We start from the raw sequence: 144,179 nt of genomic DNA, 5'->3' as shown, positions 1-144,179 counted from the left end.
TCACCAGTTGGAGAGAACCGTTGTCATTTGCATACATTACTGTTAGTTTACATTGAGTATGACTTGACTGGATCTCTTTTACCATGAATTACAATGTCTAATCAGTCCTTGATCTTTAAAGGTGCTCTGCATTTATGTTTTGCGGTCTCAGAAAGGGCTAGCGAGATACCATCTTGTTATATCATATCATAATTGTTTTGAGAAAGTGCTATCAACCGAGATTTATTATTATTGCAAGCTAGTTGATTATGCCATTGATATGAGTAAACATGAGACCTAAATGTTATTGTGAATATGGTTAGTTCATAATCTTTGCTGAAAACTTGAATGTTGGCTTTACATATTTACAACAACAAGAGCAAACAGAGTTTGTAAAAGTTTTTCTTTATCACTTTCAGTTTATCAACTGAATTGCTTGAGGACAAGCAAAAGTTTAAGCTTGGGGGAGTTGATACGTCTCCGTCGTATCTACTTTTCCAAACACTTTTACCCTTGTTTTGGACTCTAACCTGCATGATTTGAATGGAACTAACCCGGACTGACGCTGTTTTCAGCAGAATTGCCATGGTGTTATTTTTGTGCAGAAATAAAAAGTTCTCGGAATGACCTGAAAATCAACGGAGAATTATTTTGGAATATATAAAAATACTGGAAGGAAGATCCACGTTAGGGGGCCTCCACCTGTCCACGAGGGTGGGGGCGCGCCCTACCCCCCTGCGTGCGCCCCCTGCCTCGTGGGCCCCCTGACGCTCCACCGACCTCAACCCTGACTCCATATATTCACTTTTGAGGAGAAAAAACCAGAGAGAAGGATTCATCGCGTTTTACGATACGAAGCCGTCGCCAAGCCCTAAACTCTCTCGGGAGGGCTGATCTGGAGTCTGTTCGGGGCTCCGGAGAGGGGAATCTGTCGCCATCGTCATCATCAACCTTCCTCCATCACCAATTTCATGATGCTCACCACCGTGCGTGAGTAATTCCATCATAGGCTTGCTGGACGGTGGTGGGTTGGATGAGATTTATCATGTAATCGAGTTAGTTTTGTTAGGGTTTGATCCCTAGTGTCCACTATGTTCTGAGATTGATGTTGCTATGACTTTGCTATGCTTAATGCTTGTCACTAGGGCCCGAGTGCCATGATTTCAGATCTGAACCTATTATGTTTTCATCAATATATGAGAGTTCTTGATCCTATCTTGCAAGTCTATAGTCACCTACTATGTGTTATGATCCGACAACCCCGAAGTGACAATAGTCGGGACCACTCCCGGTGATGACCGTAGTTTGAGGAGTTCATGTATTCACTATGTGTTAATGCTTTGGTCCGGTACTCTATTAAAAGGAGGCCTTAATATCTGTTAGTTTCAAATAGGACCCCACTGCCACGGGTGGGTAGGACAAAAGATGTCATGCAAGTCCTTTTCCATAAGCACGTATGACTATATTCGGAATACATGCCTACATTACATTGATGAACTGGAGCTAGTTCTGTGTCACCCTGGGTTATGACTGTTACATTATCGATCGCGTCTGGCATAATTCTCTTTCACCATCCATTGCCTACGAGCTTTCCATATATTGTTCTTCAATTATTTACTTTTCTGCTGCTACTATTACAATCACTATAAAACCCAAAAAATATTACTTTTGCTACCGTTACCTTTTACCACCGTTACCACTACTATCATATTACTTTGCTACTAAATACCTTGCTGCAGATATTAAGTTTCCAGTTGTGGTTGAATTTACAACTCAGCTGCTAATACTTGAGAATATTCTTTGGCTCCCCTTGTGTCGAATCAATAAATTTGGGTTGAATACTCTACCCTCGAAAACTATTGCGACCCCCTATACTTGTGGGTTATCAGTAAGTAAACCGACTCCAAAACAGTTCTAATAGCAATTTTTCTCCGTTTTGGAATATTTAAGAAAATAGGAAAATAATAAGTAGTCCGAATGGGACACGAGGCATCCACGAGGGTGGAGGGCGCGCCCTACCCCCTGGGCGCGCCCCCTTCCTCGTGGGCACCTCGTGTGCCCTCCGGACTCCGTTTTCTTGCACGACACTTCTTTTGGTCTGTAAAAATTCATTAGATAATCTCCCAAAGGTTTTGACCACCGTACCACGCAAATATCCTCTATTTTTTGTTTTGAGTTGTTTCTACCGTAGATTAGAGCAAGATGTCTTCTCAAGAGTCAGTCGGGGAGAGTCGGGTGTCTCACCCGACACCGGGACCAGGAGCAAACAGTGATGCTGTCAAATTTGGGCCGTCAACGGAGGAAGAGATGGAGGCCGAATTGAAAAGGATAAATGCCATGGAAGAGGATCAAGAAGTTACTTCTCGTTTCCGAGCCGGATTCACGATGGGGGAACTACAGAGCTCAGCTATTCCAAACTCGGTCATCCCTTCCAATGTTAGATTTCCTTCTTATGAAAATATGAAAAAGAGTGTTACTTGTTCTCTCGCAGCTATGCAACATCCATGGGTGAAAGGAGCTTTAGCCGTCATGGGCAAGCTACGTAAGGAAATAATGGACCTCAAGTAGCAAGTCAATAAGCTCAAGGAAGAGAATCATATCCTGAGAGGCATCATCGCCAAGAATATCACATCACCACCTCCGAAGAAAGAGACATAGGCACATGGGTATGGGCACTCCCCTTGGCAACTGCCAAGCTTGGGGGAGGTTCCCCGGTATCGTATCACCATCACACTCCTATCTTTACCCTTTTTCTTAGTTCGATCCTTTTGGTAATATCTTGATCTAGTAGAATAAAGTTTTAGTATGATCTGGTTTTGAGTTATGCTTTACGATCCTTCTATGTAATCGAGTTCGTGAGCTATATATAATAAAGATTAATTTTGAGTCAAGGACTTGATTATCTTGCTAGGATCTTGAGGGAATAAAAGAAAGAACAAAAAGAATTAAAGAAATCATATTGATCTTATGGAGAGTAATGACTTCACATATAAAAGAGTATGATGAATAAAAGTTGTTGAGAGTTGACAAACATAGTTTTGGTCATCGTTGCAATTAATAGGAAGTAATAAAGAAAGAGAGGTTTTCACATATAAATATACTATCTTGGACATCTTTTATGATTGTGAGCACTCATCAAATATGATGTGCTAAAAAGTTGATGTTGGACAAGGAAGACAACATAATGAGTTATGTTTTCTTATATCCGAAATAAAGTATGTTGTCATGGATAATCCAACATGTTGAGCTTTCCTTTCCCCCTCATGCTAGCCAAATTCCTTGCACCAAGTAGAGATACTAATTGTGCTTCTGAATATCCTTAAACCCAGTTTTGCCATGAGTGTCCATCATACCTACCTATGGATTGAGTAAGATCCTTCAAGTAAGTTGTCTTTGTTGCATGCAATAAAAATTGCTCTCTAAATATGTATGATCTATTAGTGTGGAGAAAATAATCTTTATATGATCTTGTGATATGGAAGAAATAAAAGCGACGGACTGCATAATAAAGGTCCCTATCACAAGTGGCAATATAAAGTGACATTCTTTCGCATTAAGATTTTGTGCATCCAACCATAAAAGCACATGACAACCTCTGCTTCCCTCTATGAAGGGCCTGTCTTTTATTTTTGTCTCATGTCTTATACAAGAGTCATGGTGATCTTCACCGGCAAGCACATTGTGTTGGAAAGATCCTGATATATATGGCTAACTGGATGTGAGTTTTCATGAACTATTATTGTTGACATTACCCTAGAGGTAAAACGTTGAGAGGCAAAACTATAAGCCCCTATCTTTCTCTGTGTCCAATTAAAATTCCATACCCATAAGTATTGCGTGAGTATCAGCAATTGTGAAAGACTATATGATAGTTGAGTATGTGGACTTGCTGAAAAGCTCTTATATTGACTCTTTCCTATGTTATGATAAATTGCAATTGCTCCAATGACTGAGATTATAGTTTGTTAGTTTTCGATGAAGTTTCTGATTCATACTTCACATTGTTGACATTACCCTTGAGGTAAAAGGTTGGGAGGCAACAATATAATCCCTTATCTTTCTCTGTGCCCGATTAAAACTCCATACCCATAAGTATTGCGTGAGTGTTAGCAATTGTGAAAGACTAAATTATTGTTGAGTATGTGGACTTGCGGAAAAGCTCTTATATTGACTCTTTATGATGTTATGATAAATTGCAATTGCTTCAATGACTGAGATTATAGTTTGTTAGTTTTCAATGAAGTTTCTGATTCATACTTCACATTGTGAATAGATTGTTACTTTAGCATAAGAAATCATATGACAATATATATATATATATATATATATATATATATGTTGCTGTTCTAAGAATGATCATGATGCCCTCATGTCTGTATTTTATTTTATCGACACCTCTATCTCTAAACATGTGGACATATTTTTCTATATCGGCTTCCGCTTGAGGACAAGCGAGGTCTAAGCTTGGGGGAGTTGATACGTCCATTTTGCATCATGCTTTTATATTGATATTTATTGCATTATGGGCTGTTATTACACATTATGTCACAATACTTATGCCTTTTCTCTCTTATTTTACAAGGTTTACATGAAGAGGGAGAATGCCGGCAGCTAGAATTCTGGGCTGCAAAAGGAGCAAATATTAGAGACCTATTCTGCACAACTCCAAAAGTCCTGAAACTCCACGGAAGTCAGATTTGGGACATATAAAAAAATATTGGGTGAAGAAAGCACCATAGGGGGGCCACCCACCATCCACGAGGGTGGGGGCACGCCCTACCCCCTGGGCGCCCCCTGTCTCGTGGGCCCCCTGGTAGGCCTCCGGTGCCCATCTTTTGCTATGTGAAGTATTTCGCCCTGGAAAAAATAATAAGGAGGCTTTCGGGACGAAGCGACGCCGTCTCGAGGCGGAACCTTGGCGGAACCAATCTAGGGTTCTGGCGGAGCTGTTCTGCCGGGGAAACATCCCTCCGGGAGGGGGAAATCATCACCATCGATCCTCTCATCGGGAGGGGGTTAATATCCATCAACATCTTCACCAGCATCATCTCCTCTCAAACCCTAGTTCATCTCTTGTATCCGATCTTTGTCTCAAAACCTCAAAGTGGTACCTGTGGGTTGCTAGTAGCGTTGATTACTCCTTGTAGTGGATGCTAGTTGGTTTATTCAGTGAAAGATCATATGTTCAGATCCTTTGTGCATATTAATACCCATCTGATTATGAACATGAATATGATTTGTGAGTAGTTACGTTTGTTCCTAAGGACATGTGAGAAGTCTTGCTATAAGTAGTCATGTGAATTTGGTATTCGTTCGATATTTTGATGAGATGTATGTTGTCTTTCCTCTAGTAGTGTTATGTGAACGTGGACTATATGACACTTCACCATTGTTTGGGCCTAGGGGAAGGCATTGGGAAGTTATAAGTAGATGATGGGTTGCTAGAGTGACAGAAGCTTAAACCCTAGTTTATGCGTTGCTTCGTAAGGGGCTGATTTGGATCCACATGTTTCATGCTATGGTTAGGTTTATCTTAATACTTTTTTGTAGTTGTGGATGCTTGCAAGAGGGGTTAATCATAAGTGGGATGCTTGTCCAAGGAAGGGAAGTACCCAAGCACCGGTCCAACCACATATCAAATTATCAAAGTAACGAACGCGAATCATATGAGCATGATGAAAACTAGCTTGACGATATTTCCCATGTGTCCTCGGGAGCGCTTTCCTTTATATAAGAGTTTGTCCAGGCTTGTCCTTTGCTACAAAAAGGATTGGGCCACCTTGCTGCACCTTGTCTACTTTTGTTACTTGTTACCCGTTACGAATTACCTTATCACAAAACTATCTGTTACTGATAATTTCAGTGCTTGCAGAGAATACCTTACTGAAAACTGCTTTTCATTTCCTTCTGCTCCTCGTTGGGTTCCACACTCTTACTTATCGAAAGGACTACGATAGATCCCCTATACTTGTGGATCATCACCGACTGTTCCAAAGCCACCTAGACTTTTACTATTATTAGAGGTAAAGCTAGTTCATACAGTCGAATCTAAGAGTTGGTTCAAATAGGGAAGAAAGTGGGAAAGATGTAGCATGAATCTAGGACTTGGTTCTAAGAGGAAACGGGGAAAAGTAGTAGATACTGGCTACCCAACCAGTCTCTTGGCTGAAAAGGCAAAGAAAGTGTGGTGGATGGCGAAGGGTGGGGGAGGTGGACCTGTCTCTTGGTCGAAAAAGGAAAGAAAGTTAGGGGTGTTGGGGGACAACGTAAATGAGAACGAGCAGGTCTAGATTTCTTGTGCTCACATAGGAAAATGTCATCGAGGAGATAAAAAATGGGACAAATGCAGGCATGCTGCCTGAGTGTTTCCCGCTCTCGGCAACCACATCTGCCTCACCACTTTATGCCCCTACTGTCCCTACGCCCATAGTAAAATCACATGAAGCATTAAGCAATGCCACCTAATGTCACTATTAAGTAATGGTTTAGTGCCATCGATAAATTGAAGCAATGCCACCTAATGCCACCATTAAGTAACGGTCTAGTGCCGTTGATAAATTGAAGCAATGCCACCACCATTTTATGAAGTGCTTCTGTCTTGCTTTATTCCCCATGAATTGTGTTTTTACAGTTACACTTAAATCTCACACCGCTAACATTGCTTCATCGCAGTGGAACTACACAAATTTGATTGCATATTTATAGGCCATGTGTTACTCTCATGACAGTAATACTAATGCTATTGTTCTGCATGTTAATCTAGTGGAAGTGTTGATGTGATGTGATGCTACTTACTTAAGGGAAATTTCATACTGTCAATGTAGTGCCAATTATAACACAATAGATGCTGCTATTAATCATATGCCACTGCAAATAAGTATCACTGTTTAAATAACCGTATTTCATATTTGCGCAAACAGAGATGTATGTCTCCATATCATTTCTATCTGCGCAATCAAAAGTACACACATCAGTTTTAGTAGAACTGCACAAAATGAGATGGCTATTCCTAGCTATTGCCGTCTAACCACCCATCTTCCAGGTATTCCTACATTTGTAGTAACTAGGTAGAGTGACCAATGCAATCTAAAAGAAGACGATTCATACTTTTTACTTCCTAATTGCAGTGCAGGGACGAGCGAAAACAAATGCATCCTAGTAGGGAATGCACTTTCTCCCAGTTCATCCATGGACCGAGGACTAGTTGGCACGGCTGCACAGAGGTTTTTGGGATAGGTGCACGAACAAGAGGCATTGTGGTCTGCTTATTTCTATAAATAGCGGTGCTTAAATTTAGTGGAATTACACAAGAAGTTCAGATGGTCAGTACACTACATGGTTCAGTTCACATTCCAACTGAGAACACAATTATAATTGGTTATTCTGGAATGAGAGAACCTAACCCTGGATGTTGGCAACAAGAAAAACCAGAGTGAACTCAAGGAAATTAAAGCCTGCCTAGAGAGGCTCTTTGCTCAGAGAAGCCTTGCTTGATTTTTCCTGATTTGTAAACCTTCTCACAACTTTGTCTTTTGATGTGAACTAGTATATGTTTATTATGTTCTATGAATCATTGAGATGTATAAAATTTCTTAACTTATTCTTTTCAAGTATTTTGTGAAGCCAAGTTTAATGTGAATGTTCCACATGAACGCTGGACTAGTGCGTGAATGTTTGGAATTTACATTGTGGCCTTAGTTAACTGCATGAACCACTGTAACAAGATACCTAGTTGCTTATATGTCAGACAGTAGATTATTGATTATTAGTTGGTCGATAGCCGACTTTTCTTGTGTTGAAGTGAGCTGATCCAATGTGACGTGTTTTGCACAACTGCTTACAAGTGGGGTAGCACCAATAGTGTTTACAAGTACTTAACCAGCCTTACGTACCCTATGCATACGTCAGCGCATAGTTCTCGAACGAGTACTCTATTTTATCAAACACACACTGCTCGTATGATAAACTGTGCAACTTATGTCTTACCATGCCATATTCATGAAAAAACTAGTGAGGACACATCTGTTTCGGCAACAATTAGGATGGTTCTCACATGATTCACGGGAACACAAAAGTAGCAGCAGTTCCCATAGATGGATTCAAACAGAGTACTAGCCCTAGAGGGCTCAATAATTGGCAAGGTTCGGATAATTAGACACAATCCAAACTACTATTAAACACTAGGTGGGCCAACTATTTCATGCCTCGATCTAATTTGGGATGGACACAAGACGGACCTTGCCATGAACATCATCAAGGACGTCCAGCAGTAGCTCAATCCTGTGAACCTTCCTGAAGATAACCTTGTGGCCTTGCCACTGATAAACATGTTTATGGAGGCATGCCATGTTATCTTCCTGCGTAAGCTTGACAAGAACAGTATACCTCACAAACAAAGGAGTAGCTTTGAACTTCTTGTGCTTCAGTACACCCTGGACTACACGCCTCACAACAGTGAGGCTGGAATACATCTCGACATCGGTATAAGTGCAAATGGCTTCCAGGATCCAACGGCCTAAGAACTCTGTTTTCCCAGTGCGTATATTCAGGTCATCCGCCTCATAGCGAGTGACATGTACAACCACACAATCCTTGTCTACATCAGGGCTCTAATTGAAACAGAAACAAATTCTGAATTACTTTCCAATATAAGAAACACAAGTTATTTAAACCACTATGTAGAGTCAAAAGTATGCATGATAGGGAAGGTAGCATGGCACCGAAGCTAATGAAATTTTGCATTATTTATCACCACATACTTAGATGAAAAACCACAACGAGATCGGCAAAGAAGAAAATCACCTTGGGCAGCTCAGCGGAGGGGGGGGGGACACATCCTCTAAGGGGGAAAACTGCTCCTGCAGGGCCATGGGGGCTGTAACCTCAAACGGGGCATTGACCATCTCAGTAGTGGTCGTGAGCGTATCTGGGGTCGGCTCGGTGGCTGCCTCCATCTTCTTGGAGCTCTTTGTCTCGTGGGGATCAACCTCCCGTGTCTGCTCCAACATCGACAGATCTTTGCCTTGTTCTCCTTGGTCCATCATGAAAATGACAAATACTAGGAGACCACTGAAAGGAAAACACAATCGCAATGACAATGAAACAAAAAAGAGAGTGAGGATCGGTTACTGCTTTGCGAAAGTTCTTTTTTTCTGAACGAAAATATACCAACATCACGGATCTGCTTACCTTCCCTTCGTTGGGAAAGAAGAACAGTGTTATTTGCAAGTGTTGGCTTTCTTGAAGATGGTGAGGGAGAAGGGGATTCAACGAAGAGTGAAATGATGGTTGCTTCATCCGTCAAACTTAAACTGTGGGGAGGTGGGGTTTTGTGATATGACGGATCGTTACTGCCGCGCTATGATCGGGGTGACTCTCTGCCTGCATACTGCCTTCTAGTTTGGTGGATGGCATTTGGGCCCACGCACTGCATGGCCCGCATGTCGGTGAACAAAAGTAAAATGGCATTCAGTAGAGGGAGACGTTTTGATGACCTTGGAGGAGCCATAAGCGGTAGTGTATCCACTGTACTAGTAGTAATTGTTTTTATGGGTAGTTGTAGAGTGTCTCCACTGTACTAGTAGTAATTGTTTCTATGGGACCAAGACAAAACAGCACATCCACTCTAGTAAATAATAAAATAAATTCAAAAGCCCATATATTTACTTAATGAGAGGCGCTACCCAGCACACCGCCCCCAAAAAAACTTGAGTGCTCTTCTTCCTTCTCACTCCCACCCACCTCACGTCAGCTCGCTCCACTTGTACCCCAAAATTCCTCACCTCACTCCTACAGAAAACCCCAGCTCCCCTTCTTCCTCATTACTACAGAAAACCCCCGTCTCCCCTTCTTCTTCACTCGCACTACAACTAGGCTCGTCATTCGTCACTCTGCTCAAATCTATGAGCTCGACGCGACGTCCTCGAGGAAAATGGAGTCGGCTGACCCCAGCGCCAAGAAGATGAGGCTCCCGCCAGCGGTGACGCTTGTTGTAGATCCCGCACACGGCAGTGCAGGTAGAAGCAGCGAGCCCGCCCCCACCGGATCCCAGGAACCCGTAGAATCTCAGGTGGACCGCATCAGCGATCTGCCGGACGCCATCCTTGGGGAGATCATCTCGCTTCTCCCCACCAAGGATTGCTGCCGCACCCAAGTCCTCTCAATTCGGTGGCGCCCTCTATGGCGTGCCATGCCCCTTAATCTCGATTGTCATTAGCTATCTCTCTTTAATGATTTTGAACTCCCCAGAGCCATCATCTCCTCCCACCAGGGCTCCGTTCAAAGCCTCTGCATCCCGTCATGCTACCCGAGCAAGCATACCATGCCCTGCACGGTGGACGCCTGGCTGAAATCCCCTGAATTCACAGGACTACAACTGCTTGAGTTCTACTATTCCCCAGAAAATTTAAGGAAATATGCCCTAGAGGCAATAATAAAGTTGTTATTTTATATTTCCTTATATCATGATAAATGTTTATTATTCATGCTAGAATTGTATTAACCGGACACTTGATACATGTGTGGATACATAGACAAAACACTGTGTCCCTAGTAAGCCTCTTCTAGACTAGCTCGTTAATCAAAGATGGTTAAGTTTCCTACCCATAGACATGTGTTGTCATTGATGAACGGGATCACATCATTAGGAGAATGATGTGATGGACAAGACCCATCTCTTAGCTTAGCATGTTGATCGTTCAGTTTTATTGCTATTACTTTCTTCATGTGAAATACATATTCCTTTGACTATGAGATTATGCAACTCCCAGACACCGAAGGAATACCTTATGTGCTATCAAACGTCACAACGTAATCAGGTGATTATAAAGATGCTCTATGGGTATCTCTGAAGGTGTTTCTTGGGTTGGCATAGATCAAGATTAGGATTTGTCACTCCGGGTATTAGAGAGGTATCTCTGGGCCCTCTCGGTAATACACATCATAATAAGCCTTGCAAGCAATGTGACTAATGAGTTAGTTGCGGGATGATGTATTACAGAGCGAGTAAAGAGACCTGCCGGTAACGAGATTGAACTAGGTATGTAGATACCGACGATCGAATCTCGGGCAAGTAACATGCCGATTAAAAATGGAATAACATATGTTGTCATTACGGTATGACCGATAAAGATCTTCGTAGAATATGTAGGAACCAATATGAGCAACGAGGTTCCGCTGTTGGTTATTGACCGGAGAGGCGTCCCGGTCATGTCTACATAGTTCTCGAACCCATAGGGTCCGCACGCTTAATGTTCCATGAAGATTTTGTATCATATGAGTTATGTGATTTGGTGACCGAATGTTGTTCGGAGTCCAGATGAGATCATGGACATGATGAGGAGTCTCGAAATGTTTGAGAGGTAAAGATTGATATATAGGACGATGGTGCGCCCCATGTAGGCTGAAATAGCAGGGGAAGGAAAGAGGAGAAGAGAGAAAAGAAGGGGAGGGATTCGGCCTCGTCCTTCCTTCTCTCCTTCGCCCTCCTTCGTTCCCCCTCCGAAAGTTATGGTAAGGGGGGCGGGGGCGAATTGCACTAGGGTCCCAAGTAGGATTCCTCCTACTTGGGTGCCCCCTTGGCTGCTCCCTCTCCCCCCACCTATATATATGAGGGGGAGGTGCCTAGAACACACAACAACATATGTTAGCTGTGTGTGGCGCCCCCCTCCACAGTTTACGCCTTTGGTCATATTCACATAGTGCTTAGGCGAAGCCTTGCGCGACTCACTTCACCATCACCATCACCATGCCGTCATGCTAACGGAACTCTCCCTCAACACTTTGCTGGATCAAGGGTTCGAGGGACGTCATCAAGCTGAACATGTGCAGAACTCGGAGGTGCCGTACGTTCGGTGCTTGATCGGTCGAAATGAGAAGAAGTTCGACTACATCAACCGCGTTGTCAAACGCTTCCGCTTTCGGTCTATGAGGGTATGTGGACACACTCTCCCCCTCTCGTTATTATGCATCTCCTAGATAGTGTTGGGGAACATAGCATGCAATTTCAAAAATTTCCTATGTGACAGCCTGGTTTTTGCCCTCTTTTATTTGCCTGATTTTCATTTGAATTGATTTTGAAATTTGGAGTTTTTGAATCTTTTTATGTGGACTTAAACACTTGGGTACCCTTGGCTTTCACCCAAGTGCCTCATCTCCATCTCTAATCATCATTTCCTCTCTGGTTCACCTCATAATAATATTTGGAATATTTTTCTTTAATGAAAATATTCATTTCCTTCTCTTAAACCCTAGCTAGATCAATGTGCTCCAAAGCAACCCCAATTTTTCTTGCCCACAAAAATATGAGAACATTCACAAATATTCTTTGAACCCTAAGGCACCTTCCTGAGCAAAAATATTGCACCACTTTTTGGAATATTTTTGCTACAGAAAATATTTTCTGTTCTGGACAGAAATGGTGGTTTCTACAGCAACTACCATTTTACTTGCTCCAATGAGGCTGATTTTTCTTGTGCATCATCACCTTAGTAGATGATTGCTAGCCTCCAAAACCCAACCCCAAAATCCAAAGTTACTGATCAGAAACTTACCTGGCTTGTAAAATCTTTTCTACTGCGTCTGGGTCCAAACCAAATCGTGGTAATCTTCAAAACTACCATGAACAACAAGCCAGACATGAACTTTGGACATAGGTCGGCCTGAGGGCAATGTTCACGCGGTGAACATGCGTGTACATGATGCCAGCCTGCGTGTCGACGCGCTCTCAGTGCCGCCGAGCGCTCTATTTCACACGTGCTCGCTTCCCCGACTACCAAAGCGTGCCAAACCTCGCCACCATCTTCGTCCAAACCCCCTTAACTCTCCCCTGGCACTCGCCAACGCCGGAGCTCGCCGCAGCGAGCCCAGGCACGGTCCGGCCAACATAACAGTGCGGTGTGCACTGTGCTCGTCGCCTTCTCCTCGATCATGTGCTCGTCCCCATTCGCCCACAGTCCCCGTGTGAGCTGCGTCGCCTTCTCCCTCTCTCACTGACACCGCTCGTCGCCGGGCGCCATGTCCAGGTGTCAACGGCGGAGCCCGATCACCCCGCTGCTCGCCTATAAATGGAGCCACCCCCAGCCTCCTCGAGCACCATCCTCCACTCCCACACACCCCACAACATTGTAGAGAACCGTAGCCTGGCCGGGCAGGCCGCGGGCTGCCGTCCCCGAGCTCGAGCTCGCAGGCGATCCTCTCATGTCGTCAAAGTAGCTCCAGCCCCTCCCAGGCCTGGCCAACCCTTCCAGGGCCTCCGCCACTCTCCGGTGGTGCTATTTCCCCTGGTTGGAGCCCCTGGAGTCGCCGATGTTCGCCATCGTCTTCGTCTCCGGCGACCTCCGCTCTCTGCCTCCGCTTGCGAGGTCGATTCCGAAGCCGTCCGACCACCCCTAGCTACGCTACGGGCAGGTGCGTCTCCATTTCCTCTCTCGATCCCTCCCTCTCGTTTTGGCCAAGGAGCCCTCGTCACAGGCGTGAGCTCCGGCAAAGCCGTGACCTCCTCTATTTCCTTCTCCCTCCCCCCTCACTTGACTAGCGGAGCCCGCTAGTCAGCCACTCAGTACGCGCGCGAAGCGGTATGAGTGGTGGCGCCCTGAGGCTTTACGCCTTCAACGTCACCCCCAGTCTGTTTTTATTTAAATTCAAATTTCATTTATATCAAGAGAGATTCAAACATCTATAACTCTTCAACCATAAGTACAAATGAATTGATTCTTTTTGCATTGTGTTCTTTGCAAAGAAATCTAGCAGCCCACCAAAAATGGGATTTTTCCTTGCTATATAGATTTTTTTGGTGATTTTCAGAAGGGTTCTTGATGTTTTCTTTTTGTGCTTAAAATTATTTTCAGAGAGTGAAGCTTGTCTTGAGGAACACCAGAGGGCTTGTGAGCCTCATCTGCACTAAGGCAAGCCACAACAACATTTTCATGATGCCACTTCAATATTTGTGATTTTCTTACATGAATGAATGAATTAATCCATGCATTTAAATCATTATTATTATGTTATTTATATTTTGTTAAGTGTTTATTTAAGTTTATATGCTTATATTATCAAAAAGTGTGTAGGTAACTAAGTTGTTATAGAAACTAGAATTAATCTTTGCTATGACAGAAATAATATGGTTATGGATATAAGTAATTAATTGGGATTATTTTCTTGCATGAGAAAAATGATAAAATTGGTTAGAAAAGATTATGTTTAATGTGAGGTTACTCCTAACCAGAGAAGTATGAGGAGTTGTTGATGTTATGCTTAGTGTGGATTTAGTTGACTCAGTCATTTCCGTTAATATGTGGTGCATATCTTAGTGTTGCATTTCATGGCATAATATGACACCGGTTATTTTTTATTTAACTTGAACCTGATAATAATACAACTTGAATATATCGTTGACCGGGTCATGGTGCCACTGAATCGAGTTTTTCCCAGTGCAACCACATTTTCCTGTATGGGAAGGCCTTTATTTGGTTTGTTGTCATGCCTCTGGTCGGTGCCTCCAACTAGGGAAGGTTATGGGCGTGCGGTACCCTGGCCCAGTAAGCAGACATAACCTTGTGAGACCGTTGTTGAGATTTTTGGTACCGGTCCCCGTGAGGGACGTTTGGCCATGACGGTGGTCGTTCTGTCTTTGGTAGACACGGGGCCACCCAGGACTAGCCCAGTTGGGAGTGGGTCGGAGTGGTCGAGAGAGTGTCATGGCAATGGAGGGGTTTTGTCGGAATGCCATTGGTCCACCTGAATGGGAGTACGAGGCCATGGGTTCCGTGGTGTGGGTACAGTGCGCTACCTCTGCAGAGTGTATTAATCTATCGATAGCGGAGTCCATGGTTATGGACACCTCGAAAGTAGGTCACACCATGGGTCAACGTTTAATTAATCTTGCACACTAAGTCATGAAGTTTGCACTGTTGAGGATGGCGGGAAGGTCATCCTGTCAGTTGAGACCAAGTGTTGGTCATGGTTGTGATCGCCGGAAGGATCACTGTTTGAGACCAAATATTGGTTGTGGCTATGGTCGCCGGAATGATCACGAGGTATCCATAGCTAAGATCATGTGGTTGGTACATTGGTGATCCAGAAGCGATCACCATTGATAAGCTAGTCCGAGGGACTGTTCTCATAAGAGCGTGATCACAACATGTTGGTTATATTGTTGCATTACTAATAATTGGTTAATTATCATGATATTTTTTGTCATTATGCTTATGCTTGTTGTGAGCTTGCAAGTACATTCAATATACTGACATGGCGTGTCATGCCAGATTTCAGGAAAGTCCCATGGAAACAAGTGATGTTTGAGTCTAGATCGTGTCCACATTGGTGTCCCTGTGCTATGGAGCTTCCGCTACAACGTTGTCCCGCTGCCGCGTAGTTGTTATGATCGAGGCCCCTTTATGTTCACTAAATAATGTACATATTGTTCAGTCGCACCGGGTGTGCCGCTTGGCCTTGCTACCTGTTGTAATGTAAACTTGGAGCCGCTAGCATCAATAAAGCGGTTGTTTTCTGTACCAAGATGTTGTGTGTTGCCAGAAGACATGATCTCTGGGCACAATGCAAGGTATACCGGTCGCTCTGAGCCGAGATGCCACATCCTATGATCACGCAAGATCTATCTAGGAGATGCATAGCAACGAGAGGGGGAGAGTCTGTCCATGTACCCTCGTAGACCGAAAGTGGAAGTGTTAACTTAACATGGTTGTTGTAGTTGAACGTCTTCGCGATCCAACCGATCAAGCACCAAATGTACGGCACCACCGAGTTTAGCACACGTTCAGCTCGATGACGTCCCTCAAACTATTGATCCAACAAAGTGCCGAGGGAGAGTTTCATCGGCATGACGGCGTGGTGACGGTGACGGTGATGTGATCCGCGTAGGGCTTCGCTTAAGCACTACGACAATATGAGTGGAGGAGTAAACTGTGGAGGGGGGCACCGCACATGGCTAAGAGAACAATTGATGTGTTTTGGGGTGCCCCCTGCCCCCGTATATAAAGGAGGAGGGGAGGAGGCCGGCCTAAGGGAGCACTCCATGGGAGGGGGGGGGGGACCGACTAGGACTCTTAGTCCAAGTCGCCCCCTTCCTTCTTTCAGAGGGGGAAGTGGGGAAGGAGAGCGAGAGGTGGAAGGAAAGGGGGCCCGCGCCCTTCCCCTTGTGCAATTTGGACAGCCCATGGGGGGAGGCGCGCGCCACCCCTTGCGGGCTCCCCTCTCTCTCCCCTATGGCCAATGTAGGCCCATTACTTCCCTGGGGGTGCTACCTCTTGAGCACTGCGTTGGTTTTCCCTTGAAGAGGAAAGGGTGATGCAGTAAAGCAGCGTAAGTATTTCCCTCAGTTTTTGAGAACCAAGGTATCAATCTAGTAAGAGACCACGCGCGAGTCACCTCGTACCTACACACACAAATAAGAACCTCGCAACAAACGCGATAAAGGGGTTGTCAATCCCTTCACGGCCACTTGCAAGAGTGAGATCTGATAGAGATGATAATAATAAGATAAATATTTTTAGTATTTTTATGATATAGATTGAAAGTAAAGATTGCAAAATAAAGTAGATGGAAACTTATATGATGGAGAATAGACCCGGGGGGCGATAGGTTTCACTAGTGGCTTCTCTCAAGATAGCATAAGTATTACGGTGGGTGAACAAATTACTATCGAGCAATTGATAGAATAGTGAATAATTATGAGGATATATAGGTATGATCATGTATATAGGCATCACGTCCGTGACAAGTAGACCGACTCCTTCCTGCATCTACTACTATTACTCTACACATTGATCACTATCTAGCATGCATCTAGAGTATTAAGTTCATAAGAAGTGTAACATCCCAAAATTCTAAATTTTGGAATGTTAAAATAAATAGATAGATAGATTGTTTGTTTGATTGTTGTGTGATTGATTGAGTGAAATTCAAAACTTTTTGAAAGTTAAATGAGAGGGAAAAAAGGACTTTCCCAAACTTTCATTTTGCATTTTGATCTCCATGAATTCAAATTCTTTCAACTACAAAACCCTAGAGAGAAGATGATATGACTTCTTCAATTTAATTAAATGAAAAGGGTTTTTGAAAATATTTGAATTTCATTTGAAAAATATTTTCCAATTCAGAAACTTCAAGCAACTCAATGATTTTCATGAGCGAAGATAAAATGACTTCTTCAAAACATATGAAATATGAGTTGGGAGTTTCAAAGAATTAAATTCAAAGTCCCATTGAATTTATTTTCAATTTGGGGTTATTTGGGTTTTACTCAAATTATTTTTCTCCAAAAATAAAATATATGGAAATTAGGGTAAAATGATTCCCTACATCAGTAAATTGGAGATAAATAAATTTGAAATCATTTTGGTATTTTAAAATGATTTTTATTGGATTTTAGTAGGGCAGTAGCACTCTTTGAATTATTTGAATTTTTCTGGATTTTATTTGACACTAGAAAAATGTTCACGTTATAGGAAATCTTTTTCTGAAAATTTTGATATATTATATGCCTATATAATATTTTTATTTATTTCATTATTTTTATTTTTCTAGAAAAATGGTTAAAAAAATCTTCTCCCCGAACTGGGCCGGCCCAGCCGAAGCGAGGCCAAGGCCCAGCTCCGCGCCGCCTCGCCCGTCGTCCCCGACCGGGACTCCTCCCGAGTCCGCCGTCGCGCCGCCATGCTCGCCGTGCCCGCCCCGGCCTCCTCTGCCCCCCTCCCACACGCCAATGCGCCGCCCCTCCCTCCATAAAAGCCCGAGGCCCCACCTCGCCTCCTCTCGCTTCACTGTCGCCGCCCTCGCAGATCGCCGCCGCCGCCCTCGCAGATCGCCGCTGCTGCAAGCGAGCTGCTCGCCGCCGCACCGCACCCCGCCGCCTCTCGCCTCGCGCCGCCGCCGCTGCTAGCTCCGCTGCCCCGCGCCGCCTTCCCGCACCGTGTAGTCACCGCCCCACCCTGCCGTCGCCGTAGATCTCGCCGGAGATCGCCGGAAACTGCCACCGCCGGGTTTTCGCCGTTAACCGCCCCGAACCGACCGAGCCGGTATAACTGCTATAAAACCCTCCCCGGATTTTCTTTGTTTATTTATTTATATAGATCAGCTTTTCTTTTAGATCGGTTTTTATATTTAGGTTAGTTATTTTGCGAGCATTCATTAGCTAGGGTTAGGCAGCGAACGGATTCGTTCGTTAGCGTTCTATAATGAACGTTCAGCATTTAGTTTTTTTTCTTTTTCTTTTTTTAAATTTCTGGCCAGGGACCTATCTGTGATGATTTTTCTTTATAGATTAGTCCCTGTTCTTCAATCGATCACTACTTTTTGCTCGTTAGTCAGAATTAGATGAAACCAACGCCCACTTCTTCATTATGATCCCCTCTATACATATAATCAACTTAAACATGTTTTTGAAAGTTTTGAAAATTGAATTAGATCAGATTTGTAATTGAACTTGTGTTGTTCATAACTCGAGTTTTATAACTCCGTTTGAGTTGATTCTTTTTGCAAATCGAAGCTCTTGACCTAAACTTTCTGATAAGGCCAAAACATAATTTTGGTAATGTTAGAAATTGTTTTATGTTGCAAGATTTATTTGCTTGGTTTTGATGTTTTTCGAACTGTCTTCTTCATTCTTCCCGATCTTTTGAGTGATTGCTTATGTGTGGTTACTATGGCTTCCTTACGATAGATTGACTGGAGTGTGACGAGTAGAACTATCAAGAGTTTTGAGTGCGAATCATCTTCATCAACATTGCAGGCAAGTTCACACTTTAATCATATCCCTTTCATACCCAGTTTTTATGCATTAGTTTCACCCTCAAATATTGCATGGTTAGGATTTGATAACATGTGGGTATTGGAAGTAGTTGATGAGGTAGGAACGTATTGCCCTGCATTCAAACCTTGGGAGTTACTTTTATGTTATGCTATTATTTCCATGTTATGCTCGTAGACGTGGATTGGGATTGAGTGTATTCCATGATAGATGTGAGATTGTTAATTAATGGTTAACTTAAGGTGGCAACTTTAATACACATCTGGGTGGATTGAGGCACCTGGGGTATCCAGTGATTGTCTGTATTTTTGGAAATCCCAGGGTACCGTGTGATTCTCCTATGGACTGCCACCCAGGCTCAAAGGGATCATAAGATTATTCATGCTGGAAACTTCCGTGTGCAGCCACATGCCATTATGGGTTCTGGCATAGTTGAGTAAGTTGTGGGAAACCTTTCCATGATGGGCTAGCAGATGTAGGGGATTGTAGGTTTACCGGCCTATTTATCGGTTAAGGGGACCTCTTCGAAAAGACTCTGTCTCGGTCATCCGTTTCTCAAACATCATGAAGTGCGAGAAATCCAACGGAGGAGATCGAGTCTTGTGGGGAAAAGTGCACAAACCTCTGTAGAGTGTACAAACTAATCATGGTTAGCCATGTCCCCAGTTATGGACATCTTGAGTATCTGGTTCTTGGATTATCATGTTGATCTCATCACTCTAAATTAATTTTGTTGGGTTATTAATTACCTTTTAATTGGGATTGAGATGGGGTTTACCATTCTCAATGTTTTCAACCAACTTTGTAGTTAAATAAAATGTATTCCTTTGCAGTAGGGAAAATTGGCTTTTCGCAAAAACATTATAACCATAGAGCTTTTCCACCAGCCATACATGCATGTAGTGATAGCTATTATTCATCATTATCCTATGGTGTGAATTTGCCAGTACATTCAATGTACTAACCCTTTGTGGTTGCAACGTCTCATGTTGCAGGATTTCTTATGACGAGTAAGTGATACGTTAGGGTTACGGTTTCTACATTCAACTTTGCCGTTGGTGTTGATGGGAATCCACAACCTTGTTGTTACTTCCGCTATTTGGATTGAGGTAATAGTATTTACGTTACTTTATACATGTGATTTACCTGTGTTATAAATCCTCGAGTACTGTGTGTGTCAGCATACCGATCCAGGGATGACACTAATGCACAGAGACTTGACCGTCTGAGGTCAGGTCGCTACAAGAACAGAGTAACGCCTTAAGCAAGATGACATGATGTAGAGGGATTCTGCCTACCGTCTGAGGTCAGGTCGCTACTAGCTAGTCAACAAATGATTCTGCCTACCAGCCGTTGGATTGACATCCAACATCTGTCGTGTATCCTCTATCTATTGTTTTGTTCCTCCAGCCGCCCAAACCAAACCACCCCGTCGGTTCCACCTGCTCCTGCCTCCCATGGCTGGCTGCGCCTCCGCCACCCTACCGTACCCTCCAACGTTGGCCAGTCTCTCCCTCTATTCCCCCACACGTCCTGTTATTCTCCAGCGATGTCAACCCCAACATGCACCCTCATACTCCCTCCGCCTGCGATAGGACCGGCGCATCTTCCACGGCTCCTATTCATTCCGTCTGAGGCCTCGTCGTCGTCCTCCGCCTTGGTTCGCTCGTCGTGCGTGGTGCGCCGCCCTCTTGCATTGTCAACATCATCAACAACCGAGAGGAACAAGGAGATGACTGTCCGTGGAGAGGATGACAGTAGGGACCCACTAGGGTCATGGCAGTACGCAAGAAAGTGCCTCATTATTACAAGCCCAAAAAAATGGTTCCTCCTAATGGTTGGACATCTGGGGCCCACGCTATTGTCAACGTAGTCAATAAATGAGAGAATTACACAGCGAGCGGCTGACACCAAGGACCCGGCACGTCGCGCAGTTGTTATTTACTTTTTTTAGGAACAAGCATATGTTATTTATACTAGTTTTAGAGACGTATCAGGGTAACAACGGGGTTGTGCAGGGGTTGTGGCCCATCTGGCCAGGGTTTTATTTATGTTTACCACATCATGAGCCCAGTTGTGTTTTTTTCTTGCTGAAAATGGTTAGCCCAGTTCTATTTTTTTAAAGAAATACCCAACCGAGGCCTACTTGCTTTGTCAGCCCTACTGGGCTGCAAATCTTTCAAGACGAGGAGAATTTCATTCGGCTTGCCCAGAAAATGGGCTATCCGTAATAAAAAAATGGGTTGTACATTTTTAAAACACATCAAACCGGGAATTAGTTTCACTTTTTTTCATTTCAAGATTTTAAATTCCATTGAATTTTATGCGTGGACAATTATTTGGATTTTATATTTATATAAATTTATTTTTCAATTTAGTTTGAATGTGACTCAAAATTTCGGGATTAAAAACAGTTGACTGCATCAAAATATGCAAAATTTCGTATAAGCCACAATATGGGCTGTAGTGCTAACAAAAAGAAGATGGGCTCCGAAAAATCCTTAAGAATTAGCAAATGGGCTGTAAATTATTAGAAATAATGGTAGATGGGTTGTATGTTGTTTTCCAGACATTTGAGGCTGGCTTGTGCGCCTACTATAGGTTGACGAGTATGCTTTCCTAAAAAAAGTTGATGCACATGCAACGCCTTGTCAACTTAGTCAACACACGAGAGTAGTGACTGTTGGCTGCCCATCCAACGGTCATTGTGCTTCTTCAATCTCTGCTCTTCCTGCTCCAGCCGCTCAAACAAGCGCTGACGGGACTGCCTGCTCCCTCCTCCCGCGGTCGGCTGTGCTGCCACGCAGGCCTCACCGCCCCACCATACTCCCATCGCTAGCCTAGCCATCCCTCTACTCACCCACACCTGTTGCTATTCTCCGGCGAGGGTAGACGAACCAGTAAACCCTCGTACTCCCCTCCGTGTGGGAAACAACTGTCGAGTCTTCCCTGGCTTCGTGTCGTTCCCTTCCTAGGCCTAGCCGTCATCCACCGCCCTAGTGCTCTCGGTGCGGTGTGGTCAACATGGTCAACAAACGACATCCATCGGAAGTGGACTGTACGTGGAGAGTCTGACAGCTGGGTCCATGGCTGCATGCAAGGAAATGCCTCCTTATTACATGCAAAATAATGATTCCTCCACCTGACAGCTGGGACCCACCGAAAGGGCCTCTGTATTTCGCGAAAAAAACATTCCCCCCGCTTATAGCTCGGACCCACTAGCTATATCTTCGCATGCAAGGAATTGCCTCCTTATTGAGCACAAAAAAAAGAATACCCCCTGCTAGCTAGGACCCACCATAGTGGGAGGCTGACTTGTGGGCCTACTAAGTTGACACGGACGGAGGGCTTTGTCAACTTAGTCAATATGAACGATTCTAGCTCCAGTGACCGTATGATGTCCATCCAACGGTCGTAGTGCTTCTTCAACCTCTGGTCTTCTTGCTCCAGCTGCCCAAACCAGCGCCGGTCATGCCGCCTGCTCCTGCCTCCCATGGACGTCTCTGCTGCTGTGCGGGCCTGACCGCCCCACCCTACTCCAACCTCTGGCCAGGCCATCCATCTACTCACCCACAACCCCTGTTATTCTGTGGCGATGGCAGCCTCACACCACAGCTGACCAGTCAACTCTCGTACTCCTCTCCGTGTGGGCATCCACTATCGCGTCTTCCCTGGCTCCGCTTCGTCCCCTTCCTAGGCCTTGCCGTCGTCCACCGCCTTGGTGCTCTTGGCGTGGCATGGTCAATGTGGTCAAGGAACGACTTCCATCGGAAGAGTAGTGTACGTGGAGAGGCTGACAGCTAGGTCCTGTTGGGGAACGTAGTATTTCAAAAAAATTCCTACGATCACCCAAGATCTATCTAGGAGATGCATAACAACGAGAGGGGAAGAGTATGTCTACGTACCCTCGTAGACCGAAAGCGGAAGCGTTATGAAACGCGGTTGATGTAGTCGAACGTCTTCACGATCAAACCAATCAAGTACCAAACATACGACACCTCCGCAATCTGCACACGTTCAGCTCGGTGACGTCCCTCGTACTCTTGATCCAGCCGAGGCCGAGGGAGAGTTTCGTCAGCATGATGGCGTCATGACGGTGATGATGAAGTTACTGACGCAGGGCTTCGCCTAAGCACTACAATGATATGACCGAGGTCGAAATCTGTGGAGGGGGCACCATGATACGTCTTCGTCGTATCTACTTTTCCAAACACTTTTGCCCTTGTTTTGGTCTCTAACTTGCATGATTTGAATGGAACTAACCCGGACTGATGCTGTTTTCAGCAGAATTGCCATTGTGTTATTTTTGTGCAGAAATAAAAGTTCTCGGAATGACCTGAAAATCAACGGAGAATTATTTTGGAATATATAAAAAATACTGGAAGGAAGATCCACGTCAGGGGAGCCTCCACCTGTCCATGAGGGTGGGGGCGCGCCCTACCCCCCTGGGTGCGCCCCCGGCCTTTTGGGCCCCTCAACGCTCCACCGACCTCAACCCTGAATCCATATATTCACTTTCGGTGAGAAAAAACCAAAGAGAAGGATTCATCGCGTTTTACAATACGGAACCGCCACCAAGCCCTAAACTCTATCAGGAGGGCTGATCTGGAGTCTGTTCGGGGCTCCGGAGAGGGGAATCCGTCGCCATCATCGTCATCAACCTTCCTCCATCACCAATTTCATGATGCTCACCGCCGTGCGTGAGTAATTCCATCGTAGTCTTGCTGGATGATGATGGGTTGGATGAGATATATCATGTAATCGAGTTAGTTTTGTTAGGGTTTGATCCCTGGTATCCACTGTGTTCTGAGATTGATGTTGCTATGACTTTGTTATGCTTAATGCTTGTCACTAGGGCCCGAGTGCCATGATTTAAGATCTGAAGCTATTATGTTTTCATCAATATATGAGAGTTCTTGATCCTATCTTGCAAGTCTATAGTCACCTACTATGTGTTATGATCCGGCAACCCCGAAGTGACAATAATCAGGACCACTCCCGGTGATGACCATAGTTTGAGGAGTTCATGTATTCACTATGTGTTAATGCTTTGGTCCGGTACTCTATTAAAAGGAGGCCTTAATATCCCTTAGTTTCCAATAGGACCCCGCTGTCACGGGAGGGTAGGACAAAAGATGTCATGCAAGTTCTTTTCCATAAGCACGTATGACTATATTTGGAATACATGCCTACATTACATTGATGAACTAGAGCTAGTTCTGTGTCACCCTAGGTTATGACTGTTACATGATCGATCGCATCGGGCGTAATTCTCCATCACCGATCCATTGCCTACGAGATTTCCATATATTGTTCTTTGCTTATTTACTTTTCCGTTGCTATTGTTATCATCACTATAAAACACCAAAAATATTACTTTTGCTACCGTTACCTTTACCACCATTACCACTACTATCATATTGCTTTGCTACTAAATACCTTGCTGCAAATATTAAGTTTCCATGTGTGGTTGAATTGACAACTCAGCTGCTAATACTTGAGAATATTCTTTGGCTCCCCTTGTGTCGAATCAATAAATTTGGGTTGAATACTCTACCCTCGAAAACTGTTGCGATCCCCTATACTTGTGGATTATCAAGACTATTTCCTGGTGCCGTTTCCGGGGAGCATAGCTCTATTCTTTGAGTCACTTGGGATTTATATCTGCTTATCATTATGAAGGACTTGAAAGATCCAAGAACCAAGATTTATCCCTCAACTACGAGGGGAGGTAAGGAACTGCCATCTAGCTCTACACTTGATTCACCTTCTGTTTTGAGTAAGCTTGCGACACCTAGACCTGCTTGTGCTATTAATTCTGATATGTCGCATGTTATTGATGATGCCACTTCTGCTATGCATGATACTTATGATGAAACTACTTCTATGCTTGATACTACTGTGCCACTTGCTGAATTTCTTGATGAACAACTTGCTAGGGATAGAGAGAATGAAATTATTGAAACTGATAATATTGATGAAAGTAATGATGAAGATTCTCCCCCTAGATATGAATTGTCTGTTGTTCCTGAGGGTTATGTTATGGATGAAGAAACTGCTAGAGACTTTCTTGCTTGCAATGATAGAAGTGATCTTAAGAAATTATTAGTTAAGCTTAAAGAAAAGTCTTTGAAAGCTAGAATGAAATATGACCCTGCTTATGCTACTTCACCTATCTTTGTTACTAATAAGGATTATGATTTCTCTGTTGATCCTGAGATAATTACTTTAGTTGAATCTGATCCTTTCTATGGCTATGAATCTGAAACTGTTGTGGCACATCTTACTAAATTAAATGATATAGCCACCCTGTTCACTAATGATGAGAAAACTCGCTATTATTATATCCCTAAATTATTTTCGTTCTCATTAAAGGGTGATGCTAAGATATGGTTTAATTCTCTTGATCCTGGTTGTGTGCGTAGTCCCCAGGATACTATTTATTACTTCTCTACTAAATATTTCCCCGCTCATAAGAAACAAGCTGCTTTAAGGGAAATATATAATTTTGTGCAAATTGAAGAAGAGAGTCTCCCACAAGCTTGGAGGAGGCTTCTCCAATTACTTAATGCTTTGCCTGATCATCCTCTCAAGAAAAATGAGATACTTGATATCTTTTATAATGGACTAACCGATGCTTCCAGAGACCACCTGGATAGTTGTGCTGGTTGTGTTTTCAGGGCAAAGAACTATTGATGAAGCTGAAATTCTATTGAATAACATGTTGACTAACGAAAATAATTGGACACTTCCCGATCCAATTCCTGAACCAACTCCTGAGCCAACTCCGAAGAAAAGGGGTATTATATTTCTCAGTCCTGAAGATATGCAAGAGGCAAAGAAATCTATGAAAGAAAAAGGTATTAAAGTTGAAGATGTTAAGAATTTACCTCCTATTAAAGAAATACATGGTCTTAAATTTTCCACCTATTGAAGAAATACATGGTCCTGATAACCCGACACAGGTAGTAAAGGTAAATTCTCTCTATAGATATGATAAAGGTGAAATCCCTCCTACTAAGTTTGCTAGCCAATGTTTGGATGAATTTGATAACTTTATGGTTAAGCAAGAAGATTTTAATGATTATGTTGGTAGACAATTGAAACATAATGCTTATATGATTGAACACTTGAGTGATTATATGGCTAATGTTAAAGGTGAACTAAAACTTATTAGTAAACATGCTTCTATGGTTACCACTCAAGTAGAACAAGTACTTAAAGCTCATAATGATTTGCTCAATGAATTAAATAGTAAGAAAAATGATAATGTTGTTAGAGTTATTACTAGAGGTGATAAAATGACTCAGGAACCTTTGTATCCTGAGGGCCATCCTAAGAGAATTGAGCAAGATTCTCAGAGAAATAATATTGATGCACCTAGTCCTTCTAAGAGGAAGAAAAAGAAAAATGATAGGACTTTGCATGCTTCTAGTGAACCTGTTGATGACACACCTAAGAATCCCAATGATATTTCTATTTCTGATGCTGAAACACAATTTGGTAATGAGCATGAACCTAGTTATAATTTTAATAATGATGTTCATGCTGATGCTCAACCTAGTAATGACAATGAAGTAGACATTGAACCTGTTGTTGATCTTCATAACCCACAATCAAAGAATCAACGTTATGATAAGAGAGACTTTGTTGCTAGGAAGCACGGTAACGAAAGAGAACCATGGGTTCAGAAACCCATGCCTTTTCCTCCTAAACCATCCAAGAAAAAGGATGATGAGGATTTTGAGCGCTTTGTTGAAATGATTAGACCTATCTTCTTGCGTATGCGTTTGACTGATATGCTTAAAATGAATCCTTATGCTAAGTACATGAAAGATATTGTTACTAATAAAAGAAAGATACCGGAAGCTGAAATTTCCACCATGCTTGCTAATTGTACTTTTAAGGGTGGAATACCTAAGAAACTAGGAGATCCCAGAGTACCAACTATACCATGCTCCATTAAAAGAAACTATGTTAAAACTGCTTTATGTGATCTTGGAGCCGGTGTTAGTGTTATGCCTCTCTCTTTATATCGTAGACTTGATTTGAATAAGTTGACACCTACTGAAATATCTTTGCAAATGGATGACAAATCAACTGCTATACCTGTCGGTATTTGTGAGGATGTGCCTGTTGTGGTTGCAAACGTTACCATTTTAACGGACTTTGTTATTCTTGATATTCCCGAGGATGATAGTATGTCTATTATTCTTGGAAGACCCTTTTTGAATACTGCAGGGGCTGTTATTGATTGCACCAAAGGCAATGTCACTTTTCATGTTAATGGTAATAAGCATACGGTACACTTTCCGAGGAAATAACCTCAAGTCCACAGTATCAATTCTATTGGAAAAATTCCAACTATTACTATTGGAGGTTTTGAATTTCCTCATCCTACTGTCAAGAACAAATATTATATCCTTATTGTTGGGGACATGCATATCCCCGTTGAGGTAACCTAGTGTTTTTCGAAAATTCTCCGGTTCCATGTTATTCGGAATGAGTTTGTTAACAAGACCTGATCAACCTTGTTAGTGGATTCCTTTTGATGAGCATGAGATGGATGAATTTAGAAAACACAACTCTCTGTACCCTCTTTTTACTTTATGTTATTTATATTAAATAAAGAAAAAATAGTAATTTATGTCTATTTTCTAAATTATCCATGCAATAAAAATACCCCGAAAATAAAAGTTATCCAAATGCCCTGAAATTTAAATATGATTTTTCTGGAATATTTGAGTATATCTGGCACTGAGAACACAGCAGGGGGAGCAAGCACCTGGCCACGAGGGTGGAGGGCGTGCCCCCTGCCTCGTGGGCCCATGGTGGCTCCCCTCCACATATTCCAGCCACCACACACTCCTTCTTCCTTCCAAAAAAAATCACCAACCAGCTCAAGCACGAGTTCTAGCTCATTTTGCTACGATTTTTCGATCTCCTTGCTCAAAGCACCTCTCACAAAACTGCTTTGGGGGTTTGTTCCTTGGTATGTGACTCCTCCAATGGCCCAATTAGTTTCTGTTCTAGTGCTTTGTTCATTGCGAATTTGTGCTGCCTAGGTGACCATGTTCTTGAGCTTGCATGTCAAATTTATATGGTTCCAAGTAGTTCTAATGCATGATATAGTCTCTAGGCACTTGTGAGTAGTTGCTATCAATTTTGTTGATTTTGGTTCACTTTTATTTTGAAGTTACTAAAAAATTCAGAAATTTTCAAAAAAAAGATGAAGAGATTTTTGAGGGGCTCTTCGAGTCGAAGCTCGAAGGATAAGCAAAGTGAAGAAGAAGAAGAAGAGAGGCCCAAATATAATCTGGCTCACACCGCAGAGGTTTGGCCGTGTGAATGGCCTTGTGCTGATTTCTTGAGAGCAGCCGGGATTTATGATGATTTTTATGAGTTGGCTGAGAATGCAGGCCTCACCGACTTCCTCCGCGACCAACGCGAATAGTATCTCTTACTCACTAATATCTTTGTGCAAAATTTTCATTTCCATTCTAGGAGGTCACCACCTATGGTGGATTTTTATTTATATGATGAGTATAAGGAGATGACCCTTCGTGAATTTTGTGAGGTTTGCAAGTTGCCCTTTTTGGGCATCATAGAGGAACCACATCATGACGATGTGGATGGGTTTATTGATACCATTGCTGTAGGGGAAACGAGGAAGGTTTCTGGCGCACGAATTACTAGCATACACTTTCCTGTTCTACGTTACTTTGTTATATTTGCTAGTAGATGCTTAATTGGGCGCGGAAACTGTGGAAACTTGAGTGCCCCTGTTATTGTTATTTTGTACCATGCCCTATTTCGTGATGACACATTTAGTATGGGCGCTATTGTTGCAAAGCGGTTAAACCTTAACCGTACTAAGGGCCCCATCTTGGGAGGCATCTTCGCCTCGCGCCTCGCTGCATATTATAACATACCTATTAGGCATTATGAGAAAGAAGAAAAATTGTTGCCTCCTGTTTATCTAGATTATAAGAGTATGGTAGCACATGATTTTATTGTTAAGAATAGGGAAAAGGCGCTTAAGTACAAATTAATATTTGGTAAAAATCATCGTGAGACTATTACCTTGCCTGCTCCTTCCTTTTTTGATTTATCTGCAGGCAAGTACCTTGTTCCGTTGGAGGCCATTCACGAGCCAGAGCCATAACCACAATTTGATCCTCCACGACAGTTTGATTACCAGTGGGATCCGGAGGTGATTGCCAACCAATGGCAATCCGAGGCTTCTTCATAGTACAACCCCAGCTATAACTTTGGATATCCGCCAGGCCAGCCGTGGTCATAGACCAACTTAGGCCAAAAGGCTAAGCTTGGGGGAGTACGTATTTCTCACCAACATTACATTCATGTTCACACACTCATTGCTAGTTGTCGGTGCTCATACTTTTTCACTGTATCATCCATGCTAGTTTATTTTCCTTTTTATGCTTTCTTCTTGTGTGTTTAATAAACCTTAAGAAAAACAAAAAAATTAGTTGTAGCTTTTAATTAGTTTACTTACCATGCTTGTAGTAGTAACTAAAAAGAAAACCCAAAAAGATTTCTCATTCTTCTTTTGCTTGTTGGGAGCTTTCCCGTGTAAATAGTTTTATTTCTTTTCTTGTTCTCTGGGGGTTAAGAGGAGAAGACCATAATTAAAATGATTGAGTGGCTCTCATATGCATTATTGTTCATCTAACAAAGCGCCCATATTACATTGTCTTCTCTCTTGAATTGAATGCTTGCAGATTCCAGCTTAGTCAAATGCACGTGCACTATTATTATTATCCACACTATTCGGTCATGCAAGTGAAAGGCAATAATGATGATTATATGATGAACTTATTGAGATGACAAAAGCTGGTATGAACTCGACCTCTCTTGTTTTTGTAAATATGATTAGTTCACCGTTCCTGATTTAGCATATTATGAATAAACATGTTTGCAATGACAATTAGAGATTATAGTTCCTTATGCCATGCTTAATTAGCTAGGAGCTTATAATGGTTTACTTTGCGTGCCAACATGCTATTAAAATGGTTGTGATGTGGTATGATAGGGTGGTATCCTCTTTTGAACGATTCGAGTGGCTTGACTTGGCACATGTTCACGCATGTAATTGAAACAAAATCAACATAGCCTCTACGATATTTATGTTCATGGTGCATTATATCCTACTCATGCTTGCATTCGGTGTTTATTAATTTTAATGCATGTTCATGATTGTTGTCGCTCTCTAGCTGGTCGCTTCCCAGTCTTTTGCTAGCATTCACCTGTACTAAGCGGGAATACTGCTTGTGCATCCAATTCCATAAACCCCAAAGTTGTTCCATATGAGTCCACCATACCTACCTATATACGGTATCTACCTGCCGTTCCAAGTAAATTTGTATGTGCCAAACTCTAAACCTTCAAATAAACATTCTGTTTTGTATGCTCGAATAGCTCATGTATCAACTAGGGCTATATGTATCTTCCATGCTAGGTGGGTTATTCTCAAAAGGAGTGGACTCCGCTCCTCACTCACGAGAAAATGGCTGGTCATCGGGATGTACAGTCCCATGCTTTATGCAAATCAAATCAAAATAACTACAAACAAAACTCCCCTGGGACTCTTGTTAGTTGGAGGCACTCATTGTTTCAAGCAAGCCATGGATTGATGCTTGTTGGTGGAGGGGGAGTATAAACTTTACCATTCTGTTTGGGAACCGTGTGTAGCATGGAAGATATCAAGATCTCTCGGTTGTTATGTTGATAGTGAAAGTATACCGCTCAAAATATTGTTCATATCTATTTCAAAATCGAGCTCTGGCACCTCTACAAATCCCTGCTTCCCTCTGCGAAGGGCCTATCCATTTACTTTTATGTTGAGTCATCATCCTCTTATTAAAAAGCACCAGTTGGAGAGCACCGCTGTCATTTGCATCCATTACTGTTAGTTTACATTGAGTATGACTTGACTGGATCTCTTTTACCATGAATTACAATGTCTAGTCAGTCCTTGATCTTTAAAGGTGCTCTGCATTTATGTGTTGCGGTCTCAGAAAGGGCTAGCAAGATACCATCTTGTTATATCATATCATGATTGTTTTGAGAAAGTGTTGTCATCCGAGATTTATTATTATTGCTCGCTAGTTGGTCATGCCATTGATATGAGTAAACATGAGACCTAAATATTATTGTGAATATGGTTAGTTCATAATCTTTGCTGAAAACTTGAGTGCTGGCTCTACATATTTACAACAACAAGAGCAAACAGAGTTTGTAAAAGTTTTTCTTTATCACTTTCAGTTTATCAACTGAATTGCTTGAGGACAAGCAAAGGTTTAAGCTTGGGGGAGTTGATACGTCTCCGTCATATCTACTTTTCCAAACACTTTTGCCCTTGTTTTGTACTCTAACTTGCATAATTTGAATGGAACTAACCCGGACTGACGCTGTTTTCAGCAAAATCACCATGGTGTTATTTTTGTGAGAAATAAAAGTTCTCAGAATGACATAAAAATCAACGAAGAATTATTTTGGAATATATAAAAAATACTGGAAGGAAGATCCACGTCAGGGGGCCTCCACCTGTCCACGAGGGTGGGGGGCGCGCCCTACCCCCTGGGCACGCCCCCTGCTTCGTGGGCCCCTGACGCTCCACCGACCTCAACCCTGACTCCATATATTCACTTTCAGGGAGAAAAAACCCAGAGAGAAGGATTCATCGCGTTTTACGATACGGAGCCGCCGCCAAGCCCTAAACTCTCTCGGGAGGGCTGATCTGGAGTCTGTTCGGGGCTCCGGAGAGGGGATTCCGTCGCCATCGTCGTCATCAACCTTCCTCCATCACCAATTTCATGATGCTCACTGCCGTGCATGAGTAATTCCATTGTAGGCTAGCTGGACGGTGATGGGTTGGATGAGATTTATCATGTAATCGAGTTAGTTTTGTTAGGGTTTGATCCCTAGTATCCACTATGTTCTGAGATTGATGTTGCTATGACTTTGCTATGCTTAATGCTTGTCACTAGGGCCCGAGTGCCATGATTTCAGATCTGAACCTATTGTGTTTTCATCAATATATGAGAGTTCTTGATCCTATCTTGCAAGTCAATAGTCACCTACTATGTGTTATGATCCAGCAACCCCTAAGTGACAATAATTGGGACCACCCCCGGTGATGACCCTAGTTTGAGGAGTTCATGTATTCACTATGTGTTAATGCTTTGGTCCGAGACTCTATTATAAGGAGGCCTTAATATCCCTTAGTTTCCAATAGGACCCCGCTGCCATGGGAGGGTAGGACAAAAGATGTAATGCAAGTTCTTTTCCATAAGCACGTATGACTATATTCGAAATACATGCCTACATTACATTGATGAACTGGAGCTAGTTCTGTGTCACCCTAGGTTATGACTGTTACATGATCGATCGCATCTGGCATAATTCTCCATCACCAATCCATTGCCTATGAGCTTTCCATATATTGTTCTTCGTTTATTTACTTTTCCGTTTCTATTGTTATCATCACTATAAAACACCAAAAATATTACTTTTGCTACTGTTACCTTTTACCACCATTACCACTACTATCATATTGCTTTGCTACTAAATACCTTGCTACAGATATTAAGTTTGCAGGTGTGGTTGAATTGACAACTCAGCTGCTAATACTTGAGAATATTCTTTGGCTCCCCTTGTGTCAAATCAATAAATTTGGGTTGAATACTCTACCCTCGAAAACTGTTGCGATCCCCTATACTTGTGGGTTATCACACCGCACACGGCTAAGGCAACTGTCAACTTGTGTGTTCTAGGTTGCCCCTGCCCCCGTATATAAAGGAGCAAGGGGGAGGCCGGCCGGCCCTCATAGGCGCGCCAAGGGGGAGGAATCCTCCTCCTATTAGGAGTAGGACTCCCCCTTTCCTAGTCCTACTAGGAGAAGAAGGAAGGAGGGGGGGAGAGAAGGAAGGAGGGGGCGCCGCCCCTCCCCTTAGCCCAATTCGGACTAGGCCCATGGGAGGGCGCACGGCCAGCCCTTGGCAGCCCCCCCTCTCTCCCCTAGGCCCAGTAAGGCCCATTACTTCTCTGGTGGTTCCGATAACCCTTCTGGCACTCCGATATATATATTCGGTATTCCAGTGACCCCCGAAACACATCCAGTGTCCGAATATAGTCATCCAATATATCAATCTTTATGTCTCAAACATTTCGAGACTCCTCGTCATGTTCGTGATCACATTCGGGACTCTGAACAACCTTAGGTACATCAAAACACATAAACTCATAATACCGATCATCATCGAACGTTAAGTGTGCGGACCCTACGGGTTCGAGAACTATGTAGACATAACCGAGACTCACTTCCGGTCAATAACCAATAGCGGAACCTGGATGCTCATATTGGCTCCTACATATTCTATGAAGATCTTTATTGGTCAAACCGCATAACAACACACGTTGTTCCCTTTGTCATCAGTATGTTACTTGCTCGAGATTCAATCGTCGGTATCTCAATACCTAGTTCAATCTCTTTACTGTCAAGTCTCTTTATCGTTTCGTAATGCATCATCCCGTAACTAACTCATTAGTCACATTGCTTGCAAGGCTTATAGTGATGTGCATTACCGGGAGGGCCCAGAGATACCTCTCCGATAATCGGAGTGACAAATCCTAATCTCGATCTATGCCAACTCAACAAACACCATCGGAGACACCTGTAGAGCATCTTTATAATCACCCAGTTACGTTGTGACGTTTGATAGCACACTAAGTGTTCCTCCGGTATTCGGGAGTTGCATAATCTCATAGTCATAGGAACATGTATAAGTTATGGAGAAAGCAATAGCAATAAACTAAACGATCAAAGTGCTAAACTAACGGATGGGTCAAGTCAATCACATCATTCTCTAATGATGTGATCCCGTTCATCAAATGACAAGTCATGTATATGGCTAGGAAACTTAACCATCTTTGATAAATGAGCTAGTCAAGTAGAGGCATACTAGTGACACTATGTTTGTCTATGTATTCACACATTTACTAAGTTTCCAGTTAATACAATTCTAGCATGAATAATAAACATTTATCATGATATAAGGAAATATAAATAACAACTTTATTATTGCCTCTAGGGCATATTTCCTTCAGTCTCCCGCTTGCACTAGAGTCAATAATCTAGATTACATTGTAATGATTCTAACACCCATGGAGTCTTGGTGCTGATCATGTTTTGCTCGTGAGATAGGCTTAGTCAACGGGTCTGCAACATTTAGATCCGTATGTATCTTGCAAATCTCTATCTCTCCATCGCGGATGGAATTGAAGCGTCTCTTGATGTGTTTGGTTCTCTTGTGAAATCTGGATTCCTTTGCCAAGGCAATTGCACCAATATTGTCACAAAAGATTTTCATTGGACCCCATGCACTAGGTATGACACCTAGATCAGATATGGACTCCTTCATCCAAACTCCTTCATTTGCTGCTTCCGAAGCAGCTATATATTCCGCTTCACACATAGATCCCGCCACGACGCTCTGCCTGGAACTGCACCAACTAATAGCTCCACCAATTAATTGAAACACGTATCTGGTTTGTCACTTAGAGTCATCTGGATCAGTGTCAAAGCTTGCATCGTCGTAACCGTTTACGACGAGCTCTTTGTCACCTCCATAAAATGAGAAACATATCCTTAGTCCTTTTTAGGTATTTCAGGATATTCTTGACTGTTGTCTAGTGATCCATTCCTGGATTACTTTGGTACCTCCCTGCTAAACTAATAGCAAGGCACACATCAGGTCTGGTACACAGCTTTGCATACACGATAGAACCTATGGCTGAAGCATAGTGAATGACTTTCATTTTCTCTCTATCTTCTGCAGTGGTCGGGCATTGAGTCTGACTCAACTTCACACCTTGTAACACAGGCAAAAACCCTTTATTTGCTTGATCCATTTTGAACATCTTCAAAACTTTATCAAGGTATGTGGTTTGTGAAAGTCCAATTAAGCGTGTGGATCTATCTCTATAGATCTTGATGCCCAATATATAAGCAGCTTCACCGAGGTCTTTCATTGAAAAATTCTTAGTCAAGTATCCTTTTATGCTATTCAGAAATTCAGTATTATTTCCAATCAAAAATATTTCATCCACATATAATATCAGAAATGCTACAGAGCTCCCACTCACTTTCTTGTAAATAGAGGCTTCTCCAAAAGTCTGTATAAAACCATATGCTTTGATCACACTATCAAAGTGTATATTCCAACTCCGAGAGGCTTGCACCAGTCCATAAATGGATCGTTGGAGCTTGCACACTTTGTTAGCACCTTTTGGATCGACAAAACATTCTGGTTGCATCATATACAACTCTTCTTTAAGATATCCATTAAGGAATGCAGTTTTGACACCCATTTGCCAAATCTCATAATCATAAAATGCGGCAATTGCTAACATGATTCGGATGGACTTAAGCATCGCTACGGGTGAGAAGGTCTCATTGTAGTCAACTTCTTGAACTTGTCGAAAACCTTTTGCAACAAGTCAAGCTTTGAGACAGTAACATTACCGTCAGTGTCAGTCTTCTTCTTGAAGATCCATTTATTTTCTATGGCTTGCCGATCATCGGGCAAGTCAACCAAAGTCCACACTTTGTTCTCATACATGGATCCCATCTCAGATTGCAGGGCCTCAAGCCATTTTGCAGAATCTGGGCTCATCATCGCTTCCTCATAGTTCGTAGGTTCGTCATGGTCAAGTAACATGACTTCCAAAACAGGATTACCATACCACTCTGGTGCGGGTCTTACTCTGGTTGACCTACGAGGTTTGGTAGTAACTTGATCAGAAGTTTCATGATCATCATCATTAGCTTCCTCACTAATTGGTGTAGGAATCACTGGAACTGATTTCTGTGATGAACTACTTTCCAATAAGGGAGCAGGTACAATTACCTCATAAAGTTCTACTTTCCTCCCACTCACTTCTTTTTAGAGAAACTCCTTCTCTAGAAAGGATCCATTCTTAGCAACGAATATCTTGCCTTCGGATCTGTGATAGAAGGTGTACCCAACAGTCTCTTTTGGGTATCCTATGAAGACACATTTCTCCGATTTCGGTTCGAGCTTATCAGGTTGAAGCTTTTTCACATAAGCATCGCAGCCCCAAACTTTAAGAAATGACAACTTGGGTTTCTTGCCAAACCACAGTTCATAAGGTGTCATCAAAACAGATTTTGATGGTGCCCTATTTAACATGAATGCAACCATCTCTAAAGCATAACCCCAAAACGATAGCGGTAAATCAGTAAGAGACAACATAGATCGCACCATATCTAATAAAGTGCGGTTACGACGTTCGGACACACCATTACGCTGTGGTGTTCCAGGTGGCGTGAGTTGCGAAACTATTCCGCATTGTTTCAAATGAAGACCAAACTCATAACTCAAATATTCACCTCCACGATCAGATTGTAGAAACTTAATTTTCTTCTTACGATGATTTTCCACTTCACTCTGAAATTCTTTGAAATTTTCAAATGTTTCAGACTCATGTTTCATTAAGTAGATATACCCATATCTGCTCAAATCATCTGTGAAGGTCAGAAAATAACAATACCCGCCGCGAGCATCAACACTCATCGGACCACATACATTAGTATGTATTATTTCCAATAAGTCTGTTGCTCGCTCGATTGTTCCGGAGAACGGAGTCTTAGTCATCTTGCCCATGAGGCATGGTTCGCAAGCATCAAGTGATTCCAAAAGCCCATCAGCATGGAGTTTCTTCATGCGCTTTACACCAATATGACCTAAACAGCAGTGCCACAAATAAGTTGCACTATCATTATTAAACTTATATCTTTTGGCTTCAATACTATGAATATGTGTATCACTACTATCAAGATTTAGTAAAAATAGACTATTCATCAAGGGTGCATGACCATAAAAGATATTACTCATATAAATAGAACAACCATTATTCTCTGATTTAAATGAATAACCGTCTCGCATCAAACAAGAACCAGATATAACGTTCATGCTTAACGCTGGCACCAAATAACAATTATTCAGGTCTAAAACTAATCCCGAAGGTAGATGTAGAGGTAGTGTGCCGACGGTGATCACATCGACTTTGGAACCATTTCCCACGCGCATCATCATCTTGTCCTTAGCCAATCTACACTTAATCCGTAGCCCCTGTTTCTAGTTGCAAATATTAGCTACAGAACCAATATCAAATACCCAGGCACTACTGTGAGCATTAGTAAGGTACACATCAATAACATGTATATCAAATATACCTTTCACTTTGCTATCCTTCTTATCCGCCAAATACTTGGGGCAGTTCCGCTTCCAGTGATCAGTCCCTTTGAAGTAGAAGCACTCAGTCTCAGGCATAGGTACAGACTTGGGCTTCTTCACTTGAGCAGCAACTTGCTTGCCGTTTTCTTGAAGTTCCCCTTCTTCCCTTTGCCCTTCTTCTTGAAACTGGTGGTCTTGTTGACCATCAACACTTGATGCTCCTTCTTGATTTCTACCTCCGCGGCTTTTTGCGTCGCGAAGAGCTCGGGAATTGTCTTATCCATCCCTTGCATATTATAGTTCATCAAGAAGCTTTTGTAGCTTGGTGGCAGTGATTGAAGAACACTTATATGACACTATTGATACGTCCATTTTGCATCATGCTTTTATATCGATATTTATTGCATTATGGGCTGTTATTACACATTATATCACAATACTTATGCCTATTCTCTCTTATTTTACAAGGTTTACATAGAGAGGGAGAATGCCAGCAGCTGGGATTCTGGGCTGGAAAAGGAGCAAATATTAGAGACCTATTCTACACAGCTCCACAAGTCCTGAAACTTCACGGAAGACGTTTTCAGAATATATAAAAAATACTGAGCGCAAGAATTCACCAGGGGGGCCACACCCTGCCCATGAGGGTGGGGGCACGCCCTACCCCCTGGGCGCGCCCCCTACCTCGTGGGCCCCCTGGTGGCCCTCCGATGACCATCTTCAGCTATATGGAGTCTTTCGATGAGGAAAAAATCATAAGTCATCTTCTCGGATGAAACTCCGCCGCCACAAGGCGGAACCTTGGCGGATCTAATCTAGGGCACCGACAGAGCTGTTCTACCGGGGAAACTTCCCTCCGGGAGGGGGAAATCATCGCCATCGTCATCACCAACGTTCCTCTTATCGGGAGAGGGCAATCTCCATCAACATCTTCACCAGCATCATCTCCTCTCAAAACCCTAGTTCATATCTTGTGTCCAATTCTTGTCTCCAAGTCCGGGATTGGTACTAGTAGGTTGCTAGTAGTGTTAATTACTCCTTGTAGTTGATGCTAGTTGGTTTATTTGGTGGAAGATCATATGTTCAGATCCTATATGCATATTAATACCCCTCTGATTATGAACATGATTATTCTTTGTGAGTAGTTACATTTGTTCCTGAGGACATGGGAGAAGTCTTGCTATTAGTAGTCATGTGAATTTGGTATTCATTCGATATTTTGATGAGGTGTATGTTGTCTCTCCTCTAGTGGTGTTATGTGAACGTCGACTACATGAAACTTCACCATTATTTGGGACTAGAGGAAGGCATTGGGAAGTAATAAGTGGATGATGGGTTGCTAGAGTGACAGAAGCTTAAACCCTAGTTTATGCGTTGCTTCGTAAGGGGCTGATTTGGATCCATATGTTTCATGCTATGGTTAGGTTTACCTTAATACTTTTGTTGTAGTTGTGGATGCTTGCAATAGAGGTTAATCATAAGTGGGATGCTTGTCCAAGTAAGGACAGTACCCAAGCACCGGTCCACCCACATACCAAATTATCAAAGTACCGAACACAAATCATATGAACGTGATGAAAACTAGCTTGACGATATTCCCATGTGTCCTCGGGAGCGCTTTTCTCTATATAAGAGTTTGTCCAGGCTTGTCCTTTGCTATAAAAAGGATTGGGCCACCTTGCTACACTTTATTTACTTTTGCTACTTGTTGCTCGTTACAAATTATCCTATCACAAAACTATCGGTTACCACTTATTTCAGTACTTGCAAAGAATACCTTGCTGGAAACCGCTTATCATTTCCTTTTGCTCCTCGTTGGGTTCGACACTTTTACTTATCGAAAGGACTATGATAGATCCCCTATACTTGTGGGCAATCAACTATCAACCGGAAGATTAACTCCCAGCTGGGTCAAGTGATTGTGGTACCCAGACATTCTGAGTATGTGTTCACTGACAAAACTATTCACCTCCATTTTGCAGCTGTAGAACTTATTGGAGACTTCATATCTCTCAATCCGGGCATTTGCTTGAAATATTGGAGACTTTATAGCTACGAAAATGCCAAGTTGTTTAAAGAAAAAGTTAAAAGATGGCATGATAAAAGGATACAAAAGCATGAGTTTAATGTAGGTGATTATGTATTGCTATACAACTCTCATTTAAGATTTTTGCAGGAAAACTTCTCTCTAAATGGGAAGGTCCTTATGTTATCCAGGAGGTCTATGTTCCGGTGCCATAAAAATCAACAACTTCGAAGGCATAAATCCGAAGGTGGTGAACGGTCAAAGAATCAAACATTATATCTCAGGTAATCCCATAAATGTTGAAACCAATGTTATTGAAACCGTAACCCCGGAGGAATACATAAGGGACACTTTCCGGAACGTTTCAGACTCCGAAAAGAATAGGTATGTGGTACGGTAAGTTAACCGACTCCAAAACAGTTTTTAAGGCAATATTTCTCCGTTTTGGAATATTTAGAAAAATAGAAAAATAAGAAGCAGTCCGGGAAGGACATGAGGGCTCCACGAGGGTGGAGAGCGTGCCCTACCCTCCTGGGCGCGCCCCTACCTTGTGGGCACCTCGTGCACTTTCCGGACTCCGTTTTCTTACACGACACATAATTTGGTCGGTAAAAATTCATTATATAATCTCCCGGGGGTTTGACTCCCGTATCGTGCAATTATCCTTTGTTTGTGTTTCGAGCTGTTGCTGCTGCTGCAGATTAGAGCCAGATGTCTTTGCAAGAGTCAGTCAGGGAGAGCCAGGTGTCTCATCCGGCACCGAGATCAATGACAAACAACAATGTTGACCTCTTTGGGCCAGCAACGGAGGAAGAGATGGAGGGTGATTTGAAGAGGATAGATGCCATGGAAGAGGATCAAGAAGTCACTTCCCGCTTCCGAGCTAGATTCACAATGGGAGAACTGCAGAGCTCGACTATTACAAACTCGGTTATCCCTTCCAATGTTAGATTTATTTCTTATGAGAATATGAAAAATAGTGTCATTGGTTCTCCCGCAGCTATGCAGCACCCTTGGGTGCAGGGAGCTTTGGCTGTTACAAGAAAACTTCGAAAGGAAATAATGGACCTCAAGCAGCAAGTCAATAAGCTCGAGGAGGAGAATCATATCCTAAGGGGCATCATCGCCAAGAATATCACATCACCATCCCCGAAAAGAGAGACATAATCACATGGGTATGCCACTACAAAAAATACACTTCCGTGATGATACGTGTTTGTCACAGTAGGTCGCTTTTTTTGTCATGCATGTACATCCATGACAAATTTATGACAGAATCAAGATAGTCATACATGTGTTGTCGTAGAAGTGTTCCATGACATTACCAAAATTATCATCACGGAAGTGTCCACTTCCATGACAATAAATCGCGCGTCACAGAAGTGCTTTCATCAAGGGTGACCAACACGTGGCATCCACCGTGACGGAACGCCATTAAGCTATCGGGTCGGGCTTTGGATCCGATAACCCGTTAACAGCCCCGGCCAATGGGGATTTTCCATGTGTAAAATCATCATTGGCTAGAGGAAACACGTGTCGGCTCATCGTTGGGACAGATGTCATCCACTCACTGGACAAAAGGCGCCTATGATACGTCGACACGTGGCACAGCCAATAGTGGCCCATTCCTATGAAAAGGCCGGCCCATTTGACTTGGTCAAAAGCTGGCGGGCCGGCCCATGGAAAGCCTGTTAACGGCATGTTCGCATATAGCCCATTTACAGCCCGCTAACCCAAGGCCCGTTATGCCCTATCCGAATTAGGCCCAGTAGCGTCATCTGGGCCGTCCAATATGATTTCAGCCTGTTTTCACTTCTGGCCCATGTATAGCCCATGACGTCTTTCGGCCCATATGAGGCCCTTTGTAACTCTTTGGCCCATTAGCGGCCCGTGCTGAAACTGGCCCATAATGAACAGTGTATTACTTTACACCCATTAATGACCCGTGGTGAAACTGGCCCATAATGAACAGTGTATCACTTTATACCCATTAACGGCCCGTTATTCCGTTGGGCCGTTTCCATCCCAAGTTAACTTTCGGCCTTCTGAGGGCCCATTTATTCTTGGGCTCATTTGCAGCATTCGGTTACTTACGGCCCGTTACTGTCATTTTCTGTTTGTGGGCCAAATTCAGCCCGTCGTTATAGTCGGCCCGTTTGTGGACCATTAGTCTATTGGGCCATTTTCATAGCATCACCAAAAACGACCTATTAACGGCCCATTATGGTCAGCCCATAAAACGTACGATTTCCATTAAAGGCCCGTCTACGGCCCATTAAAGGCCCGTACAAGACCCATAAATGAGCCGGTGGTCCATGGATCCTACGAGACGTACAAGGCCCATGGATCCTACAAGACGTAGAAGGCCCATGGATCCTACGAGACGTAGAAGGACCATGGATCCTACGAGACGTAGAAGGCCCATGGATCCGACAGCCCGTGAAGGGCCATGGTCGGGCGAATCGGCCCCCGTTTGAACGATATAGCATATTCAAAGAATTACCCTACTCAATACTATCACCTCTAAAAAGCCTACACTATTACAACAAAGAGATCAAGGCATAGAAAGGTAGAATAATCCTACACTATACAATAAAGAAATTATAGCCGATTATACTCACTGGGCATTATGGTTCGGCACAGGTGATAATAAAGCATACACAAACATCAAATTACATACACTGGGCAAATACAGCTCATACATCATGGACGCGCATCAACTTAACTCCATTTGAACTATAATCTCTTCAGAAAATAGGATTGGCCGGATTCAGATAGCACAAATTTCAGTCTGCAAAATCTCTAATTCCTTCATGGTTACCTCAGTGTCTTGTTTCATTTTTTTTGACTCCTGCATCTAATACCTGCATGTCCAGTCTCAGCTTGTTGATTATACATTGACAATCATGTACATGTTGTCTTGCCACCTCTAGTTGATGCTCGAGAACATCAGCACATTCCAATTCCAATCCATAATCATTCGGTAACGACCATGCCGCACTACTCGCAGATCTTTGTGTTGATGTCACTTCATCCTGAAATGTTTCTATAAGTACACATGACTAGGGCAAAAATATAGTTACAATAGTGAAGCAAACAAGACACTCTTTTGTACTACATGGCAAAACAGGACTAACAATAATGTTACACGTCACTTTCAAAAAAAATGTTACACGTCATGAAGCATAAGCAGGTGATATTTTAAAAATTATAAAAAAAGATAGGCTGTGTAGCCTGCATACAGAAATCCCTCTTAGCTCACCAAAGGAGCATGATGTTGGGGGCCAAACGAAAACACAGACAAGTTACAAATTTAGACTGCACGTTGCGTATAAGTAAGCAAGCAGTTGGCCATTCTATGCCTCAATTAAAGTCTTAGGGAGCATAATGAATAGCAAAGGGTTTCATACAAACATACTACAACAGGCAAAACTATGCAATCATTAGCGTAGTATAAACTAGATTGTGAGCCTCATGCAATAATAGTTGGTTAATAGACTTCAAAGCTTTAGGCATACTTTGGCAGAGTAATTAAATGGTAAGGCCTTTAATTATGTCAACTAATAGTGATACAAGTACCGAACATCAGACATGATTATTTGGGCATCTCATTAACTGAGGACAAATAAAGCAATTGAAAAGCAAAAATTAACTATGCCTGAAACAAACAAGGAATTGAAATGTTGAGTTGCATACAGTGACTTACCTTAGCAGGTTGAAGAGGCTCAGCACAGCTCCTACTTCTCCTGCAAGGCTCCTTCCTAACATCTTGTACTTGGAAATCCTCAATCTTATCTTCATTGTACCCCCTCTGCAAGGTGACACAAACTAGTTACTCGTCTCCTTGGAAGATAAATATGCATACTTTCTAGTCTGTGAACACAAAAGGATGAGATTATAACAAAACAACACCACATAATTATGTCAACTAGTTACTCATCTCCTTGGAAGATAAATATGCATACTTTCCTAACATACTTGCCTACTGTAGTGTACAGCCAAACCTTTATGTCACCTATGAGTTAGACAAGGCCCCACTACAGCAGCCCTTACTGTTTAAATCGTTGACAAGCTCTATTAGAGTGTTAGGTCAAGAACAGCAAGTAATCAAAGCAAACAGTCCTAGTATGGCTGGCTGATGCAAACAAGCAATTGAACAGATGTGTGAGCAAATCTTACATATCGAGAAAAGAAGCAAAGAAGGAGGCTTAAAGACCATCACTTGACTGACCAGATTTAAGGGGCATTTAAACATCATGTGCAACGTATGAACTAACATAAACATTGCATATTCCAGATTCTACAATGGAATGCACATGTATTAGGTTATGCCATGTATGATGATGCCTAAATGTACAGATAGTAGGCAGGAGTGATTCATCATTGCACGCATAATTGAATTGCAGGTTAAGGGCCAGTTCGATTCTGCCTTTTCAGGGCATATTGTCAAAATAAGCCATAAAAGATGTAAAGAAGTCATTTTTGAGTTATGGGCTTGGGCTTAACTAATTTCGCTTTGGAGGGGGGTGTTTCGGGTAGAACCTCACTAAAAATTGAAGGGAAGGGGAATAGTGAAATGACTCTGTTGTCTGCCTATATTACACTCAAAGTGCAACTGTTGACGCCCATGTCACACCTGACCCTCAAGTAAAAACAAACACACAAGCATTCATTGCCCTGCCCGCTTGCATCTCCTCTCCCCTTTCCCTCTACCTCGATCCCCTGCCTGCAACACTAGGGTTCCTCCAGCGATCCGTCGCCACTGGTCCCATCTGGCCTTGTCCTTGACGATGCTATGTCCAGCTAGGCTACATGGCCGACGGGTAGGGGCATATCTCCCTGGCTTCTCCTCCCTCGGGCACCGCCCCTCATTCTCATGGTCTCCAGCAGCTGCTCCACTGTGGTTCGTCCAACGCACTACTCCGACGGACGCTGCACAACTACGGCCGATGCCACACTGTGACAGAAGGCACCTTATTCCCCCTCCCCTCCTCCCAGGCCATGGCCTTGAGGTGCTGTTGAAGAATGAGCTCATCCAACAAGGTGAGGATCTCCTCTGATTTTTTTGCCAAATTTTCATTCTGATCCACTATACGATGAATTGCTATGAGCTGCTTCTGCTGCTGCTATATGATGCATTGCTATGAGCTGCTCCTACTGTTACTATATGATGAATTGCTATGAGCTGCTGCTGCTGTATGATGAGTTGCTATGAGATGCTGCTGCTGCCATATGATGAATTGCTATGAGCTGCTGCTGCTATATGATGAGTTGCTACAAGCTGCTCATGTTGCTGCTATATGATGAGTTGCTACAAGCTGCTCCTGCTGCTGCTATATGATGAATTGCTATGAGCTGCTCCTGCTGTTGCTATATGATGAATTGCTATGAGCTGCTCCTACTGCTGCTATATGGTGAATTGCTATGAGCTGCTGCTGGTATATGATGAATTGCAGACTGCTGCTGCTGTATGATGAGTTACTATGAGCTGCTGTTGCTGCTATATGATGCTTTCAGGTGGTGCTGCTATACGATAATAACCAGCCACTTGGACCATCGGATGTCAATAAATAATTGTTCTTCATTTAAATGTGGGTCATGCGTTCTTCGTTTAAATTAGGCAATGGGATCTCTATGGAAAACATTGACCAAAGTAGATTGTGCCAAGTAGATGGTATCTTTATATTTGCATTTTGAGCAAATAGTGATGGTCTGTTTTCCTATCATATTAATTACTGTACTGGGTTCAATTTGTGATGTTTGAAAAAATATAATGCAATCTAGACTTTCCACTGATCATATCAAAGATAAGCTGAAAACGCAATGAAAAGAACTGGTTGGCTTATTACATGGAGCTTATATTCACACGTGCTTATTTTCTTAGGATAACTCATAATAATTGTCCCTAAGAAACTTGGTTAATAGAACTGGCATACAAATAACATGTCACGATGATTGCAATGGAGGAGTGACGTACCATGGCACACTGTATAGGCTCGCCGCTGCCTCTCCTTTTTTGCGATGTTCCATGAAATTGCCACATACATCTTGTACTTTTTCATTGTGTAACCCTATCTGCAAGTTGACACGGCTAATTTCAGACATCTCTACATGATACTACATTGCATATCCCTTGCGCATATTTAAAACACCAACTAACGATTGTGTGCGTACCATAAACTAGCCATGACTCTGTATGCTGGACTAGCAGACACTCTAAGGGAGCCTAATATAGTGCACTAGAATTCCTACATGCCACCTACGATTTTGTGTAATGTACTGCCCCTGTTCCTAAATATATGTCTTTGTAGAGATTCCAGTATGAACTACATACAGATGTATATAGATGCATTTTCGAGTGTAGATTCACTCATTTTGCTCCGTATGTAGCCTATAGTGAAATCTCTATAAAGACTTATATTTAGGAAGGGAGGTATGAGGTAGTATCATGTATGACATCTACATATCTAATTTAGCAGCCAGTAGTAGAAATCATTGTCTGCACAAAGGGATTACTGGTCGAAAATCCTAGCAAAGCACGCTGGCAGGCACAGAACAATACAAGAGAGAGAGACGCTGTGACGCCCAAATACTTAAGCTACAGTAATCCCCCAAATGATTCCATGTCATTAGGTTTAACTTAGCCAAGTTGCCACTCGATAAAAATCAAAGCTATTTTTTAAAATTTTAAAATAAATTTGAAATAACCACTTCTTCAATTAATTAAACAAAATAGTTCATGTTATCACAAATAATTCCAAAGCCATTATAAAAACAAATCAACATTTTATAAAACATTTAAATGCCCTAAAAACAATCAGAACAGTGCTGAAACAACAATAAAATACTTTTCTAATTTGTGAAAAATCCAAACTAATGATTTATTTAACTCTCAAACTTTTCAAGGCAGTGCCTAGAATTTCTTTATGAATTATGGGCCAACTCTCTTATTTAATAAATTACAATTGCTTCTAAGAATTTGTCAGGACCCCGACTCAATGCCACATCGATCTAGCATGTAACACCTCATATCACTTTGCGGCCTCACGCACGGTATTCCCACGGGTGTCGCCTTACCTTTGCCCGGGACCGTTTGCGCCTTTTGGCACACGTATATGACAGTGTCGCTAGCATCCATATGATAAGGAGTCCGGGCTGACATGGCTAGTCGTAAACCCAAAGTGGCACTAACTTACAGGGACAGACATCCATGACCCAGCATCGAACGTGTCGGTCATCAGCGAGTGAATCCAGGCTGTAGCACTGGGCTAGCAGGACTCCGGTGAACCGGGCTGTAGCGGGCTAGCAGGACTCCGGTATTCATCGCGTGACATTTCCCCGAAGGGACAGACACAGGAAGGAAGAAGGACACATGCCGGCCAGCCTAAGTGTTCCGGAGCAGTAGCAAGCTACCATGGCTCAGTGGAAACACTAGGAGACATTTCCCGGTAAGAGAGGCTACTAAGGATAAACAACTAGATAGCCAGATCCCACACATACCAAGCATTTCAATAACATACACACAATATGCTCGATATGTGCAAATACAACATGGCATCACAACATGACTCTACGACTCAAGTATTTATTCATTAGGCTCCGAGGAGCGAGATATTACAAACAGGGGTCTCATGACCCAACATTCAGAGCATACAAGTCAAAGCACAAGCGGAAGCTATCATGTCTGAGTACAGACATCTATAAATGAAAAAGGCTGAGAAGCCTGACTATCTACCAAATCCTGCCGAGGCACAAGATCGTAGCTGAGGTAACAAGCTAAACGTCGAAGTCCACGTGGAACTACTAGTGAGACCGAAGTCTCTCTGCAAAAACATAAAATAGGCAAACGTGAGTACAAATGTACCCAGCAAGACTTACATCAGAACTAACTACATATGCATCATTATCAACAAAGGGGATGGTGGGGTTTAACTGCAGCAAGCCAGCTTTGACTCGGTGGCTATCCTAAACTACGACTGCAAGTAACCCTTTTGAGGTGGCGCACACGAGTCCACATATTCACCATATCAATACACCACTATGGATCCACTCCCGTCTCCCTACGAGAGCGCCATCCATAGCACTCACGCTTATCTTGCGTATTTTAGAGTATCCACTTTCACTTGTCTATGAACCGATATAAGCAACCCAGAAGTCCTTTACCGCGGACACGGCTATTCGAATAGATGATGTTAACCCTGCAGGGGTGTACTTCTTCATACATGTTTCCACCACTTAGCGTTTGCACACGACATGTGCTCGGCAGACTTCAAGCGAAAGCCGACGTGGGTGTAGACCACGACCTACCTAAACACTCAAGTCTCTAGTCCAGGTTTATCGCCTATTCGGGTTCCATCCATGAGGAGATCCGGCCGGAGTTTCGCTCACAGCCCCAAACGATGTGAACAGGGTTCCCGAGACACCAAACGGGTGCCCGGTACACCGTGCCACGTGCCTACCGCATCACAGCCCACCCCTCCGGTCAGCGCTGTGCACGGCCTCCAGCATACTACAAACACCAGAAACTACTTGCAACTCCTGTACAGAGGACAAGGGTGATTAAGAAGTCGAGTGGGGTCATATTTCAAGGCCCAATGTATGGTAGTAGCTGAGTCATGGATCACAAACACAGAACTCAGTTCCTAAGGACGGCTTCAATGAGACAACCCACCATGTACTCCTACATGGCCTCTCACCGCTACCTTTACCAAATCGTGTTCACACACTTAGCTCACACACAGTAGGACATGTTCACACGCCTCTGATTCATCCCCGATGAATCAGACCTGACTCAACTCTAAGCAGTAGCAGGCATGACAAACAAGCATGAATGAGTAGGCACATCAGGGCTCAAACAACTCCTACTCATGCTAGTGGGTTTCATCTATTTACTGTGGCAATGACAGGTCATGCAGAGGATAAAGGGGTTCAACTACCGCAGCATGTAACAGTTGAATCATTGTTGTCCTAATGCAGTAAAAGAGAGCAGGAGCGAGAGAGTAGGATTGTATCGGAATGAACAAGGGGGTTTTGCTTGCCTGGCACTTCTGAAGATAACATTGAGTCTTCATCAGTGTCAACGATCACATCGTCGGTACAACGTCTACCGAGGGGGAACAACACCGGCAAACACAGAAGAACACGATCAATGCAATGCACAATATGATGCATGCTATGACATGGCAATATGAATGTGTTTTGGGATAATGCACCTAGCTATGATTTAAATGAAGTTGGTTTGAATACATGATTCAAATTCCAACTCCATATATGGTTATTTAAATGCCATTTAATTGATTTGTGCTAAACAGCAGCTATAAGTTGTTCTAACATGCATGAAAATGGTACAAATGGATTCCTTGAATTTTTCTGATAATTTTTCATATATAATTTATTTAATTTGGAGTTACGGTTGAATTTCTATGATTTTTAGAAGTTTATACAATTTTCTGAAATTTCCTGAATTAAAATAAATCCAGAAAATGATCTAACTGCGTCAGCCTGACGCCAGCATGACGTCAGCGAGTCAACGGCCAGGTCCAGGTCAAACCTGACGTGCGGGGTCCACACGTTAGTGACACAGGAACTAATCCCTCGTTTACTCGGGCTTTGACCCGCTACGGGGCCCGCTGTCAGTGTCTGTTAGTGTGCTAATTGGGGGGATTAGCCGCTAATGGCAACGCCACGTCAGCGTCGCCGGATTAGGCGCCAGCGACCACATCTCGCGGCGGAGGCTCGCCGGAGTTGCGCTATGGGCTGCGGTTGGACGCGCGAAGAGCACCAGGAGGTAGCCCATGACCGCGTGCATCTAGGGAGACCAAGGGGAGGTGCGGGGGTGGCCGGGGTTCGCCGGAGTGGAGCCCGAGGCGGCCGGAGCTCGGGCGAGCTCGGGTTCGAGGCCACAGCGGCCTTGGCGACGCGGGGATAACACCTACGGTGTCTACGTGGTGCGGCGAGAACGTTGGACGCATGCCCGGGACCGAATGGTCACCGGAGCGTCATCGCCGACGAGCTTTGGCGGCGGCGCTGTCGGGTGAGAAAGGCACGGCGGCTACGGCATACTAGGGAGAAAACGGAGAAGGGGAGGAGGATCAGGAGCTCACAGCGGTTCCAGTAGGCGTCGAAGCGGGCTCGGGGAAGGTCGGAGCTGAGCGGGGCGGCGAGGCCGATCTCCGGCGGCCGAGGAGGGGAAAAGTGTCGGGGCGGCGCTTCGGGGCTCTTCCGGTCACGTGGCTCAGTGAGGGGGTTGGCGACGAGGTGCAGGAGCTCGGGAGCAGCTCGGGGCATCGTCGGAACGGCGGTGGTCGCGGCAACGGCGAACGGCGGCGATGGGCGTGTTCGGTGGCGAGAGAGAGGGGTCCAGGGGAGAGGATGAGGGCGCGGGAGAGTGAGGGAGAGAAGCAGGGAGGTGCATGGCGCCCGGGGGAGGCGTCCAGAGCGTCGAGGATGGAGAGCGGCAAGCAGGAGGTGGCTCGGCGCGTGCCGGCGTGCGGTGGCCACACGCCTCGCGCCCTTTTGGCGCGAGGTGGGAGACGGTGGTGGTTCGGTGGGCTGGGCCGCTGGAGGAGCTGGGCCAGGTAAGTGGGCGCCAGGTAAGTGGCTGGGCTTCTCTCTTTTATTTTTGTTTTTATTTATTTATTTTGTTCTGTGTTGTTTTAGTTTTGTAAAATACTAAACCATTTTATAAAATCCTGAAAATAGTTATGTGGCTAGAACTAAAATATACCAAACCACATAAAAATGTTCCAGTATTATTGGACATATATTATTTATATATCAAATATATATCCAATGCAAATAGTTATTGAATTAATTCAAAGGCCCAAAATAAATGTTTCAGTCACTCCAAAAATATTGGTTTGCATTTTATTCTTGCCAATATTTTTCAAAGCTGAAAAGGAACATTTCCTTGGAAACATTTGAAGCAATTTTTAATGTTGATCATCATTTTTTTTAAATGACTTCTGAGGCTCTCCAATTCCCCAATTCAAATTTAAAGAAATTTAGACATGATACATGGATGCAATGCCACTAGTTACAAGCAAGCTCTAGGGCTGTGACAGAATTAAGTAAAAAAGAAACAAATAAAAAGAAAATGGAAATTAGTAACTAAAACAATATAAAGAAAAGAGAGAAAGAAGGAGTCAGGAAGAAGAGGGGAGGCCCACGTGGGGCTGGGAGGCCCAGCCCACCTCCCCTCATCTCCCACCTCACGCTACAGGAGACCGGGGGAGGGCGTGGCGGCCATCCCACGGCCATGGCTGCCCCCCAGCCACGTGCGGCCATCCTCCCGGCCCCCTCGTTGATAAGGGCGCATCCCCGGCCCCCTACTAACCCTAGCGCCCCTTTCCCCTCCCTCGCCCCTCTCCCTCCCTGTCTCCCTCGTCGTCCGAAGCTCCATCGCCGCCGCCTCGTAGCCGTGCTCCGGGACCTCCTCGAGCCACGTGAAGACGACCAAGAGCTCCGCCGGCCTCATCTTCGTCGATCCCAAGCAGAAACTCAAGCAGGGGAGTGCTGCATCGCCGCCATCGAGGCACCTTCTCCGCGCACGGCCGCGGCCCCTCGCCGCCGATTGTGTCTCTGTCGAGCCGTCCCCGGCCTCCCCGAGTGCGTCACCGAGCTCCGTGGTGAGCCTCGCTTCCTCCTGCCTTGTTACCGTTTGTTTCGGTCGTTGTTTGCCGACTCCCGTAGCTCGTCGTGGTCGCCATGGCCGGACGTCGCCCTGCACGCGCTCGCCCGGGCCCTCTGGACGCGCCATTCTGCACGTAGCCCCACCGCCGCCGTGCCTCGCTTGCCTCGCGCCGCTGCTGCACCACCGCCCCGGCGACCCCCTGCCTAGCGCTCGCGCCGCCGGCTGCCGCAGCTGCCGTTGCCTACAGCTGCTGCTGCTTTGCTTTGTGCTGCTGCTGCTTGATGCTCCCCTGCCAACGCTGCTAGTTGTTGCTGCCACTAGATGCTGCTCATGTCACTGCTGCTCTTGGTCTGCTGCTATGGTGCTAGCTACTGTTGCTTGCCGATACCGCTGCCGCTGCTAGTGCTCCGTTGCTGTTGCTGCTTGTAGCTAGCGCCACTTCCCACCGCTGCTGCTGGCCATGGCAAAGGCCATGGCCGTGGTGTGTGTGCGCAGCGTGTGTGTGTTGCCATGGCCGTGGTGTGTGTGCGCAGCGTGTGTGTGTGTGAGTCTACTGTGTGTGTTCGTGTGTGCCATGGCCGAGCGCCCGTGCAAGTGTGGCGTGTGTTGTGTGCGCGTGAGTGTGTGCGTTGTGTGTGTGTGTTCTGTAGGTGTGTGTGATGTGTGTACCGTGTCTGTGTGTGGCCGTGTGTGGGGCTACCCCAAATTAGTTTAGGTCTAATTTAATTCATAGATTAGTTTTAGGATTACTTTTGCTGTTTAGCTAGTAGTATTAATTAGTGCTAAGTTACTTTAGTAGTAGATGACATGTGGGTCCTTATTTAGATAAGTTAGGTTCATTTATTTGTTTAGGATTAGGAAAATAGTCTATGGCTTGTGGGCCACACCTACCCTTTTGACTAGGTCAATTCGGATTAAATAAATGCAGGAATTCTAGAATATTGTTAAAATTTAAAAATCAATATAAAATAATCCGTAACTCGGATGAAAACATTTTGTACATGAAAGTTGGTCAGAACAACGAGACGAATCCGGGTACGCAGTCTGTTCGTCCACCACACATCCCTAGCATAGTGAACACGCAACTTTCCCTCTCCGGTTCATCTGTCTGAAAACGCGAAACACCGGGGATACTTTCCCGGTTGTTTCCCCCCTTCGCCGGTATCACCTCCTACCGCGTTAGGGCACGCCTAGCACCGCTCGTTGTCATGTCTTGCATCGTTATGTATGTGTTTGCATTGTATTCATTGTTTCTTCCCCCTCTTCTCTCCGGTAGACTACGAGACTGACGCCGCTGCTGGTGCCCCGATCAACTACATTGTTGACATTCCCTACTTGCCAGAGCAACCAGGCAAGCCCCCCCCTTTGATCATCAGATATAGCCTACTCTTCTCTCTACTTCTTGCATTAGAGTAGTGTAGCATGTTGCTGCTTTCCGTTAATCCTATCATGATGCATAGCCTATCCTTGCTACTACTGTTGTTACCTTTACCTGCAATCCTAATGCTTAGTATATGATGCTAGTTTATCATAAGTGGCCCTACATTCTTGTCCGTCTGCCATGTTATACTATCGGGTCGTGATCACTTGGGAGGTGATCACGGGTATATACTATATACTTTATACATGATACATGTGGTGACTAGAGTCGGGTCGGCTCGTAGAGTACCCGTGAGTGATTCACAGATTGGGGGCTGAAAGGACCTTTGTCCCGACGGCCCTCTGGGTGGATCTTTGTGGCGGAGCGACATGGCAGGTTGAGACCACCTAGGTGAGAGGTGGGCCTGGCCCTGGTCGGCGTTCGCGGTTACTTCAAAATAACACGCTTAACGAGATCTGGGTACTTGATCTGAGTGTGGCTACTGCCCTATACGCATTAACCAACTACACAGGAACAGTTATGGGCACTCGACGTCGTGGTATCAGTCGAAGCCTTCGTGACGTCAGCGACTGAGCGGCGCGCCGGGTTGGACTGGAACGCCTGCTCTTGTATAAGGGAGGCTAGGTCTGCTCACCGGCCGCGTACGCAACGTGCAGGTGTGCAATGGGCGATGGGCCCAGACCCCTGCGCCATAGGATTTAGATCGGCATGCTGACTGATGTCTACTACACAACCTTCTTCTTGTAGACGTTGTTGGGCCTCCAAGTGTAGAGGTTTGTAGGACAGTAGCAAATTTCCCTCAAGTGGATGACCTAAGGTTTATCAATCCGTAGGAGGCGTAGGATGAAGATGGTCTCTCTCAAGCAACCCTGCAATCAAATAACAAAGAGTCTCTTGTGTCCCCAACACACCCAATACAATGGTAAATTATAAAGGTGCACTAGTTCGGTGAAGAGATGGTGATACAAGTGGTATATGGATAGTAGATAAAGGTATTTGTAATCTAAAATAATAAAAACAGTAAGGTAACGAATGATAAAAGTGAGCGTAAACGGTATTGCAATGTGTGGAAACAAGGCCTAGGGCTCATACTTTCACTAGTGTAAGTCCTTTCAACAATACTAACATAATTGGATTATAAAACTATCCCTCAACATGCAACAAAGAGTCACTCCAAAGTCACTAATAGCGGAGAACGAACGAAAAGATTATGGTAGGGTACGAAACCACCTCAAAGTTATTCTTTCCAATCAATCCGTTGGGCTATTCCTATAAGTGTCACAAACAGTCCTAGAGTTCGTACTAGAATAACACCTTAAGATACAGATCAACCAAAACCCTAATGTCACCTGGATACTCCAATGTCACCTCAAGTATCCGTGGGCATGATTATACGATATGCATCACACAATCTTAGATTCATCTATTCAACCAACACAAAGGACCTCAAAGAGTGCCCCAAAGTTCTACCGGAGAATCACGACGAAAATGTGTGCCAACCCCTATGCATAGGTTCATGGGCGGAACCCGCAAGTTGGTCACCAAAACATACATCAAGTGAACCACGTGATATCCCATTGTCACCACAGATATCCATGACAAGACATACATCAAGTGTTCTCAAATCTTTAAAAACTCAATCCGATAAGATAACTTCAAAGGGAAAACTCAATTCATTACAAGAGAGTAGAGGGAGGAGAAAACATCATAGGATCCAACTATAATAGCAAAGCTCGCGATACATCAAGATCGCATCATCTCAAGAACACGAGAGAGAGAGATCAAACACATAGCTACTGGTACATACCCTCAGCCCCGAGGGAGAACTACTCTCTCCTCGTCATGGAGAGCACCGGGATGATGAAGATGGCCACCGGAGAGGGATTCCCCCTCTGGCAGGTGCCGGAACGGGTCTAGATTGGCTTTCGGTGGCTACGGAGACTTCTGGTGGCGGAACTCCCGATCTATTCTCAGTTCTGGAAGTTTTAGGATACGTGGGTATATATGGGTGAAAGGAGTACGTTGGTGGACCGAAGGGGTGGCCACGAGACAGGGGGGCGCGCCTAGGGGGGTGGGCGCGCCCCTACCCTCGTGAGCTCCTCCTTCATCTTCTGACGTAGGGTCCAAGTCTATCTGGTAGGTTTCCTTCCAAAAATAACTTCTCTAGTTGATTTTGTTCCGTTTCAACTCCGTTTGATATTCCTTTTCTTCGAAACACTGAAATAGGCATAAAACAACAAATCTGGGCTGGGCTTCCGGTTAATAGGTTAGTCCCAAAAATAATATAAAAGTGGAAAATAAAGCCCAATATTGCTCAAAACAGTAGATAATATAGCATGGAGCAATCAATAATTATAGATACATTGGAGACGTATCAAGCATCCCCAAGCTTAATTCCTGCTCGTTCTCGAGTAGGTAAATGATAAAAAGATAATTTTTGATGTGGAATGCTAGCTGGCATAATTTCAATATAATTCTTCTTAATTGTGGTATGAATATTCAGATCCGAAAGATTCAAGACAAAAGTTCATATTGACATAAAAATGATAATACTTCAAGCATACTAACTAAGCAATTGTGTCTTCTCAAAATAACATGACCAAAGGAAGTTCATTCCTACAAAATCATATAGTTTAGTCATGTTTCATTTTCGTCACACAAGAATGCTCTCATCATACACAACCCCGATGACAAGCCAAGCAATTGTTTCATACTTTAATAATCTCAAACTCATAAATTTTCACGCAATACATGAGCGCGAGCCATGGATATAGCACTATGGGTGGAATAGAATAATGAGGGGATTATGTGGAGAAGACAAAAAGGAGAAAGTCTCACATCAACGAGGCTAATCAATGGGCTATGGAGATGCCCACCGATTGATGTTAATGCAAGGAGTAGGGATTGCCATGCAACGGATGCACTAGGGCTATAAATGTATGAAAGCTCAACAAAAGAAACTAGTGGGTGTGCATCCAACTTGCTTGTTCATGAAGACCTAGGGCACTTGAGGAGGCCCATTGTTGGAATATACAAGCCAAATTCTATAATGAAAAATTCCCACTATATATGTGAAAGTGACAAAATAAGAGACTCTCTATCATAAAGATCATGGTGCTATTTTGAAGCACAAGTGTGGAAAAAGGATAGTAGCATTGTCCCTTTTTTATTTTTTTCTCTCATTTTTTGGGCCTTTTATTTTTTATGGCCTTTCTCTTTTTGGGGGGCCTTCTCTTTTTTTGGGCCTTCTTTTTTTATGGCCTTTCTCCTTTTTTATGGCCTTTCTCTCTTCTTTTTTTATTTATTCCTCACTTGGGATAATACTCTAATAATGATGATCAACACACTTCTATTTATTTATAACTCAATGATTACAACTCGATACTAGAACAAAGATGACTCTATATGAATGCCTCCGGCGGTGTACCAGGATGTGCAATGAATCAAGAGTGACAAGTATGAAAGAATTATGAACGGTGGCTTTGCCACAAATACTATGTCAACTACATGATCATGCTAGCAATATGACAATGATGAATGTGTCATGATAAACTAGATGGTGGAAAGTTGCATGGCAATATATCTCGGAATGGCTATGGAAATGCCATAATAGATAGGTATGGTGGCTGTTTTGAGGAAGATATAAGGAGGTTTATGTGTGACAGAGCGTATCATATCACGGGGTTTGGATGCATCGGCGAAGTTTGCGCCAACTCTCAATGTGAGAAAGGGCAATGCACGGTATCGAAGAGGCTAGCAAGGATGGAAGGGTGAGAGTGCGTATAATCCATGGACTCAGCATTAGTCATAAAGAACTCACATACTTATTGCAAAAATCTACAAGTCATCAAAAACCTCGGTACTACGCGCATGCTCCTAGGGGGATAGATTGGTAGGAAAAGACCATCGCTCGTCCCCGACCGCCACTCATAAGGAGGACAATCAAATAACACTCATGTTTCAAATTTGTTACACAACGTTTACCATATGTGGATGCTACGGGACTTGCAAACTTTAACACAAGCATTTCTCAAATTCACAACTACTCAACTAGCACGACTTGGATATTATTACCTCCATATCTCAAAACAATCATCAAGCATCAAACTTCTCTTAGTATTCAATACTCTATATGAAAGTTTTTACTAATCTTAAATACCTAGCATATTAGGATTTTAAGCAAATTACCATGCTATTTAAGACTCTCAAAATAATCTAAGTGAAGCATGAGAGTTCATCTATTTCTTCAAAATAAAACTACCACCATGCTCTAAAAGATATAAGTGAAGCATTGGAGCAAATGACAAACTACTCCGAAAGATATAAGTGAAGATCAATGAGTAGTTGAATAATTATGCAACCATGTGAAGACTCTCTAACATTTAATAATTTCAGATCTTGGTATTTTATTCAAACAGCAAGCAAAGCAAAACAAAATGGCATCTACAGATAGCAAACATTATGTGAAGAAGCAAAAACTTAGGATCAACCGATACTAACCGATAGTTGTTGAAGAAGAAAGGTGGGATGACAACCAGGACATCCCCAAGCTTAGACGCTTGAGACTTCTTGAAATATTATCTTGGGGTGCCTTGGGCATCCCCAAGCTTGAGCTTTTGTGTCTCCTTAATTCCTCTCATATCACGGTCTCTCTAAATCTCAAAAGCTTCATTCACACAAAACTCAATAAGGACTCGTGAGATAGGTTAGTATAAACCATTGCAAAAACCTTATCATAATCTATTGTAGAAAATCACTAAAATTATTATTAAACATTTCATACTAAATTCCTATGCATATTCAATAGTCCTATCCTCAAATAGAATCATTAAAGAAGCAAACATATGTAAACAATGCAAACATAACAGCAATCTACCTAAACATGATAATCTGTAAAGAATGCTGCAACATCCATACTTCCCTAACTCCAAAAATTATGAAAGAAAATTCCCGCTGTATTAAATTTATCAGAGCTTAATATGCAAAATGTTTCAATATTTTATCACATTCTGACTTTTCTAGGGAATTATTGCAACAGCGGTAAACTTTCTGTTTTCAAACAGCAACATGTGTACTTCCAAAATAGGCATAGTAAAGGCTATCAATGCCACTTTTATTGAAATAAAAGATGCAATTTTTTTTTCTAAATAACAACAAGCAAATCCTAACAAAATAAATTGACGCTCCAAGCAAAACACATATCATGTGGTGAATAAAAATATAGCTCCAAGTAAAGTTACCGATGAACGAAGACGAAAGAGGGGATGCCTTCCGGGGCATCCCCAAGCTTAGACTCTTGGCTATACTTGAATATTATCTTGGGGTGCCTTGGGCATCCCCAAGCTTAGGCTCTTGCCATTCCTTATTCCATAGTCCATCGAATCCTTACCCAAAACTTGAAAACTTCACAACACAAAACTTAACAGAAAACTCGAAGCTCCGTTAGTGTAAGAAAATAAATCACCACTTCAAGGTACTGTAATGAACTCATTATTTATTTATATTGGTGTTAAACCTACTGTATTCCAACTTATCTATGGTTCATACCCTCCGATACTACTCATAGATTCATCAAAATAAGCAAACAACACACGAAAAACAGAATCTGTCAAAAACAGAACAGTCTGTAGTAATCTGGATCAAACGTATACTTCTGGAACTCATAAAATTCTCAAATAAATTTCTGGACCTGAGGAATTTATCTATTAATCATCTTCAAAAATAATTAACTAAATAGCACTCTCCAAATAAAAATGGCAGTAGTTCTCGTGAGCGCTAAAGTTTCTGTTTTTTTACAGCATGATCAACAAGACTTTCCCCAAGTCTTCCCAAAGGTTCTACTTGGCACAAACACTAATTAAAAGTATAAAACCACATCTAAACAGAGGCTAGATGAATTATTTATTACTAAACAGGAACAAAAAGCAAGTAACTAAAATAAAATTGGGTTGCCTCCCAACAAGCGCTATTGTTTAACGCCCCTAGCTAGGCATGATGATTTCAATGATGCTTACATAAAAGATAAGAATTGAAATATAAAGAGAGCATGATGAAGAATATGACTAGCACATTTAAGTCTAACATACTTCCTATGCATAGGGATTTTGTGAGCAAACAACTTGTGGGAACAATAATCAACTTGCATAGGAAGGTAAAACAAGCATAACTTCAAAAATTTAAGCACATAGAGAGGAAACTTGATATTATTGCAATTCCTAAAAGCATATATTCCTCCCTCATAATAATTTTCAGTAGCATCATGAATGAATTCAACAATATAACCAGCACTTAAAGCATTCTTTTCATGATCCACAAGCATAGAAAATTTACTACTCTCCACATAAGCAAAATTCTTCTCTTGAATAGTAGTGGGAGCAAACTCAACAAAGTAACTATCAAGGGATTGAAAATTGAAATCAAGATGACAAGTTTCATTGTTATCATTATTCTTTATAGCATATGTGTCATCACAATAATCATCATAGATAGGAGGCATGCTTTCATCATAATAAATTTGCTCGTCAAAACTTGGGGGACAAAAAATATCATCTTCATCAAACATAGCTTCCCCAAGCTTGTGACTTTGCATATCATTAGCATCATGGATATTCAAGGAATTCATACTAACAATATTGCAATCATGCTCATCATTCAAAGATTTAGTGCCAAGTATTTTATAGATTTCTTCTTTTAGCACTTGAGCACAATTATCCTTTCCATCATACTCACGAAAGATATTAAAAAGGTGAAGCGTATGAGACAAACTCAATTCCATTTTTTTGTAATTTTCTTTTATAAACTAAACTAGTGATTGTTGGGGAACGTAGCAGAAATTCAAAATTTTCTACGCATCACCAAGATCAATCTATGGAGTAATCTAGCAATAAGGGGAAGGAGAGTGCATCTACATACCCTTGTAGATCGCTAAGCGGAAGCGTTCAAGTGAACGGGGTTGATGGAGTCGTACTCGTCGTGATTCAAATCATCGGAGATCCTAGTGCCGAACGGACGGCACCTCTGCGTTCAACACACGTGTAGCCTGGTGACGTCTCCTACGCCCTGATCTAGCAAGGGGAGAAGGAGAGGTTGGGGAAGACTCCATCTAGCAGCAGCACGACGGCGTGGTGGTGGTGGAGGAGCGTGGCAATCCTGCAGGGCTTCGCCAAGCACCGCGGGAGAGGAGGAGGGAGAGAGGCAGGGCTGTGCCATGGAGAGGTCAAAACTCATGTGTTGGCAGCCCCAAAGTCCTCAAGTATATACAGGGGAGAGGGAGGGGGGTGCGCCCCCTTTAGGGTTTCCACCCCAAGGGGTGCGGCAGCCCCAAACCCATCTAGGGTGGCGGCCAAGGGGGGAGAGGGGGAAACTTGCCCCCCAAGCTAGGTGGAGGCGCCCCCTCCCCAAACCCTAGGCGCCTTGGGCCCTTGTGGGGGGGTGCACCAGCCCACCTGGGGCTGGTCCCCTCCCACACTTGGCCCATGCAGCCCTCCGGGGCTGGTGGCCCCACTTGGTGGACCACCGGGACCCTCCCGGTGGTCCCCGTACATTACCGATAAAACTCGAAACTTTTTCGGCGACCAAAACAGGACTTCCCATATATAAATATTTACCTCCGGACCATTCCGGAACTCCTCGTGACATCCGGGATCTCATCCGGGACTCCGAACAACATTCGGTAACCACGTATATCTATTCCCTATAACCCTAGCATCATCGAACCTAAAGTGTGTAGACCCTACGGGTTCGGGAACCATGCAGACATGACCGAGACAACTCTCCGGCCAATAACCAACAGCGGGATCTGGATACCCATGTTGGCTCCCACATGTTCCACGATGATCTCATCGGATGAACCACGATGTCAAGGACTTAATCAATCCCGTATACAATTCCCTTTGTCTAGTGGTACGATACTTGCCCGAGATTCGATCGTCGGTATCCCGATACCTTGTTCAATCTCGTTACCGGCAAGTCTCTTTACTCGTTCCGTAACACATCATCATGTGATTAGCTCCTTGGTCACATTGTGCACATTATGATGATGTCCTACCGAGTGGGCCCAGAGATACCTCTCCGTTACACGGAGTGACAAATCCTAGTCTCGATTCGTGCCAACCCAACAGATACTTTCGGAGATACCTGTAGTGTACCTTTATAGCCACCCAGTTACATTGCGACGTTTGGCACACCCAAAGCACTCCTACGGTATCCGGGAGTTGCACAATCTCATGGTCTAAGGGAATGATACTTGACATTAGAAAAGCTTTAGCATACGAACTACACGATCTTTTGTGCTAGGCTTAGGATTGGGTCTTGTCCATCACATCATTCTCCTCATGATGTGATCCTGTTATCAACGACATCCAATGTCCATGGTCAGGAAACTGTAACCATCTATTGATCAACGAGCTAGTCAACTAGAGGCTTACTAGGGACATGGTGTTGTCTATGTATCCACACATGTATCTGAGTTTCCTATCAATACAATTCTAGCATGGATAATAAACGATTATCATGAACAATGAAATATATAATAATAACTAATTTGTTATTGCCTCTAGGGCATATTTCCAACAGTCTCCCACTTGCACTAGAGTCAATAATCTAGTTCACATCGCCATGTGATTAACACTCACAGGTCACATCGCCACGTGACCAACATCCAAAGAGTTTACTAGAGTCACTAATCTAGTTCACATCACTATGTGATTAATACTCAATGAGTTCTGGGTTTGATCATGTTATGCTTGTGAGAGAGGTTGTAGTCAACGGGTCTTGCCATATTCAGATCCCTATGTACTTCGCAAAACTTTATGTCATATCATAGATGCTGCTACCATGTTCCACTTGGAGCTATTCCAAATTGTTGCTCCATTATACGTATTCGGTATCTCTACTCAGAGCTATCCGGATAGGTGTTAAGCTTGCATCGACATAACTCTTTACGTCGAACTCTTTATCACCTCCATAACCGAGAAACATTTCCTTATTCCTCTAAGGATAATTTTGACCGCTATCTGGTGATCTACTCCTAGATCACCTTTGTACCCTCTTGCCAGACATGTGGCAAGTCACACATCTGGTGCGGTACTCAGCATGGCATACCGTATAGAGCCTATGACAAAAGCATAGGGGACGACCTTCGTCCTTCTTCTTTCTTCTGCCATGGTCAATTTTCGAGTCTTACTCAACTTCACACCTTACAACTCAGGTGAGAACCCCTTCTTTGACTGATCTATTTTGAACTCTTTCAAAAAACATGTCAAGGTGTGCGTTCTTTGAAAGTATCATCAGGCGTCTTGATCTATTTCTATAGATCTTGATGCCCAATATGTAAGCATCTTTATCCAGGTCTTCCTTTGAAAATCACTCTTCAAACAACCATTTTTGCTTTCCAGAAATTCTACATTATTTCAGATCAACAATATGTCATCCACATATACTTATCAGAAATATTGTAGTGCTCCCACTCACTTTCTTGTAAATACAAGTTTCTAGCAAACACTGTATAAACCTAAAAGCTTTGATCACTCCATCAAAACATATATTCCGATTCCGAGATGCTTGCTCTAGTCCATAGAAGGATTGCTGGAGCCAGCATACCATTTAGCATCCTTAGGATCGACAAAACCTTTTATTGTATCACATACAACTTTTCTTACGAAAACTGGTAAGAAAATTTGTTTTGACATCCATCTGTAAGATTTCATAATCGAAAAATACAACTAATGCTATCATGATTTCGACAGACTTAAGCATCGCTACGGGTGAGAAATTCTCATCGTAGTCAACTCCTTGAACTTGTGAAAAGACTCTTTCCCACAAGTCGAGCTTCATAGATGGCAACATTACCGCCCACGTCCATCTTCTTCTTAAAGATCCATTTATCTCAATGGCTTGCCGATCATCGGGCAAGTCCACCAAAGTCCATACTTTGTTCTGATATATGGATCCTATTTCGGATTTCATGGCTTCTAACCATTTGTCGGAATGCGGGCCCACCATCGCTTCTCCATAGCTCGTAGGTTCATTGTTGTCTAATAACATGATATCTAAGACAGGATTACCGTACCACTTAGGAGTAGTACATATCCTTGTTGACCTACGAGGTTCGATAGCAACTTGATCTGAAGCTTCATGATCACTATCATTAACTTCCTATTCAACAGACGTAGGCGCCACAGAAAACATCTTTCTGTGTTGCATCACTCTCTGGTTGAAGTAAAGGTTTGACAACCTCATCAAGTTCTATCTTCCTCCCACTTAATTCTTTCGAGAGAAACTCCTTCTCGAGAAAGGACCCGTTCTTAGCGACAAACAATTTGCCCTCGGATCTGAGATAGAAGGTATACCCAACTGTCACCCTTGGGTATCCTATGAAGATGTGTTTCTCCGCTTTGGGTTCGAGCTTCTCCGGCTGAAGCCTTAAGCATCGCAGCCCCAAACATTAAGAAACGACAACTTTGGTTTCTTGCCAAACCATATTCTTACGATGTCGTCTCAACGGACTTAGATGGTGTCCTATCTAAAGTGAATGCAGCTGTCTCTAACGCATAACCTCACAATGAAAACGGTAGATTGGTAAGAGACATCATAGATCGCACCATATCTCATAAGGTTCGATTACGACGTCCGGACACACCATTACCTTGTGGTGTTCAGGTGGCTTCAACTGCGAAACAATTCCACAATGTCTTAAGTGATTGCCAAACTCATAACTCAGAAAATCCCCTTTTGATCAGATCGTAGGAACATGATCTTCTTTGTTATGATGATTCTTAACTTCACTCTGAAATCGCTTGAACTCTTCAAACGTTTCAGACTTGTGCTTCATTAAGTAGATATACCTATATCTACTCAAATCGTCAGTGAAGATGAGAAAATAGTGATATCCACTGCACGCTTCAATTCTCATTGGATCACACGCATCAGCATGCATGATCTCCAACAAGTCACTTGCCCGTTTCATTGTACCCAAAAACGGGGTCTTAGTCATCCTGCCCATGAGGCATGGCTCGCATGTGTCAAGCGATTCAAAATCAAGTGACTCCAAACATCCATCGACCTGGAGTTTCTTCATGCATCTTACGCCAATATGACTTAAGCGGCAGTGCCACGAGAAAGTGGTACTATCATTATTAACTCTACATCTTTTGGCGTGAACATGTGTATTACCACGACCGAGATTCAATGAACCATTCACATAGGGTGCATGACCATGAAAGGTATCATTCATGTAAAACAGAATAGCCATTATTCTCTAACTTAAATGAATGACCGTATTGCAATGAACATGATCTAATCATATTCATGCTCAACGTAGACACCTGATAACATGTATCTAGGTTCAATACTAATCCCAAAGGCAGATGGAGCGTGCGATGGTGATCTCATCAACTTTGGAAACACTTCCAACACACATCATCACCTCGCCCTTAGCCAGTCTCCGTTTAGTCCGTAGCTTTTGCTTCAAGTCACCAGTAATAGCAACTGAACCGGTATCCAATACCCAGGTGCTACCAGGAGTACTAGCGAGGTACACATTAATAACACGTATATACTTTGTTGAAGTTGCCAGCCTTCTTATCTACCATGCATTTGGGGTAATTCCGCTACTAGTGACCGTTCCCCTTACAATAGAAGCACTTAGTCTCGGGTTTGGGTTCAACCTTGGGTTCCTTCACTGGAGCGGCAACTGGTTTGCCATCCATGAAGTTTCCCTTCTAGCCCTTGCCCTTCTTGAAACCAGTGGTCTTGTTAAACCATCAACACTTGATGCTCCTTCTTGATTTCTACCCTTTACGGTCTTAAGCACCGCGAACAGCTCCGGGATCAACTCCATCCCTTGCATGTCATAGTTCATCACGAAGATCTAGTAGCTTAGTGATAGTGGCTAAAGAACTCTATCAATCACTATCTTATCTGGAAGTTTAACTCCCGCTTGATTTAAGTGATTGTAGCACCCAGACATTCTGAGCACATGCTCATTAGCTGAGCTATTCTCCTCCATCTTGTTGGCAAAAGAACTTGTCAGAGGTCTCACACCTCTCAACACGGGCATGAGCCTGAAATCCCAATTTCAGCTCTTGGAACATCTCATATGTTCTATGGCGTTCAAAACGTCATTGGAATCCCGATTCTAAGCCGTAAAGTATGGTGCACTAAACTATCAAGTAGTCTTCAGGATGTGTCTGTCAGGTGTTCACAACATCCACAAACAATGTTGTAGGGGTTTGCACATCGAGCGGTGCATCAAAGACGTAAGCCTTCTGTGTAGCAGTGAGGACACTCCTCGGACTACGGACCTAGTCCGCAATAGTGCTTACAATATCTTTCAACTTGGTCTTTCTCTATGAACGTATTGAAAAAGGGAGCTACAACGTGAGCTATTTATCTACAACATATTTGCAAAGACAATTTAGACTATGTTCATGATAATTGAGTTCATTTAATGAACTCCCACTCAGATAGACATCCCTCTAGTCATCTAAGTGAAACATGATCCGAGTCAACTAGGCCGTATCCGATCATCACGTGAGACGGACTAGTCAACATCGGTGAACATCTTCATGTTGATCGTATCTTCTATACGACTCATGCTCGACCTTTCGGTCTTCCGTGTTCCGAGGCCATGTCTGTACATGCTAGGCTCGTCAAGTCAACCTAAGTGTTTTGCTGTGTAAATCTGGCTTACACCCATTGTATTCGAACGTTAGAATCTATCACACCCGATCATCACGTGGTGCTTCGAAACAACGAACCTTCGCAATGGTGCACAGTTAGGGGGGACACCTTTCTTGAAATTTTAGTGAGGGATCATCTTATTTAAGCTACCGTCGTTCTAAGCAAATAAGATGTAAAACATCATAAACATCACATGCAATCAAATAGTGACATGATATGGCCAATATCATTTTGCTCCTCTCGATCTCCATCTTCGGGGCTCCATGATCATCGTTGTCACCGGCATGACACCATGATCTCCATCATCGTGTCTTCTTGAAGTTTTCTCGTCATCTATTACTTCTACTACTATGGCTAACACTTTAGCAATAAAGTAAAGTAATTACATGACGTTTATGTTGAAACGCAGGTCATAAATAAATTAAGACAACTCCTATGGCTCTTGCCGGTTGTCATACTCATCGACATGCAAGTTGTGATTCCTATTACAAGAACATGATCAATCTCATACATCACATATATCATTCATCACATCCTTTTGGCCATATCACATCACAAGGCATATGCTGCAAAAACAAGTTAGACGTCCTCTAATTGTTGTTGCAAGTTTTTACGTGGCTGCTATAGGTTTCTAGCAAGAACATTTCTTACCTACGCGAAAACCACAACGTGGTATGCCAATTTCTATTTACCCTTCATAAGGACCCTTTTCATCGAATCCGATCCGACTAAAGTGGGAGAGACAGACACCCGCTAGCCACCTTATGCAACTAGTGCATGTCAGTCGGTGGAACCAGTCTCACGTAAGAGTACGTGTAAGGTCGGTCCGGGCCGCTTCATCCCATGATGCCGCCGAATCAAGATAAGACTAGTAACGGCAAGTAAATTGACAATATCGACGTCCACAACTGCTTTGTGTTCTACTCGTGCATAGAAACTACGCATAGACCTAGCTCATGATGCCACTGTTGGGGAACGTAGCAGAAATTCAAAATTTTCTACGCATCACCAAGATCAATCTATGGAGTAATCTAGCAACGAGGGGAAGGAGAGTGCATCTACATACCCTTGTAGATCGCTAAGCGGAAGCGTTCAAGTGAACGGGGTTGATGGAGTCGTACTTGTCGTGATTCAAATCATTGGAGATCCTAGTGCCGAACGGACGGCACCTCCGCGTTCAACACACGTGCAGCCCGGTGACGTCTCCTACGCCTTGATCCAGCAAGGGGAGAAGGAGAGGTTGGGGAAGACTCCATCCAGTAGCAGCACGACGGCGTGGTGGTGGTGGAGGAGCGTGGCAATCCTGCAGGGCTTCGTCTGCGGGAGAGGAGGAGGGAGAGAGGCAGGGCTGCGCCATGGAGAGGTCAAAACTCATGTGTTGGCAGCCCCAAAGTCCTCAAGTATATATAGGGGAGAGGGAGGGGGTGCGCCCCCTTTAGGGTTTCCACCCCAAGGGGTGCGGCAGCCCCAAACCCATCTAGGGTGGCGGCCAAGGGGGGGAGAGGGGGAAACTTGCCCCCCAAGCTAGGTGGAGGCGCCCCCTCCCCAAACCCTAGGCGCCTTGGGCCCTTGTGGGGGGGGGGGCGCACCAGCCCACATGGGGCTGGTCCCCTCTCACACTTGGCCCATGCAGCCCTCCGGGGTTGGTGGCCCCACTTGGTGGACCACCGGGGCCCTCCCGGTGGTCCCGGTACATTACCGATAAAACCCGAAACTTTTCCGGTGACCAAAACAGGACTTCCCATATATAAATCTTTACCTCCGGACCATTCTGGAACTCCTCGTGACATTCGGGATCTCATCCGGGACTCCGAACAACATTCGGTAACCACGTATATCTATTCCCTATAACCCTAGCGTCATCGAACCTTAAGTGTGTAGACCCTACAGGTTCGGGAACCATGCAGACATGACCGAGACAACTCTCCGGCCAATAACCAACAGCGGGATCTGGATACCCATGTTGGCTCCCACATGTTCCACGATGATCTCATCAGATGAACCACGATGTCAAGGACTTAATCAATCCCGTATACAATTCCCTTTGTCTAGCGGTACGATACTTGCCCGAGATTTGATCGTCGGTATCCCGATACCTTGTTCAATATTGTTACCGGCAAGTCTCTTTACTCATTCCGTAACACATCATCCTGTGATCAACTCCTTGGTCACATTGTGCACATTATGATGATGTCCTACCGAGTGGGCCCAGAGATACCTCTCCGTTACACGGAGTGACAAATCCCAGTCTCGATTCGTGCCAACCCAACAGATACTTTCGGAGATACCTGTAGTGTACCTTTATAGCCACCCAGTTACGTTGTGACGTTTGGCACACCCAAAGCACTCCTACGATATCCGGGAGTTGCACAATCTCATGGTATAAGGAAATGATACTTGACATTAGAAAAGTTTTAGCATATGAACTACACAATCTTTTGTGCTAGGCTTAGGATTGGGTCTTGTCCATCACATCATTCTCCTCATGATGTAATCCCGTTATCAACAACATCCAATGTCCATGGTCAGGAAACCATAACCATCTATTGATCAACGAGCTAGTCAACTAGAGGCTTACTAGGGACATGGTGTTGTCTATGTATCCACACATGTATCTGACTTTCCTATCAATACAATTCTAGCATGGATAATAAACGATTATCATGAACAATGAAATATATAATAATAACTAATTTATTATTGCCTCTAGGGCATATTTCCAACAGTGATAAAACAAGAAACTAAAAGACTCGATTGCAAGATCTAAAGATATACCTTTAAGCGCTAACCTCCCCGGCAACGGCGCCAGAAAAGAGCTTGATGTCTACTACACAACCTTCTTCTTGTAGACGTTGTTGGGCCTCCAAGTGCAGAGGTTTGTAGGACAGTAGCAAATTTCCCTCAAGTGGATGACCTGAGGTTTATCAATCCGTAGGAGGCGTAGGATGAAGATGGTCTCTCTCAAGCAACCCTGCAACCAAATAACAAAGATTCTCTTGTGTCCCCAACACACCCAATACAATGGTAAATTGTATAGGTGCACTAGTTCGGCGAAGAGATGGTGATACAAGTGGTATATGGATAGTAGATAAAGGTATTTGGAATCTGAAATAATAAAAACAGCAAGGTAACGAATGATAAAAGTGAGCGTAAACGGTATTGCAATGTGTGGAAACAAGGCCTAGGGTTCATACTTTCACTAGTGTAAGTCCTCTCAACAATACTAACATAATTGGATCATAAAACTATCCCTCAACATGCAAAAAAGAGTCATTCCAAAGTCACTAATAGCGGAGAACGAACGAAGAGATTATGGTAGGGTACGAAACCACCTCAAAGTTATTCTTTCCAATCAATCCATTGGGCTATTACTATAAGTGTCACAAACAGCCCAAGAGTTCGTACTAGAATAACACCTTAAGATACAAATCAACCAAAACCCTAATGTCACCTAGATACTCCAATGTCACCTCAAGTATCCGTGGGCATGATTATACGATATGCATCACACAATCTCAGATTCATCTATTCAACCAACACGAAGGACCTCAAAGAGTGCCCCAAAGTTCTACCGGAGAATCACGACAAAAACGTGTGCCAACCCCTATGCATAGGTTCATGGGCGGAACCCGCAAGTTGGTCACCAAAACATACATCAAGTGAATCACGTGATATCCCATTGTCACCACAGGTATCCACGGCAAGACATACATCAAGTGTTCTCAAATCTTTAAAGACTCAATCCGATAAGATAACTTCAAAGGGGAAACTCAATTCATTACAAGAGAGTAGAGGGAGGAGAAAACATCATAGGATCCAACTATAATAGCAAAGCTCACGATACATCAAGATCGCATCATCTCAAGAACACGAGAGAGAGAGAGAGATCAAACACATAGCTACTGGTACATACCCTCAGCCCCGAGGGAGAACTACTCCCTCCTCGTCATGGAGAGCACTGGGATGATGAGGATGGCCACCAGAGAGGGATTCCCCCTCCGGCAGGGTGCCAGAACGTGTCTAGATTGGCTTTCGGTGGCTACGGAGGCTTCTGGCGGCGGAACTCCCGATCTATTCTCAGTTCTGGAAGTTTTAGGATACGTGGGTATATATGGGTGAAAGGAGTACGTCGGTGGACCGAAGGGGTGGCCGCGAGGCAGGGGGAGCGCCCCTACCCTCGTGAGCTCCTCCTTCATCTTCTAACGTAGGGTCCAAGTCTATCTGGTAGGTTTCCTTCCAAAAATAACTTCTCTAGTTGATTTCGTTCCATTTCGACTCCGTTTGATATTCCTTTTCTTCGAAACACTGAAATAGGCATAAAACAACAAATCTGGGCTGGGCCTTCGGTTAATAGGTTAGTCCCAAAAATAATATAAAAGTGGAAAATAAAGCCCAATATTGCCCAAAACAGTAGATAATATAGCATGGAGCAATCAAAAATTATAGATACGTTGGAGACGTATCACTGACCTCTCTATTGTGCCTAGGTAGGGCTGCGACGTGTTGATCTTCCGAGACCGGGCATGACCCAGAAAAGTGTGTCCGGACAAAGGGGATCGAGCGGCGTGTTGGGAAATGTGGTGCACCCCTGCAGGGAAGTTGATCTATTTGAATAGCCGTGTCCCTCGGTAAAAGGACGACCCGGAGTTGTACCTTGACCTTATGACAACTAGAACCGGATACTTAATAAAACACACTCTTCCAAGTGCCAGATACAACCGGTTATCGCTCTCTCACAGGGCGACGAGGGGAGGATCACCAGGTAGGATTATGCTATGCGATGATACTTGGTGAACTTACCATCTACTCTCTCCTACATGCTGCATGATGGAGGTTGCCAGAAGCGTACTCTTTGATAGGACTAGCTATCCCCCTCTTATTCTGGCATTCTGCAGTTCAGTCCACATATACTACCCCCTTTCATTGATACCGTTGCATATGTAGTGTAGCTGCTTGCTTGCGAGTACTTTGGATGAGTACTCACGGTTGCTTTGCTCCCCCCTTTCCCCCTTTCCTCTATTCGATTGTTGCAACCAGACGTTGGAGTCCGGGAGCCAGACGCCACTGTCGATGATGACTGCTACTACTCGGGAGGTGCCTACTACTACGTGCAGGCCGCTGACGACGACCAGGAGTAGTTTAGGAGGATCCCAGGCAGGAGGCATGCGCCTCTTTCGATCTGTATCCCAGTTTGTGCTAGCCTTCTTAAGGCAAACTTGTTTAACTTATGTCTGTACTCAGATATTGTCGCTTTCGCTGACTCGTCTATGATCGAGCTCTTGTATTCGAGCCCTCAAGGCCCCTGGCTTGTAATATGATGCTTGTATGACTTATTTTATTTGTAGAGTTGTGTTGTGATATCTTCCCATGAGTCCCTGATCTTGATCGTACACGTTTACGTGTATGATTACTGTACGATTGAATCGGGGGCGTCATAAACGCGCTTACAAGATCATAGCAATGCCTCAGTCCAGGATCTTGGTTGGCCAAGCTATTAGATCCAGAAGAAACATCGTCCTTGTAGTTTTTGCCAGCTGCATAACAGGTAACAACGACCTGTTAGTATATTTGAAGCACATCGGGCAGGTGATGCTGGACGGGTTTAAAGGTGACAAGTACCTAGGCCATGGCGGGTGCTTGGCATCTCTCCAGACTGTGGGAATCAGGTTAGAAACATCGAGGGTGATGGCGCTGCGCTGGCTGTCGGGGTCCGGTAAGGAGATCTAGAACCGTCGAGTAGGGTGTTTGTGGAGCGGCTCCGGTAGGGTGGACTACGGTGTGGGCGAAGCGGATCTATGGCCGTGGACGAGGGCGTAGGTGAAGCTGCTCCGGTGGTTGGGTTAAGGATGGTGTCGATGATGCGGATCTGCGGCCGTGGACGGGGCGTCAGAAGCTGCTCCGGTGGTTGGGTTAAGGGTGGTGTCGACGATGCGGATCTGCGGCCGTGGATGGGGCGTCAGAAGCTGCTCCGGTAGGTTGGATGAGGGTGCGAGGAAGCGGATCTGAGGCCGTGGACTTATGAGTTGGCAAAGCGGCCCCGGTAGGGTTGAGAATGGTATAGGCGAAGCTACTCCGGTAGGGTTGAGGAAGGTGTCGGCGAAGTGGCTCCGGTAGGGTTGAGAAAGGTGTCGACGAAGAGGATCAGAGGCCGTCGACGGGGGCGTCGGTGGGGCGGCTCCGGGGGGTGTGGACGAAGCGTCTCCGGTGGGGAGTACGAATGAGCCGTTGAAGATGCGCGGCGGTTGACGAGAGTACCGGCGAAGCAGATCCGGCGCCGTGGACAAGGCCGGCACTGTATGGGCTGTGGTACAGTGGTGGATGAGTAGTCTACTTGTTTCTAGGGGAGGTGGGAGGGGTAGATGCGGCCGCAGAAGCAGATCCGGCGAGGTGGACGCCGCTGGCAGTGAATGGGCTATGGTACGCCGGTGGATGAGCAGTCTAGGGTTTTGAGAGGGGAGGGGAGAAAGGGCGATGAAGTACAGACGGCGTGATGTAAGATGCTCTGGTGCTGTGGAGTTAGTCGTTTTTGCGGGAGGGGAGAGGAAATGGGGGTGCCGTGTAGTGGGGGAACCGGAAGTTACCAAAGCAGCCCCGACCTATCATGTAGATGAGGGCGGTATTGTAACTGTTGGTCTCCGTGCACCAAGGACAAAAGGGGGATTTCGCATGCTAAAGACTAAGTGGCGGAAATTTTAGAAGGAGGCGGGAGATTTTGCCGCCCGCGGGATCGTTCGTATTCAGTTTCAACTAATTTTGGACCGTGCTAGCGGGAAGGTCATGCTAGATTGTGTACACGGGGCACGCGTCAGCAGTTAATAACTGGTGTGAAGTCCACCCCAGAAAAAAGACAATAACTCGGGATGATGCGCCGATAACTTGGACGTTCACACGGGCGCGGCCAATCGTACGGGTGTAGTGGCACGTTCACAAAAAAGGGATCAAACGCTCAGCCTATGTATTTCTCGTGTAAATAGATAATTTAGTGCCATTGGTTATTTACTTTAAACATAATGCATTGACGTGTTAGTGTAGAGGCGCACAAAAAAAATGGATGTTGTAGTCAGCTACTTAAAAGTGTTACCTCATATGATTACATAGCCTCCATTTCATAAATTGTGTACCCGTTGAATTCATATATGAATATTACATATATTACTTCAAAATAGAAACTTAAATCATCCAAGACTAATGAATTTGAATGCAAGAGTAACAATGGTGCATGTTCATGATAGCTACATTGGTTGTTTGAAGAAACATCACTGTAACTTTGGCATGCACAACTAAAAAGGCTTATTTAAATAGGAAAAAATGTGATATGTGAGTGTCCAATCTTTATAGCGTTGAATCGATATTGTACCTTTGGCCACGATACAAAGTAGATATTGACTTATGTTCAAGCGATGCACGTCCACGATCGCTAGATAGTGATACGTGAATGAATTGTGCAATCTCTCTCACACGCATACATATCTCATTTCCCTGTGGGCATCAGAATCACACACGCGCACTTCGTGTATTTCTCTCCCTCCGTCAGGGTTAAATTCGTCTTTCTACCCCATCCTACAAGTCTCTCACACAGAAACACACACGCTCTCTATGTCTAACATGCCCACCCCTTTAATTCCGCCCACCCACAGCCACTAATATCTCTCACACATATGCTATCTACCTATCCCTTAATATAGCTAGATATGTGTCACACAAACTCCTTCTCCCTAGTAGCAAGATGCCCATGCGTTGCACGGAACATCAAGATGCATTTGTATGAGAAGTTTATCTTGTGGGAGAAAAGGATGAATAAGGGAATGCCTTATTTGCAAATGCAAAGAGGGGTGTGCGTATCTTTTTACAAAATTGCCATAGTTTCCTTCCTGTCTGTCGGATATAAATCGGATGGCCTATATTGCAGGATGGCAGGAAGACCATCATCACCAACTCTGTTTTTTATAAGAGTAGAGATATGTGAGTGTCACTGCCCCCCCCCCACACACCCACACTTCCCAACACCGAAGGAGTAGGGTGACACCTCGATTTTGATACTAATCTATCGACTGGCTTCTCTCTCAAACATACACACACACACTACCCGGCACCGAAGGAGTAGGGTGGCACATCGATCTTGATAATAATCTATCTACTCCTCTTTCAAACACACACACACACACACACACACACTAGTTGTGCCTCTATGCCTACCGCGCACACTCTCAATACGTCTTTCTCTCCCTCCCCCCAACAATGACAGCAGAAGGGTGACAACTCGATCTGATCATAATCTGTCAATTGGTTTCTCTCTCAAACATTGTGTCTCGGTGCCTCGCTCGGTAGCCCCCTCGATATGTAGACTTCTCGCGCACACACAGCTGTAGTGACGATGACGCTGAACCCAGTGTGCCTTGTTTTTACCGGCCTCATGTGATAGTTTTCACCCTGTTTTCTGTTAATTAACAAAGCAACCTATTCTTTGTTACTACTAGTGAATCTGAAATCATTCGGGCAAGACATAAAATATATCACTTCAACCCAATTATCACAGCAACTATTTTAAAAGAAATTAGCTAGCTGCTCGTGCGTTGCACGGAACATCAAGATGCATTTGTATGAGTAGTTTATCTTGTGAGAGAAAAGGTTGAACGAGGGAAGGCCTTATTTGTGAACATGGAGAGACGTGTGGGTATATTTTTGCAAAATTGCCATAGTTTCTTTCCTATCCGTTAAATATAAATCCAACGGCCTATATTGTAGGATGGAACGCACACCATCATCACCAACTCTTTTTCTACTCCCTCCGTCCGAAAATACTAGTCATCAAAATGGATAAAAAGAGATGTATCTAAAACTAAAATACGTCTAGATACATTTCCTTTTATCCATTTTGATGACAAGTATTTCCGGATGGAGGGAGTATTTTTATTTTTAGAGATTTCAACAAGTGACTATGACCGGACCTTACCAACATACTCAAAAAAGTAGTCCATAATTTTGATGTTACCCTCTTTTCTTGGTGGTGTAGTGCCATCTAGATACCTCATAAATAAATCAAGGACAAATCTGACCCCTTCCTGAAAAGACATAAGGAGCAAAATGAGTGAATCTACACTCTAAAATATGTCTACATACACATCCGTATGTGGTAGTCCATTTGAAATCTGAAAAAGACAAATATTTAGGACGAATGGAGTATATATAAGAGTAGACATGGAGATATATCTCCAGCATGGTCTACAACAAAAATGTGCTGGGCTGGTTAACGCCGGATGCTCGCAACGCGATGACATGAGTTCGAATTCCGTCTTTTAACTTTATATTTTTATATTATACATTACTCTACTTATTTAATATATACTTCTTTTGCTACTATACTGACAGTGGAACCCACAGAGTACTTAGAATACAAGATTAAGGATGGACTTGTTTCTTTTTAACTTTCTGTACAAAGCTGTAGCCACCCTGCAAGTCACGTGTACACTGTACATGCAATTAACTTTTTATAGAGGGACAATCATACAGGCAATTCACTCAAATGGATTAGATGTCACCAACATAAAGATCATCTCCAAAGGCATCCGGCAAATTTCCTCCCGCTTCCTTAAGCGGAGGACGACATCAAACGCCAGCGGCATACATTTTTACAACTCTAATCAACCAGATGAAATTCGTGCAAACACGGACTGATTTCATATAAGCATGAAGGATTTTGTATAAAAAAGCCGGATCTTCATATAAACATGATGGATTTCATTACATTTACATGAACTAAGAGGTGCCAATCCGGCTCTCTTGTATAATTAATACTCCCTCCGTTCGGAAATACTTGTCCTAGAAATGGATGTATCTAGACTTATTTTAGTTCTAAATGGCCATCCGCGGATCCCTTTGTCTTCCTCATGTCCGTCAGACACTTGCGGGGTTGACGAAGGTCCTCGGAAGAGACGAAGCAGCAAAGAAACCACCTGAATCCGTGGTCGTCGCCTTGGCGGTGGCCTTCATGGGTCCCAAGTGGCGGCGGCCTCCCGTGTTCTACTTCTCCTCGATGATGGCGGTGGACACGAAGAAGCTGTCCACCTTCTCGTCGCTCTCCATGCACCCGGCTTCTGTCTCTGCCTACATGGCGCTGTCGCAGGCACGGGAGGCGCGCCCACAGACACGGGAGGCGCGGCCACCGCAGACACTGGTGGCGCGGTACGACGCAGCAGCGACGGCGCCCGTATCGGCATGCTCGTCGCCGTGCCGGCATGGAGCAACTCGCCACTCCTCATCGAGCTGAACTAGAGCGGCGAGTTGCTGAACCACGTGCCTGCTTGGGGCGGCAACTGGCTCCGTCGAGCCAAGCGAGGTTGGTGAAGCACCGAGCGGCCTCGCCCGTATTCGGAGGGCTTGGCGGGCCACCCAGCCGGGTAATATGCCAGTGAACGGCTCATCTGAAGCCATCGGAAGAGTGGAGAACATGGTGAAGGAGGAGATGGGGAAGCGGCGGAAGGGTGCGATTCTTGCCCGCTGTCTGCCTGGCCTCGTTTAAATAGAGGGCGGATGGTAGGAGCTTGGCCGGCGTTTGGCCTCGTTTAAACTAAGGGCGGATGGGAGGAGCTCGGCTGGTGTTGCGTTTAATTCCGGCCCGCTCATGAACGGACGTGTGGCCGGAGTAGGATTCTCGGTTTGCATGCGGATTTAACGGAGGGGTTTAATGAAGGCGCCGGGCATGCAGCGGGCGGCACAGTACTATTTGATTTGACAACGGTAATGAGCCGGCAAATCACAAAGGCCCTCGCCTCTCGTGAAACCGACCGAGCTAGACTGCCCCGCCCTCTAGCCTTATAAAAAATGTATATACTCCACTTTTGTACAGTAGTACTATTAAAAAGGCTTGTCACAATAATGGTGTCCAACATAAGTGCACAACCCACCCCTCAAATAAAACTAAGCACCCTGGAATTCTTTGACAAAACTAAGCACCCTGAAATTCTTTGACAACTAAACTGCTGGCTATATGAGGTTGGCCATATATATTGTACGTATATAATGTGAAGAAACGAGTGGTTTTCGTAAGATGACTTAATACTCACCTAGACGGAGGGAGTATTCGTTTTGACAGCGGGCGGGGCAGTTCCCGATACGGCTTTAATGCAGACGAGTGAAGGAGTAGCGGTTCCTGATATATTGAACGACCAATGCATCCTCCTTCAATTAATGCATGAGGGAAGTAATGGGAGGAGGTCCGCGAAAAGAGGTTGCACGATGTGAATGCAACGCAGTTTGCCCTCATTGCCCTTATATAAAGGCGCCCCTCCATTCCAATGCATCTACCACATCATACACACCTAAGCATTTGCCTAAGAACCTACACTAAGCGCAAAAGAGCTCACTCCAGACCCATGGCGGCGATGCGCGTGGGCGGCTGCGCCAGATGGTCCACGACGCCGGCCTACGACATGGCACCGAGGATCGTCTCCAGACGGTGTTGGAGACCGGCTGGTGGATGGCCGTCGTCGACGCCAACTACGACTCTCAGTTGGACCAGATGATCGTTGACACCAGCAACAAGTTCACCGTCATCAAGAAGCTCGCGGACAACATCGCTGTACTCCTCCAGCCCGCGCGCCCGGGCTCCTCATTGCCTGCCACCCTAATCGGCCTCCATGGCCGGAACCTCTTTCAAGCACTGGTGGCCCTGCGACTGCCCGCCGACGCCACGAAGGATGTCCACCTGGAGGTCGCGCTCGCCGCAAGGCGCCTCGCCCTGCAAGAATTCGTCGACCTACACATCCACATGTACGAGCAAATCGTGTACATAGGTATCTACAAGGCCAGTGAGGACGCTACGACGTTGGCCTTCCTCAACCGGCTGGAAGCCTTGGATGCCTTTGCTGAGAAGCACCTCGACCTCGCCACAAAAGCCGCCGCTCCTTAGCCGCCGGTCGGTGGCCTGGCGCACTAAGTTGAGGAGGAGGAGGTCGTACGTTCGTGGATACATCTTTCTTCTTGCCTTCTGTAACCACCACTGCGATTGCATCATCGTGGCCTTAATTCTTATTGTGTTGTTGCTTTCTCGTTCCAGTCAATACCGACATGTGCGATCCCTTTGCTTAATTATATGCATCACTGTAACTAGTACTCCATCCATCAATTTATAAGTTGTGCTTACCGTTTCCATCAACTTCGTGCAACGCGCGGGCATCTTGCTAGAAACACTACTCCCTCCGTCTAGGTGAATAAGTCATCTTAGATTGTGTGTATGTCATGTGGGGCCTTAGTGTAGAACTTATTGTGTTGTCTGTCTGTTTTCTTTGCACAACATTCAAGATATTTCCCCGTCATTGATAAAGACGATGAACCGTTATGTACGACTTTGTTGGTTTCAACATAGCCCTTCTCGTAGCGATCCACTGCTTCCATCCTGATTGTGCTGCCTGTGTGAAATTTTTGTATGCAAGTTCAGTATGCTATGATGTTCTATATTATTGTGTCAACTATATAAGTTTTTACTGAGCATCAGCAATGCATATGGCTGAAAGATGTATTTACGAGCATCGGCCGATGGGTCTCTCTCTCTCACACACACACGCGCGCGCACGCGTGCACGCATAAGTGGGACCCGTTGAATTATTTATTTGCTTGTGACAGATTTTAATCGGGCTCCACTGTAATCTAACTTTTTTCTTAAGTTATTAATTGAGCTCAGTGACTTCAAAAAGTTCTACAGAAGCCTTGTTTGGGCCTTTCCGGCGTCGCTGAATGTGGGTTGAGTAACCATGTTAGGTTGTACTCTACTACACATGCCCTTTTTTGCTATTTTTTAAATAATACATTTTTAATTAATTTTCATAAATATTACGCTAGGTAAATTTTTTTCAAAAATAATACACCGTCGGCCCGCTGCAGGCCGACTGGGCCTAGTCGGCCCATAGCAGGCCGATTGGATTCCAGTCGGCCTACAGCTGGCCGACTGGCCCCTGTCGGCCCACTGTGGGCTGATTGGGTCCTGTTGGCCCACAGTGGGCCGACTGGAGCTAATTGGCTTGCTGTGGGCTAATTGTTTTTGCAAAAGTGTTAATCATGTATTTAGAAAATATGTGTATTGTGACCTCCTCCGCTCGCTGTGGGCCCACTGTTAACTAAAAAATATGTTTTAAAAAGTGTTAATCATGTATTTAAAAATTGTTAAATGTGTGTATAAAAAATGTTCCTTATCTATACAAAAAAATTAAATGTGTGTATAAAAAATAGCTTTTTTTTCAACATCAGCAATGCAACTGGGCTGACAATTATACACAATATTCGGGTCAACTTGTTATTCTCCGCCCCGCTGGGCTGCATACTTTCTTAGGAGGTATGCATTAGGTTTAACAATAAAATGGACTTTAAGAAAAAATAAATGGGATGTAATTATAATAACTGGACAGTTACTATGCACCAAACACGTAATTAGTTTGAAAAATATATTATTTTTGGAATTTGAAAATTTTAATTTCATTACTTGTTGCGTGCGCAATATTTTGTTGGATTTTAACGTAATACAACTTTATTTTGAAATTATATTTAACCTGACTAGAAATTTCGGATAAAAATATTTCGGATCCCATCAAAATGTGGGAATTTTTTTTTGAATTCTGTTTTGAGCGGTTGTTTGAAATTATTAATCATTGTCCTAGCTAGAAGTTGGGCTGTACTTTTAACAAACTGTAAATAGGTTGTAGTAAATTCTATTAGAATTAAAAAATGGGCTGTACATTCTTACAAATCGCAAATGGGCTATATGTTCTCTGCCAAATCCGAGCTATGGGCCTACTAAGTTGACGCGTACCAAGGGCTTTCTCAACTTAGTCAATATAAACGATTCTAGCTGCAGTGATCGTACGATGTCCATCCAACGGTCGTAGTGCTTCTTCAACCTCTGGTCTTCTTGCTCCAGCCGCCCAAAGCAGTGTTAGTCGTGTCACGTGCTCCTGCCTCCCGTGGTCGGCTGTGATGCCACGGAGGCCTCACTTGTTGGGGAACATAATAATTTCAAAAAATTTCCTACGCACACACAAGATCATGGTGATGCATATCAACGAGAGGGGAGAGTGTTGTCCACGTATCCTCGTAGACCGAAAGCGGAAGCGTTAGCACAACGCGGTTGATGTAGTCGTACGTCTTCACGGCCCAACCGATCAAGCACCGAAACTACGGCTCCTCCGAGTTCTAGCGCATGTTCAACTCGATGACGACCCCTGGACTCCGATCCAGCAGAATGTCAGGGAAGAGCTCCGTCAGCACGACGGTGTGGTGACGATCTTGATGTTCTACTGTCGCAGGGCTTCGCCTAAGCACCACTACAATATTATCGAGGACTATGGTGGAGGGGGGCACCGCACACGGCTAAGAGATCAATGATCAACTGTTGTGTCTGGGGTGCCCCCTGCCCCTGTATATAAAGGAGCAAGGGGGAGGAGGTGCGGCCAGGCAAGCAGCGCGCCAGGAGGAGTCCTACTCCTCCTGGGAGTAGGACTCCCCCCTTTCCATGTTGGACTAGGACTTGGGGGGAAAGGAGAGAGAGGGAAAAGGAAAGGGGGGCGCCCACCCCCCTCCTTATCCAATTCGGACTGGGGGGAAGGGGGCGCGGCTGCCCCTTGGCCTCCTCTCCACTTCCTCCAGTAGGCCCATTAAGGCCCATTAGGTTACCGGGGGGTTCCGGTAACCTCCCGGTACTCCGGTAAAATGCCGATTTCACCCGGAACACTTCCGATGTCCAAACATAGGCTTCCAATATATCAATCTTCATGTCTCAACCATTTAGAGACTCCTCGTCATGTCTATGATCATATCAGGGACTCCGAACAACCTTCGGTACATCAAAATATATAAACTCATAATGAAATTGTCATCATAACGTTTAGCGTGCGGACCCTACGGGTTCGAGAACAATGTAGACATGACTGAGGCATGTCTCTGGTTAATAACCAATAGCGGAACCTGGATGCTCATATTGGCTCCTACATTTTCTACGAAGATCTTTATCGGTCAGACCGCATAACAACATACATTGTTCCCTTTGTCATCGGTATGTTACTTGCTCGAGATTCGATCGTCGGTATCTCAATACCTAGTTCAATCTCATTACCGGTAAGTCTCTTTACTCGTTCCGTAATACATCATCCCGCAACTAACTCATTAGTTTCAATGCTTGCAAGGCTTAAGTGATGTGCATTACCGAGAGAGCCCAGAGATACCTCTCCGATAGTCGGAGTGACAAATCCTAATCTCGAAATACGCCAACCCAACAAGTGCCTTTGGAGACACCTGTAGAGCACCTTTATAATCACCCAGTTACGTTGTGACGTTTGGTGGCACACACAGTGTTCCTCCGGTAAACGGGAGTTGCATAATCTCATAGTCATAGGAACATGTATAAGTCATGAAGAAAGCAATAGCAAAAAACTAAACGATCAAGTGCTAAGCTAACGGATTGGGTCAAGTCAATCGCATCACTCTCCTAATGATGTGATCCCGTTAATCAAATGACAACTCATGTCCATGGTTAGGAAACTTAACCATCTTTGATCAACGAGCTAGTCAAGTAAAGGCATACTAGTGATACTCTGTTTGTCTATGTATTCACACATGTATTATGTTTCCGGTTAATACAATTCTAGCATGAATAATAAACATTTATCATGATATAAGGAAATAAATAATAACTTTATTATTGCCTCTAGGGCATATTTCCTTCAGTCTCCCACTTGCACTAGAGTCAATAATCTAGTTCACATCGCCATGTGATTTAACACCAATAGTTCACATCACCATGTGATTAACACCCATAGTTCACATCGTCATGTGACCAACACCCAAAGGGTTTACTAGAGTCAATAATCTAGTTCACATTGCTATGTGATTAATACCCAAAGAGTACTAAGGTGTGATCATGTTTTGCTTGTGAGAGAAGATTAGTCAACGGGTCTTCCACATTCAAATCCGTAAGTATTTTGCAAATTTCTATGTCAACAATGCTCTGTACGGAGCTACTCTAGCTAATTGCTCCCACTTTCAATATGTATCCAGATTGAGATTTAGAGTCATCTGGATCAATGTCAAAACTTGCATCGATGTAACCCTTTACGACGAACCTTTTGTCACCTCAATAATCGAGAAACATATCCTTATTCCACTAAGGATAATTTTGACCAATGTCCAGTGATCAACTCCTAGATCACTATTGTACTCCCTTGCCAAACTCAGGGCAGGGTATACAATAGGTCTAGTACACAGCATGACATACTTTATAGAACATATGGTGGAGGCATAGGGAATGACGTTCATTCTCTCTCTATCTTCTGTCGTGGTCGGGTTTTGAGTCTTACTCAACTTCACACCTTGTAACACAGGCAAGAACTCCTTCTTTGACTGTTCCATTTTGAACTACTTCAAAATCTTGTCAAGGTATGTACTCATTGAAAAACTTATCAAGCATCTTGATCTATCTCTATAGATCTTGATGCTCAATATGTAAGCAGCTTCACCGAGGTCTTTCTTTGAAAAACTCCTTTCAAACATTCCTTTATGCTTTGCAGAATAATTCTACATTATCTCCGATCAACAATATGTCATTCACATATACTTATCAGAAATGTTGTAGTGCTCCCACTCACTTTCTTATAAATACAGGCTTCTCCAAAAGTCTGTACAAAACCAAATGCTTTGATCACACTATCAAAGCGTTTATTCCAACTCTGAGAGGCTTGCACCAGTCCATAAATGGATCGCTGGAGCTTGCACACTTTGTTAGCTCCCTTTGGATCGACAAAACCTTCTGGATGCATCATATACAACTCTTCTTCCAGAAATCCATTCAGGAATGCAGTTTTAACATCCATTTGCCAAATTTCATAATCATAAAATGTGGCAATTGCTAACATGATTCGGACAGACTTAAGCATCGCTACGGGTGAGAAGGTCTCATCGTAGTCAATCCCTTGAACTTGTCAAAAACCTTTTGCAACAAGTCGAGCTTTGTAGACAGTAACATTACCATCAGCATCAGTCTTCTTCTTGAAGATCCATTTATTCTCAATTGCTTGCCGATCAACGGGCAAGTCAACCAAAGTCCATACTTTGTTCTCATACATGGATCCCATCTCAGATTTCATGGCTTCTAGCCATTTTGCAGAATCTGGACTCACCATCACTTCTTCATAGTTCGTAGGTTCATCATGATCTAGTAGCATGACTTCCAGAACAGGATTACCGTACCACTCTGGTGCGGATCTTATTCTGGTTGATCTACGAGGTTCGGTAGTAACTTGATCTGAAGTTTCATGATCATTATCATTAGCTTCCTCACTAATTGGTGTAGGTGGCACAGAAACCGATTTCTGTGATGTACTACTTTCCAACAAGGGAGCAGGTACAGTTACCTCATCAAGTTCTACTTTCCTCCCACTCACTTCTTTCGAGAGAAACTCCTTCTCTAGAAAGGATCCATTCTTAGCAACGAAAGTCTTGCCTTCGGATCTGTGATAGAAGGTGTACCCAACAGTTTCCTTTGGGTATCCTATGAAGACACATTTCTCTGATTTGGGTTCAAGCTTATCAGGTTGAAGCTTTTTCACATAAGCATCGCAGCCCCAAACTTTCAGAAACGACAACTTTGGTTTCTTGCCAAACCACAGTTCATAAGGCGTCGTCTCAACGGATTTCGATGGTGCCCTATTTAACGTGAATGCAGCCGTCTCTAAAGCATAACCCCAAAACAATAGCGGTAAATCTGTAAGAGACATCATAGATCGCACCATATCTAGTAAAGTACGATTATGACATTCGGACACACCATTACGCTGTGGTGTTCCGGGTGGCGTGAGTTGCGAAACTATTCCGCATTGTTTCAAATGTAGACCAAACTCGTAACTCAAATATTCTCCTCCACGATCAGATTGTAGAAATTTTATTTTCTTGTTACGGTGATTTTCAACTTCACTCTGAAATTCTTTGAACTTTTCAAATGTTTCAGACTTATGTTTCATTATGTAGATATACCCATATCTGCTAAAATCATCTGTGAAGGTGATAAAATAACGATATCCGCCACGAGCCTCAATATTCATCGGACCACATACATCTGTATGTATGATTTCCAACAAATCCGTTGCTCTCTCCATAGTACCGGAGAACGGCGTTTTGGTTATCTTGCCCATGAGGCACAGTTCGCAAGTACCAAGTGATTCATAATCAAGTGATTCCAAAAGTCCATCAGTATGGAGTTTCTTCATGCGCTTTACATCGATATGACCTAAACGGCAGTGCCACAAATAAGTTGCACTATCATTATCAACTCTGCATCTTTTGGCTTCAACATTATGAATATGTGTATCACTACTATCGAGATTCATCAAAAATAGACCACTCTTCAAGGGTGCATGACCATAAAAGATATTACTCATATAAATAGAACAACCATTATTCTCCGATTTAAATGAATAACCGTCTCGCATCAAACAAGATCCAGATATAATGTTCATGCTCAACGCTGGCACCAAATAACAATTATTTAGGTCTAAAACTAATCCCGAAGGTAGATGTAGAGGTAGCGTGCTGACCGCAATCACATCGACTTTGGAACCATTTCCCACGCGCATCGTCACCTCATCCTTTTCCAGTGTTCGCTTAATCCGTAGTCCCTGTTTCGAGTTGCAAATGTTAGCAACAGAACCAGTATCAAATACCCAGGTGCTACTGCGAGCTCTAGTAAGGTACACATCAATAACATGTGTATCACAAATACCTTTGTTCACTTTGCCATCCTTCTTATACGCCAATTACTTGGGGTAGTTCCGCTTCCAATGACCAGTCCCTTTGCAGTAGAATCACTCAGTTTCAGGCTTAGGTCAAGACTTGGGTTTTTTCACTTGAGCAGCAACTTGTTTGCGGTTCTTCTTGAAGTTCCCCTTTCTTCCCTTTGTCCCTTTACTTGAAACTAGTGGTTTTGTTTACCATCAACACTTGATGCTTTTCTTGATTTCTACCTTTGTCGATTTCAGCATCACGAAGAGCTTGGGAATCGTTTCCGTTATCCCTTGCATATTATAGTTCATCACGAAGTTCTACTAACTTGGTGGTGGTGACTAGAGAATTCTGTCAATCACTATTATATCTGGAAGATTAACTCCCACTTGATTCAAGCGATTGTAGTACCCAAACAATCTGAGCACATGCTCACTGCTTGAGCTATTCTCCTCCATCTTTTAGCTATAGAAATTGTTGGAGACTTCATATCTCTCAACTCGGGTATTTACTTGAAATATTAACTTCAACTCCTGGAACATCTCATATGGTCCATGACGTTCAAAATGTCTTTGAAGTCCCGATTCTAAGCCGTTTAAGCATGGTGCACTAAACTATCAAGTAGTCATCATATTGAGCTAGCCAAACATTCATAACATCTGCATCTGCTCCTGCAATAGGTTTGTCACCTAGCGGTGCATCAAGGACATAATTCTTCTGTGCAGCAATGAGGATAAACCTCAGATCACGGATCCAATCCGCATCATTGCTACTAACATATTTCAATTTAGTTTTCTCTAGGAACATATCAAAAATAAAATAGGGGAGCTAAACGCGAGCTATTGATCTACAACATAGATATGCTGATACTACCAGGACTAAGTTCATGATAAATTTAAGTTCAAATAATCATATTACTTAAGAACTCCCACTTAGAAAGACATCCCTCTAATATTCTAAGTGATCACGTGATCCAAATCAACTAAACCATAACCGATCATCACGTGAAATGGAGTAGCTTGCAATGGTGAACATCAATATGTTGATCATATCTACTATATGATTCACGCTCGACCTTTCGGTCTCAGTGTTCCGAGGCCATATCTGCATATGCTAGGCTCGTCAAGTTTAACCTGAGTATTCTGCGTGTGCAAAACTAGCTTGCACCCGTTGTAGATGGACGTAGAGCTTATCACACCCGATCATCACGTGGTGTCTGGGCACAACGAACTTTGGCAACGGTGCATACTCAGGGAGAACACTTTTATCTTGAAATTTAGTGAGAGATCATCTTATAATGCTACCATCAATCAAAGCAAGATAAGATGCACAAAAGATAAACATCACATGCAATCAATATAAGTGATATGATATGGCCATCATCATCTTGTTCTTGTGATCTCCATCTCCGAAGCACCGTCATGATCACCATCGTCACCGGCGCGACACCTTGATCACCATCGTAGCATCGTTGTCGTCTCGCCAATCTTATGCTTCCACAACTATCGCTACCGCTTAGTGATAAAGTAAAGTATTACAGCGCAATTGCATTGCATACAATAAAGCGACAACCATATGGCTCCTGCTAGTTGCCGATAACTCGGTTACAAAACTTGATCATCTCATACAATAAAATTTAGCATCATGTCTTGACCATATCACATCACAACATGCCCTGCAAAAACAAGTTAGACGTCCTCTACTTTGTTGTTGCAAGTTTTACGTGGCTGCTACGGGCTTAAGCAAGAACCGTTCTTACATACGCATCAAAACCACAACGATAGTTTGTCAAGTTGGTGATGTTTTAACCTTCGCAAGGACCGGGCGTAGCCACACTTGCTTCAACTAAAGTTGGAGAAACTGACACCCGCCAGCCACCTGTGTGCAAAGCACGTCGGTAGAACCAGTCTCGTGTAAGCGTACGCGTAATGTCGGTCCAGGCCGCTTCATCCAACAATACCGCCGAACCAAAGTATGACATGCTGGTAAGCAGTATGATTTATATCGCCCACAAATCACTTGTGTTCTACTCGTGCACAACATCAACGCATAAAACCTAGGCTCTGATACCACTATTGGGGAACGTAGTAATTTCAAAAAAAATCCTACGGACACGCAAGATCATGGTGATGCATAGCAACGAGAGGGAAGAGTGTTGTCCACATACCCTCGTAGACCGAAAGTGAAAGCGTTAGCACAACGCGGTTGATGTAGTCGTACGTCTTCACGGCCCGACCGATCAAGCACCGAAACTACGGCACCTCCGAGTTCTAGCACACGTTCAGCTCGATGACGATCCCTGGACTCCGATCCAGCAGAATGTCGGGGAACAGTTCCGTCAGCACGACGGCGTGGTGACGATCTTGATGTTCTACTATCGCAGGGCTTCGCCTAAGCACCACTACAATATTATCCAGGACTATGGTGGAGGGGGGGGGGCACCGCACATGGCTAAGAGATCAATGATCAACTGTTGTGTCTAGGGTGCCCCCCTGCCCCTGTATATAAAGGAGCAAGGGGGAGGAGGTGCGGACAGGCAAGGGGCGCGCCAGGAGGAGTCCTACTCCTGGGAGTAGGACTCCCCCCTTTCCATGTTGGACTAGGACTTGGGGGGAAAGGAGAGAGAGGGAAATGAAAGGGGGGGCGCCGACCCCCCCTCCTTGTCCAATTCGGACTGGGGGGGGGGGGAAGGGGCGCGCAGCTTCCCCTTGGCCTCCTCTCCACTTCCTCCACTAGGCCCATTAAGGCCCATTAGGTTACCAGGGGGTTCCGGTAACCTCCCGGTACTCCGGTAAAATGCCGATTTCACCCGGAACACTTCCGATGTCCAAACATAGGCTTCCAATATATCAATCTTCATGTCTTGACCATTTTGAGACTCCTCGTCATGTCCGTGATCATATCCGGGACTCCGAACAACCTTCGGTACATCAAAATATATAAACTCATAATGAAACTGTCATCGTAACGTTAAGCGTGCGGACCCTACGGGTTCGAGAACAATGTAGACATGACCGAGACATGTCTCTGGTCAATAACCAATAGCGGAACCTAGATGCTCATATTGGCTCCTACATTTTCTACGAATATCTTTATCAGTCAGACCGCATAACAACATATGTTGTTCCCTGTATCATCGGTATGTTACTTGCCCAAGATTCGATCGTCGGTATCTCAATACCTAGTTCAATCTCGTTACCGGCAAGTCTCTTTACTCGTTCCGTAATACATCATCCTGCAACTAACTCATTAGTTGCAATGCTTGCAAGGCTTAAGTGATGTGCATTGCCGAGAGGGCCCGGAGATACCTCTCCGACAGTCGGAGTGACAAATCCTAATCTCGAAATATGCCAACCCAACAAGTACCTTCAGAGACACCTATAGAGCACCTTTATAATCACCCAGTTACGTTGTGACGTTTGGTGGCACACAAAGTGTTCCTCCGATAAATGGGAGTTGCATAATCTCATAGTCATAGGAACATGTATAAGTCATGAAGAAAGCAATAGCAACAAACTAAACGATCAAGTGCTAAGCTAACGGAATGGGTCAAGTCAATCACATCATTCTCCTAATGATGTGATCCCGTTAATCAAATGACAACTCATGTCTATGGTTAGGAAACTTAACCATCTTTGATCAACGAGCTAGTCAAGTAGAGGCATACTAGTGACACTCTGTTTGTCTATGTATTCACACATGTATTATGTTTCCGGTTAATACAATTCTAGCATGAATAATAAACATTTATCATGATATAAGGAAATAAATAATAACTTTATTATTGCCTCTAGGGCATATTTCCTTCATCACCGCCCCGTACTACTTCCACCACTGGCCAGGCCATCCCTCTATTCACCTAGATCCCCTGTTATTCTGCGGCGATGGCAGCCTCACACCGCAGCCGAACCAGTGAACCCTCGTACTCCTCTCCATGAGGGCTTCCACTGCTGCGTCTTCCCCGGCTCCGCGTCGTCCCCTTCCTAGGCCTCGCCGTCGTCCAGACCACCGCCCTGGTGCTCTCGGCGTGGCGTGGTCAACATGGTCAACGACCGACTTCCATCGGAAGAGTACTGTATGTGGAGAGGCTGACAGCTGGGTCCACGGCAGCCACAAGGAAGTGCCTCCTTATTACGTGCAAAATAATTATTCCTCCACCTGACAGCGGGGACCCACAGGACGGGCCACCATATTTCGTGAAAAAAATGATTCGCCCCCTGACTGCTGGGACCCACGAGCTACATCTTCGCACGCAAGGAAGTGCGTCCAAAAAAAATGATTCACCCCCCTGACTGCTGGGACCCACCAGCTACACCTTCGCACGCAAGAAAGTGCGTCTGGGCAAAAAAACAAAACGATTCGCCCCCTGACTGCTGGGACCCATCAGCTACATCTTCGCAGGCAAGGAAGTGCCTGACAGTCGGGACCCACCTGGTCGAAGCGTACGTAGCGTTGTCATTCTGGTCGCGAACGTGTACGTACATACTGGTCGATGTAGAGGTGCGCACGTGTCGTAGTAGAGGCGCGCATGTGTCGTAGTAGAGGCGCGCACATAGCATGTACACGTACGTACAGCGGCCAGGGTGCAAGAAAGAAAATACGGCCACGTATGTGTACATACGGGCGGGGTCTCGAACGCCTACTCGCGCATACGTACGACCAGGGCTCGTGTACATGGCTGGGTCGGAACGGAGAAACAACGTCGTCGTCGTGTTCATTGGGAGGCACCGGAATGCGTCGTGTTCATGGGGAGGCAACGGAATGCGTCGTGTTCATCGGGAGGGCTTGGACGGAACAGGCGATGGAAACGAGGCCTGGGGTACCGCAGAACGGAGGAAACGGCCTTGTGTTCGACCGGCCATGTTCGAAACAGGATCCTGTTCATCGGGAGGGGTCTGGCGTACCGCAAAACGGAGGAAACAGACCTCCTACGGTCGAAACGGGGGTCCTGTTGATCAGGAGGGGTGTGGCGTACCGCAAAACGGAGGAAACGAACTTGTGTTGGAGCGCTATGGTCGAAACGGGGGTCTTGTTCATCAGGAGGGGTGTGGCGTACCGCAAAACGGGACTCCACGGGATACTGTTCATCTCCACCGTCGACCTCCTCCAGCCTCCACGAGCTCCTGTTCATCCAGCCTCCACCGCGCGCTACTCCACCGGCTACTGTTCAACCACCCCTCCACCGTCTACTGTTCATCCAGCCCTCCACACCACGGGGTACTGTTCAACCACCCCTCCACGGGCACCCCTCCACCGTCTACTGTTCATCCAGCCCTCCACACCACGGGGTCCTGTTCAACCACCCCTCCACCGTCTACTGTTCATCCAGCCCTCCACACCACGGGGTCCTGTTCATCCACCCCTCCACGGGCACCCCTCCACCGTCTACTGTTCATCCAGCCCTCCACCACACCACGGGGTCCTGTTCATCCAGAGGTAACGCCACCGCTCACTGTTCATCCACCCCCCCCCCGGCAATGCTCACTGTTCATCCCATCGATCGGCTTCAGTTAGCAGCAGTAGCGAAGGAATCGCTCGATCGGGTTCAGTTAACACCCATCGATCGATCGGTCGGGTTCAGTAACGCGTAGCCTGCAGTGCAATCGCTCGGGTTCAGTTAGAGCCCAACGCCTCGCTCGGGTTCAGTTAGAGCCAACGCCTCGCACACACGCGCGTACATGTACGAGAGAAACGCGCATCGCTCGGCCCCCGACCTCCCACCATAACCGGGAACTCCCCAAAATGTTCCTCGCCCTCGCTTCTACCACGGTTTTTTCCGTCATGGACGACCCAAAGAATGTCATGCAGCTGCGTCTCCGGCCCGCCCAGGACAAAAAGCCCATTATCTATCATGATTTTTTGTTATAGAAGTAGGAGCCCACCACATCTATGATGATACTGGGTTTTGTCATAGTTATCGTCATAGAAGTGTCATATGTATGATAGAAAAAAAATGTGTTCGGCCCAAAATGTCACGGATGTGTCTTTTTTTTGTAGCGCATTCCCCTTGGCAACTTCCAAGCTTGGGGGAGTGCCCCAGTATCATATCACCATCACTTTTATCCTTACCTTTTTTCTTAGTTCGATCCTTTTGGTAATATCTTGATCTAGTAGAATAAAGTTTATGGCATGATCTAGTTTTGAGTTTTGCTTTATGACCCCACTATGTAATCGAGCCTGTGAGCTATATATAATAAAGATTAGTGTTGAGTCAAGGGCTTGATTATTTTGCCATGATCCTAAGTGAATAAAAGAAAAGAGAAAGAATAAAAGGGGAACAAAGAGATCATGTGGATCTTATGGAGAGTAATGAGCTCACATAGAAAAGTATGATGAATAAAAGTTGTTGAGAGTTGACAAACATGGTTTTGGTCATCGTTGCAATTAATAGGAAGTAATAAAGAAAGAAAGGTCTTCGCATATAAATATACTATCTTGGACAACTTTTATGATTGTGAGCACTCATTAAAATATGACATGCTAAAGAGTTTACGTTGAACAAGGAAGACAAAATAATGGGTTATGTTTTCTTACATCTGAGATAAATTACATTGTCATGGATCATCCAACATGGTTGAGCTTGCCTTTCCCCCTCATGCTAGCCAAATTCATCGCACCAAGTAGAGATACTACTTGTGCTTCCAAATACCCTTAAACCAGTTTTGCCATGAGAGTCCACCATACCTACCTATGGATTGAGTAAGATCCTCCAAGTAAGTTGTCATCGGTGCAAGCAATAAAAATTGCTCTCTAAATATGTATGACTTATTAGTGCGGGAGAAAATAAGCTTTATACGATTGTGTGATATGGAAGAAATAAAAATGACAGACTACATAATAAAGGTCCATATCACAAGTGGCAATATAAAGTGACGTTCTTTCGCATTAAGATTTTGTGCATCCAACCATAAAAGCGCATGACAACCTCTGCTTCCCTCTGCGAAGGGCCTATCTTTTACCTTAAAGTCCCACCTTACATAAGAGTCATGGTGATCTTCACCCTTCCTTTTACATTTTATCCTTTGGCAAGCACAATATGTTGGAAAGATCCTGGTACATATGGCTAATTAGATGTGAGTTTTCATGAACTATTATTGTTGACATTACCCTAGAGGTAAAACGTTGAGAGGCAAAACTATAAGCCCCTATCTTTCTCTGTGTCCGATTAAAACTCCATACCCATAAGTATTGCGTGAGTATCAGCAATTGTGACAGACTATATGATAGTTGAGTATGTGGACTTGCTAAAAAGCTCTTATATTGGCTCTTTCCTATGTTATGATAAATTGCAATTGCTCCAATGACTGAGATTATAGTTTGTTAGTTTTCGATGAAGTTTATGATTCATACTTGAAATTGTGATTGAATTATGACTCTAGCATAAGAAATCATATGACAAGAATTATATAAGTTTCTGTTCTAAGAATGATCATGATGCCCTCATGTACGTATTTTACTTTTATCGACACCTCTATCTCTAAACATGTGGACATATCTTTCGATTTCGGCTTTCTCTTGAGGACAAGCGAGGTCTAAGCTTGGGGGAGTTGATATGTCCATTTTGCATCATGCTTTTATATCGATATTTATTGCATTATGGGCTGTTATTACACATTATGTCACAATACTTATGCCTATTCTCTCTTATTTTACAAGGTTTACATAAAGAGGGAGAATGCCGGCAGCTGGGATTCTGGGCTCGAAAAGGAGCAAATATTAGAGACCTATTCTGCACAGCTCCAAAAGTCCTGAAACTTCACGGAAGATGTTTTTAGAATATATAAAAAATACTGAGCGCGAGAAGTTCACCAGGGGGGCCACACCCTGCCCACAAGGGTGGGGGCACGCCCTACCCCATGGGCACGCCCCCTACCTCGTGGGGCCCCTGGTGGCCCTCCAATGGCCATCTTCTGCTATATGGAGTCTTTCGATGAGGAAAAAATCATAAGCCATCTTCTCGGACAAAACTCCGCCGCCACGAGGCGGAACCTTGGCAGATCCAATCTAGGGCTCCGGCAGAGCTGTTCTACCGGGGAAACTACCCTCCGGGAGGGGGAAATCATCGCCATCGTCATCACCAACGTTCCTCTTATCGGGAGAGGGCAATCTCCATCAACATCTTCACCAGCATCATCTCCTCTCAAAACCCTAGTTCATATCTTGTGTCCAATTCTTGTCTCCAAGTCCGGGATTGGTACTAGTAGGTTGCTAGTAGTGTTAATTACTCCTTGTAGTTGATGCTAGTTGGTTTATTTGGTGGAAGATCATATGTTCAGATCCTATATGCATATTAATACCCCTCTGATTATGAACATGATTATTCTTTGTGAGTAGTTACATTTGTTCCTGAGGACATGGGAGAAGTCTTGCTATTAGTAGTCATGTGAATTTGGTATTCGTTCGATATTTTGATGAGGTGTATGTTGTCTCTCCTCTAGTGGTGTTATGTGAACGTCGACTACATGAAACTTCACCATTATTTGGGACTAGAGGAAGGCATTGGGAAGTAATAAGTGGATGATGGGTTGCTAGAGTGACAGAAGCTTAAACCCTAGTTTATGCGTTGCTTCGTAAGGGGCTGATTTGGATCCATATGTTTCATGCTATGGTTAGGTTTACCTTAATACTTTTGTTGTAGTTGTGGATGCTTGCAATAGAGGTTAATCATAAGTGGGATGCTTGTCCAAGTAAGGACAGTACCTAAGCACCGGTCCACCCACATACCAAATTATCAAAGTATCGAACACAAATCATATGAACGTGATGAAAACTAGCTTGACGATATTCCCATGTGTCCTCGGGAGCGCTTTTCTCTATATAAGAGTTTGTCCAGGCTTGTCCTTTGCTATAAAAAGGATTGGGCCACCTTGCTACACTTTATTTACTTTTGTTACTTGTTGCTCATTACAAATTATCCTATCACAAAACTATCAGTTACCACTTATTTTAGTACTTGCAAAGAATACCTTGCTGGAAATCGCTTATCATTTCCTTCTGCTCCTCGTTGGGTTCGACACTCTTACTTGTCGAAAGGACTACGATAGATCCCCTATACTTGTGGGTCATCAACTATCAACCGGAAGATTAACTCCTAGTTGGGTCAAGTGATTGTGGTACCCATACATTCTGAGTATGTGTTCACTAACAAAACTATTCTCCTCCATTTTGCAGCTGTAGAACTTATTGGAGACTTCATATCTCTCAATCCGGGCATTTGCTTGAAATATTAACTTCAACTCTTGGAACATCTCATATCCTCCATGACGTTCAAAACGTCGTTGAAGTCTCGGTTGTAAGCCGTAAAGCATGGCACACTGAACTATTGAGTATTCATCTGCTTTGCTTTGCCAGATGTTCATAACATCTGTGGAGTTGCTCTTGCAGCGGGTTTGGCACCTAGCGGTGCTTCCGGGACGTAATTCTTCTGTGCAGCAATGAGGATAATCCTCAAGTTACAGACCCAGTCCGTGTAGTTTCTACCATCATCTTTCAACTTAGCTTTCTCTAGGAACGCATTAAAATTCAACGGAACAACAGCACGGGGCATTTATCTACAACAACATAGACATGCAAAATACTATCAGGTACTAAGTTCATGATAAATTAAAGTTCAATTAATCATATTACTTATGAACTCCCACTTAGATAGACATCTCTCTAATCATCTAAGTGATCACGTGATCCATATCAACTAAACCATGTAAGATCATCACGTGAGATGGAGTAGTTTTCAATGGTGAACATCACTATGTTGATCATATCTACTATATGATTCACGATCGACCTTTTGGTCTCAGTGTTCCGACGCCATATCTGCATATGCTAGGCTCGTCAAGTTTAACCCGAGTATTTTGCATGTGCAAAACTGGCTTGCACCTGTTGTATGTGAACGTAGAGCTTATCACACCCGATCATCACGTGGTGTCTCGGCACGACGAACTGTAGCAACGGTGCATACTCAGGGAGAACACTTGTACCTTGAAATTTAGTGAGAGATCATCTTATAATGCTACCGTCATACTAAGCAAAATAAGATGCATAAAGGATAAACATCACATGCAATCAAATAAGTGATATGATATGGCCATCATCATCTTGTGCCTTTTGATCTCCATCTCCAAAGCACCGTCATGATCACCATCGTCACTGGCTTGACACCTTGATCTCCATCGAAGCATCGTTGTCATCTCGCCAACTATTGCTTCTACAACTATCGCTACCGCTTAGTGATAAAGTAAAGCAATTACATGGCGATTGCATTTCATACAATAAAGCGACAACCATATGGCTCCTACCAGTTGCCGATAACTGCATTACAAAACATGATCATCTCATACAACAATTTATATAATCACGTCTTGACCATATCACATCACAACATGCCCTGCAAAAACAAGTTAGACGTCCTCTACTTTGTTGTTGCAAGTTTTACGTGGCTGCTACAGGCTTAGCAAGAACCGTTCTTACCTACACATTAAAAACCACAACGTAGTATAGTGATTGCTTTTTGATCTTCAGAAAGAACCATGTTCATTGAAACCGATTCAACTAAAGTTGGAGAAACAGATACCCACTAGCCACCTGTGTGCGAAGCACGTCGGTAGAACTAGTCTCGCGTAAGCGTACGCGTAATGTCGGTCTGGGCCGCTTCATCCAACAATACCGCTAAATCAAGAATCAACTAGTGACGGCAAGCAATATGTATATACCCACGCCCACAACTCCTTTGTGTTCTACTCGTGCATATAACATCTATGCATAGACCTGGCTCAGATGCCATTGTTGGGGATGGTAGTATTTCAAAAAAAAATCTACGATCACGCAAGATCTATCTAGGAGATGCATAGCAACATAGGGAAAGAGTATGTCTACGTACCCTCATAGACCGAAAGCGGAAGTGTTATGAAACGCGGTTGATGTAGTCGAACGTCTTCACGATCCAACCGATCAAGTACCGAACGTACGACACATCTGCGATCTGCACACGTTCAGCTTGGTGACGTCCCTCGTACTCTTGATCCAGCTGAGGCCGAGAGAGAGTTTCATCAGCACGACGGCGTGATGATGGTGATGATGAAGTTACCGACGCAGGGCTTCGCCTAAGCACTACAACGATATGACCGAGGTGGAAATCTGTGGAGGGGGCACCGCACACGGCTAAGACAACTGTTAACTTGTGTGTTCTGGGGTGCCCCCTACCCCCGTATATAAAGGAGCAAGGGGAAGGTCAACCGGCCCTCATAGGCGCACCAAGGGGGGAGGAATCCTCCTCCTAGTAGGAGTAGGACTCCCCCCTTTCCTAGTCCTACTAGGAGAAGAAGGAAGGAGGGGGAAGAGAAGGAAGGAGGGGGCGCCACCCCTCCCCTTAGTCCAATTCGGACTAGGCCCATGGGAGGGCGCGCGGCCAGCCCTTGGCAGCCCCTCTCTCTCTCCCCTAGGCCCAATAAGGCCCATTACTTCTCCAGTGGTTCTGATAACCCTTCCGGCACTCCAATATATATCCGGTGACCCCCGGAACTCATCCGGTGTCCGAATATAGTCATCCAATATATAAATCTTTATGTCTCGACCATTTCGAGACTCCTCGTCATGTTCGTGATCACATCCGGGACTCCGAACAACCTTCGGTACATCAAAACACATAAATTCATAATATCGATCGTCATCAAACATTAAGCGTGCAGACCCTACGGGTTCGAGAACTATGTAGGCATGACCGAGACTCACTTCCGGTCAATAACCAATAGTGGAACCTGGATGCTCATATTGGCTCCTACATATTCTACGAAGATCTTTATCGGTCAAACCGCATAACAACATACGTTGTTCCCTTTGTCATCGGTGTGTTACTTGCCCGAGATTCGGTCATTGGTATCTCAATACCTAGTTTAATCTCATTACTGGCAAGTCTCTTTACTCGTTCTGTAATGCATCATCTCGTAACTAACTCATTAGTCACATTGCTTGCAAGGCTTATAGTGATATGCATTACCGAGAGGGCCCAGAGATACCTCTCCGACAATCGGAGTGACAAATCCTAATCTCGATCTATGCCAACTCAACAAACACCATCGGAGACACCTGTAGAGCATCTTTATAATCACCCAGTTACGTTGTGACGTTTAATAGCACACTAAGTGTTCCTTCAGTATTCGGGAGTTGCATAATCTCATAGTCATAGGAACATGTATAAGTTATGAAGAAAGCAATAGCAATAAACTAAACGATCAAAGTGCTAAGCTAATGGATGGGACAAGTCAATCACATCATTCTCTAATGATGTGATCTCGTTCATCAAATGACAACTCATGTTTATGGCTAGGAAACTTAACCATCTTTGATTAACGAGCTAGTCAAGTAGAGGCATATTAGTGACACTCTGTTTGTCTATATATTCATACATGTACTAAGTTTCTGGTTAATACAATTCTAGCATGAATAATAGACATTTATCATGATATAAGGAAATATAAATAACAACTTTATTATTTCCTCTAGGGCATATTTCCTTCAGGTCCATGGCCGCAACAAGGAAGTGCCTCCTTATTACGCGTAAAATAATGATCCATCCACCTGACAGCAGGGACCCACCGGACGGGCCACCGTATTTAGCGAAAAAAAGTCCCCCTGACTGTTGGGACCCACTAGCTACATATTCTCACGCAAGAAAGTGTGTCCATGTTACGGGCAAAAAATATGATTCTGCCCCTGACAGCTGGGACCCACTAGCTATATCTTCGCACACAAGGAAGTGCCTCCTTACCTCCCTGACAGTTGGGACCCACCCGGTCGAACCGTACATAGGATTGTCTGTCTGGTCGCGAACGTGTACGTACATACTGGTCGATCGGTTTGTCTGCATGCTTTAGCGATGAACCGTGGCCGAGTAAGGAAGGGCACGTGTCGTAGTAGAGGCACGGACATAGCATGTCATGTAGTCCGGTCAATATCGTGTACACGTACATACAACCAGGGTGCAAGATAGTAAATACAGCCACGTACATACATACGGGCGGGGTCTCGAACGCCTACTCACGCATACGTATGGCCAGGGCTTGTGTATGTGGAGAGGCAGTGGAGAGGAGCAACGTGCCCTGTTCATCGGCAATCAACCGGCTGGGTCAGAATGGAGGAATTCTGTTGTGTTCATCGGGAGGCAATGAAATGCATCATGTTCATCGGGAGCCAACGGGCTTGGACGGAACAACCGAAACGAGGCCTGGCATACCGCAGAATGGAGGAAATGGCCTTGTGTTCGACCGCCTACTGTCGAAACGGGATCCTCTTCACCGGGAGGGGTCTGGCGTACCGCAAAACGAAGGAAACGGACTTCTCTTCGACCTCCTACGGTCGAAATGGGGTCCTGTTGACCGGGAGGGGTGTGGCGTACTGCAAAACGGAGGAAATGGACTTCTCTTCGGCCTCCTAGGTCGAAATGGGGGTCCTGTTCATCGGGAGGGGTGTGGCGTACCGCAAAACGGAACTCCACGGGCTAATATTCATCCACTGTCTACTGCCTCGCTCCAACCTCCACGGGCAACTGTTCATTCACCGTCGACCTCCTCCAGCCTCCACCTGCGACTGTTCATCCACGACGTCTCCCTCCTGCCTCCACCAGCTACTGTTCATCCAGCCTCCACTGGCTACTGTTCAACCACCCCTCCACGGGCTACTGTTCATCCAGCCCTCCACCGACTACTGTTCAACCACCCCTTCATGGGGTCCTGTTCATCCACCCCCAACCGGCTCGATCGGGGTCCTGTTCATCCAGCGACAATGACCTCTACTACCACGGGGTCCTGTTCATCCAACCCCCATCGGGAAATGTTCATCCAACCCCCAACAACGCTCACTGTTCATCAAGAGGCAGCAGGTTCGATCGGCTTTAGTTAGCAGCAGTAGCGAAGAAATTGCTCGATCGGGTTCAGTTAACAGCCAGGGATCGATCGATCGCTCGGGTTCAGTAACGTGTAGCCAGTGCAATTGCTCGGGTTTAGTAGGCGAACACCTCGCTCGGATTCAGTTAGAGCCAACGCCTCGCACCCACGCGCGTACATGTATAAGAGAAACACACAATCCCTCCGTGCATCGCTCGGCGCCAACCACCCACCTTAACCGAGAAATCCCCGATATTTTCCTCGCCCTCGCTTCTACCATGGCTTTTTTTCATCATGGACGGCCCAAAGAATGTCATGCAGTTGCGTCTCCGGCCTGCCCAGGACGAAAAGCCTATTTTCTGTCATGATTTTTTGTCATAGAAGTAGGAGCCCATCACATCTATGATGATATCGGGTTTTGTCACAATTATCGTCATAGAAGTGTCATAAGCATGACAGAAAAAATCTGTTCGGCCCAAAATGACATGGATATGTCTTTTTTTGTAGTGCTTGGTGCCACGGATCTGGGCTCGCAACCCCTTCTGGATAGGCAATGAATTAAATCGATAGTGTTGGTACGGGATTCAGGCATCACCCATTCCCCTTTGCAGGTGGATGGTGGATGGATAGAGGTCTCATCCCGGTGAAGTAAGCGCTCTGGCTCGGACCTGGCAGATAATAGGGAGTGGTGGTGGGCACCTCACTTGGACCAGGGCGACGGCTGCCTTCTTAAGCTTCGAGGGGAAGTGCTTCAGGTGCCTTAGCAAGTTCCATTGTAGAAAGGACTGTAGAGACCCTCTTTGCTTCATCATCTGGAACTGGCACTGGGCATTGAGTTGATAGGTTAGTTCCCCAAAATGATCTAAAATTGCATATAAAGCATACAAGATTGATGATATAATAGCATGAACAATCAAATATTATAAATACGCTGGAGACATATCATTAACCATCGCGCGCCCCCAATCTGATCACACAAAAGTTTCTTCAATAAAAGAGAAATCACACTCCGACTTCCTCGCTAATGCTAGCGGCCACCACTTTCATGCATAAGGACTCACAAACTTTAACACCAATATTCATGCTTAGCTCTAATTATTTACTAACACACTCACATATTATTACCTCAATATCACAAAACTATTGCAAGGAATAAAACTTATCATATTCAATGATCTACATGCCCATGCTAGTTTTTATTATACCACCTTTATGTACCAATCATTTTTTGACCAACCATATAACTCATGCAAATTATCACTTCCTATCTAACTCTCAAAAATATTGAAGTGAAGCAAGAGAGTGCAAATAATTTCTACAAAACATATCGCCATGCTCAAATAAATATAAGTGAAGTATTAGAGCAATTGCCTCAACTTAAATAGATATAAGTGAAGTACGGATGAGCAAATACCTATCATTTCTGGACCAAACATATAACTCATGCAAATTACCACTTCCTATTTAAGTCTCAAAAATATTTAAGTGAAGCAAGAGAGTGCAAATAATTTCTACAAAACATATCACCATTCTCAAACAAATATAAGTACAGTACTAGAGAATTGCCTCAACTCAAATAGATATAAGTGAAGTACAGATGAGCATATACCTATCATTTTTGGACCAAACATATAAGTCATGCAAATTACCACTTTCTATTTAACACTCAAAATATTTAAGTGAAGCAAAAGAGTGTAAATAATTTATACAAAACATGTCGCCATGCTCAAACAAATATAAATGAAGTACTAGAGCAATTGCCTCAACTGAAATAGATATAAGTGAAGCACGAATGAGCATTCTACAAATTTAAGATGAATGTGTGTCTCTCTTTATAGGTGTGATCAGGAAAAGATGATTACAAAGATAAACAAGCAAAACAAAAATAAAAACAAATACACTCCAAGCAAAGCACATATCATGTGAAGAATAAAAATATGATATACAATAGTTTTGAAGACAAAGAGGGGATGCCCCGAAAGCTTAGATGCTTAAGTCTTCCTTGAATTTTTTGGGGGGTGTCTTGAGCATCCCCATGCTTAGACTCTTGCCGCTCCTTGTTCTTCGCATATCTTCGGAACTTAATGTAAGCTCGTGAGATAGGTTAGTATAATAAAATAAATCAATTACTTAGGTACTGTTAAGACAAGATTCATAATTATTGCCAATTTATGTTTATTGTATTATATCATTTCCGCAATTTATATCCCCCAATATAAGTCATAGAAACTTTAAAACAAACAAACAAAGAAAACAAAACAGAATCTGACAAAAACAGGCCCGTACGTAAAGATCTAATTTTTGGTCATACTTACCTAATCCAACAATTCTGAAAAATTAAGTAAACGTCGACAATTTGTATAGCACTACTGTGTAAAAATTTCAGCAATTGATCATGTTCCAGTACAGAATGAAAATTCAAATACTAGACGCAAAAGTTTCTGTTTCTGCACAGAACCAAATAAACAAGCATCCAAATCACCTGAGGCTGAATGTTACGTCAGGCCACAAATAGCCCAAGTTACCGTCGGTCATTAACACACCGAAAGATGCACCGGGCTGGAATTGGCCCAACTCTGGAACGGGCCGTTAAGAGGCCAAAAACACACAAGGCCGTAGTTTGGCCCGTATATATGGCGAACTGTTAATGGACCGGAACTGCCGATGGGCCATGCGCAAGGAGGCCGTTAGTGGGCCGGCTCACTAACTTTTCTCTAAATTTTGTGGGCCTCTGATTGGGCTGGCCTTTTTAAGTAAATGGACCATTGTTGGGCCCTGCCATGTGTCTCCTTTTCAGTGGCATGTATCGTACGTTGGATGTGCGACATCTGTCGCAACGTAAAGCAGACACGTGGTTTAGTAGGCAAATGAGAAATTGATACGCGGAAAATCGCCATTGGCCGGGGTTGTTAACGGGTATCAGATCCAAAACCGACACCTGATAGCTTGATAGCGACCCGTTACGATGGCTGCCCCATGTCGGTTACCCTTGATGAAATCACTTTCATGATGTGCCATTTATAATCATGGAAGTGTACACTTCCGCGATGAAAAATGGATTATTTTTATGGAACACTTCCGCGACAACGCATGTATGACTATATTGATTCTGTCATAAAGTCATCACGGATGTACATGCATGACAGGAAACATGACCTACTATAACAAACACATATTATAAACAAAGTGTTTTTTTGTAGTGGAGGGACACAAGATTTAGCATGAAAACCCCCTCCAACACGAGTCAAGAAAGTGTTTTTTGTAGTGGAGGGACACAAGATTTATCGTGAAAACCCCCTCCAACACGAAGGAGAAAAAATCACGGGTGCCAGCAAATGAAACTTGACTATATCGAGAGATGTTACAAATCCCAAGGATTTACATCTGATCAATGTATCCTATGCGGCGGCTTACAAAGAATATATGTAGTAGAGGCAACCTAGGTCGATACTGATCCATACCTCACACGCACGGGGGAGGGGGGTGTCACAACCCCCAAGAGTCCCTGGCAAAGGGCGGGCCAATATGGGTTAACTTCAGACTCCGCTCCGCTACGGCCCAAGCCTCTCCGTGACGGGCCTCCGCTTGGCTCCGTTAGAAGTTATAGCCTTTATACTATATATATGAATTTAGATCACAACTTAAGAAAAAAGACGAAGCCATCATAAGAGAATCGTTATTTGCTTGCGATCTACATAAGTGAAGAGAGGAAGATGTAGCCTAGCCCACATATCTCTCTTCCTAACAGATGTCGAATAAGGCGGCTTCTTCAAGTCCTCGAACTCTCGGCCATCTGATCTGCTTCTTGCAACAATTTCACCCGTCTGAGTTTCAATGCTCACATGAAAACCTAGTAAAGGAGAAATGTCGGTGCTTTGTGTTGCCTACGGTCAAGCAGAGCTAGCCCTGAAACTACAGACCATTCCCCCAAGGCCAACTTTTGATTGTTTTAGGTACTTGCTTTGTCCTGGTTTATTGGATTTCATTAAAAAAAATCAAAAATTGACCATATTTTAACTAGTAAAATGTCATTCGCAAAAATAATAAAATATAAACTGGATACCAAGTCAAAAAATGTACCCTAGAAAACCTCTTTTGTCAAATACAAATCCAGTAGTATACTTTATGTAGAAGATATAAGATAGTATTTTATTGATCGATACTAAATATATAGTAGAGATGACCTAGGTCGATACTAAATACTCCCTGTGTAAAGAAATATAAGATTTTTATTGATCTAAAATTTTATATTTCTTTACGTAGTGTATAAGAGAAAAAGGAAAATACTACGTGAGGTTAAACGAGCCACGCTCATGCAGACCACAAACCATGCACGTCCTATATTTCTTTGTGGTGTCTAGGAATTGTTGTGTTATAGAGGAGTACTCAAATTCTTACCCTCTTGATCAAAGAACACTGGAGTACTATACTTTTAACAATTCCCATAGAATGTCACTGGCCGTGTATGTGCAGACAGACATAACAATTACAAAGTCATCAACAGAACGAATTGAACAGAACCTAGCTAGCTCTCCTTTTTGGCGTAACTTAGCTTAGCTATTTTTAGCTCCACGAAGAAACAAATTGAATCATGAGTCCTAATTGCACGCACGTGTACGTGTAGCCACTCTACAACTCATCTCCTTCCTCCCGTGGTCTCCCTGGCCACTGCCCTGGCCCACAGCTTGAGCTTCTCCTTGACGTCGTCGTCGTAGCTCCGCGGCTTCCCGCCACGACGGAGGCGCGCTTCCTCCTCCCGCCGCGACGCCATGATCATGCCCACCGGCACGACCTCCTCCAGGAACGCCTCGAAGGCGCGCAGGTGCTCCGGCGGCGTGGCGGCGTCGTCGTCCTCGACGTGGTCGGGCTCGGAGCAGCACGCCGCCGCCGGCATGCAGCGGCGTGCGCCGGCCATGGCCAGCGCCTCGACGGACGGCCCGCCCTTGCTCGCCGCCGCCCCAAGCGTACGGCCGTGCTGCTTGTTCTCTTCCTCGGTGGCGCACATCGTCGTAGTCTTAGTAGTAGCAACCGCCGCTGCACTCCGTTGCTCTGGTCGGTCGTCTATCGGAACTGTATATAGGTTCGGATAATAAAGGTGCATGCTAAGAATGCAAGCTCCGTATTTATACGCAGCTTGCTAGGCATTGCTCGATCATGCACGGCCGGTGGTCAAATCATCCGTTGGTCTGGAGTGTTGGAATTGTATGAGGGGATCGGGGTACGGAGATGGCACACTCTTCTGCGCACCGTATCCGGGCATCACGGGTGCGAGCTTGGAACGGATTCGTGGAGCTAGGTACGTATAACAGAGCCGATCCGGGTCACGCGTACGTACAACCGAATGCAAGAAGATGGAGCTAGGTAGCTTGCGCGCACGTACGCACGCACGCACGCGTGCGGCGTGGCTGTTTCCGTATCCGGACGTGGTTCATGTGAGCTCGCCCCATCGACCAAGACCGGCCTTGCTCGCGCGCTCTGACCAACATATGCGTCAATTTGTCTGTCCGGTAGTCGTCTTTGGTGCATGGTCACGCTTGATTTCATGCGTGCGTGCATGCGTGCGTACGTGTATGTATACGTCTCCATATGTTTTGTCGGGCAGGTGTCAGATCGGACGTATACTAGTACTGGTCTCGGAGCTTGCACGGGCGAGCCTTGACTTGACTTGCACTTGCACGTGTGAGAACCGATGGAAGGGTCTTTTGGATATCAAGGCGTACGTGTAGTTCATCCATGAGACGCGACAGTTTGGATACGGTACTCGAGTAGATCCTCCTGTGGCTAAGAGCAGCTGCACGTATAGGGGTACTACTAGCAGCTAGCAGCGTTTTCTTTCTTCGAGGAGAAGAAAGAAAGGCGATCTCGCCTCGTGCCGCCAGGGCCGCCTTCCTTCGCCGCCGTCCTCCGGCGGCTCCCCTCTGCTGACGACCTCGGTCTCGATGGTGAGGGGAGCCGCCGGATCTGCGCGTGTGGATTGATTTAGGTATTAGTTTTTTAGGATTTTGGGTTGTTCATCGTCATGGCTTCGGCTATGGTGATGGCGGCGCCGACTAATAAATCTTCAGATCCTTTCCCAACAAAGCGATCTGCTTTTGGGGTGGATTTGGAAACCAGACTGTTCAAGCGAGGATGGTGCGGCAGCGGCGGCATCCTCGTGGTGGACCTGTGTCCTTGGGCTCCGTTGTTGCGATGACGTTTGCTCCAGCGCCGGCGTGGAGCTTGGGAGGTAGTTCAGGAGCGGATGCAGATTGTGGTCTGCATCGACGACATCTGAAAGATGGTGGATCTGGGTTCGTGGTTCGTGGCAGGCAGGTATGGTTTCCTCCTCCAACGTCTTAGTTGGGGAGTGCCAGATCTGGAGTTCGATGACGTGTCCGGGGTGTTGCCCCGGTCTGATTCGTTCAACGGCAATGGTTTCGCCTTTATTGGCGAGCCACCTTGGAGGTCCGCAAAGCTGCATATCAGCGATGGAGCCGCGTCGAGCTCGGGTGTGGAGGTGACCCGTCATTTTCTCTTTTGGTGGCTGCTATGGTGGTGCCAGAGACAGGTGACGGTCGTTGGTGTCAAGCTCAGAGGATTCTTCAGTCTTGTTTATAATTTTACTTCTTGGCTGGTGTTCCTGTGTGCAAAGGCTAGCGTTCTGCTGTCTTTTCAGTTTTGTCAGGTCGGTACGTACGTGACTTGTACTATGACCCTTACGACATAAATGACACGTATTACCATGAAAAAAAAATAGGGGTACTACTACGATCGTGTGAACGCAGGCTGGATCCTGTAGCTGGCTAGGAGTACTAGTTGTCGCAACTTGCATGCATCCTCTTCGGCTAGCAGTAACTGACTGTAGCAGCTGCACGTACATGCTGCGTGTGAACACAAGATGGGGTTTTGACTTTGACTCACCGGTGCAAAAAGGTAACCACAAATATCTATTGACCGATCTGACAGATGGATGTTTTACCCGGATCTGGTGCAGATGGTATACGTGTCTTATGCCAAGCATTACAGTTGACATCCTCCTATATCCTGCATATCGAATGCTGAAAATGCGCATACGGTATCGTTTGCGAGTATATTCCTACGAGGTATTAGTAGTAAAATTATCGAGCTAGCAAGCCGCATGAAAACACTCGCGCTTACTAGTTTCTACTCCCTCCGTCTCATTAATGTACAACATTTTTTTAAAACATCTTACATTATGAGATGAAGGAGTACCACACACGAATGATAAATTCTGTCATGAAACTGGGCGACTACGACGGCCAGCGCTTGGCCTTGCGAATAACCAACTCTTCTCGGAATGTTCCATCGGATCTCCGTTCGATTTGGTCACGAGCTGCATCTCCCTAAGCAGCCACAATTCTACATGCTTTTTCACACATATATATATATATACATACATACATACATACATATATATATATATATATATATATATACATACATGCCATTAGTCCTGATTATGTATTAACAAAAAAAGTGGAATTTCCATGTGGGAAACTCAGGTGCATAGAGCAACGAAGAGAAAATTAAGTGCTCGTGGTATGCCAAGTACGCAACATTCAGCGCTACAAAACCTTCTCTGTCAAAGCAACTTCAATCAGGACCAACTATCATCCTACTTCTACGTATATGGTCCAACAAGTTACAGTGAGGTTCCAATTTCACAAAGGGCGATGTATCATAACACATGTTACAGGTTTCCTTTCTGCATGAACATGGTGGGCCAGTCGGCAAATGGTTAGAGAAAAACGACAACTCATAACTGGGCAAACGCTCCGTGGATGATCGCATGAACTTCAATTAACATCCTACAATCATCAGTAACCAGCTCTTTTCCTCGTCAACATGATAGTTGAGATCCAGGGGGCCTCTACAGCTCTACTGCATACTGAAGCTACACCGCATCAACAAAACACTGGGGAGTAGAAACCACCTATCTTGGGGGCAAACTGTTACACCTCGTCTACTCCTTGACCCCCTCTCCCTCTACTTCTTTGTGCATGCCGGTTTGTTCGCCGTGCATTTCTGTGTATGTGCCTGATTGTTCATCGTACGAGTACCTGCAAATACCATATAGCACATCAGCACAGATACTGCCAGCATTCAGAGACCTGCAGCAAGGACTCAGTCATATGGTATATCAACTACGAAAATACTGCAGTTATATGATATGGATGCCGACAAGCAACTTTGTTCTATAAATGGAAAATTGCAGAGCCAGCATATCCATCACTCAGTTACACGAGATTATGGTAACAGCACGGTTTGGATCTGGTACTCGTTTCCACAAACCAGTGTGTCCTGTTCAAACTGACAAAGCTAGTTTTCCCTTACGTTCTGGATATTTCTTGTGTCAAAAGCTTTGTTGGACGCATTCTGCAGTTCTATGGTCAACTGGACATGCATCAAACTAGAAACAAAAAACAACTCGAGCTGAAATGCTCAGGGATACTGGGATGCTTGAGGTAATTAGGTATGGATGCTTCACTAGCAGTGGTCAGTGATTACTTGCCTACAATCAAGCTACTTTTCATATGGGATACACCCTTATTATATATGGGGTACATCTTTTATTACAATGGTTATAAGTGGACACATGTTACATGTAAAAAAAATAACAGGCTAGCAATTGAGAGCAACTGGCAGTAAACCTGGAATCACGCTTATCCACTTTATCATGATGATGCAATTAGATTAACATTACAACGCAACCCAATGAAAAATCACTGTGAAATAAAACAATAAGCAATTCCTCTATAACCGAAAATGACTGCAATGAACCTCGGATCATTCCCGGATAACCAGAACTACACTAAGAAATAACAAACTCGCTACAAAGATTCAAGGATCCAATCCTAACTACCATGATCTACTCCCCTATTTGGATAACGCCAACGTGAACATGATAACTTCATCCACATCATAATTATTCCACGGTATACGATTCCTCTAAGCAGGTCATACTGTAATTACCACAAGCATACTAACCAAAAGGGAACCATACTAGAAAGCAAGTTGATGCACCCACAAAAAAGTGGTCAGACACACAGAAAGAAACATTAATTGATTGTGAATGAAAGAAAAACACAAAAAGAAATACCAGGTTCCTGTAGATGCAGCGCAATAACACCCAGATGCAGCATCATAGTAATAGCCTGTGCTGCTGCTGTAATAGTAACTGCATGAAAACCAATAAGGGAGTATAATCAACGCAAGTGATGAGATCAACAGTACAACAGTCAGCTGCTAACTACATATCTCTTGCTGTAACGAAAAACTAAATTATATAATTAGAGTGTAACTGCAGCAAATTACTATAAAGTAAGATCTATAACCTACCCTGACGATGGATCGTAGACATAATCTGAGTCTGCACTTCCATTACCAACCTCTGCAAGAATAACCAAAAGAGTTGCTAACAAGTACAGACATGATTCTTGACAAAAAATAAAAGGAGAGAGCATGAAATTCACTGAGATAAAAGCTTACTTTCAGCACCTGAGGTTCCAGAAGCATCTTGTGGTACTGGCTCGGGATTGGAACCTGAATCTAAAGTTTTTGCATCAGAATCAGGATTGACATCAGTGTCGTCATTTTCACCAAACATGTCAAAGTTATTATCATCATCATTTGCTATAGCAGTTGTCGCAGAGGTATTGGCAGCTGAAGGACCACTGTCCATCTCCAGTAAGGACGTGGTAGTCGGGCCACTCTCTGTGGCGTCTGCAAATATATCTTCTTCAACTTCTGGTATGCCAAGTCGGGCACGTGCTAGACGTTCATAACCCTCTGCAAAACGCAAAATGATGGAAACATGTAATCAGGTGCGATCCCCATTGAGACAATATTAAGGAATAATTTACAATAAGCATAAAAAAGCACAATGCTCTACAGCTACAAGACTATTCATAAAAGTAGCAAATATCCGCATGGATTTAGACCAACAGGCTCTATCTGCTTCTTATCATTTTCTACCATCACCTTTTGTAAGCTGGGTAGATTCTTAGTTCATCTACCGGTGGGTCATCTTTTGAATGGGGAAAATATATTGTGTGTTTGTTTAATGAGCCATCATGTTAGCTTGACTAAGTTATGTCAACACTCATTTTGTATGGACAATGGTGCTAGCTCCAGAATAGGTGATAGCAGTAGCACAAACCATCTAAAGTACTTCTATTCATTCAAGCGGGTGAATGGATTCAAATGGGTGGTAAGTATTCGGGGCTGTTTGGATGACTACCAATAGTTGCCTTACCAAAATATTGGTCACGCACGACCCTTTTGGCCTCCACTTGGATCACGACCAATTTTGGCTCGCCCCAGCGCGCCCGCATCAATTTTTTCCAAATCGCGGGCGAAACGGCGGCGCGGAAATCAGCCGCCAAAAAATTGGCCGCATCAAGTCGCGCGCGAACTGAACGCCGAGTATAGAAGGTAGGCAGCGAAATTTCCTCGTCGGTTCCTTCACTTTCCTCTTCTCATCCCAGGCAAACACACAGGAGCGAGCGGAGGGCAAGATCTGCAGCTATCGCCAAGGCCGCCGGATTCCTGCGACAGTACGAGCTTCTCCGGCCGCCGCCGGCGTTGCTCCGTCTCTCGTTCTCATCTCTCAATCCAACCACGGTCAGCAGCTCAAATCCCCTTCAATCCCACCCCGATCCCCTTTTCTCTTGGCATGATTTGCTTCAATCTGACCATTTTAATTGGTGATATGCTGCACGTACGTATATACTTGCTAGATCTAAGTACTTGCCTACCAAATCCATGCCCTTTGCCCCTGCTCCCAGTCTTAGATCTCCATATGCAGCATCTGTGAAGTCTTGAAAAGGCAGCCAAGGCACTAGAAATTAGGACATGAGAAGGATATTTGACACAGAGCTAGTTATGAGTCCATACGACCTCTGTTTTTAGAACATTGTTGTCCATAAATTTCTTAGAAGCCGGCTGGACATATATGATTAATTGTTGATTGGGACTTATTATCTCTGTCTCTTATTTCTGATTCACAAATAGTCAAGCACATATCTGTATTTTTTGTTAATGATTTAGGTGGATCTTTTTATAAGTTACTCATCAGTATTATTAGTTATAAGCAGCTCTGATTTTGTACAATGTAAATATGATTTAGATCATTCATATTAATGTACTTATTATATTGATTCAGATGGACTTGGATCAGCAAAGATATTATTATCTCACCATGTTGTGGCAGAGAACTCTGTATGTCATTGTTCTTCTCTTGGCTCTTTGGTATAGAAACAGAGATGATAGAAAATTTAGAAGTGGAGGAAGAAAGTATGGTCCACTAGTTGAGAGAGACATCTACAGGACTAAATGTCCTGGTTAGGCTAATTGACATATCCGATGCAATATGTATCAAGCAACTGCGGATGTCTCGAGCTGTGTTTTACAAGCTATGCATTAGGCTCAGGCAGAAAAAGTTGTTAAGTGATACACTACATGTTTCAGTAGAGGAACAAGTAGCAATGTTCCTATACAAGATCGGTCAGCATCACACAAATTCATCCATTGGATTTTGGTTCTGGCGATCTAGTGAAACAGTGAGCAGATATTTCAATATTGTTCTTCGTGCGATGGGGGAGTTAGCTCGTGATCTCATTTACGTTAGATCAACGGACACACACACAAAAATCACTAGCAGCCCGGACAGATTCTACCCGTATTTTGAGGTAACCCTTAGACCGTAGATTTATTACTGATTATACAAGATCGACCTAACCCAAGCTTGACATGAACTCCCCTTTCTCATATTCATAGGGATGCATAGGGGCACTAGATGGCACTCATGTTAAGGCTTGTGTTCCTGCCCACATGGTCGACGAGTTTAGGGGTCGCAAGTCATACCCCTCCCAAAATGTGCTAGCAGTTGTTGACTTCGACCTTCGATTCACATATGTTCTAGCTGGTTGGGAGGGCTCTGCCCATGATTCTCTTGTGCTAAAAGATGCCCTCACACGTCCAGGGGGATTAAAAATACCCGAAGGTACATATACAACGTAACATACATGTTTGTCACTGTGTTGTGCCAACTTGACTTTAACTCACTGTTAATACAACATGACTGTAGGGAAATATTTCTTGGCTGATGCTGGGTATGCTGCGAGGCCGGGGATATTACCTCCTTATCGTGGTGTGCGCTACCACCTAAATGAATTTGCTGGAGACCGTGACCCAATTGCCCCAAAAGAATTGTTCAACCACCGCCATTCATCACTTAGGACCACAGTTGAACGGGCATTTGGGACTCTTAAGAGTCGCTTCAAGATTCTTACTCAAAGGCCCTTCATACCTATAAAATCTCAGATTAAAGTGGTAGTTGCTTGTTGTGCTTTGCACAATTGGATATTAGAAAATGGTCCAGATGATTATGTTGTGGATGAGGCGACATGGTATGCCAACCTCCCTAGGAGTAGTGGGCGGGTTCGTGATCAAGAGGCTGACATACGTGAGTGGGCTGCCAAGCGAGATTTAATCGCTCAGCAAATGTGGACAGATAGAGAGAGTGCACGTGACAATGAGGCTGATGCTATCCCAGCTTAGTATCTTTGATGTATTTCCATGTGATGGAACATTTGAAGGATGTACTATACCTTTGATGTATTTCCATGTGAGGGAACATTTGAAGGATGTACTGTACCTTTGATGTATTTCCATGTGAGGGAACATTTGAAGGATGTACTGTACCTTCGATGTATTTCCATGCGAGGGCAAATTGAACGATGTAGTGTTCTATTTTAATGACTTTGTGTAAATTATCGTATCCTCGTAATATTGTTTGACTTATTTCAATTTAATCTGGTCTCTCTGTCCTATTAAATAAGTTTAGTTCTGTCCTGCTATAAGTTAGATCTGTGATGCTTCATGTTCGTATGCTGACATTTTTTTGAGGGTTTTTGCTTCCAACTCACTTTCTTAATAACTACTCCCTCCGTCCCAAAATATAAGAACGTTTTTAACACTAGCATAGTGTCAAAAACGTTCTTATATATTCTGGGACAGAGGGAGTAGTTGTTTGCAATGGTGACCTATCTGTAGGTCATGGGGAAGCATAAGCTCACTCTGAAGACCGAGGAGGACTCCAATCCTGGTGATAAGTACATAACCTGGACTGACGAGGCGACAAGGTTTATGCTTGAATGGTATATCGACCTTCGTAAGGACAAACCTGCAACTTTCAAGTTCAAGAAACAACACCACTTGCAATGTGCTGATGCTCTAAATGGCAAGTTTTCGCTTGGTGTCACTCAAACCCAAGTGGATCGACACTATCGTCAATGCAAGGAGAAGTGGGGCTGGGTGCGTCGTGCCATGGCCAATAGTGGCAATGGCCTTGACAGAACCACTTTCACATTCACACTTTCTGAGTCAGAAAAGCAAAGACTCAATGTAAGTTCTTATTATTTTTTTCTCTTATTTATATCATGGTCTGATCTAAAAATGAGTGGATAGCTGCTATTGTCTATATATATGTATGCTTCATATTCACTGTCTCTTGTTGTGTTTTTTTATACCTGCAACTTCTCTCATGTTTTGTGTTCATTACATCATTATTTTACTCTTTTTACCTTACCTTGTGTGCAGAAAACTGCAGTCAATTATCATACCAGACCCATTAGGTTCTTTCATCAATTGGAAGAGTTATTCTTGGATCAATCTCATGCTGATGGCTCACTCGCAGTTGACCAAACCACTGTCAATGTGGATGATGCTAGTGATGACAGCGAGGATGTGAGGGAACTTGAGGGAAATCTAATTCCAGTAGACAGTGATGAAGCTGACTCTGACACTATTGACCGTCACAGTCCTAAAGTCGACTTGGATGGCAATCCATTAAACAAGAAGCGCAAGTGTGTGTCATCATCACCTTCCAAGAAGCCAACCAAGGGCAAAGCAAACAAGAAGGGCAAGGTATCTAATGATGATATGGTAACCAGTATCAAGAAGCTAGCTGAATCCCTTGCATCCAATGCAACCTGCAGATCCTTATGCAAATCTTTGGAAGCAGATCAATGCCCTTACCATCCCAGCTAAGGATAAACTTGAGATTGTTGCCTATCTATCCAAGCCAGACCAAGATATCTTCCGTAGCTATCTTAACTATGCCGATGAAACAATTCTTCGAGAGTGGGTCATTAGCTACTTTGAGCCTCAGTTTCATGAAGGTGGCAATGATGGATCTGCGGCTGCTCACTGAATTGCCACATGATTAGATAGAGTTTGTGGCAACCTTTTGTTTATATCGCTAGGAACGCTTTAACACCTAGTGGGAGCATGGATAACATCGTCATGCATATTTTGTCTATATACAGCGAACTTGGGTGCATCATGTACTGTTTGTATGGAGTGCATTTGGTGCATGGCTGGCTGTTATGTCCTAGATGGTATGGTAAAGTATGTGAACCTTATTTTGTCTATCATGTATCAAACAATATATGAGCTACTTAATGTATGAGTTTAGTTATGTCATTCTGAAGTTCTGGAAATGCATAGTTTGTGTGCGTATGTGTTTTGGTTAATTCAATTTTTTTTTGTAGCATGTGATATGTGAATACTTGTTTACACACAAGTGTTCTTTTATTGGCTGGCATGCATTTTTCAAATTTTGAAACCAAACCAAACACATGCCAGTGAAAGGTGCCAAATATTTGGCTTCAAACCAAATGACATCCAATGGTTTTGCCAAAAAATTGGCAAGTACTAATGGCTACAATCCAAACAGCCATGACTTGCCAATTTTTTGGTCATGCCCTGGAATTGGTCATGCCAATTATTTGGTAGGGCAAGATTGGGCCCAATCCAAACAGCCCCTTCATTTCATGTATTAATTGCAGTAACACAGATGGATCTGTTTCTGTTGGAAATAGACATAACCTAAAATGTAGCATATCTATGTGACTTGCAAGCTTTTACTGAAACAATGTCACAAAACTGGCACCTGATTGGTGATGGCTGATATTAAGCATATTCGTTAAGCACACACATTTCATATAGCGTTCATTTTAACTGTCGCCTATTGAGTTTTGACTAGTAACACTAATGCAATATTGTTTTCACGTTGGGAATGGGAACATGTGGTAGTATCAAAACTGAGACATGGTGATAAGAAAAAGAAGATATGGATAAGTTAGTAATAAGGGAGGTACTAACCAGCCTCACGTACAAATGTCTCCCGATCATCTGAATATACATCTACACCAGGACAATAAAAAACGATATAAGAATGCAGATCATGAGAAGGTTATTGCCATACCGAAATGATTAATGAATGGTTTAAAAACTAACAAACTAAAAAAGTTAAACAGAAAAGGAACACATACTGTACTCCCCATTCTCCATTAGATTCATGGCAGCTTCTGTCAGCTCATCAAATATGTGCTTGGTCCCCTCAGTCATTCTTCCCCGATTGTCAGTAGATGTACTCTTCAATCGTTTCAAAGCCTGAATTATCTGGCAGAACACCATTCAAGAAAAGATTTAACATGCATTCAACCCATGAGTGCATTATTAACAGAAAAAGGTCTCACATGGTTTCCTTTGTTTCATGATAGGTTTTGACTCATACAATGTTTTGCTACAAGTCTATAAAGATAAAACAACAATGTGACATAGCAGACATGGTTGTAAGCTGTATCCAGGTAAAAAAAAGTGTACCACATACTCTAAGGTTATAACTGTATCAGACTTTTTACTGAACATTTGGCATACAATCTGTAATAAAAGCATATGCTCCAAGAAATGCCGTGAAGCAAAAAATGCAATAGTTTCTGGATTCGTTTGTTACAAATCAAGTTTATAACCTCAGCATTGAGAGAAGATAATGCAGCACACGAGCATATCAAGAGCATGCTTCCCTCAGTCTCCAATAGACATGATAAGTACAAACAGCATTGTGCGTTACAGACATGCAGTGCAATTCGATTGATTATCCATACAGCAAGGATGTAAGGGCAAAAAGTAACACACTGCCAGGTTTATGTCACCAAGCACCTTGAGACTACGGTTAAACTAATTCACTAAATCATTTCTCTAGTGATGTTGCCGGTAAGCCAAGAATACAACAAGGGAACCTTGTGCCCCTCTTGTAACTATCACAATGTTAAAGTTAAAGCTATACAGAAGCTGCAATTGAACATACCGTTTCTGCTGGTTCAAGCATGTTTGCTATTCTCCTTTTTATCTTTCCAATATCATCAGAAGAAAGGTCCTGGAACTCCTCTTCTTTGTCTTTTTTCTTTTGAACCTTTCCAGCAAATTTGGTGTCTACTTCAACATTATCCAACCAGGCATCCTGTACAAAACAGGTGATTGCGTCACCAAATTATAGATTGTAACTCCATGCGCAACATCCAAGACGATAAACATAAAATAGACCATACCTTCATATCGTTGCCTCTTGCAAACTCCACAAAATTCCCATTTTCATCAAAGTATCCTTCTTCCCTCTCTTGCTCCAAGTTAAAAGGTTCTATCTCAATACCATCATCGATAAAGTTGGCGTCGTCCTGTTGAACATCAAAGTCTGTGTTATCTGACAATGATAGCAAAGTGGTTAGCTTCAAACTTATGCCTAATAATCATACTACCAATGATAAGCAGGGCAAAGTGCAGGTATAAATATATTATCATGCTTAGAAGTCAAAATATGAAAAAGGCTAAGTAAAAGCCATGATCACAGGATTTTATACAACAGCCAAGCAATATGAAAGAGCAGCTATGTAATATTTCAGTCGTAAGTTGAAAAGCATAGTAAAATAATCAAGTTCATTTTTTACCAAAACAATGTAAAAAAAACTGCATCCTTCCCTGCATAGAACGTGCTAAGATGTGAGCAATATGCATCGTAAGAAACACTAAGGGCACGTACAACGCGACGCTAAGGACGGACGCTAGGGATCCTAATCTCGGATGTTTCACTCATTGGGAGAATTTTTCCTGGCGCCTGCTAGCTAGCGCTGCCAAGTCTGGCAGCAGGCGCTCTAGTTGACATGGGCTGATTTTAAGTGAGAGACTTAGCGCCCCATAACATCTCAGCGTTGGAAAGTCAGGCTCTTACGCAAACGCTAGGAAGCGTTTTTTAATTTTTAATCCTTAAACATCTATACAAGCGCCTATGCAATGGATATGCCCTAATCCTTTAACATAGGCCCATGGCTTCAACATGAACCAAACAAATGCCCAACTAATAATTTATGTAATCTAACCATAGATACTAAACCAATTGGTAGAGGCCTGGTCTATGCCACTAGTTTTTCTGTTTGGTGTTTGATCACCGGATGTTTTGCTAGACCAGTGGCCATACATAAACGCAAACACCTCCTCTATTTTTATCTTTAGTGCCCTCAGGACTGCAATTTTCCATCAGAACCTTCACAAAAAATACAGGATCATTTGAAGTTACTGGGTAATTTCACCAAGTTGGCATGTTACCAAATAATATCCATAATGGACATGGTTTAATAGTTTAATTGGTCGCAGCCATGTGAGAAAAATGCATTTAAAAGTAGCACGACAACACAGTATAGCATCAACTAGCTCCAATTCTGCCTAGACATCATCTGGTCGCAGCCATATGGCAGCTTGTAAATTCCGACGAAACTTCATAGAAACTAGAAACTACAAGACTACAATCACTTGCATAAGAATCCTATCTATCCGATCCACATAAGAAATCAAGCCCTCTGAAGAAACTCAAGGGCAGGAATAGCACTGCATACCTTGTAGCGCATTTCGAAGCCCTTGACGTTGGCGGTGCCCTGCGCGTCGTCCCCTTCCCTGCGGTGGCGCCGTCGCGCTCGCTTCACCGCCGCGAGCTCGGGGTTCATCAGCTCGTCGATGTCCTCCGCGGCGGCGCCCCCCTCCCCGCTGCTGCCAGCGGCAGCAGGGTCGCGGTACTTGGCCTTCTTCCCCTTGGGGAACCGCACCTTGCGGTCCCTTGACAGGAGAAAAGATGGAAAACATCAGCCGAACCGGAGCGCGAAACCCTAACGCGGGGTACCGGGGAGAACGGGAGAAAACGGATAGGGGTCAGGCCGGAGGGAGGGGGTTGGGTTGACTTACCCGAGGGCGGAGCGGTCATCGTCTTCGTCCCCGGCGGCGGTCGCGGGCAGGGGGCGCTTGGTGCCGCGCTGCGGCGCCGTGGGATCCATAGGTCGGCGGCGAGCAGAAGCGGCGACGGTGACGGCAGAGCGAAGGAAGAGACCAGAAGCACGCTTGTATATTTGGGCCCTTGCCAGCTTTCTCTCTCGTGGGTTGATTTCAAATTGACCGAAGGAAAGGGCTGGGCTGGGCGGAAGTTGATTTCAGATAGGCAAAGGATTGCTAACCAAGGTTGTAGGCCGGCCTTGTCACACACCTTCCAGACGTCACGCAAAGCCCCCCGTTGCTGATTCTCAAAAGGCAAAAAAAAAAGGCCCGTTGCTGGCCCGACACATGGTACTTACAGAGAGCTGGACCTTTTTTTAAGGGCTAGAGCGCTGGAGCTATATCTCGCTTAGAGCATCTCCAACAGATGCGGCAAAACGCGCGCCCGCGCAGTAAAAGCAGTTTTTCACGCGCGCCGGTTGGTTCCGTGCGCTCCATCGGTGGCGGGAAATTACCGCGCGTGGGAAGCGTTTGCGCGCACGGGAGAAAGCGGCACGCGGCGCGGTAGATTTGGCGTGCCGCTTCACACGCGCCTATAAAGTCCCGCGCTTCGCCACGCGCATAGAACAGACAGCCACGCGCCCTTCTCCTCGCAACCTCGCCGCTTCGCCGCTTTCTGTGCCACCACCGCGCCACCATGCCGCCGCGCCGTCGGGGTGCTTCGGGCTTTCGCGGCGTCCGCGAGCGCCCCAACGGCTGGTACTCCACTGAGATACAGTCCGGCGACGTCCGGCTCGGCCTCGGGACGTTCCGGAGTACGCGCGAGGCGGCCCGCGCGTACGATGCGGCGGCGTGGCGCTTGGAGAGGCCCCGGTCGCAGATGAATTTCCGGGACGTCTTCACGCGCGAGGAGGCGCAGCGCCTCGCCCCTCCGCCGTGTCTCATCACGGACATGGACCGTGCCGACCACTCTCGGTGGCAGCGCCGTCTCCTTGTCGCTGAAGAGAACGAGCAAGCCATGGCGGAGTGGCGCCGTCGCCACCCAGAGAACGTCGACGCCGAGCGTGCCTACTGGGCGGAGAGGACGGCAAGGCGCCGCTTGGAGCTGGTGGACCGGTGTCAGCGGAAGGCAGTGGCGAACAAGCAGTGTGACATCGTCTTCGCAGGTGGGAGGTCATTCTTCACCTCGGACGATGAACGTTGGGACGACATATGGCTCTCAACCTCGGACGACACCGACGAGAAGTGATGATGGTGATGATAGTGACTTGGAGTAATTTTCTATCTATGTATGTTGTAGTAGTTTCTATCTATCTATCTATGCCGTAGTAGTTGCACCGATGTAAAATATCTTTGTATCGTTTTTTATCTATGTAATTTTAATTTAAAAAATATTGTAGAATGAGCGCGCACTGCATTTTACCGCGCCTGCTGGAGCTGCACGCGCGCGGCTGTTGGAGCAAACGCTGCGCGCTGCGCCAAACCAGGCGATGGGCGCGCGCCAAATCCGTTTTTACCGCGCGGCGCGTTGGGCGCCTGTTGGAGATGCTCTTATAGCAAGACGATAGCTCCCCTCGCCTGCAGTGTCCGCACATACTCTCTCCGTCGGATAAAACTTATCTCAAACGTGTTTCTTAAATGGATGTATCTAGCATTAACTTGATGCTAGATACATCCATTTGAGAGAAAAAAAAAATTGAACAGAGTGGTATGAATTACTCCCTCTGTTCTAAAATATAAAAACGATTTTATTATGGAACGGAGGGAGTAGCTTATTGCTTTCGGTCATTCCTTTCGGTAGTTGCGTTTCGTAGCTGTAGGTTGGTGGTTTTTTGTTGTATATAATGGTTCAGGTTGTCTGGTTTTTAGATGTTATTTTTTCTTTTTTTGTGTTTTTATGAGTTTTTTGGTTTTCATTGTGTCTCATCTGTTTCTTGTTTTTCTTTGGGGTTTTCTTTTGTTTCTTTCTTGTTTTTTTTCCTTTCTATGTTTTTCTTTAAGGTTTTCATTGATTTTATTTGGTACACTATATTTTTGCTATTTCTTTGGCTTTTAGGTTTTTTATTTTCTTATTTGTTTTTGTTGTTCTTTTTCTTCTTTGATTTTATTTGTTTCTTTCATGTTTTCTTTTGGTTTTTTCTTCTTTTTTCTTACACATATGTACTTTTTTATATATATCAGGTATACAACAACAACAACAAAAACAACAACAACAACAACAAATCTTCAATCTCAAATAAGTTGAGGCAAGCTATAGCTGAAACCCACAAGATTTCAAAACGAGAGAAGTTCATTTCTTAACCCTCAACTTGCTACTTGGTTTAATATTCAACCTCGAACTTTAAACCGGTTACTATACACCCTAAACTTTCAATCCCGTTCATAATTCAACCATGGGCGTGAGTAAAGTCGGTTTTCGCTGACGCATCTGGTTCTGACCGAGTTGACTTCGCCATCAACATAGCCATGTCACTCAGGGTCACACATGCGCCAAATTAACAGAGTGTCCAAGGGCTAAACTGCAAAATCACACTCCAACCAGCGTGTAAAGAAGTCGATTGGCGCTCCTCCAGGCCGTCCCGCCTCCATGTCGATGACGCAGAGCAGCCGACGGCCACCTCTGCCGCGGAAGTCCGGATCAAGAGCACTCGTACCTCAAACAGGCAGCACCCTAGCGCCTTTCTGGTCCCTCCTGGTGAAATACGACAAGATGGCGACACCCTCGATGCTCCCCCTGACCTGGGAGATCGAGAAGCCAGTCGTGTGCATGATACGATTGATGCTGGGGTCGTCGAGGATGGAGACGACGAGCTGATCCACCCCTTCCTCGGTAGTGCAGCGGGCATGGTGTCGTGCGGGCATTGTTCTCGTGCGGCCATGTGATGAATAGTGGGCCATCATTGTGCGAGCGCTGGCTTTGCTCTATCGTTTCCGGCGGTCTTTTATCGGGAGCGTGAACTGGCTGCAGGAGGTGCAACTCCCACTTCCTATTGCCGATTCATTCGTCTGCTGCTCGTTGTACTGCTCATCCCACGCAGTCGCTTGCTGGGAAGAAAGGCAACACGAGCACACATGACAGGATACACAGGAGCACGCACATACCAGAAGAGCAAGCATGGGGGTATGCATGGCAGCGGAGCAAGCACGGGGGTTCCTCTTGTTCACCAGTGCACGAGCATGCATGGTGGCCACTGTTGTTGTTGCTGCCGCCAGCGGGGGAGAGAGGGCATGGCAAAAAAAACATGTCAAAACAGAGAGGGGTCAAAAATCTGACGTGGTTGTGCCCGGTCAACAGTCAAGTAGTCAAAACCGCTCTAGGGAATCAAAACCGGGTGGAGGGTTGATTCTTGGCCCGGATGGCTAGTTCGGGGTGTAGAATGACTGGTTTTAAAGTTGAGGGTTGAACCTTAACCCGAGTGGTAAGTTCAGGGTTGTAAAGTGGACTTCTCTCTTTCAAAACAAATTCATGGTTTTGGCACATTGATAATTAGCTTTCACTCACCTCTCTCCATGGCTAGTCTTTGATGATATTTCAGTCATTTAGGTCTCCCTTTATGGACTCCTCATATGTCAAGTTTGGTCTACACCCAGCCTCTCTTGACATTATCAACATGTTTTACCCATCCGCCCTACACTGGAGCTTCTGGAGGCCTGTTGTATATGCCCAAACCATCTCATATGATGCTGGACAAGCTTCTCTCCAATCGATGCTACCCCAACTCACTCATGTATATCATTATTTTGGACCCGGTCCTTTCTTGTGTAGTAACGCATCCATCTCAACATGCACATCTTCAGTGTTGGACATGTCGCCTCGGTCAACACCCAGCAACATACAACATTGTGGGTCAAATCACCATCATTCTGCAAACATTGACTCCAAATATTGAAAGGTGTCCTTATGAGGTACCACTTGCTTTTCAAAGGTAACCTCCTCCTCCGCGTGCTTAGTAGTACTGAAACCGCACCTCATGTACCCAGTTGTATTTCTACTTAGTTTGAAACCTTTCGATTCTAAAGTTTGTCTACATAGCTCTAACTTTCTATTAACCCCCGGTCGAATATCATTGACTAGCACCACATCATCCCAAAAGAGCATACATCATGGGATATGTCCTTGTATATACCTTGTGATCTCATCCATCACTAAAGAAAAAAATATAAGAGCTCAGAGCTGACCCTTGGTGTAGTACTATTTTAATCAGGAAGTCATCAGTGTCGCCATCACTTGTTCGAACACTTGTCACAACATTATCATACACATCCTTCATGAGGGTAATGTACTTTCTTGGGACTTTGTGATTCTCCCAGTAACACCACTTGACATTCCGCAACATATTATCGTAGGCCTTCTTCAAGTTAATGAACATCATCGGCAGGTCCTTCTTTTGCTCCATGTATTTCTCCATATGTTGTCGTATAAAGAAAATGGTTTCCATGGTCGACCTCCCGGACATGAAATCAGTTTGATATTTGGTCACATTTGTCATTTTTAGCGGTGCCCAATGACTTTCAGTCATAGCTTCACTGTATGGCTCATCAGCTTAATTCTATGTTAGTACAAATTTGAACATCCATCTTCTTCTTAAAGTTTGGTACTAATATACTCTGCCTCCTTTCTTTTAGCATCTTGTTTCCTGAGAAATGATGTTCAAAATCTTAGTTAGCAAAACTATCACTATGTCTCAAAAACCTCTCCACACCTCAATGGGGATACAAGTAGGGCCCATCGCCTTGCCTCTTTTCATCATTTACAAAGCCTCTCTGGTCTTAGATTTCTGGATTCGTCGCACAAAACGCATGCTGGTATCATCAAAGGAATCCTTTGACCCAATGGTAGAGTTACCCATTCTCTTCATTGAGAATTTTTTAAAGTACACCCGCCATCTATGCTTAATCTCCTCATCCTTCACCAGGAACTGAACTGTTTCGTCATCCTTGATGCATTTGACCTAGTTGACATCCCTCATCTTCCTCTCTTGGATCTTGGGTATCTTATAAACGTCCCTTTTCACCTTTCTTCATGTATAAGTGCTAGTAGAGGTCCTCATATGCCCGACCATTTGCTTCACCCCACAACTCTCTTTGCGGCCTTTTTGTCACCTTGCATTTCTCTATGTTGTCTACACTTCTATCCTGGTGTAGGCGTCTGAAGCAGTCCTTCTTCTCCTTAATAGGCTTTTAGACATCATCGTTCTTCCACTAGGTATTTTTAGCTCTGCTTCTACTTCGCTTGGTCACTCCATCCTCCTCTAAAGCCACCTTACAGATGCAAGTCACCTATTCATCCACATATTGTTTGCATCCCCTCCTTCCTTCCAAGGGCCCTCTTTAATGTCCCTCTTCTTGAAAACCTAATTTGCCTCCACCTTGAGCTTTCACCATTTTGTTCTAGTGATTTTGGTGTGCTTTATCTCACTGGACATGAATCTGAAAGCGGAAATTAGCCACCACAAGCTTATGTTGAGAGACAACACTCTCTCCATGTATCACCTTACGATTTAGGCAAGCACGCTTCTCTTCTCTTCTCAAGAGGACGAACTCAGTCTGGCTAGAGTGTTGACCAATACTAAAAGTCACCAAATGTGATTCTCTATTTTTAAAGAGGGTGTTAGCTACGATCATGTCAAAGGCTAGAGCGAACCTTGAGACATCTACTCCTTGAATACATGATTAACATTTTTTTTAAATATATGTTTTAATGTCTACCATTCTTTTCATATACATTATACATTTTTGTATACAGTATAATGTTTGCTAAATGTTCAAAATTTTCTAAATACATCATTAACAAAAAAATTCAAATAAATGTTTTGATGTCTACATTTTATATACATACCCCCTCAGTCCCAAAATAAGTGTATCAACTTTGCACTAACTTTAGTACAAAGTTGTACTAAGGCTGAGACACTTATTCTGGGACGGAGAAAGTATTATACATTTTTGTATATGACAGGAACATTTTTATACATGTTTAACATTTTCCAAATACATGGTTAACATTTCTATAAATATATGTTTTGATGTCTACTTTTTCATATACATTCTACATTTTTCATACACAATAAAAAATTGTAAACATTTTCAAATACATGATTATTTCTTTCAAATAAATGTTTTGTTGTCCCAAAAAATAATACATATTTAATATTTTTCCTATACGTTGGTAACATTTCTTTATTATGCATTTAAAAAATTAAATACATGATTACCCTTTTTCAAATATATGTGTTGATGTCTACTGATTTTCATACACATTGTGATTTTTCGTATACACCTGAAACATTTTTATACACGTTAAGCATTTTTTAAATGCATGATTAACATTTTGAACCACATGTTTTTGAACAATTTTTTTAATATTTGTGAAACATTTTTAAATACACTTTCAATCATTTTTTTAGTGCTATCAACAATTTTTGAAACTATGCTAACAAATTTTACACCGCACTTACATTTCCTAAATTCTTAATTAACATTTTTCTCAAATATATATTTTGATGTCTCCTTTCTTTTTCATACACATTGTACATATTTCCGATACACTAGAAACACTTTTTTGCATGTTTAATTTTTTTAAATGCATGATTAATGTTTTTTCATATATATATTTTTGTGAACCTTTTTTGGATATGTGTTAAAATAATTCAAATTCATGGTTTTATTTTTTTAGAAGTAATTTTAAGTTTCAAAATATGAACAAAAGAAGGAGAAAAACTAACTAACCTACACACGCCCGAGCTTAGGCCTTGATCGCGAAATGTGGGTCACCTGGCCCATGTACAAGTGTTGCGGGGAGGGCGGCTTACAACTTGGTATAAGCGAGGTATAGACTCGCCCCTTCTAGAGGAGCGGGCGAGGCGCTCGACACGGGATGGGAGTTGCCTAGTGACTAGTGAGGTTCACCGGTGTTTTTTGTGGTTCCTTGATTATTTTTCTTTCATCTTATTTTCTTCATTTTTAAGTATCAATTATGTAGTTTGGTGGAGAAAGCACGTGTCAGTGTTAGTTAGGAGCACATACACATAAAAAGCATAGGTAATACTGGTTGAAAGCATAGGTTAGTCCACATAGAGAGCACATGTTAGTTCTAGTTGGGAGCACACCCATGTAAGGAGTATATGTTGGAGGGGGGCGTCGTAGAGACCGGGCTCCAGGGAGCCCGTTTTACCAAAAAAAAATCAAAATATATTTAAAAGTTTCAAAAAATGCCAATTGTTTTGTACAAATACATATCATATTCTTTAAGTATGTATAAATTTTCAGTAACTAATTTGATCATTTGCATGCTACACAAAAAAGACAAAAATCTGACACAAAAACAACAAAGAAAAAGCCTATTTCAATCTGTGTATTTGTCTTTTTTGTATACGTCACATGTGAATACATATGTTTATGAAAATTTGTACACGTATACTTTAAGTATATGTCTACATGAAAACATTTTTTCAGATATTTTTTTTGAGTTATGGAAAAGGTATTTTGGCTGAGAAATGTATATAGAGCTGAGTGGGGCTCGGCCTCTGCAGCCACTTTTCGGTATATGTTGGTGCTACCTGGCAACACACAACATGTTAGTGCTAATTGGGAGCACAAATGTGTATCACTAGCAGAGGCGAGAGGGTTGGGCATGGTCGGTCTTGTCGGTCATGGCGGCTCGCAGCGGCGCTCGAGACTTGTGGGCGATGATAGTTTTCTTCTTGTTTTTCATGTCCTCCTAGAATTGGAGGAGTTGTTGCCAACGGCCTTCGGCAAACTGAGCCCGTGCGAGCAACTCTTCTCGGTCCCTAGTGACCTTCTTGGCCGACCTGGCAAGCCTCTCCTGAATTCGTCATGGCACGGGCTGTCAAGTGATTGTTGAGGATATTCTCGTCTTAGGGACCAAACTTGATGTCTGGCTCCCCCTCGTGTAGTGACACTTTGGGCAGAAGGCTCTTGGGGGCATTGCCGTTGTTTTCATTGGCATCGTCATTGTTGTTCGCGTTGTTCTGGCCATCGCCATCGTCATTGCCACCGCCATTGCGTTTGACGTATCCACCATGTAGATATCATAGAGGTCTCGTTCCACTTGCATGAGGGCACAATGGCTGGTGGTCGACTATCAGCTGGCTCGCTGATCTCCTCTTCCACATCATCGACCTTGTCAGTGGTTCCTTAGAGGACATTGGTAAGATCTTCGATGTTAGCCACAAGATGGGTGGTGGGTGGGTCAAAAAAACCACAATCCGATCTGACACCAAGATCGAGAAATCCAATTTAGCGAGCTCTTGAATCCAATCTAACATCAAGTCTAGGATAAGTTTCTCACACTCTTGTCGGGCCTGATCTGATATTGGGCTTAGAGGAAGCGCCTTCGGGATCCAATCTGACATCGATTGGGTAAAGATTTCTCCTGCTCCTCTCGAGCCAGATTCATACATCGTGCTCAGGGGAAGCGGTTTCGGGACTTGATCTAACATCGATCCCGGCACAAGTTTCTCACGTTCTTCTGGGGACGGGTCTGACATCGTGCCCAAGGAGAGTGGCTTTGGGATCCAATCTAAGATCAATCCCGACACAGGTTTCTCATGCTCTTCTAGGGCCTGGTCTCACATCAGGCCCGGGGAGAGCGCTCATGCTCCTCCTGGATCTGGCGAGAAACAAACCCGTGAAGACTAGCTCTCTGCGGAGATCCGCGACGTACTCCTTGATACGTCTCCGTCGTATCTACTTTTCCAAACACTTTTGCCCTTGTTTTGGACTCTAACTTGCATGATTTGAATGGAACTAACCCAGACTGACGATGTTTTCAGCAGAATTACCATGGTGTTATTTATGTGTAGAAACAAACGTTCTCGGAATGACCTGAAACTTCACGGAGCGACTTTTTAGAAAATATGAAAAATACCTGCAAAAGATGAAGGCCAGGGGGCCCACCACCTCTCCACGAGGTTGGGGGCGCGCCTGCCCCCCTAGGGCGCGCCCCTACCTCGTGGGCCCCCTGTTGCCTCTCCGACTCCAACTCCAACTCCATATATTGTGTTTTGGGAAGAAAAAAATCAGAAAGAAGAAATCATCGCGTTTTACGATACGGAGCCGCCGCCAAGCCCTAAAACCTCTCGGGAGGGCTGATTCGGAGTCCGTTCGGGGCTCCGGAGAGGGGAATCCGTCGCCATCGTCATCATCAACCATCCTCCATCACCAATTTCATGATGCTCACCGCCGTGCGTGAGTAATTCCATCGTAGGCTTGCTGGACGGTGATGGGTTGGATGGGATCTATCATGTAATTGAGTTAGTTTTGTTAGGGTTTGATCCCTAGTGTCCACTATGTTCTGAGATTGATGTTGCTATGACTTTGCTATGCTTAATGCTTGTCACTAGGGCCCGAGTGCCATGATTTCAGATCTGAACCTATTATGTTTTCATCAATATATGAGTGTTCTTGATCCTATCTTGCAAGTCTATAGTCACCTATTATGTGTTATGATCCGTTAACCCCGAAGTGACAATAATCGGGATACTTACCGGTGATGACCGTAGTTTGAGGAGTTAATGTATTCACTATGTGTTAATGCTTTGTTCCGGTTCTCTATTAAAAGGAGGCCTTAATATCCCTTAGTTTCCCTAAGGACCCCGCTGCCACGGGAGGGTAGGACAAAAGATGTCATGCAAGTTCTTTTCCATAAGCACGTATGACTATATTCGGAATACATGCGTACATTATATCAACGAACTGGAGCTAGTTCTGTGTCACCCTAGGTTATGACTGTTACATGATGAACCGCATCCGGCATAATTCTCCATCACTGATCCATTGCCTATGAGATTTCCATATATTGTTATTCGCTTATTTACTTTCCCGTTGCTATTGCTATCATCACTACAAAATACCAAAAACATTACTTTTACTACTGTTACCTTTTGTTACCGTTATCACTACTATCATATTGCTTTGCTACTAAACACTTCGCTGCAGATATTAAGTTTCCAGGTGTGGTTGAATTGACAACTCAGCTGCTAATACTTGAGAATATTCTTTGGCTCCCCTTGTGTCGAATCAATAAATTTGGGTTGAATACTCTACCCTCAAAAACTATTGCGATCCCCTATACTTGTGGGTTATCAAGACTATTTTCTGGCGCCGTTGCCGGGGAGCATAGCTCTATTCTTTGAGTCACTTGGGATATATATCTGCTTATCATTATGAAGAACTTGAGAGATCCAAAAACCAAGATCTATCCCTCAACTACGAGGGGAGGTAAGGAACTGCCATCTAGCTCTGCACTTGATTCACCTTCTATTTTGAGTAAGCTTACGACACCTACACCTGCTTCTGCTATTCGTTTTGATATGTCGCATGTTATTGATGATGTCACTTCTGCTATGCATGATACTTATGATGAAACTACCTCTATGCCTGATACTACTGTACCACTTAGTGATTTTCTTGATGAACAACTTGCTAGGGCTAGAGAGATTGAAAATATTGAATCTGATGATACTGATGAAAGTGATGATGAAGAATCACTTGTTATTCCTAAGGGTTATGTTTTTGATCAACAAGATTCTTTAGCCATTTTAGCTTGCAAAAATAGAAATGAACTCAAAAGGTTATTAGCTAAATGGAGTAAGCAATCTCTAAATGCTAGAATGAAACCTGACCCTGCTTTTGCTACTTCACCTATCTTTGTTACTGATAAGGATTATGAATTCTCTGTTGATCCTGATATAATTACTTTGGTTGAATCTGATCCTTTTCATGGTTATGAATCTGAAACTATTGTGGCACATCTTACTAAATTGAACGATATAGCCACCTTGTTCACTAAAGATGAGAGAACTCGTTACTTTTACATCCTTAGAATATTTCCGTTCTCATTAAAGGGTGATGCTAAGTTATGGTTTAATTCTCTTGATCCTGGTTGTGTGTGTAGTCCCCGGGATATGATTTATTACTTCTCTGCTAAATATTTCCCTGCTCATAAGAAACAAGTGCTTTAAGGGATATATATATATAATTTTGTGCAAATTGAAGAAGAGAGTCTCCCACAAGCTTGGGGGAGGCTTCTCCAATTACTTAATGCTTTGCCTGATCATACTCTTAAGAAAAATGAAATACTTGATATCTTTTATAATGGACTAACCGATGCCTCCAGAGATTACCTGGATAGTTGTGCTGGTTCTGCTTTCAGGGAAAGAACACCGGATGAAGCTGAAATTCTATTGAATAATATGTTGACAAATGAAAATAATTGGACACCTCCGGAGCCAATTCCTGAGCCTATTCCTAAACCAACTCCGAAGAAGAGGGGTATTCTATTTCTCAGTCCTGAAGATATGCAAGAGGCAAAGAAATCTATGAAAGAAAAAGGTATTAAGGCTGAAGATGTTTAGAATTTACCTCCTATTGAAGAAATACATGGTCTTAATTTACCGCATGTTGAAGAAACATATGGTATTGATAACCCGACACAGGTAGTAAAGGTAAATTCTCTCTATAGATATGATAAAGCTGAAATCCCATTTACTAAATTTGCTAGCCCATGCTTAGATGAGTTTGATAAATTTATGGTAAGCAAGAAGATTTTAATGCTTACTTTGGTAGACAATTGAAATACAATTCAAATATGCTTGAACACTTGGGTGATTATATGGCTAATGTTAAAGGTGAACTTAAACTTATTAGTAAACATGCTTCTATGGTTACCACTCAAGTAGAACAAGTACTTAGCTCAAAATGATTTGCTCAATGAATTGAACAGTAAAGATAATGATAATGATGTTAGAGTGGCTACTAGAACTGGTAGAACGACTCAGGAACCTTTGTATCCTGAAGGCCACCCTAAGAGAATTGAGCAAGATTCTCAGAGAAATAATATAGATGCACCTAGTTCTTCTAAAAAGAAGAAAAAGAAAAATGATAGGACTTTGCATGCTTCTAGTGATCCTATTGTTGAAACACCTGAGAATCCAAATGATATTTCTATTTCTGATGCTGAAACTCAATCTGGTAATGAACCTGAAACTAGTGATAATGCTAATAATAATGTTCATAATGATGCTCAACCTAGTAATGATAATGACATAGAAATTGAACCTGCTGTTGATCTTAATAACCCACAATCAAAGAATCAACGTTATGATAAGAAAGACTTTGTTGCTAGGAAACATGGTAAAGAAAGAGAGCCTTGGGTTCAGAAACCCATGCCTTTTCCTCCCAAACCATCCAAGAAAAAGGATGATGAGGATTTTGAGCGCTTTGCTGAAATGATTAGACCTATCTTTTTGCGTATGCGATTAGTTGATATGCTCAAAACCAATCCTTATGCGAAGTACATGAAAGATATAATTACAAATAAAAGGAAGATACCGGAAGCTGAAATTTCCACCATGCTTGCTAATTATACTTTTAAGGATGGAATACCAAAGAAACTTGGAGATCCCGGTGTACCAACTATACCATGATCCATTAAAAGAAACTATGTTAAAACTGCTTTATGTGATCTCGGAGCCGGTGTTAGTGTTATGCCTCTCTCTTTATATCATAGACTTGACTTGAATAAGTTGACACCTACTGAAATATCTTTGCAAATGGCTGATAAATCAATTGCTATACCTGTCAGTATTTGTGAGGATGTGCCTATTGTAGTTGCAAACGTTACTATTTTAACGGACTTTGTTATTCTTGATATTCCCGAGGACGATAGTATGTCTATTATTCTTGGAAGACCCTTTTTGAATACTGCAGGGGCTATTATTGATTGCACTAAAGGCAATGTCACTTTTCATGTTAATGGTAATGAGCATACGATACACTTTCCGAGGAAACGACCTCAAGTTCATAGTATCAACTCTGTTGGGAAAATGCCATCGATTATATTTGGAGGTTTTGTATTTCCTCTTCCTACTGTCAAGAAGAAATATGATATTCTTATTATTGGGGATGTGCATATCCCCGTTGAGGTAACATAGTGTTATTCGAAATTTCTCCGGTTCCATGTTATTCGGAATGGGTTCGTTAACAAGACTTGATCAACCTTGTTAGTGGATTCCTTTTGATGATCATGAGATGGATGAAACTAGAAGGCACAACCTTCTGTACCCCACTTTTACTTTCTGTTACTTATATTAAATAAAATGAAAATAAATATTTTTCTATCTGTTATCTGATTATCCGTGCAATATAAAAATACCCCAAAAATAAAAGTTCTCCAAATGCCCTGAAATTTAAATATGATTTTCCATAATATTTGAGAATATTTGGTACTGAGAACACAACAGGGGGGTCAACCACCTGCCCACGAGGGTGGAGGGCGCGCCCTACCCCCCTGGGCGTGCCCCCTGCCTCGTGGGCCCATGGTGGCCCTCCTCCACTTATTCCTGCACCCACACACTCCTTCTTCCTCCCCCAAACATGAATATCCAGCTCAAACCCGAGTCCAAGCTCGTTTTGCTGCCATTTTCGATCTCCTTGCTCAAAGCACCTCTCACAAAACTGCTTGGGGAGATTGTTCCTTGGTATGTGACTCCTGCATTGGTCCAATTAGTTTTTGTTCTAGTGATTTATTCATTGCAAATTTTTGCTGCTTAGGTGACCCTGTTCTTGAGCTTGCATGTCAAATTTATATGGTTCCAAGTAGTTTTGATGCATGATATAGGCCCTAGGCACTTGTAGGAGTAGTTGCTATCAATATTATTTAGTTTGGTTTACTTTTATTTTGAAGTTACTAAAAAATTTCAAAATTTTTCAAAGGAAGAAATATGCTTAGGAAAATGTTCCAAGGTGGTTCTTCAAGGAAGCAAGGACCCAGGCTTGCAATGCGTGATGCTGATGACGAGCCACCAAAAGAAGCTCCAGTGCGTCCTTGTGAATGGCCTTCTGAGAACTTTATGGATCGAGCGGGAATTAAGGAAGAATTCAACGCATATTTGCGTAATGCTGATCTCGTGAGCTTCAAGGAAGAGAAGTGCAGCCAGTATCACAACCTCACCAGTACCTTTGTGAGGAGGTTTGATCTTTATGATAATTCTTACACTATGGACTTAGAGGATTTTACCACTGCTTGCAAACTTCCACAATGGGGTAGTATAAGGGATCCTCGCAAATCTGAATTTAGAGATTTTCTTGCTAGCATAACTGTAGGAGAATCTAGAGATATTACACAAGCTACCATAGGGAGCATTCATTTTCCTGCTATACATTATTTTGCTCTCTTCATAGGTTGATGCATTAATGGTAAAGATGAAGCATGTCACATATGTGTCCCCGATCTCAGTATTCTTAGGACTGCTGTGTTAGGAGATAAATCTTATAATTTGGGAGCCATTGTTGCACGTAGGTTGCATCTTAATAGATTTAATGGAGATTTCTTTGGAGGAATGTATGCAACCCGCATAGCTAATTTTCTTGGTATAGCCATACGCGAAGATGATATTGAACTACCTCCTGCTTACCTAGACTTTAATGCTATGGTTCACCACCAGTTTGTCGAGAGGAATGAATCACCTCTCCAGTATCGACTAATCTTTGACAGGCGCCGTGCTGTCCATATTACTCTCCCTACTCCTGCCTTCTTTGATTATCAGGCAAGAGGGAGATATACCATTACCAGAGAGGAGGCAGATGAGTACGAGAGGAGAGCGGAGGCCGCTTGTCGCCACGCTACAGCTCAGCAGGCGATTGCTGCTGCATCGCAGTACGACCCCAACTATTATTATGGATATCCGCCAGGCCAGTCGTGGCCATAGACCAACTTAGGCCAAAAGCCTAAGCTTGGGGGAGTACGTATTTCCCACCGACATTACATTTATGTTCACACACTCATTGCTAGATGTCGGTGCTCATACTTTTTCATTGTATCATCCATGCTAGTTTATTTTCCTTTTTATGCTTTCTTCTTGTGTGTTTAATAAACCTTAAGAAAAACCAAAAAAAATAGTTGTAGCTTTTAATCAGTTTAATTTCCATGCTTGTAGTAGTAATTAAAAATGGAAGATCGTGGATGTCGCCTAGAGGGGGGGGGTGAATAGGCGTTTTAAAATAATTACGGTTTAGGCTTGAACAAATGCGGAATAAACCTAGCGGTTAATTTGTCAAGCACAAAACCTAAAACAACTAGGCTCACCTATGTGCACCAACAACTTATGCTAAGCAAAATAAGCAACTATGTGATAGCAAGATATATGACAAGAAACAATATGGCTATCACAAAGTAAAGTGCATAAGTAAAGGGCTTGGGTAAGAGATAACCGAGGCACGCGGAGACGGTGATATATCCTGAAGTTCACACCCTTGCGGATGCTAATCTCCGTTTGGAGCGGTGTGGAGGCACAATGCTCCCCAAGAAGCCACTAGGGCCACCGTAATCTCCTCACGACCTCGCACAATGCAAGATGCCGTGATTCCACTAAGGGACCCTTGAGGGCGGTCACCGAACCCGTACAAATGGCAACCCTTGGGGGCGGTCACCGAACCCGTACACTTTGGCAACCCTTGGGGGCGGTCACCGGAACCCGTCAAATTGCTCGGGGCAATCTCCACAGCCTAATTGGAGACCCCGACGCTTGCCCGGAGCTTTAGACCACAATGATTGAGCTCCGAACACCACCAACCGTCTAGGGCACCCAAGCACCCAAGAGGAACAAGCTCAAGGGTACCAAGCACCCAAGAGTAATAAGCTTCTCAACTTGTAACTTCCACGTATCACCATGGAGAACTCAAACCGATGCACCAAATGCAATGGCAAGGGCACACGGAGTGCCCAAGTCCTTCTCTCTCAAATCCACCGAAGCAACTAATGCTAGGGAGGAAAATGAGAGGAAGAACAAGAAAGAGAACACAAAGAACTCCAAGATCTAGATCCAAGGGGTTCCCCTCACATAGAGGAGAAAGTGATTGGTGGAAATGTGGATCTAGATCTCCTCTCTCTTTTCCCTCAAAAACTAGCAAGAATCCATGGAGGGATTGAGAGTTATCAAGCTCGAAGAAGGTCAACAATGGGGGAAGAACACGAGCTCAAAGGATAAAGTTCAATGGGGAAGAAGACCCCCTTTTATAGGAGGGGGAAATCCAACCGTTATGTGCTCAGCCCGCACACGAGCGGTACTACCGCTCAGGTGGAAGAAACAGGGAAAAGGAGCAACAAAACATGAACCTTGGGGTGGTAGTACCGCAGGAGACAGCGGTACTACCGCTGGGTTAAGCGGTACTACCGCTCCCTTCGGCGGTACTGCCGCGCAGAACAAAGGGGAAAGGGAAAGAGGGAACCGGGCGGTACGATCGCAGAGGAAGGGCGGTACTGCCGCTAAGGAGCGGTATTGCCGCACTACTGCTGCAGCGAGGTACCGCACAATCTGACACAAAAAAGACCCCTTGAATCGACGCGGTAGGGACATGGTAAGCCAGTGGTAGTACTGCTGCGGAGTCACCGCCGGTACTACCGCTGCGGAGCGGTACTGCCGCTTGTGACTCCTCGGCGGTACTACCGTTGGGTACCACGGTACTACCGTTGGGACCCTGACAAAACCACACTCAAGAAGAGGCAGGGGAGGTATGCCTAACAAATGGAGGAGTGAAACCTCCAACCGAGAAGAACCGGCAAAACGTCCAACATTGAAAACATCATAGAAGATGCAAGCGAACTCCGTTTTCGATGAACTCAAGCTTGTCAACAAGATGACCATAAGCTCTAAGACTCACAAAGAGAACCAAACAAGAACCTAGAAAGATGATGCAAGGATGCAATGGTTTGAGCTCTCTACTAACGATACGATCAAGCTACCAACTTGAGAGCCCCCCTTGATAGTACGGCAAACGATCCTATAACCTGGTCTCCAAACTACCACCATGAGACCGGTAAAATAGAAAACATATCAAGAGCAAACCTTTGCCTTGCACATGGTCCACTTGAGCTAGATGATGACGATCTTGACTCCCTCAAGTTGGACCACCTTACTTGATTGCGTTGGCACGATGAAGACTAGATGATTGCTCCCCCATAGTCCACTATGGGTGAGCCACTCTTCGGCAGATCTTCACAAGTCCATTGTCACCATAATGGCCGGCAAGCTTCAAGCACTTGATCTCTTCGCGATGATCCACTTGAACTTGCACACGGCACAAATGGCTGGTCACCGGGATGCCCGGTCCCATGCTTTATGCAAACTAAATCAAAATAATTGCAAACAAAACCCCCCCTGGGACTCTTGTTAGTTGGAGGCACTCGTTGTTTCGAGCAAGCCATGGATTGATGCTTGTTGGTGGAAGGGGAGTATAAAATTTACCATTCTGTTTGGGAACCGCCTATAATGTGTGTAGCATGGAAGATATCGCCATCTCTTGGTTGTTATGTTGACAATGAAAGTATACCGCTCAAAATATTATTCACCTCTGTTTCAAAACCGAGTTCTGGCACCTCTACAAATCCCTGCTTCCCTCTGCGAAGGGCATATCTATTTACTTTTATGCTGAGTCATCATCCTCTTATTAAAAAGCACCAGTTGGAGAGCACCGCTGTCATTTGCATTCATTACTATTAGTTTACATTGGGTATGACTTGACTAGATCTCTTTTACCATGAATTACAATGTCTAGTCAGTCCTTGGTCTTTAAAGGTGCTCTGCATTTATGTTTTGCGGTCTCAGAAAGGGCTAGCGAGATACCACCTTGTTATATCATATTATGATTGTTTTGAGAAAGTGTTGTCATCTGAGATTTATTATTATTGCTCGCTAGTTGATTATGCCATTGATATGAGTAAACTTGAGACCTATGCGTTATTATGAATGTGGTTAGTTATAATCTTTGCTGAAAACTTGAATGCTAGCTTTACATATTTACAACAACAAGAGCAAACAGAGTTTGTAAAAGTTTTTCTTTATCACTTTCAGTTTATCAACTGAATTGCTTGAGGACAAGCAAAGGTTTAAGCTTGGGGGAGTTGATACGTCTCCGTCGTATCTACTTTTCCAAACACTTTTGCCCTTGTTTTGGACTCTAACTTGCATGATTTGAATGGAACTAACCCGGACTGACGTTGTTTTCAGCAGAATTACCATGGTGTTATTTATGTGCAGAAACAAACATTCTCGGAATGACCTGAAACTTCACGGAGCGACTTTTTAGAAAATATGAAAAATACCTGCAAAAGATGAAGGCCGGGGGGCCCACCACCTCTCCACGAGGGTGGGGGGCGCGCCCCCTACCTCGTGGGCCCCCTATTGCCTCTCCAACTCCATATATTGTGTTTCAGGGAGAAACAAATCAGAGAGAAGAAATCATCTCGTTTTATGATACGGAGCCGCCGCCAAGCCCTAAAACCTCTCGGGAGGGCTGATCTGGAGTCCGTTCGGGGCTCCGGAGAGGGGAATCCGCCGCCATTGTCATCATCAACCATCCTCCATCACCAATTTCATGATGCTCACCGCCGTGCGTGAGTAATTCCATCGTAGGCTTGCTGGACGGTGATGGGTTGGATGAGATCTATCATGTAATCGAGTTAGTTTTGTTAGGGTTTGATCCCTAGTGTCCACTATGTTCTGAGATTGATGTTGCTATGACTTTGCTATGCTTAATGCTTGTCACTAGGGCCCGAGTGCCATGATTTCATATCTGAACCTATTATGTTTTCATCAATATATGAGTGTTCTTGATCCTATCTTGCAAGTCTATAGTCACCTATCATGTGTTATGATCCGTTAACCCCGAAGTGACAATAATCGGGATACTTACCGGTGATGACCATAGTTTGAGGAGTTCATGTATTCACTATGTGTTAATGCTTTGTTCCGGTTTTCTATTAAAAGGAGGCCTTAATATCCCTTAGTTTCCGTAAGGACCCCGCTGCCACGGGAGGGTAGGACAAAAGATGTCATGCAAGTTCTTTTCCATAAGCACGTATGACTATATTCGGAATACATGTGTCAGGACCCCGATCCTAAGTCACACCGATCTAGCATGTAACACATCATATCACTTTGCGGCCTCACGCACGGTATTCCCACGGGTGCCACCTTACCTGGCCCGGGACCGTTTGCGCCTTTTGGCTCACGTATATGATAGTGTCGCTAGCATCCATATGACAAAGAACCCGGGCTGACATGGCTAGTCGTGAACCCAAAGTGGCACTAACTTACAGGGACAGGCATCCATGACCCAACATCGAACGTGTCGGTCATCAGCGAGTGAATCCAGGCTGTAGCACTGGGCTAGCAGGACTCCGGTGAACCGGGCTGTAGCGGGCTAACAGGACTCCAGTATTCATCGCGTGACATTTCCCCGAAGGGACAGACACAGGAACGAAGAAGGACACATGCCGGCCAGCCTAAGTGTTCCGGAGCAGTAGCAAGCTACCATGGCTCAGTGGAAACACTAGGAGACATTTCCCGGTAAGAGAGGCTACTAAGGATAAACAACTAGATAGTCAGATCCCACACATACCAAGAATTTCAATAACATACACACAATATGCTCGATATGTGCAAATACAACATGGCATCACAACATGACTCTACGACTCAAGTATTTATTCAATAGGCTCAGAGGAGCGAGATATTACAAACATGGGTCTCATGACCCAACACTCAGAGCATACAAGTCAAAGCACATGCGGAAGCTAATATGTCTAAGTACAGACATCTATAAATGAAAAAGGCTGAGAAGCCTGACTATCTACCAGATCCTGCCGAGGGCACAAGATCGTAGCTGAGGTAACAAGCTAAACGTCGAAGTCCAAGCGGAACTACTAGTGAGACTGAAGTCTCTCTGCAAAAACATAAAATAGGCAAACGTGAGTACAAATGTACCCAGCAAGACTTACATCAGATCTATCTACATATGCATCATTATCAACAAAGGGGGTGGTGGAGTTTAACTGCAGCAAGCCAGCTTTGACTCGGTGGCTATCCTAAACTACGACTGCAAGTAACTCTTTTGAGGTGGCGCACACGAGTCCACATATTCACCATATCAATACACCACTATGGATCCGCTCCCGTCTCCCTACGAGAACGCCATCCATAGCACTCACGCTTATCTTGCGTATTTTAGAGTATCCACTTTCACTTGTCTATGAACTATGCAAGGGGTCCAAGTTTCCATATCCGAGGAATCCGGCTATTCGAATAGATGATGTTAACCCTGCAGGGGTGTACTTCTTCACACACGCTTTCGCCACTTATCGCCCTGTACACGTCATGTACCTCGGCAACCTTCAAGCGGAAGCCGGGCGAGGGAGTCGGCCACGACCTGACTAACCGAACAAGTCTCTAGTCCAGGTTTATCGCCTATTCGGGTTCCATCCGCAAGGAGATCCGGCCGGGGTGTCGCTCACGGCCCCAAACGATGTGAGCAGGTTTCCCAAGCCCACCATCCGGGTGCCACTTGGTACACCGTGCCACTGTGCCTAGTCTGTCCCAAGCCCACCTATACCGGGTGCCACTTGGTAGACTACTAACACTACCTACAAACACCAGAAACTAGTTGCAACTCCTGGACAGAGATCAAGTTGATTAATAAGTCGAGAGGGGCACTTAAGCATTCCAATGTGTGGTAGTAGCTGGTCATGGATCACAAACACAGAACTCAGTTCCTGAGGACGGCTGCAATGAGACAACCCACCATGTACTCCTACATGGCCTCTCACCGCTACCTTTACCAAATCGTGTTCACACACTTAGCTCACACACAGTAGGACATGTTCACACGCCTCTGATTCATCCCCGATGAATCAGACCTGACTCAACTCTAAGCAGTAGCAGGCATGACAAACAAGCATGAATGAGTAGGCACAACAGGGCTCAAACAACTCCTACTCATGCTAGTGGGTTTCATCTATTTACTGTGGAATGACAGGTCATGCAAAGGATAAAGGGGTTCAGCTACCGCAGCAAGTAACAGTTGAATCGTTGTTGTCCTAATGCAGTAATAGAGAGCAGGAGCGAGAGAGTGGGATTTTATCGGAATGAACAAGGGGGTTTGCTTGCCTGGCACTTCTGAAGATAACATTGAGTCTTCATCAGTGTCAACGATCACAACGTCGGAACATCGTCTATCGGGAGGGAACAGATACCGGCAACAAGGAAGAAATACAATCAATGCAATGCATAATATGATGCATGCTCATGACATGGCAATATGAATGTGTTTTGAGCTAATGCAACTAGCAACAGATTAAATGAAGTTGGTTTGAATACAAGATTCAAATTCAAACTCCATATGTGATTATTCAAATGCCATTTAATTGATTTGTGCTAAACAGCAGCTATAAGTTGTTCTAACATGCATGGAAATGGTACAGATGGATTCCTTGAATTTTTCTGATAATTTTTCATATATAAATTATTTAATTTGGAGTTACGGTTGAATTTCTATGAATTATTGAAGTTTTAGCTATTTCTGGAATTTCCTGATTATTATAAAATAAACTAAATTCCAGAAAAGGAATATTGCGTCAGCATGACCTCACCCTGACGTCATCAGGTCAACAGGGCGGGTCCAGGTCAAACCTGACGTGTGGGGGCCACACGTCAGTGACTCAGGTGACTAACAGAGTTAATTAACTCTAACTAATCAGATTAATAGTCACGGGGCCCACTGTCAGTGTCAGCAGGGGGTAATTAGTTTAACTAATTCGATTAGTGCTAATCCTAATTAGCTAACAAGGCTGGGCCCACCTGTCATGGACACAGGGGGGGGTCCCGCCGTGGTCAGAGTGGGTCAAACCCACCGGCGACATGACGCCGGCGAGGCCCGAGACGGCGGGGCGAATCGGAAACGCGCTACAGGGCACGGGCGAGGCCGTGCTTGGGCTCGTTGGAGAGCCCTTGCTGGTGCGCATCGAACGGTGGTGGTGGCCGTGCCGGTGGTGGCCGGTACCGACAACGGCGAGCTCGTGAGCGGCGGCCGGAGTTCGGGTGCGGTCGGGTTCGGCGCTGCTGCTCACAAACGAGGGAGCTGAGGCGCTGGAGGGGCTCTACGGGTCGCGGCAAGCACAACGGGTGCACGCCCGTGACCAAATGGTCACCGGGGCTTCGCCGGCGACGAGCTCGTGCGGCGGAGCGTCTCGGCTCCGGTAGAGGGGCGGCTAGAGCTCGAAATCGGACATGGGGTTAGAGGGAAACGAAGCAGGGGCTCACGGGGATCATGCAGGGAGGGTCAGCGAGCTCGGGGAAGCACGAACGGCGGCGAATCGACGGCGACCATCGGTGGCGGTCGAGGACGAAGACGATGGCGTGGAGGCGATGCAGAGCTTCCCGAGGGGCTTGGCTTGGTGGGGAGGAAGAGGGGGTCGAGGCGGAGCTCCTGAGCTCAGCGGAGGGGCGAGGGGTGGCCGGTGGCTATGGATGCGACGGCGGCGCCCTCCGGTGGCTCTCGGTGGTGCTCCAAATTGAGGGAGGGAGAGAGCTAGAACGAGCAGGGAGAAAGGATAGCGGTCAAGGGCGTCTCCGTGGCGTTGCTAGAGGGCTCGGGGAGGAAGCAGGAGGTGGCCAGGGAAGCAGGAGGTGGCCGAGGCAGCGTCGGCGCCCGTCGGCCACGCGCGCTGCCTACTGGCGCGGGGAAGACGACAGGAGGAGGTGGGCTGGGCCGCGCTGGGCCGGTCCTGTTGGCCACCAGGTAAGTGGCTGGGCTGCTGGTGGGCTACCAGGTAAGTCTTCTGCTCTGTTTTATTTTTTTCTTCTGTTTTGTTTTATTTAATATCTTTTGCCATTGTTTTTTTGAATTTAAACAAATTCAAACAATGCCAAAAACTCCTCTGAATAATTTTATTTTGCTAGATGGACTTTTCCAAAAGCTCATAAAATATTTCAGTGGTATTTGAAATTATATTCTAATTATACGAATATAATTCAAATTCAAATAGCTAATGATTTAAATTCAAAGTCCCAAAAATAAATCCTTAAAAATGTTCAATATTTTGGTTGGGACCAGAACCCTTGCCAAAAAATATCAAACATTTAAGAAGAACATTTTGGAACAATGAATGAGATTTTAGGGTGTTTGCCCTTCTTTTATTTAGGATTTTGAGGCTTCCAATTTTCCTCAGTTCAAGTTTCAAAAATTTAAACATGATGCACAGATGGAAGCAAGCCTAGGTCAGGCCAGAACTAGGGATGTGACAACATGCCTACATTATATCACCGAACTAGAGCTAGTTCTGTGTCACCCTAGGTTATGACTGTTATATGATGAACCGCATCCGGCATAATTCTCCATCACTGATCCATTGCCTACGAGCTTTCCATATATTGTTATTCGCTTATTTACTTTCCCGTTGCTACTGCTATCATCACTACAAAATACCAAAAACATTACTTTTACTACTATTACCTTTTGTTACCGTTATCACTACTATCATATTACTTTGCTACTAAACACTTTGCTGCAGATATTAAGTTTCCAGGTGTGGTTGAATTGACAACTCAGCTGCTAATACTTGAGAATATTCTTTGGCTCCCCTTGTGTCAAATCAATAAATTTGGGTTGAATACCTCTACCCTCGAAAATTGTTGCGATCCCCTATACTTGTGGGTTATCACTCCTTGTAGTGGAATCTCACTATCTGGTCTAGAGCAAAGGATTTGACCTAGCAGAGATGGCCGGTCGAGTTGACGACAAGGGTGACACCGCCAAAGATGAACATCTACCCTAGCGGAAAGATCGTGTCAGAGCCGATCTGAGCATTGATTTGAACTCACATTAAAGTGCGACAGTCACCTAGCACGGCTTCTATAGGCCACCACCATCGTAGCTAAATCCAGCAGATTCCTCGGTATGATATCCTAAGCTAGATGCCTTAGGATGATGATAACAAGGGCACAAAGTTTACCAGGTTCAATCTCTCCTGAGGAGATAAAACACTGTGTCCTGCTTTGTGCTTCATTGGGTTGGAGTGTATCAAGAGTACACAATACCGAGAGATTTTTGTCTTTCTATCTACGAGCCTGCCCCGACTTATATAGCATACCCTCGGGGGGGCCTAGTCGGTGATAACCCACAAGTATAGGGGATCGCAACAGTTTTTGATAAGTAAGAGTGTCGAACCCAACAAGGGTCTAAAGGAAGAACAAATATTCCCTCAAGTTCTATCGACCACCGATACAACTCTACGCACGCTTGACGTTCGCTTTACCTAGAACAAGTATGAAACTAGAAGTACTTTGTAGGTGTTGTTGGATAGGTTTGCAAGATAATAAAGAGCAAGTAAATAAAAAGTAGGGGCTGTTTAGATAAAGACACAACTAAGTTAGGTTTAGTAAAGAGCTTGTTGTTACAAGAAAGTTATTTGTCCCTAGGCAATCGATAACTAGACCGGTAATCATTATTGCAATTTTATTTGAGGGAGAGGCATAAGCTAACATACTTTCTCTACTTGGATCATATGCACTTATGATTGGAACTCTAAGCATCCGCAACTACTAAAGATCATTAAGGTAAAATCCAACCATAGCATTAAAGCATCAAGTCCTCTTTATCCCATACACAACAACCCCCTTACTCGGGTTTGTGTTTCAGTCACTCACGCAACCCACTATAAGTGAATCATGAACGTATTGCAACACCCTACAATGGGGATCCCTCATGCTTGCGCGACACGGAGAGCACCATAGGACAGCACCAATAATAAAACATGCAACTCAAACCAATCACAATCATCAAATAGCCCATAAGACAAAGCAGATCTACTCAAACATCATAGGATAGCCATACATCATTGGGAAATAATATATAGCATTGAGCACCATGTTTAAGTAGAGATTACAGTGGGTAAGAGAGAGGTTACACCGCTGCATAGAGGGGGGAAGAGTTGGTGATGATGGCGGTGAAGTTGTTGGTGAATATTGCGTTGATGATGATGGCCACGACAGCGTTCCGACGCCACCAGAAGAGAAGGGGAGAGGGGGCCCCTTCGTCTTCTTCTTCCTTGACCTCCTCCCTAGATGGGAGAAGGGTTTCCCCTCTAGTACTTGGCCTCCATGGCTTGGGAGGGGCGAGAGCCCCTCCGAGATTCCGAGATTGGATCTGTCTCTCTGTCTCTCTCTGTTTCTGCGTTCTCAGATTCTACCCTTTCACCGTTTCTTATATTCCTGGAGATCCGTAACTCTGATTGGGCTGAAATTTTAACACAATCTCTATCCGGATATTAGATTTCTTGCGGCAAAAGAAGGGCATCAATCGCCTTACGGGGTGGCCACGAGGGTCAGGGGCGCGCCCCCTGCCTCATGGGCCCCTCGAGCATCGTCTCGCGTTGATTTCACTTCCCAAAATTCACATATATTCCAAAAAAATCTCCATCAGTTTTTATCTCGTTTGGACTCCGTTTGATATGGATTTTCTGCGAAACAAAAAACATGCAACAAACAGGAACTGGCACTCCGCACTGGATCAATATGTTAGTCCCAAAAATAGTATAAAAAGTTGCCAAAAGTATATGAAAGTTGCATAATATTGGCATGGAACAATCAAAAATTATAGATACGACGGAGACGTATCAGCATCCCCAAGCTTAATTCCTGCTCGTCCTCGAGTAGGTAAATGATAAAAAAGATAATTTTTGATGTGGAATGCTACCTAGCATAATCTTGATCACATATCTAATCATGGCATGAATATTAAGATACGAGTGATTCAAAGCAATAGTCTATCATTTGACATAAAAACAATAATACTTCAAGCCTACTGTAGGATCGAAAGTATGTCTAGAGGGGGGGGTGATTAGACTACTTGACCAAATAAAAATCTAGTCTTTCCCAATTTTAGTTCTTGGCAGATTTTAGCAACTTTGGACAAGTCAAGCAATCTTAACACAATTCAAGCAAGCATGCAAAGAGTATATGAGCAGCGGAAAGTAAAGCATGCAACTTGCAAGAATGTAAAGGGAAGGGTTTGGAGGATTCAAACGCAATTGGAGACATGAATGTTTTGTCGTGGTTCCGATAGGTGGTGCTATCATACATCCACGTTGATGGAGACTTCAACCCACGAAGGGTAACGGTTGCGCGAGTCCACGGAGGGCTCCACCCATGAAGGGTCCACGAAGGAGCAACCTTGTCTATCCCACCATGGCCATCGCCCATGAAGGACTTGCCTCACTAGCGGTAGATCTTCACGAAGTAGGCGATCTCCTTGCCCTTACAAACTCCTTGGTTCAACTCCACAATCTTGTCGGAGGCTCCCAAGTGACACCTAGCCAATCTAGGAGACACCACTCTCCAAGAAGTAACAAATGGTGTGTTGATGATGAACTCCTTGCTCTTGTGCTTCAAATGATAGTCTCCCCAACACTCAACTCTCTCTCACAGGATATGGATTTGGTGGAAAGAAGATTTGAGTGGAAAGCAACTTGGGGAAGGCTAGAGATCAAGATTCATATGGTAGGAATGGAATATCTTGGTCTCAACACAAGTGTAGGTGGTTCTCTCTCAGAAAATATAGGTTGGAAGTGTAGGTTTGTTCTGATGGCTCTCTCCACGAATGAAGAGGAGGTAGAGGGGTATATATAGCCTCCACACAAAATCTAGCCATTACACATAACTTTCCAAACTCGGTGGGACTGAATGATTAAACTCGGTCGGACCGATTCAGCAAAGCTACTGACCGTTAGGGTTTTCGGTGGGACCGACATGCAACTCGGTAGGACCGATATGACTAGGGTTAGGGCATAACGTAATCTCGATGAGACCGATTACACAAACTCGGTGAGACCGATTTTGGTAATAAGCTAACCAGAGAGTTGGTCAGGTAAACTCGGTGGGACCGATCACTCATTTCGGTGAGACCGAAACATCACAAAGGGAAAACAGAGAGTTTACATTGCAATCTCGGTGGGACCGATCGCTCATCTCGGTGAGACCGAAATGTTACGAAGGGAAACAGAGATATTACAACCCCATTTCGGTGAGACCGAGATCCCTATCGGTGAGACCGATTTTCCTAGGGTTTGTGGCAGTGGCTATGATATTTGAAACTCGGTGGCGCCCGATAGAAAGAATCGGTGGGGCCAAGTTTGACTTTTGGTTTAGGTCATATGTGGATGTGAGAAAGTAGTTGAGGGTTTTGGAGCATATCACTAAGCATTTTGAGCAAGAACCTCATTAAGCAACACCTCATCCCTCCTTGATAGTATTGGCTTTTGCTATAGACTCAATGTGATCTTGGATCACTAAAATAGAAAATGTAGAGTCTTGAGCTTTGAGCTTGAGCCAATCCTTTGTCCTTAGCATTTTGAGGGGTCCACTTTTCTCATCCATGCCATGTCAATCATTGAGCTTTCCTGAGATATTAATCTTGAAATAGCATTAGCTCAATGAGCTATATGTTGTTAGGAATTACCAAAACCACCTAGGGATAGTTGCACTTTCAATCTCCCCCTTTTTGGTAATTGATGACAACATATAGATCAAAGCTTCGAAAAATGATAATAAGAGTGAAAAACATTGTCGCTTTGAGAAGTATGTGAAAAGCAAGAGCTCCCTCTAAATTTGTGCATAGTTTAAGATTTGCTTTGGACTGCAAATGCACAAAGAGTTAGGATCATGGGTTACTCTTCCATGTCACATACATCTTGGTGGAGCGCTCAAAATGATAATAATTAAAATATATGCACTCAACACCAAGCAAAGTGAATGATCATATGGAATATAAAAAGGATAATGTCATCCAACAAGCATTAAGGTAGCATATGATCAAACAGATGATCATCTAAGCAAGCACAAAGTATAAAGTATCTCAACCAAGCAAATAAACGAAGTTTAACCACCAAATGAAAAGAGAGAATAAAAAGCAACGCTCTCTCTCGAAGCCTATGATCTATACATTTTCTCCCCCTTTGGCAACAAGTTACCAAAAAGTTCATAAAAAATGCATAGTGCTAGATCGACACTCAGGCTTGGTCTTCAGGTGGTGGTGTAGACAGAACTCCAAGAACGAAGGCATCAGTCGATGTAGATGGAGCTGGTGGAGTAGGTGCTGGAGCTGGTGGTACTGAAGCTATAGCTGGTGCAGATGAAGTAGCTCTGATGTCTGAAATAGGCACTGCAGCAGACCTCACTCTAGCAAAAGCATCAGTGGTTGTCTTGCCCTTCTTCTCCTGCACTTCATCCTGAAGTTGCTCAACGACTGACTGGATCTTAGTGACCTTCACATCTAAGTCATAGAACTTCTGCTCCACGATCCTCTCCAAGCTCTCCTGGTTTTGAGTCAGGGTAGACAATCCCTTCTCAATCCTCAGGGTGGAGGCAATCAAGTAGCCAAGCTGTTCATGCGTGCTCTTCAGAAGATACTGAGATGCCTCTTCAGTGGTTGGCATCTTTGTAGCCTTTTCAGCCCTTGCCTTCTCCTTCTTGGCTTGTGCGTGCACAGAAGATGGTTCATTTTCATCCATCACCACAGTGTTGTCCTCAAAGTCTGGGTAGATGGGCAGGTGCTCCTTGTCCAGCAGATATGTGCCAGTGCCCATCTTGGAGTTGATTAGCTCTTGGATCTGTGGGGCATACCCACAACTCCTCTTCTGATCTGCAGCTGTCCTCTTTATGGTTTCCACTATTAGGCTCATGACTTTGAACTTCTGTGGGACATCAAAGATGTGAAGCAAGTTAATTGCATGGCCTCTGATCATCTTGTGATCACCTGACTTTGGCAAGAGAGTGTGCCTGAGGATCCAGTTGATAGTTGACAAGCTTGACAGAAGGTAATGTATAGATCCAAACTTGTGTGTCT

The 144,179-nt window shown here is 44.0% G+C and overlaps 3 protein-coding genes across 4 annotated transcripts; 2 read left to right on the top strand and 1 right to left on the bottom strand.

Moving 5' to 3' along the window:
- The first annotated feature begins 50,191 nt into the window (after positions 1–50,191).
- Positions 50,192–99,240, top strand: LOC123101330 (uncharacterized). Its single transcript, XM_044522829.1, has 3 exons — positions 50,192–50,682; positions 51,964–52,038; positions 99,221–99,240. Exons 1-3 carry the CDS (start codon positions 50,313–50,315, stop codon positions 99,238–99,240), a joined length of 465 nt encoding a protein of 154 aa, XP_044378764.1. The 5' UTR covers positions 50,192–50,312.
- A 5,606-nt stretch (positions 99,241–104,846) lies between these two features.
- LOC123103617 (CD2 antigen cytoplasmic tail-binding protein 2) lies at positions 104,847–115,680 on the bottom strand. 2 transcript variants are annotated; one of them, XM_044525260.1, is made up of 10 exons: positions 115,461–115,680; positions 115,118–115,334; positions 113,780–113,905; positions 113,539–113,691; positions 112,721–112,850; positions 112,551–112,592; positions 106,872–107,171; positions 106,722–106,773; positions 106,483–106,560; positions 104,847–105,442 (listed from the first exon to the last, which is right to left on the bottom strand). In XM_044525260.1, exons 1-10 carry the CDS (start codon positions 115,547–115,549, stop codon positions 105,346–105,348), a joined length of 1,284 nt encoding a protein of 427 aa, XP_044381195.1. In that variant the 5' UTR covers positions 115,550–115,680; the 3' UTR covers positions 104,847–105,345. The 2 variants fall into 2 exon arrangements, with proteins under 2 accessions (XP_044381195.1, XP_044381196.1); XM_044525261.1 differs by having other exon boundaries at positions 106,881–107,171.
- On the top strand, positions 108,998–109,990 carry LOC123103618 (protein ALP1-like). Its single transcript, XM_044525262.1, has 2 exons — positions 108,998–109,386; positions 109,471–109,990. Exons 1-2 carry the CDS (start codon positions 109,215–109,217, stop codon positions 109,941–109,943), a joined length of 645 nt encoding a protein of 214 aa, XP_044381197.1. The 5' UTR covers positions 108,998–109,214; the 3' UTR covers positions 109,944–109,990.
- Positions 115,681–144,179: the final 28,499 nt, after the last annotated feature.

Source organism: Triticum aestivum, chromosome 5A (assembly GCF_018294505.1).
Source record: "Triticum aestivum cultivar Chinese Spring chromosome 5A, IWGSC CS RefSeq v2.1, whole genome shotgun sequence".
Taxonomy (NCBI): Eukaryota; Viridiplantae; Streptophyta; class Magnoliopsida; order Poales; family Poaceae; genus Triticum; species Triticum aestivum.
Note: the sequence above shows the minus strand (reverse complement) of the source record. Positions and strands in the feature narration are given on the sequence as shown.

Coding starts and splice junctions, on each gene's coding strand:
- LOC123103617 (XM_044525260.1), bottom strand. CDS start 115,549: ATGGATCCCACGGCGCCGCAGCGCGGCACCAAGCGCCCCCTGCCCGCG. Junction 112,851..113,538: donor TGCTTGAACCAGCAGAAACG/GTATGTTCAATT, acceptor GTGTTCTGCCAG/ATAATTCAGGCTTTGAAACG. Junction 106,561..106,721: donor GTCTACGATCCATCGTCAGG/GTAGGTTATAGA, acceptor GTTTTCATGCAG/TTACTATTACAGCAGCAGCA.
- LOC123101330 (XM_044522829.1), top strand. CDS start 50,313: ATGGCTGCCCCCCAGCCACGTGCGGCCATCCTCCCGGCCCCCTCGTTG. Junction 50,683..51,963: donor GTGCGTCACCGAGCTCCGTG/GTGAGCCTCGCT, acceptor TCTCTCCGGTAG/ACTACGAGACTGACGCCGCT. Junction 52,039..99,220: donor CTACTTGCCAGAGCAACCAG/GCAAGCCCCCCC, acceptor CTCTCTTTATAG/GTGTGATCAGGAAAAGATGA.
- LOC123103618 (XM_044525262.1), top strand. CDS start 109,215: ATGGTCGACGAGTTTAGGGGTCGCAAGTCATACCCCTCCCAAAATGTG. Junction 109,387..109,470: donor GGGATTAAAAATACCCGAAG/GTACATATACAA, acceptor ACATGACTGTAG/GGAAATATTTCTTGGCTGAT.